Genomic DNA, 109,821 nt, shown 5'->3' on the forward strand with positions numbered 1-109,821 from the left:
CTGAGGGAATAGATCCCTTATTTCTCTTTTTTACCCAGTCCCCAACCCAAGGTGTAGCAGGCCACACTAATTTATTCATTCAGCCCCAATTTATTGAGTACCTACTATGCACCAGGCCACGTGCTAGACGTAGGGCAGATAATGATAAACAACTGAAGGCCCCAACCATCATAAAGCTGACAGTCTGATAGGAGAAGTAGCTAAGATGCAAACAATCACCTGAATAAATGCTTACGCTAAATCAGTATGCATACCCCAATGGGAGTAGCAGGATTCTGGGAGAGAATAATTTGGGTGGGACCTGGGAAATCAAAGTTTACGCTGGGGTGAAGGAAGGAAAGGAACTAGGCAAGCAAGGAAGGCTGAAGCACATTTCAGGGAACAGTACGTATGGTAGCCCGGAGGCATGCAGAGCTTGGTGATTTGGAGAAAAGAAAGGCCAGACTGGCTGAAATTTAGCCATATTCCAGGAGGTGAGGGTTTGAAAGGTGAGCAGGGGCCTAGTGGGTGGTAGTGGAAATTTGTCATTTATTTTGTGTACAGTGGGAAGCTAGGGAAGACTTCAATAAATGTTTGCCAATAAAGGACTGAATGACTGGCTATTTACACTAAGTGCAATGTGGTGGAGAAACTCTCATTAGACCAGAAGAGGCAAGTTCTGTCTGATTCTGGATTGCTGTAATCTCTCTGGGCCTTGGTTCCTTAGTTGCAAAATGAGAATGTTTCTAAAGCCTCTCAGGGTTGTAAGGCAAGAGTAAGCTAAGGTTTGTGAAAGTGGCTTAGAGCCATCTGTACTCAGTAAGCAAGGTAGTGGGTAAGGCCCAGGTTAGTGACTGCACTCCTCCAGGCACCTGGCCAGGGCTCCAGGCAGGAACAGCTCAGTCTGTTAGCACCCACCTGGAAGGCACGCATCTTCACAGCCACAGCTCCGTTGAGTGGGATTAGCAAGATCATGAGAGCAACTCCAGCCAGGACGGAGGGACCCAGGTTCTGAGGATGCACGATGGATAGATTAGACAGACAGACAGACCAACATACACAGTATATAGACAGAGCCCAACAGACAGAAGCCTATTGACCTGAAATGCGGGGATGGGCCCGAAGCAAAAGTTAGTGGTCAGCCAAACAGATGGACAGTGAAAAGAAGACTTACAGATAAAGCCAAAATTGCAAAAACATTTGCAGAAACAGCCAGCCATCAGATAATGACAACAGAGAGGGACAAACAGGCAGCCACTGAAGGGCATCCCGACACACAGAGAGGCAAATACAGATAGATAGGCAATGACAACCAGAGTCACACCCACCTTGTCTCCAAGGCCCTCTTCCCTCCCCTAGGTTCCGTGAGAGGGACAATCCCACAGGCTGGAAAGACTTGATTGCAGACACCAGCATCCTCACAGTTCTGTCCCCCACCCCTCTGCTGACCCAGAATAACTCTCTCTTGTCCCATCTGAAGGAAGGAGAAGTCAGAGGAAGGAGGCAGAGATCAGGGTTCAAGAGTCACCTGCCAGAGGAAGTACACTGCCAGGATGATCTGCAGGGGGGCTGACCACAGCAGGTTGATGAAGGGGACAACGTCCATGAAGCGCTGCGCATCCACTGCCATGAGGTTGACAATTTCTCCTACAGTGGACTCACGTTTGACTGAATTGCTGATGACCAGAGCCTGCAGGTGGACAGTTGGCTGATGGACTGGTCACGCGAGTCTCTTCAAAGCTCCCCAGGGCTGGCCTCCCCAGCCCCTCATTTGCTGCTCCAGCTGACCTTCCTATAGATGACACCTATGATGCCCGTGCGAAACCTCAACCCCATCACAAAAATGCAGTGGTAATACTGGTGTAAGATCAGGGTCTGCATCGCGGAGCACACGAACATCAGCCCGGCCACCAGGAAGCCCCACCAGGTGGGGGCCGTGGGGTTTGAAATAAATCTGATCAGGATGCTGCAAAAGGAGGAGAGAACAGTAAGCGTGGGGAATCTCCCCTAGGCTGTTCCCCCTACAGCTGCTCTCTTCTTGCGCCTCAGCCTCCACTCTCTCAAGCCTCTCATTTGGAGGCTGCTGGCCCTCCACAGCCCCAACCCAGACCACGAGAATCAGCCCAGAGCTGGCGCAAGACTCTGTCTCCTTACTCCTCTCTTCCTCCACCTCCTTTCCCACCTCCCACGGCTTCCCTCCACCTACCTCGTTGTTACGCTCTGGCCACCAACCTCACTGGCCTGCCTGTTTTGCCTCCTTGGACCATGTGGCAGGAAGCAATGCCACCCGTCCGTTGATTAGACTTTCCTGCACCTTTTCTTGGACTGCTGAGGGCTCTGAAGTCCAGTGCATGACTACACAGGCTCTTGCCACTGAAATCTATCCTCTTCAATATCAGCAGCCCCCAGAGCTGCCCAGTGACCTTCTCCAGGACCCTAATCTAATTCCTCTCCCACAGTCCTCTTCACCTCTTACCTTCTGATCTGTCCTCACTCCCCACCTCTCTCAGCAGTGGCCCAATTACTTGTTCCCATTGAGAACTCCCTGCCAACTACAAACTTCCCTGCAAACATTCACCCTCTTCCATCTGCCTCAGGACAGGAGGCGTCCTTCTGACTTTCCACGCTGGATTTTGCCCCCTAAGCCCCAGATCCCACCCACCTCTTCAGGAGCATGCTTTATCATTGGCCCCCTTTCGTCTCATCCCCAGGAACCTCCTCTCCACTGGCAGCTCTGTGCCTTGGCCGACTAACATGATCAAGTCTCTTCCATGTTAGGACAAACCTCCTCTTGGCCCCATGGAGGAATCCACAGTCATGGCCAGGCCTCTTCTGCTGTGGGTTGGGTGTGACTCCCCAAAAGACATGCTTAAGTCCTAACCCCTGCTACCTATGCTACTGCTGCTGCTGCTAAGTCGCATCAGTCATGTCCAACTCTGTGCGACCCCATAGATGGCAGCCCACCAGGCTCCCCCGTCCCTGAGATTCTCCAGGCAAGAACACTGGAGTGGGCTGCCATTTCCTTCTCCAATGCATGAAAGTGAAAAGTGAAAGTGACTTCACTCAGTTGTGTCCAACTCTTAGCGACCCCATGGACTGCAGCCCACCAGGCTCCTCCGTCCATGAGATTTTCCAGGCAAGAGTACTGGGGTGGGTTGCCATTGCCTTCTCCGCTGGTACCTATGAATGTGACCTTATAGAGTCTTTCCAGATGTAGTCAAGTTAAGATAAGGTTGTACTGGAATAGTCTGGCCCTGAATCCAGTGACTGGCATCTTTATAAGAGAAAAGCGAGGGAGATGTGCACACAGAGACACAAATGCAGACAGACAGACAGACAGACAGACAGACACACACACACATACGGGAAGATGCCGTGCAAAGATGGAGGCAGAGATTAGAGCGATGAGTCTCAAGCCAAGGAAGTCGAGTCTGCCAGCACCACCAGAAGCTGAACAGATCTCGCTCAGAGCCTCTAGAAGGAACCAACCCACTGACACTTTGATTTCAGACCATGCTTCCAGAATCATGAAAGAATACATTCCTGTTTTCAGCCACCCAGTTTGTGGGACTCTGTAACCCCAGGAAACTGAAACCTTTAATAGGAAGTTTCTAGACCTTCATCGGCCCTGTCTCCGCTGCAGACACCCTTCTCTCAGGCCCTCCCCTTTGTCTCAGCCTCTGTTTTTGGCAAAGTCGCCAACAAGCTCCGTGTTGTCTTCCTCAGGCTCTATTTTCCTGGTCAACTCGCTTCACTGGGGGCCATGACCTCCCCTGGATGCGTCCTCTGCGCCCTGGCCCACAATCTGGATTCTCTTCCCAACTCTGGCCCCTCCAGGTTAGCCTTCTGCTCCCCATACCTGTCAGAATGCCCTAGGGCTCCGTCTGGGGCCTTCACATGAAGGCCCCTCTCTGGATGGGGTCAGCCAAAGAGATGGAGCCCTGGGCTTCCATGATGACTCTGAAAACTCTCTGACCTCCCTCTAGCTGGGAGTCTCCCTTGGGGGCCACCAGCACCTCAAGCCTGACATGGCGAAGACGCAGCTCACCACCGTGCCCCGTGCCCAGGTCTCTCTTCCTGCTGAGTTCACTATCTCAGTCAAAAAAAAAAAAAAAAAATTCCATCATTCTCTAGCTATCCAAGAGCCCAGGTCACCTTTGTCCCCACCCTTTCCCTGACACAGGCACCCATTTCCAGAGTAGCTCCTGAACCCAGCTCATTCCCGACCTGGACTTTCCTTAGACCTAGTTGGCCCACTTCCATCTGGCTACACTGCCTTACACCACCCACACTACCAGCAGGGGATCCTTCCAGATGCAAGCCAGATGCCCTCCCTGGCTTCAAATCTTTCCAGGATTTTCTTAGCTTTCCCTCTCTCTCTTTGCTGTTCTGCCCCTCCCTCCAGTCACCCTTCCTCTAGCATTCGTAAGTGCTTGGAATTCCTGAGTCATGCTGTCTCAGGCCTTTGTGACTCTGAACCTTCACCTCCTTCTTCACCTAGTTAGTTAGCTGCCGGTCCTTCCAAACTAAACAACTTCCCTGGCTGGCAAGAGAACCCTGCCCCTTCCCAGGGTACCTCTGAGGGCTTTTTCAGACACCTGAGTACACCTATGCCCACACTGTGCTCTAACACAGATTTACACACTGGTTTCTCCCACAAGACTTTAAGACCATATCTTATTTATCTTTGTATACCTAGGGTCTGGCACTATTCTGAGACCCTGGAGGCTGAAAAAATGTTCATTGAATGAACAAATGTACAAATTCATGAATGGAGGCGCAATGGAGTGAGGGCTCCTTCCCATTCCCTCACTTGAGAGCTCCTTCTAGCCCAAGCTACTCAGGGGACAATTGGAAAGGGCACCATAGCTGGAGTTCAGAGCTCTGAACTCAAATCCATCTCCACCAGCTGCGTGCCCTTGGTCAAATCACTTCATTTCTCTGAGTTCTTATTTCCTCATTTTTTGTTGTTGTTTTTTGTTTTTCTGCTTCCTCATTTGTAAAATGGGAAATCCTCTGTAGGACTGTTGGGAGGATTTAAAGAGAGTATGTTTGCTAAAGTATACATCGGGGTGCCTGGCAGCTGTACTTGGGCCAGGTAAGTTGGATGCGAATGGGGAAAGGAGGTGCAGAGACTCTGCCACTTGCCAAGGGTCCACAGAAAATGGGGATGGCCCCCCAGTTCCTGGACTGGGGCTCTTTCCCCACTCTTTGTCCCCCAGGCCAGCCCCTTGTCCCAGGAAGGGCTGTGCGGGCGGGAGCGTGGACAGACCTGAGCAGCTGCGGGTTGATAAAGGACAGCAGATCCTGGATCAGCTTGAAGCCCATGCTGAGGAGGAAGCTGGAGCTGAAGGTGGCCATCAGGGCCCGCAGGAAGGAGGCCTCCCGGGCCCGGGGTCGGCCCTCAAGCAGCACCTCACCCTCACTGGACGGTTTCTTCCCAGAAGCCTCTGCAGCCTGGCGTCTGGTCCGAGGAGGAAGGAACAGTGAGTCAGAAAGGGTACAAAGGCCCCATGAAGCCAAGGGCCACCGGGGCTTTGAAGAGCAGGTAAGAGGGGAAGCTGCTTTCTTGGCTCTCAGAATTGGGACAGACAATGCAACTTTCCAGCTGAGAATCCCCAAGTGATTCTGTCTTCAGGTTCTAGAGGATATACAAAGAGGTGTCTTAACTGCTCCCCAAGAACTATACACCCAGCAATTTCCAGCATCTGCCTCTCCAGGGCTGCTGGCTCCAGGGAGAATGCTATGAGAAAGGAGACTTGGGCAGGGCTGGCTAGTGGCCTAGTCACTGGGGGGCTGAGCAGGGAGGGAGTGGAGGTGGCATGAAGGGACAGAGATGGGGTGCAGCAGGCCGACTGGAGGCCGTTAGGTCTCAGAGGCTCCAAGCCATGAACCCAAGACGCGGATGACCCAGTCCAGGTCCCTGGCTCCTCCACAGCCAGTTGGCCATCAGGGGCTCAGACAGAACCAGCATGGGACTTCTGGGACCCAGGCTGTGGCTGGAAGGCAAAAGGGTTTGGCCCTGGGGGGGATGTGGGTGAAGGAGGAGGACTCAGAGTCTCAGATTTTTTGTCTGAGTAGTCAGCCAGAGACAGACTCCTGGGTCAGTGGGAAGGCCCTCAGTCAGATGGTAATCTCCTCCAGCTGCTGGCTCCACATAAAAGGCAGGATTAAGCGGGGATGCTGGCCTTAACCTTCTTCCCCTGGTCCTTGCCCCTCCTGAGGGAAGTCTCTGGAATCCACCCTTCAAGTCAGTCAGGGCAGTTCAGGAGTGGCTGCAGGGGGCCAGACAGTCGGGTGTGGATTCTGCCCGTGCCACCGCCAACTAGGGCACCTTGGGTGCGTCATCAAACCTCAGCGCTTCAGTGATGGCATCTGCCACTCAAAGACATTAAAGCTTGTGCAGTAGGGCTGTCAGAGACTGACTGGGTTAATCTTAGAACCGTCCCTCAGACAGAGTGTTAGTCGCTTTGTTGTGTCCAATTCTTTGCGATCCCATGGACTGTAGCTATCAGACTCCTTTGTCCATGGAATTCTCCAGGCAAGAATACTGGAGTGGGTAGTCATTCCCTTCTCCAGGGGATCTTCCCAACCCAGGGATTGAACCCAGGTCTCCCACACAGAAGGCAGATTCTTTACTGTCGAAGCCACCAGGGAAGCCCCTTGGACAAAGTGTTGTGAAAGTGTCAGCCATTCTCCAGCTGGCCCCACGCAGGCCTAAACTGCACACCCCAGGACCACTTGCACCTGTTTTTCCCTCCACCCCCAGCCATGTGATCTACCAACCTCGCCTGCAGGAGACCCGGGCTGTGTGAAGGGTCTGGGGTGGAGGGGTGCAGGGACTTGGGGAAAGGGGGCCTCACCGCGCTGCCTGATCTTGTTGCTTCTTCCACTCCTCCAGCAGCCTCTGCATCACCATCTGGGAGCGGTCCTCCTTGTTTAGGGACCAGAGGTCTCGCTCCTCCAGGGGCCGCCTATAGCCGAGGATGGCCAACCTGGAGTGGGCAGGCAGCACCACACTGGGTCAGAGTTTAGGAGCCTGGGGACAAGGGTCTCCAGACAAGAGGATGTCCCTGGGGAACAGTAGCCAAGAAGAGTGTCTCTTTTATTCCTACAGTGAGCAAGATGGGGGTCACTGACTCCCACTCCAAGTTCCAGCCCTTTCTCCCTGCTTCTCAGATGCCCCATTGACTCCTGGGCCCTGGTGATGAAATTGATGCTGACTGGGGCCCTGAGCGATGACAAGACCCACTGGATGGAGACCTAGCCCAGGCGCTTCCTCAGTACAATATGGTTAATGAGCTGTCACCAAGGTCACAGACATAATTCTCCTGCTTTAGCTACTCTGAGAGATGCCCAAGGAAATGACAGCTGCAAGCTTATCCCTGACCAAAGAGCTGGGAACTAATTCTCCCTCTAGAACCCTGGGCCTGTCCTCATGGCCTGCCCTGGGATCAGAACTGGACTAGGCCTGGCTTCTGTACTCAGTCCCCGGCCCAAACAGACAGGTTTCCCCACCCTTGCCTGCCCCATGCTCACTGGGGTTCACAGTTCCTCAAGCTCCTGAATTCTTGGCCTGCTCCCGTTCCTCTCTCTAACTCCCCAACTATCCATCCCCACCCCCAGATTCCCAGGCTTAGGAAAGAGAAAACTTACTTTGTAAACCACCAGAAAGACAGGCGGGAGAGGAAGCCAGCTCCAGCCTCTGGGCAGGGGTTCTAGAAGGTGAAAGAGTGAGACAGGGGAAATCAGGATCTTTCCTCTCAAGGCAGAGCAGAGGGAGGAGGGTGCCTCACTCCTTTCTGCTCCAAGCCCCAGTTTGCACACTCTGGAGGTGACAAGAAGATTGAATGAACCGGAAGGACTGGGCTGAGCAATGGGCCGTGGAACCGCCTTTACCACCCAACTCCATTAAAACTTACAGGGTCCATATTCTTGGGGGAGAAAAACGGTGGCTTCTCTCTGAAGCAGGAGAGGATGAGGGCAGACAGCACCAGAGCAAAGTAGATGTAGAAGGTCGTGAAGCGGAAAGGGTCTGAGATCTTGCCCTGGGGGAGAAAGGGGAGCAACACCATAGCTTGGGGATCCCTGGGCCTGTAGTCCAAAGGACTTCTTGGGGCACCAGATCCCTCTGTGTAGGAGTCAGCCCCTGGGGGTCCCGGGGTCGCCCACCCAGAGGGCTCTGAGAGAAGGGAAAGATCATAGGGGTCTGCTACTTGGTGGAGACTTGCCCTGCTCACCTACATCCCCTGTGTAATTGAAGGAATGAGGCTTCAAATGGCTCAGGAACTTGCCCAAGATCACAAAGTAATTGGATTGTTCCCAGCCTGTGCTCTTCTAAATACACTTGACTGATTTCTCTTGAGATAGAGAAATAGGGAGACACTAGATTGATCCCCAGTGTTCCTACACCACATCACCTTCCCCCCACTGCCACTGAAAATCAAGAGGAGGACCAGGGACTGCGGGAGGTGCGAGAACAGGGGAGAACGAGGTAATGGGATTCCAGGGAAGCCAAAATTGCTCATGGGTGCACACACGTTCTCACTGCACAAACACTGCACTGGACGGTGGTGGCAACCACGGCAGCGGCTACATTACACAAGCAGCCAACAAAGGGCGCATCTTGCTGCATTTCCCTGGGTACACTGACTCTCACCCTGCTCACCAGCCTGCTTCTCAGCAGAGATGCCACAAGCAAGGAATGACACCAAAGGGACTGAATAGCGGAGGAGGTCCTGGGAGCTGAGGAGGGGCAGAGAGGAGGAGCCTGGGAGCCAACAATGCCTTGAGCTCTGGGGCTAATCCCTAGACAGTGGTGGGACCTGGCGGGTTTCTCTTTTCCCCTTACCTGTGTCAAAGCTGAAAGGATCTTGGAGCGGAAGGGGATGATGCCACAGACCACACACAGGAACCAGAAGATGATGAGAACACCCGAGGACCGAACCCCCTGCAGCCGCTCATACTGGATCAGCAGGGTGGCCAGCAGCTGCACGGGGGGAGCAGCAGGCGCTGGGCCAGAGCACACGTCTGGACCTGACTCCACTCCTCCCCACGCCCCATGGCTAGGTGTTTCTGGGGTTACCCACTTCCAGGGTGTCCAGCCTTCTCCTCAGAGCCCATGGTTCCCCCACCAGCATCCCACAACCCACCCAGATCCCCCACCCAGATCCCCTGGTCCCACACTGACCATGGTGACCCCCACCACCAAGGGGGTGACAAAGAAGACGGGGGCAGGGGCCCAGCCGTGGACCAGGCCGTGGAAGGAGTAGAAGAGGTCAGCCCAGGAGACACACCACAGCAAGACGCCCAAGGCCTATGAACAGGGCATAGGTTGGAGCCTCCCCCTCAAAGAATCGGAGACCCCCCTGGGGAGGGGCCTTTGGTCCTGAAATAGATCTGCCCAGGCCTGCCTTCAAGGGCCGGGCTGGGCACTGGCTGGAAGCTTCTCCAGAGTGGGGAGAGCATTGTTGGAGACCTTGACTGAACTTCCCCAGAGATTATCTCTTTGGGCTGTAGACCCAGCTGGCAGGCCCTGAGCACAGGGCGGGTGAGGCTGGGGAACCCAGTCCAGTCACTGAGGGTGGGAGAAGGGACTCATTCACGTTCCGGTCCCGCCCACAGGATAGCCCCGAGCCTCTGACCGTCTTGAGCCTGGAGAGGGGAGAGAGGACGATATAGCCTTCGTGGTGGCGCCGCAGGTAGAACAGGTAGCAGGGCAGGGCGGCCCACAGGTAGGCGCAGGGGACCCAGGCCAGCACGGAGTTCTGGAAGCAGGGCGTGAAGTCCGGGTTGTCCGTGTGCAGGGACAGGTTAGAGTCCTGGGAAAGGAGAGGAGAATTCAGGGGCAGCAGTGGGCTCACGCTCCAGGAAGGGGGCTGGGCCAGAGAGCTGCTCCATGCCCCCTAGCGGGTGGAAGGCGTGTGACCTTGAAAGGCTAAGCGTGCAAATGAGCAGGCATTGTCCCAAGTGTGAGCTCTCCCAGGAGGCTAAGGGTGCTAGTTTCCTCATTTCCTCATATTTTCTCTCTAACTGACGTATAATTCAAGCACAATAAACTGCACCCATTTAAAGTGCACAATCCAATGAATGACAGTTGTACACACCTGCAAAACTGCTACCCACAATAAAGATATCAAATATCCCACCATTATCCGAGTTCCTTTGTGCCCCTCTGCAGCCCATCCCTCTCGGGGCAACCACTGATCTGCTTTCTGTCATTCGAGATTTCCACTCTTTTTTTAAAAATTACTTTACTTTATCAAAGCAGTATATGCACATGGTTGAAGAGTCCACTTCCTCTCTAAGTCTCCCAGGGAAGGGATAGGGAGCCTCTTTCGGCTTTAATTGCCTCTCTGTTAAAATAAGGGAGGCCATCCCCCACCCTGCCTACCTCCCTCAGTGGGAGTGAACTCAAAGGAACAAGGTGATGTGGAGAGAGCTTTGTAAACCAAAGCCCTGGTGACCCATTGTCTCATTTTGCATAGGACTGTCCTGGTTCTAGCACTGAAAGTCTTGTGTCCCTGGGAACCACTGAGTCCAGACAAGATCCCCACCCTTCGTTTTGTCTTTGCACCTAAGAATTTTTTTGGAAATGGATGGGGGAAACTATTCAAACATATATTTTACTAAAATTGTTTTCCCCCAAGGCCACCAACGAACTAATCCTTTTTTCCCTTCTTGCAAAGTATTAGACATTCTTTACAGAAAGCTCATAAAATATAAACAAATAAAAAACAGGCCTCACCCACAAGCCCATCCACCTAGAGACAACACCAAAGGATAGAACCTCCTACCTTCTAATTGCCAGTTTAAAGAATTACCATTTTTATTTTTCTTAAAGTTATAACACGCATATAATTTTAAAAGTCTAACTGTGGAAAGGAAAATGTTACCCTGCTTCATTACTCCCCACCCCTAGCTCCATTTTCCTGGGGTAAATATGTTCAAACATGCTAACGTTGTTCTGGGAGCTACCTTCATGTTTTTAAGCAATTTGGTTTCATTATTATCACATGATCTACCATTATTTGGTAATTTCTATTTTCTTTTGCCATTTTCTTCTCACTGGAAGGTAAGGCTTTTATCTCCCTCTCCACTTGAACTCCCTTAGCCTTCCAGTGTAGAAACATCACAGGCTATTGCTAAATAAACTTCAGAGTTCACATATTTTTGACTATGTAAATATTGTTCACTGCTAAGTTCATTGCTACTGACTCTACTTCTTTCAAACAGTTTGACCTTAGGCAAGATGCTTGAGCTTTACCTCTCTGGGCCTTCGTTTCTTCGAGGGTAACACTGGGATGATAACATCTCCCACAGGGCCCCTCCCACCTGGCCCCTCAGCCATCAGTCTAGCCCAAGCTCTCAGCTCTTCCTGAGCAATTTCCATGGGATTCTCTTCCTTCCTATGCCCTATGGGCCCAGATCCCTGTCCACACTCTCCTGGTCTTCCCCTTCCTTCCTGGTCTTTCTTTCCTTCTAATCCTCTTTGTTGGTTCCCTCTCTTGGCCTCAGAGTGCCCCTAAGCTCTGTCCTTTCCTCTTCTCCATCCCCTTTCCCATCTGCACTCAACCCCAGGGCAATCTCATCCAGTCTCATCGACCTGCCGATGGTTCCCAAGTTTATCTCTTCCCACGCGCGCATGCGTGCTAAGTCGTTTCAGTCGTGTCCAGCTCTTTGGGACCCTATGGACTGTAACCCACCAGGCTCCTCTGTCATGGGATTCTCCAGGAAAGAATACTGGAGTGGGTTGCCATGTGCTCCTCCAGGGCATCTTTCTGATCCAGGGATTGAACCCACACCTCTTATGTCTCTTGCATTGGCAGGCAGGTTCTTTACTATTAGCCCCAACTTTACCCCACCACTCTCCAAATCCTCAAGTCTATATCCAGCTGCCTACTGGACTTCTCCACTTTACACATCGTACAAGAGCCTACAAGGCCTCCACAGCACACCTTCCTGCCAACCTGTGGCCTCTCTTGCTGCTTCTTCCTCCATCACTCCAGCCAGTGGCCTCAGTACTACTTCCGAACACACCAGGTATGTTCCTGCCTCAAGGCCTTTGCACTTGCTGCTCTATGTCTGGAACACTCCTCGCTTAGACATCCTTGAGTCTTTATTTCTCTTTGAGGCCTACCTTGACCACTCTGTTTATTATTGTCTCTTGCTGAGGGCAGGAGGAGAAGGGGACAACAGAGGATGAGATGGTTGGATGGCATCACCGACTCAATGGACATGGGTTTGGGTGGGCTCCAGGAGTTGGTGATGGACAGGGAGGCCTGGCGTGCTGCGGTTCATGGGGTCACAAAGAGTCAGACACGACTGAGCGACTGAACTGAACTGAACTGAACTGGACTTGCACCCTATCTCCGGCATTCCCTTAACCTTTCCCTGCTTTTTCTTTTCCCTATACCTTCCACCTTCTAACATGCTATATAATTTAGTAGTTTAATATGTTTTCCTTCATTTCTTCCTGCTGGCATATGTGTTTCTTGAAGGAAAGAATCTTTATTTCATTTACTGATGTATCCTAACTACCCAGAGCAATGCCCAGCACATACTAAGTGCGCACCAAAAATTTGCTTTCAATAGATTAAACATTTGTTGAATAAATGAATAAACAAAAGGATAACCTTATACCCTCCCTCTAAACCTTCAGACGAAGTCCAAGCATGGCATTCAAGTCCCACAGCTGGCCTTGAATTTTCTATCTAGCTAGCTATCTAAACTGGAGAAGGAAATGGCACCCCACTCCAGTGTTCTTGCCTGGAGAATCCCATGGATGGAGGAGCTTGGTGGGCTGCAGTCCATGGGGTCACGAAGAGTCGGACACGACTGAGCGACTTCACTTTCCCTTTTCACTTTCATGCACTGGAGAAGGAAATAGCAACCCACTCCAGTGTTCTTGCCTGGAGAATCCCAGGGACGGGGGAGCCTGGTGGGAGGCCGTCTATGGGGTCGCACAGAGTCGGACACAACTGAAGCGACTTAGCAGCAGCAGCAGCAATGCTGTCTATGGGGTCGCACAGAGTCGGACATGACTGAAGCGACTTAGCAGCAGCAGCAGCAGCAACAGCAGCTATCTAAACTATTAAACATATGCCTGAGTTCTATCATCTTAAGAAAACAGTTCGTGGAGTGGTCTGCACACCCTGCTTCCCCCTCCTCAGCCTGTCCCCACTCTTTAATTCCATCTGGGTCAGCACTCTGCCTCTAATGCACCTGCCTACAGTTGCAAGATATCTGAAATGCAGTTTCGTGCCCCTTGCCTCATGTCCCCAGACCCGCTCCTGGAGCCAAGTCCAAGCACCCCTCCTGCCTTCCCACTGCTCCTTTCCCCCAATGCCAAACTCACTTCACTCTAAATTGCACTCCTACACCTTTTTTCAGTCGGATCCCTCTTTCCACTTGTCAAAATCCCAATAATGACAGGGCAGGGTGGCGGGCCCAGCTTAGGACCCACCTCTCCCAGCTTGAGCATCCTTCCAGCTCTGAACTCAGCACTTAAAGACCTAAAGAACCACCTTCTAGAATATGTATTCCACTCGATGATGCTCCGGTAAAGGCCTGCTATGGGCTTGGTGGGGAGGTTGGGGAGGTGGGGTGGGGGGTAGAAGTACACTTGGGACAAATGGTTCCTGCCTCTAGGGAGCATGAAGTCCACCGACACCGGCTTTGGGGGCGTTTCACTCAAACCCTGGAAAGCAGAGGCTTTCCACATACATCTTGTATTCTAGAACCCAGTACTCAGTAGTCACTCAAGCAATGCAAGCCAAGGACCAGCAACTCTTGCTGAGCACTGGCACTCAGCCCAGGGCTGAGGGCTGGATCATAGAGCAGGATTACACTGTAGGCCTGGTCGGGCTCTTCCAAGGTGGGGGAGGCAGACACCCCGGCCTGCCTGGCTTTCCTCTTTAAGACATTTCTTACCCAAGTATAATATACTTACAGAAAAGCACACACAGCTTAAGTATACACCTCAGTGAATTTTCACACACTGAACATGCTTGTGTAGCTAGAACCCAAATCAAGAAACAGGACATGGCTGATGCCCGGAAGCTCCTCTTGGGCTTCCTCTTAGCCACTCCTCATCCCAGGGGAATTCTGTTCTGCGTTCCAAACACATGTGATTTTGTCCACGTGGGACCTTCCTATAAAGGAAATCACACAGCCTAGATCTCTCATGTCTAGCTTCTTCGCTCTGCACTGCATTTGAGGGGTCTCACCCTCGGTGTTGCGTGTGAGGATTCTTCCTCCCCATTTTTACACGTGGCCCATTGTATGAAAGGACCATGTACTGATTCAGGCCACCCTCAAGTGGCAGCCACACCCTGTTTAATCCTTCACAAGCCCATTAATCCCATCCCCTTCGTTACCAGTCCGATAGCTGGCCCAAGGCCATCCCCAACTCTATCACCTGGTCTTTGGGCCTGGAGAGAGGGAACTACTGACCTCTCTGGGCCCAACTCGAGCTACACCTTCTACAGAAAGCATTTCTGGGGTGCCCCAGCCTCCAAGGGGCTTTGCTTTGCTTTGTTTTGTATGGTCTTGGCACTCAGGCAAATTACTCATTACCTGAGTGATCGAGGCCCTTTATGTTTCAGCAGCATTTTATTATAGCACTTAAGAGGTCATTATTCCAAAAGAAAAGAAGAGAAACAGTATTAGGCCTGGTTTGCAAAAGAAAAAACAGGTTCCACTTGCTCTGGCAACAGGTCCAAGGACACCTGGCAGTCAGGAGCTGGGAGGAGCACCCAGGCCTTGTTAACACCAAGCCACTCCCATCCCGTGCTGCTTGGGCCTGCACCTGTGAATATATCTTCTCTCTACAGTGATGTGAGCCCTTCAGGGTAGACACTGGGCCTTACTGTTACTCTTCTCCTCTCCTGCCCCACACCTTCCAACTCCCAGCACGGGGTCAGGTATGAGGAGCAGCCCAGATTGACCTTGTCAGTCAAGGTCTACTCATCCACTGACGAGGGAGAGTGTGTGTGGGAGATCGGAGCCTGAGTTCAAAGGCACAACCAGGACTCACGCTTACGATGGGTCAAGGGCAAGGCTCTTTGAGGCAGGCAGGGAGTGGCTATGAGAACAGACCCTGATGTAGAGGACCCAGTGTGGGTCCTCACTGGAGGAGCTGTGGAATCGTGGCTGAGCTGTGGAATCGTGGCTGAGCTGCCTCATTGGAGCTGTGGAATCGTGGGTGAGCGCCTTCATCCCTCTGAACCTGTCTGTGCGCGTGAGTAATGGCCGTCGGGATAGCATCCCAGCCAGCTCACTTCGGGGGGAGAGTGAACAGCAAGGCGCCTTGACTCAAATAGGGCAATACTGGAGGAAGCAGGTGACAGAGCAGAAGCTGCTGGGACCTTGTTGTGGTTTCATAAACTTCCATTGTGGCAACAATCAAGAGATCTTAGGAGGACCAGATGAGCGTTTTGATCCACAGGGAGATCCGGCCTGGGCTCAGTTGGGCAGAGCCCTCTCCAGGAGATAGCGTACCAGACCATGCCTCTGTCCCCAGACATCTATTTACCTCAGACATTCTGCTAAGACCTGACGACTTCCCAGATGGCGCAGGGGTAAAGAACTCACCTGCAAATGCAGGAGACACAAGAGACCTGGGTTCAATCCCTGGGTCAGGAAGATCCCCTGGAGGAGGAAATGGCAACCCACTCTCGTATTCTTGCCTGGAAAATTCCATGGACAGAGGAGCCTGAGGGGCTACAGTCCGTGGGGTCGCAGAGTCAGACACGACTAAGCATAGCACAGCACAGCAGCCTGCTAAGACAATGACAGGACCCAGCACATACAGCATGTCCAGAATAGGACTCCTGCCTGTCCCTCCTCCAAACTGCCCACCTTGACGCAGGGCAATGCTTTCCTTCTCTCAGGCTGGAATCCTCCGAGTCATCCTTGGTTCTTTCTCTTTCTCTCACAATTCACACCCAACTTTTCAGCAAATCCTGTCTGTTCTACCTTCAAATTATTAGGTTGAACTACATGAAAGGATTATATCCAATGCTTTTTATCTATAAAAAGGCATCTTCACCTGGATCTCCCTGATAGATCCAGGATCGAACTGCTCCTCTCCACCCCACTCTCTCACTTGATTTGCGGCATCACCCCCCCTCTCGTCTCCCTGCTTCTGCTCCTGCCGCTTACCCAGCCGTCTCCTTCAGTACAGCAGTTAGAGGCACGTCTTCATGAAACCTAAGCCGGACGTCTTAGCGACGCACCATGTCACTGCTCTGGTTAAAACCTGTCAAGGGCTCCCCATTTCACTCAGAGTAAAGGCCCAGGGTGCCCTTGAAACCCACATGATCTGCTCCCCCGTCTCTCTGACCTCAGCTTCCCCACTCCCCTCTCTCACCTGCCTCCCGCCCTCTGTGCAGTCTCCCAACGTCAGGCCTGCGCTTGTCTCCAGGCAGCGGTACTGCTTCATGCCCTCATCACCTGCAAGGTTGTGCTCAGATCTCAGATCTTACGGACGCCCACCCTGACCTTTCTAATTCAAACTGGAATTGTAACCCCCACCCGGCTCCTGAATCCCCACCCCTGGTAGCCTGTCCTCTTTTCCCATAGCCCTCACCATTATCTAGGATAGTATATAACTGAGTTATTTGTTATGTTTATAATTTTTCTGTCTTCTTCCACTGGAATATGTGTTCCGTGAGGACCAGTTTGTTAGTTCTGCTGGGTCAGCTAGGCAGCCCCACTGCCTAGAAGAGTTCCTGGCACAGAGACCACACTCCTATGCATTTGTGGAACAAAAGAAAGAAAGAATAAATGGCCAAATAAGTTAAAGTTACCCTCCAAAACCCATATGTGCTGCTGAACGCCCAGGAGCTCAGACTGTTGTCTCCTTGACACCAAGGCACTCGAGAGGGTCTCTGACCCAAACAAAGCTAAGTGTAAAGGACAGGGTTAGTGGAGGTCATGGACCCCATACGACTCCTTGCAACCCCACAGGGTCGGATGGGTGATCCCTTCTCAAACCACCAGCCCCCAGTCCCCATTCTGAAGAACACCAGCTGGGCTGGGAGCCAAGACCACAGCCCTCCCCTACTGCCACCCACACAGTTTCCACGGCAACAACAGCCACCTTAACAATGTGATTAAACAGCTGGATGGGACTGATAAGGTCTGGCACCCAGAGTGGACCACATACCGGGGAGCCCCTTCACGGGCACCAAGAGTGAAATCCCTACAGACCCCTACCCAGCAGGGGACAGGTGGCAGTAAGGACCCAAGAGCCCTCTGCCACAGAGCCTTTAGGGACTTTCCAGTCCCCGGGAGCCCCAGGCTTTTTGATAGCCTCTGTCAAGAGAAGAGTAATTACTTCCTTAATCCTGTGTTGTGGGGAGAAGGGATCAACTGACAAGTTCATTATCTCAGCAGAAATGGAGGTACAGAAAAAGGGCATGGGCCTGTTCGCACGCACTAACTATAGCCTTTGGAAGGGTCTGGGTCTGGAGGCAAGTCTGTGGCTCACAGCCTGGCTGGCCCTTCCGCTTCTGAATGGGCCTTGGCAACCAGCAAGAACTTCAGGTACTTAAGCACCACTGTGTTCCAAGATTATTATTTAATGTCCGCAACAGCTGAGACTCATGGCTGAAAAGTGACCAGCCCCGGTTTGCATGGACCTGAACCCAGGCCGTGGAGCTCCAGAGTCTCAGTCCCCGTCAGGGCTCCAACAATGCAAACCACCCTGGGGATAGAACATGTTGTGTCCAGCTCACCTGAAACATTAAAAATCTCCTTTCAGCCATACAGCCTGCCCTTAAACCACCTCCTTGCTGTGGTTCTCACAGAGCAGAGGGAAAGGGGCTGCCATCACCAGGTAACAGACTAGCTGGCATTCTGGGAGCCGCTGGACTAGAAACCTGACTATCCAGTTAGAAGGAGAAATCCAGGCCACGGATTAGTCGCCATGAGCACCCACCCCAGCCTAGGAACACCTCCTGGATCCAGCCCTGGAAAAGGAACAGCTCCAGGTTGGGGAGGGGAGGTTCCCCCCACCCCACCCTGCCCGCAGCAGTGACACATCCAAGCCTCACCGCCCCATCCCAACAGGGATCCTGCTGCATCTGTGCCCCTGGGTCAGCCACACCAGGGAGGGGTGGACACCACCCAGGTGGTCTGACCCTGCCTCCTCGGCCAGTCAGCTGGCAGGCCCCACTGGGGCCTCCCTCCCTGGGGGCTGGTCTCGGGCTCCAAGGTCATTTCCTGGTGAGAGGACCAGCAGGCAGGCTTGGCAAAGTTCCCTCTCAAGTGCCACTTCCTTGACTCATTTCCTTCCCTAAGTCTCCAGCTCTCCAGACCAGGTCCGGGACATCAGGGCTTGGGAGGGGCCAGCCTGGGGACCTAATCTTTCTACCAGGAGCCAGAAGTTCAGAGGCTCCATTTTGGTGCCCCAGGTGGGATGGAGAGAGGGATTCTAGAGCCCCTAGCTTGGCAGGGAGGACTGGGTTCCTGGTGGGGGTGGTGTTTGGTGTCCAGTAGGCTGAGGGGTGTCTACCTCCTACCTACCTGCCTAAGCCATCCCTGCCTCTGCCAGTTTCCCAAATCTTTGGGGGTTACTATCTTCATTTGAGAATCAAAATACATTGAAATCAGAGCCTTTTCTGTTACTCATATGTTATGGTGGCTGCCTATTCCGACTGTGCAGTGACCCAGGAGGAGGCTGGGGAAGACCCTGACATCCCAGAGCCCTAAAGTCCACAGAAGCCTAGTCATAACCCCTCCCACACACACCCGCCCGAGTCTGAGGCTCAGGTCCTCAGAATCAGAACGGAGCAACTAGACCTGAAGGAGGTCCCAGCTGGAACTCAGAGAGGGTGAGCAATTTGCCTAAAGTCACACAGCTAGTGAATAACAGAATGGCACTAGCTGGAACAGAGTGGGAGACACAGGGAGTGTCTAGGGACTAGAGCCCTGCCCCTCCCTAGGGTCCCTGCCCCTCCCTAGGGTGAGTAAACAGCCAAGGGAACAGTGAAAGTGAAAAATGGTGCCTGACCAGCAGGAGACCCTCAGGACTCTGCCAAGAGCTGCTACTAGAGTGTAGCATGCGTAGAGTGGGGACAGGGTCAGGGAAAGAGGTCTGAAAATCTCAGAGGAGGAACTGGCGAGCTTCCTATTGACCACACATTCTCTCTTACCAGCTGGTCGCAGAATTTCAGGGCAGGACCCCGTCTCCTTCCTCCTTCCACCGCCCCCACCAAGTGGTTACTAATCCTGTGCTTGAGCCCCCCAGTGATGGGGAGCTCACTATTGCTCAGGCAGTCAGTGCCATCTTTGAACAACTCTCCTGGTTGGGACCGTTGGATTTCTAAGCCTGCATCAGCCTCCCAGGAACTCCCTGGAGCCATCAGATGAAAGCTAATTCTGCAAACAGGTCAAGACCTCCTTAGGGCAAACAGCTGGAGGCCCTTGCTCTGTGCACCCTCATCACCACGTGGGTGTTCCCCTAATCCTCCAGGCAGGAGGCAACATGGTGCATCAAAAGGACACTTCCACCTTCTTTGTTCTAGAGGCATCTCTGGATCCATGATCCCTGGGCCACTTGGCCACAGTTCATTCTCTTGCAGTTTATTTCCACACACTCCCAAGCATGATCAGAGGATGCTGGTAATACATCCCAAGGCGGGTAGAGGTAAGAGAGAGTCAAAGAAAGGATGAGTCACTCATCCAGTGCACAGTGTGTGAGAGTACAAAGCACGCACACACATGTCCAGCGGGGTTAGGAGTCCCCTTGGGGTTCCTACTCTCACCTTTAAATGGGGCTAAGGCAGATGGATTTATCCACAAATTACCCAGGAAACAGCCAGTGGGAGCCCCTGGCCCAATGGCCTTGCCAGCCCCTTTTTTGTAGGTCTTCCCAAATCTAGACCTGCTAACCTCATCTCTTTTCCTCTTTATTCCTCTTCCCAGGGATATCATGACCCATGAACATCTTACCAACAGAGAGTTTTAAGTTCTCAAATCATTTCACATTCTGTTTCTAATCTGATCTCCATATGTCTTGTGAAATAGTTAGGAGATGGGTTATTTCCCCATTTCACGGGTGGAAAAACAAGCTGGGAGGGTAAGCTAGCAAAAAGGCTGGGTAGAATAAACAAGTGGCCCAGAGGGACCTGAACCATGTCTCTTGCCCCTGCTTTACACCCTTGGCTCACGTATTTTCTGGCTGCCCTGAACCAACTTCCAACAAAGTGGGTCATCCATAGGCCTCAAAGATAAAAGGTTCAGGGACAAGTATACCTGACACACAATGAATATGAGCTGCAAACTAGCACAGCATCAGTGAGGAGCCCTGAGCTCCAGGTCTTGTGGGTAACTGAGCTAGAGCTGAGGTTGTAGCTCCAGCCTCCAGGCCTCAGACCCTGCTCCCCTTCTCTCAGCTCTGCAAACACTCCGAGGATGAGCTGGGAACCTTCCTGCTTTTTCTTTACCCCACCTCCAGTCACCAGCCACACTGGGTACAGCCTGGAACAGCTTTCAGGAGCCAAGAAGATAATATGGAAGATGGAAGGCGCTTAGACATTGAAGTCAGGAAGAGGAGTGGTCAGTTCCCTTGTCATTTGAGGTATCCACTCAGAGACCTCAAAGGAGTCACCTCTGGGACCTAACATAGATGCACTGACTTCCATGGACCCTGGGGTTCTCAGAGGAGGCGCACACAGCTCATAAGCAACAGGAAATTCAGGGACCAGGGAGTCCAGAAGCCCAAAGGTTCACAGTCAGGCAATGGCAAAGTTAGAACCATATCTCCAGGTCCTGTTTTCCAGTCCAGCAATTCGTAGCTGACTGTCATATGACTTTGAAAAATCCCTTCCTTCAGTTACCCCAGCTCTGTAATGAGGGGCTGAGCCGGCTGCTCCAAGCCCACAGGCTGATACTTGGATTCCACAGCATCATGGAAGGCCTGAGAACAGGAAAGGAGTCCTGAGTTCCCCAACTCCTGGTCCCTTAAAGTCTGTTCCTCGGAGAGTCCTAAGCTCTTAGGGTTAACAGTCTACCCAGGAACAAGGGGCCCTTGCACCTGAGGCTTGGGCACACCTGCCCCCTTGATTTACAAGTCCTCTGCTGGGCCACCTCAGATACTGTGATCTGCCATGGCCACATCAGCCAGGCTTAAGTGGCAGTGAGAGGAAGCTTACTCCTGAGCCAAAGGAGCAATCTCTGGAATCTGGTAACAAGTGACCAGATCAGACTGGATAACAGATGGGGTTCCAGTGGGGCTGGGCAAGCAGAGCCACAGAGAATTCACACCATCTCTGATGAACCAATGAGTGACCCAAAGAAAAAGAGTGATCCCCCCAAATCGTTTTTTTACAGGTATTCCAATGCCCCACATTTTAAAAAATCCATGTAACTCCCCTCAGCCCAGCCCAAACACAGACCAAGGGTAGGGTTCCTGACTGTATACACACACTTACGTACACACAGGTGCACACACAGGCACACGCACACACACAGCACCCACCCATGGACAACACACACGTTACATGTAACACCAAGTACACCTGTACAAACACCAAAATGGGAGAAAGATTTAGAGACTGGGGTTCTGAGGCCCTGGATCTGAGGCCAGCCTATGCTGGGCAGGCCCAGATAACCACCTCGGAGCTGAGTTCATCCGTCAAACGGAGACGCAGCACCACTTGGCCTCCCAGAGCGGCAATGGTGACCAAGGGAGCTGCTGGGAGCAGGTTTTGAAAACTGTCAGGAAGCTCTTGGGCTGTCTACACGGACTGCACCTGAGCTAGCGGGGAGTCCGCAGTCAGCGGCCTGAAAAGCAGCCTAATGTCTCAGAAAGAGATCTGGTGTGTGAAGCGGAAGGCCTGCTTTTCTGTCCCAGCTCTACGCTGCTCTAACCGACTGATTTTGAGCAAGTCTCTAGGCCTCCCTTTCCCCATCTGTAAAACGAGAGGGTGGACCAGGAAAGCCTGATACCATGTACCTGGAAGGCCCTGCCTCCAGAGTGAGGTCTGCCTCTCACTCCTGTGGCTGGGGCAGTGAGGATCGCCTGCTCTCTGGTGCCTCTTGCCCAGAGGAAAGAAGGAACTCTTTCCAAGAAGCAGGAACCCTTGAAGGAGAGGAAAGCCCAGTGCAGCCAGCCTCCCAAAGCACCTGGTCAACCAGGGTCTGGGGGTGGGGGTGGCATCCAAGTCCTAGTCTATGGGGCAGGTGCTGAAGGGTTATCAGCATCTGGGGATGGGGACATGCTTCTTCTGCCCCCTGCAGTCAGCCTCAGAGAGGGACTAGGGTGAGGGGGCATGCGGGGACACCTTCTGAATTCAGGATGCCACCCACCGAGCCCTGGAGGAGCCTGGTATTTTACTTTCCCAGACTCTGCCATGCGGCTGGGGAGGACAGGGAGGCCACCAGGACCAGGCTTTGGGCGGTGCCACCCAGGCCTCCTCCCCGCACCACATCGCCGTCTCCCCGGGGCTGTGTAAGGGCTAGCCAGTTCGCGCCCTCAGTCCGGGGACACCTCCTTACCCAGAACTTGGAGCCGAGCTCCCCGGAACCGCACAGAGCGTCCATGAGGTCCGCACAGAGCGAGGAGGGCGAGCACTATCGCCTACCAGCCCCAGACAGACCTAGCGACCGCCTGGAGCCGCCTCCGCCCCGGCGTTCCGCCCAGGCCCGCCCCCGCAAGTCCTTCCCCCGGGCCCTTAGGGTCGAATTGCGACAGCGCCTCCCCGAAACTGCGGCTCCAGGAAGGTTTTGGGGACAGGAGCCGAGGCCATTGCCACAGTGACAACTCCTTCAGGTGGCCCCTGCGCCGCGTTGAGAAGTCCCAGAGAGATGAAGCTGCTAGGGCGGGAGCTGGGTCTGTTTGCAAGAGGGACACACCCAACCCGCCCCCGGACTCTGCTGGGGGAGGGGCCCCCAGGAGTCAAGGAACGTGGAAAGGGACTTAACAGGACTCTCTCCATGGATAAACCCCTGTACGTTCATCTCTGAATGTCAGTCTCCTCATCTGTGAAATGGGAAGAGCTTGTGAGTTACCTGGGAACTGGCAGAGACCAACACACAATGTGCACGTGTGTGTGTGTGTGTGTGTGTGTGTGTGTGCGCGCGCGCGCATGTGTGTACACCCAAGGAGAGAGAATTGGGGGGGGGGTGTCCCAGGATAGTCCAGATGGTGGCTTCTTCCCATGATTTTCTTGAACAGTTGCCCACCTGAGGTTCTGCCCCTCCCTGATTTTCCACCAGCTGCTTCAGCCTCCACTTTCACTTCTGTAAAACAAGGATAATCCAGGTATCTATGTCACAGGATTACCGTGAGGATTAAACGTGAAAGGTGTGTAAAGCATGGAGCGTATCTCCTGGCACATTAAGTAGGCTCCACTTCAGCCTGGTAAGGGTGGGAGATGGGCAGGTGAGGCTCCAGGAAGGGCCCCACATTAGCACATCCCTCCTAAAACCGAGTCACCACATTCCCCATCTGTACTATGTGTTTGGGGGGGTCAATGGCCTCCTTCTCCTGCTTTCCACAGCTTGGCCATGCTGGACCCCTCCCTCCCTCAATTTTTCACTCCCCCAGTCATCCTCTCTTCCCTAAGGTGACCCTGGAAGCCAGTTCATCACCCCTCTTGAGGTTGAGAAAGAATCTCCCGTTCCACCAGCACCTCTTCCCTGCTTTTGCCTCCCAACCTTGTTCCTGTCTGTAGGATCTGCCCAGATGATCCCTTCCCTGCACTTGTTGAAAGAAAGTGTTTTCTTGTTTGGCTGTTCAGCAACAGGTGTAGATGGGTGCCAGCAAGATAGCGCAGAAGCCACAGCCCCCTCCTATCCCTCTGGGCAGGCAGGAAGTCTCCAGAAGGAAGTCTTTTCAGCCATGGGCTATCAGAACAGAGATCTGAGCCAGCATGAGAGGGGTGGAGGTGGGAGCAGAGTGGACAAGACTCCCCCTTCCCCAGGCAGGAGACTGGGGCCTCTCCCCTGCCACTTGGCAAGTCCTTTTAGCCCTTTGTCTGTCCCCCCCACTCCCCCACTCACCCAGTCTCCCAGCCCCCTCCATCTCTGGGCAGGTCTCTGCAGAGTTTTCACACTCCTGTCACAGTCTGTCTTGGGTTATATTTAGTTGTGAAGAATCAGTCTTCTTTGCCAGTCTGAGAGGTTCCCAAGGGCAGAGATTGACGGTATTACCTCCACCCCCTGCCGCACCTTGGGTAGAATCTTTAGTATGCTGTGTGACAAGCCCCTTGATATCCCTGGGACTCAGTTTCTTGGGCAACTTGGACAAGATGCCATCTAGAGTCTCTTTCCATCCTGCTGATCTAGGCTTCTACGTGGAGCAGCTGGGAATCCCCTGCCAACCCTTCCTCTAGTTTAGGACTGGGACGCTTGGGTCCTGCCTTCAGCGTTGTGGCTGTAGCACCATCCCTTCTGGCCCCAGCCTTCCCATTTTGCTACTGGAGAGCCTTTCCCTAGCCTGTGGCATTGGGTGGGAGCCTCCAAGATTGAGATCATAGTGGGACACCTAGCAGTCCTTGCTTCCTCCCCTCTCGTGAGGCATTCATTGGGAGTTTGCCCTTCCTGGCCTCTCATGGAATGTGGCTCCTTTCACAAAGCCAGTGAATAACAGCCACAATATTCCTAGGCATTAAGCTGCTGGTCATTCTCACCAAAGCAAGAAAAGTGAGGCCCTCCTTTTGTCCTGCAGAGTCAGGATGAGCTCCATGTCTCCTGAATGCTGGGCTATTTCCATGCATCCTCTGGGCAGGATAAATTTCCTGTGTCCTTCACTGTTGTATCCCCCTCAAGACTGCTTGGCGTACTCTCCTCCCTGTGCCTCACTCCCCTTTCTGCACCTGACAAATTCTACTCATCCCTAAAGATTTTACTCAAGCCCTACTCCCTCATGCCTTCCTTGAACCTCCCCCACCCCAGTCCTGAGTAGGGATCCTTTCTCTGCACAGCCCGCCCTCCCTGTACTCTATCACTGATTGTCTTGCTTATCTCCCCCAAAAGACTGTGAACATCTTAAAGATAATGTTGTTTGTTTTTCGTTTGTTTTTGGCCACATGGCATGCAGGGTCTTAGTTCCCCGACCAGGGATTAAGCACTGTCCCTCCTACAGTGGTAGTATGGAGTCCTAACGATTGGATTGCCAGGGGCTTCCCAAGGATAATCTTGTTTATCACCATATCCTCAGCACCCAGGATAGTGCCTGGCAAAGTTGGTCTTTAGGAAATACTTGTCGACTGACCAAACAGTAATCCTGTATCCTTAGAAGAGGTCATAAGTAGCAAGGCCGCTGTAGCATTAGGTACAGTCCCAGCAGTGAGCACTGTCTGCTCTTCTTCGGAGTTTTCAGACCCAAGATGTTTCCAGCTTGAGGCTCCTGAGAGGAGCAGTAAAGACCTATGGGTTGAGCGGCAGCATAGAGAGGGACTGAACCTCCCCCAGCTTGAATGGCTCCAGCCCCATCCCCTCTCCCCAGCTGACTGCAGCTCCAGGCAGGATGCACAGAGAGTGTGCTGAGTCTCCCTTGCCAGCGAGCATCCCAGGGGAACTCAGCATTGGGAATTTCCTGGCAGAAAGATGGAAAGATAAGATAATTGCAAGGTATGGCTTTGAGCAGCAGAGACAGCAGAGAGAAGAAAGCAGAGCAAGTGGGTGTCAGGGAGACCCAGAGACAGGAAATCCTGCAAACAGGGAGCGTCGGTAGGAACTGATGGGACGGGGGAAGGCATTAGAGCAGGAAAGGCTGCCAGTTCTCCCCTCCACTCACTGCTTGTTTTCTTTACCCCCCATGACTTCTTGAAGGCTTGGAGCACCCCCAAACCCCAAACCAACCTCCAACTCTCAAACTTCAGCTTTCTTTTCCTGTGTGTGTGGGGGCGGGGCCTCATTCCTCCAGACCCCAGCCTGGTGGGGCCTACATTGGCCCTACTTGTGGAGTCTGCAAGCAGGCCTCGTGTTCCCAGTCTGCACTTTGCTCTGATTTGGCAGGTGTGTGAGCCCTGGCTGCTGTGCCCGCTTCAGGAGTTTTCAAAGCAAGAAGAATTAATTAGCTTGGTGAGCCACAGTCAGCAGCTTCCACACCTGGACCAGGGCTAAGACACACAGAATTGCAACATTTCTTAGCAGAATCCCCTCCTGGGTTTTCACTGGAGCCACCACCTGCTTGATCTTCCTTGCTGTATCCTCAGAGCAGGGCACCCGTTGACACCTAAACTCACTTTTGAGAATTAATTCCCCTCCTGGAAACCACTATCTTGGATTAGTCCTGGGTCCACTAGCTGTGGGCTGGGATCACAGGGCACCGTGGGCTCAGCACTCTGATGGCTGTGATTCCCCAGGCACAGATGAGTCCTTCATTGGCCCTGCAAGCCTGTTTGCTTCCCTGGCGGGTGTACACAGCCCCTGTTTGTAGAAGGTGACCATCAGTGTTGGTGCCCTCTTCCTGGCTAGGTGCCTCTACAGAAGGGGCACCAAGGTGCCACAGGCGAAGGTGCTCACTGCCCTGCTGTCGACAGCCCTTCACCCACCTCCCCCCCCCCGCCCCCCCAGGAAAGGTGAGAGGAAGAGAGGAGGTCATGGGGCACTGGGCTCTGATGGGTGGGGATTAAGGGTGACGTGGAGGTGACAGTGTTTGGAAAGTGGGAGAGGTCTGGGTGGGGCAGGGGAGAGGGCAGGAGGAGACAAAGGAGAGGGTGGGAGGAGGGGGAGGGAGCAGGCGCCATGAGCTTCAAGAGGACCATCACACTAGGGAAAGGCGGCGCTTGGGAAACTGCGAAATCAAAGAGCCAGCCTTGGCCAGCTCTTGGCCAGGCACCTGGAGCTGAGGGACACGTTCCCTTGTGGTCAGGCCTCTCTCCACACAAGGTGGAGGGCTATGGGCTTCTCTAAGCCTCAGTTTAGTCGCTCAGTCGTGTCTGACTCTTTGCGACCCCATGAATCGCAGCATGCCAAGCCTCCCTGTCCATCACCATCTCCCGGAGTTCACTCAGACTCACGTCCATCGAGTCCGTGATGCCATCCAGCCATCTCATCCTCGGTCATCCCCTTCTCCTCCTGCCCCCAGTCCCCCCCAACATCAGAGTTTTTTCCAATGAGTCAACTCTTCTCATGAGGTGGCCAAAGTACTGGAGTTTCAGCTTTAGCATCATTCCCTCCAAAGAAATCCCAGGGCTGATCTCCTTCAGAATGGACTGGTTGGATCTCCTTGCAGTTCAAGGGACTCTCAAGAGTTCAAAAGCATCAATTCTTCTGTGCTCAGCCTTCTTCACGGTCCAACTCTCACATCCATACATGACCACAGGAAAAACCATAGCCTTGACTAGACGGACCCTAGTCGGCAAAGTAATGTCTGTGCTTTTGAATATGCTATCTATGTTGGTCATAACTTTTCTTCCAAGGAGTAAGCGTCTTTTAATTTCATGGCTGCAGTGATTTTGGAGCCCCCCCAAATAAAGTCTGACACTGTTTCCACTGTTTCCCCATCTATTTCCCATGAAGTGATGGGACCGGATGCCATGATCTTTGTTTTCTGAATGTTGAGCTGTAGGCCAACTTTTTCGCTCTCCTCTTTCACTTTCATCAAGAGGCTTTTTAGCTCCTCTTCACTTTCTGCCATAAGGGTGGTGTCATCTGCATATCTGAGGTTATTGATATTTCTCCTGGCAATCTTGATTCCAGCTTGTGTTTCTTCCAGTCCAGCATTTCTCATGATGTGCTCTGCATACAAGTTAAACAAGCAGGGTGACAATATACAGCCTTGACGTACTCCTTTTCCTATTTGAAACCAGTCTGTTGTTCCATGTCCAGTTCTAACTGTTGCTTCCTGACCTGCATACAGATTTCTCAGGAGGCAGGTCAGGTGGTCTGGTATCCCCATCTCTTTCAGAACTTTCCACAGTTTATTGTGAGGACACCAAACTGGGAGTGCATGAACACAAACGTGACTGCTTTGGGAAAGTCCTCCCTGGCAAGTCATTTTTTGATTAGGACACCTCATACCATGTCCCATACCTTCCGCACTGGGACAGAGGCTAGGGTAGTGTGAAGTCAGTGGTCTAGAGGTTGGCCCGATCAAGATTCAGACCTCAGCTCCGCCATCCCCTGGCTGCGTGATCTTGGGCAAGTCACTGAAACCTTTCTGAACCCATTGCCTCATGGGAAAACGATAGCAGTGGTCCTTTGCTTGCTAGGGTGTTGTGAGAAGTAGGTGAGAGGCTACAGATGAGTCTCGGATTCATTTTTAGCGCTCACTCCACTTGCTGGTCTTTGTCCTCCCGCCCCTAGATAGACCTTTCCCTGGACCTTGAGGTGGAGGAAAAAGAGGCAGCCAAGCCTAAGATGGGGGCCTGCAGCTGTTAACACAATTTCTTCTGAACTCACAAGGAGAAGGCTGGAAGTAGAAGTGCCAGAAGTAGATTTCTTACCTCCCAAAGCCCTCACATCCCCGAAGCTCCTGGCCATTCTAACCCTGTCCTGGAGGCCCTAGTCCAAGGCCTGCTGCCTCCACCAGCCCCTCATCCTAGCCTCCTTCAGACTCCTCCACTCCCCACCCCCGACGTTCCTAGAGCAGAATCAAATAACCATCCAGACAAGCATCATGCGATTAGCATCCTTGTTAAGATTGTTAATAACATACTGTTAATAAGATTCAGCCGTGTCATTATTTCTACTTCAGAACCCTTTTAATGAGACACAACAGCTTTCATCACTGATAAAGATTTTACATTTTTGGCAGGGAGGCCACAATTCTCTCCCCTGAAATATTCACTCTGACTCTGAGGGGTCCTGGGGGCAGGGGATGGTTGGGAAGTCTGGGATTGAGGGGAGGGAGAAGCAGCCCAATTCTCTGGCTTCACCTTGACCCAGATTCCAATAACCATTAGAAGAAAAAAAGACCCCAGAACATCCTCTCCAAATCTCCTACCCTCATTAAGGAATAGACAGCTACAGAATGCTACCAAAATATAAAAGCTTAATCTACAGACCTAGGTGACAAAACTCTAGGAATTTTGTGTAGATTTGCTTTTTTTTTTTTCTTAAAAAAGGCAGTTCCTGAATGCAACCCCCATCTCCCTATCCACAGAGCCCAGAGGAAAAAAGAGTTTTATGCTACTGCACACCCTAAGAGGATGAAACCAGGTGTTTGTGTCAAGGAGTGGTATTATTTCTGTCCAAAAGAGCAGTTAGGAAAACTTTCACCCGCTTAGAAAACACTGGGTTGGACAAAACTTCCAGGTCCAACCATCCAGCAGCCTGCCCCACCTCACCGGGATCCCAGGTTCCAGTGGGGGATGTGGGTGAGTGCTGCCAAGCCCGAGCTGCCTTTCAGGTTTCACGAGTCCTGAGGTTTGAAGGTGCTAGGGGTAAAGGGTTAGGGGTATTCAAGGGATTGGGGTTGGGGCAGATGTTTGGAGGTGGCTGGCAGGGACAGCCTGGGTGAGCCTGTGATTAGTACCCTTGGCACGATGACACTATTTTGTTTCAGACAAAAGAATATTGCCTATGGTAGTCTCAGAAAGGAGGTTCTGGGCTATGCTGCTGGCACCTCCTCCTCCCCACCTCTTCCCGCAGACTGCCTGGCTGCCTTCAGCCCCCCGGCCCCCCCAGCTCCCCACCCCGCCTCCTCAGCGGCTTCCCACTGGGCAGGCAGCAGCAGCCAGTGTAAACACCTTGACGTGCTCATTTATCACCCCCCAGGGGGCCATCTCCCTATCAACTCCACTGAGCGGTCCCAGCCCTGGCCCCTCATCTTAGGAGGGAGTAGCTCACTGTTTACATAGCTTAATCCCATTGCCAGCCCTGATGGGGCAGTGCCTGCAGTGCCAGGGCCCTGTTGGTGACCCCCCAACCCCCCCCAGGGCAACAGGCTGAAGCCCAGACCACTCAGGTCACCCTGGCTGAAGCCTGAGGAAGGAAAACGCAGAAGCACTTGCCTCCTCCCCGAAAGCACCCCTTGAATCCCCATTACAGCAGCTGAGACACCTCCCCCAGCCTCAGTCAGCCTCATTAAACAAAAACAGCTTCATTATGCCAATTTCCAGCTTTCAATGTGGGGCTGGTAGCTGTCAGCAGAAATAAGAGTTAATCTGGCATCACTCACATTCACAGAGCTGCCTGGCTAAAAGGAAGCGATAAAGCTTTGATAGAAGCAGGAGTATACCCTGCTTGTCCAGCCTGCCACCAACAGAGGGGCCTCTCTCTTCCCTCACCCCTGGGTGGCCAGGCTGTATCCTCTCACTCTCTCTCTGGGTACTGTGTGCGCACACACACACACACACACACACACACACAGAGGCAGCTCTGACCCCTTCCCTCCCCACCACCCACTCCCCATCTCCAGGAATCTTTGTCCAGTGCCATCTGGAAATACCTAACTCTGTCTCTTTGGCTTTTACTCTGGACCGTGATTAACTTTTTATTTTGGAAAATTACTTTATTATAGATATAGATATGTATGTATGTATATATAAAAAGGTTCCATTTCATTTGTAAAATTTTTTCTTTTTTTTCCCTACAGAAAATGATGACAAGATTAAAGGAAAAAAATAAGTTACATTACAGTTTCCAAAATGGTTCTTGCTCTCCACTGAAGATGGGCCCCCGTCAAGGCTGTAGTGCACTCTCGATCCCAGCTTGTGCTTTGCAAGAAGAGGGAACATAACTAGACTAGTTATTTTAGGTTAAAATAGCCAAGAGACAGACGCCTTCGCCTCAAAAATATTCTGAGACACATAAAAGCAGAAGGGAACGAATCTCTTCAGTCACAAAATGTCGTACATCCCGCAAATACTAGATTCAATTAATTTAATAAAATAGAATATACATAGAGATTCTGCACAAACGTATTGCTTTCTCCCAACAGCTCCTGGTGTCGGGAACCTCAGCTCTGCTGGGCCTCTCTCTCCACTTGGAGCCAAGGTGGCCAGGGCTGTCCAGAGCCGGGGCTGCTGCTGTTAACTCTGGAAATTCTGCTTGCCAGTGCCCAGCATTACTGAGGCAAGGAGGAGCACCTCCTCGGTGCCCATTTGGAAACTTTCAGGAATACAGCCCAGGAGGAGGAGCTGGGATCTGGCACCCAGTGGAGAGAGGTGAGTGGGAGAGTAGGGCAGGACTCAGGGGTCCAGGTCTGCTGGGTCACAGGATAAACCAGAGAGACTCAGCACGTCTTTCTTTGGGGAGGGTGAGGCAGCCATGCTGTCGGGAGGGCCAGAGGCCAAGGGATCCTTGGAGTCGCTGGACGGAGCCCTCCGGCGGAGGCAAACACCAGGACTGGGTGGGGGCCGAGGGCCCTGGCTCTGGCTCTCTGGGGGGTCTATGGAGATGCTGGGTGGGCTGAGTTTCTTCTTCGGCCGGCTCCCAGCTCCCCCTAGAGGCTGACCTCCAAGGCTAGAGGGATCGGGGCCCAGGGTGGGCTGGGAGCCACTGTCCAGGCAGCTGACCGCGATGGAGTGTCTCCTCTGTTCATCCAGCCAGGACGCCGGCCGGCGCGGGCAGCTCTGCGCCTCCAAGCTGTAGCACTTCTTCAGGTCCCGTGCGGACGGGGCTTCCTCCTGACTGTCCATGGGCAGGAGGTCTCCTGAAATCCAGCTCAGCTCCGTGTCCAGCTCTAAGCTGCTTCTGGTCTCTGGTGGGCCCTTGCCCCACTTGGGTTCTGGGCCTGGGCAGGGGGCTGACGGGGGCATGTGCTTCAAGATCTTGCTCTGGCTGCGGGAATGCTGCTGAGCCTGCGTGCTGGAGCGGCCCCAAAAGGAGGAGGCCCGGGCCAGCGGCGGGGAGGGCCCACTCACCTCTGACAGCAGGTCTTCCCTGCTGCCCAGGCCCTGAATGTCCAAGGAATCCGTCCTTATTGCTGCCTGTATGGGGTGGGGGGAGGGCTCAGCCCGCAGGCTTCCTCTCCCCCATGAACTGTCCTACCTGGCAGGTCAGACAACCCCTCCTTCCCCTCCATGGAGCTGCAGGACCACCCTAAGCAGGGGTTCTCAGTGTCTGCTCTTACTGGGAGATAGGGGTCATGCACTGTTTGCTCTCTGTTGTCCATTGTGTCCCCACCCCAGGCCTGCAGGAATTGCTCCATGCAGCTCCCAACCCATGTGATCCCAGAAAGCACTGGGCCAGCCCTGCTCCCCAGCCGTCTCCTTCACACCTCCTAGCCTCTGCACAGGCTATTTCTTTGGCCTTACATACCCTTCCCAAATGACAAGCATCCTTTGACTTTATGGGCTCAAGTACTCTGTGATGTAATATCCGACCATCTTTACCCCAAAGTAAAACTGACTCCTTCCTCTTCTGCTCTCTGCTGCACCACACGCGTGCGCACCCTGCTGCTGCAGTGACCTGATGGGGTATTTGTCTCTGCTATTACACCAGGGGCTCCAGAGGGCAGGCGTTGTCTCATTTGTCCCTGTCCCCAGTGCCCGGACATGGGGGCTGCTCAGTGAATATTTGTGAAGCCGCTGAGGACTGTGCCTGCTCCCAAAGGTGACGGATTAAAGCAGATGCTCAGGTAGCTATCCTCACACATGGGACACAGAGCATGAGCAGCGGCCTTGTCACGGGGGGGCAGACAGGCCTCACCTGGCTACCCGAGCCTTTGTTCTGTGCTCCTTGAGTGTGGGATCTGGAAGCTGGGCCCCGGGGGTCACCAAAAGTGGAGACACCCAAAACATGCCTTGTGCCCCTTAGCTAGGTCTACAAGGACAGAGACTTGCTGGGCAGCTCTGCCCATGGACAGGGAATCCAGAGACCCAGGTTCTATCTCCAACCTGACATGTGTCCCTGGACAACCATGACCCCCTCTGGTCTCTGGCTTCTTCTGCGTCCCCAAGGGGACACAGACCACTTTGCTTTGCCTAGGATTGTGTCCCCAGCATCTAGAACTCAGTCTGGCACATCACTGGCACACAATAAATGTTTGCTGGGAGAATGGAAGTGGCAAGCCTCATCATCACCAACAGCCTAGGATTCCCAGCAGAGAGGCCAGCCCCGGCCCGTGCCCACCCACTATACCAGCTCACCTGGCGCCTGAGTGGCCTCTGAGCCAAAGGGGAGCGGCCTGGTGGGGGCAATTTGGGGATGGTGCCCCAGGTGGGAGCACCATGGGGCTGGAGCAGATGGGGTGCATCTTTGGGAAGCTGCGGGATGTAGCTGGTGTCTGCTGGCTGGGAGTGGACGGACAAGATGGAGCCTGTGGGGGGAGAAAAGACCTGGACAGTCAATGTGCTGGCCCCCACCTGAGTCCCTCCCATCCCCTGTCCACTCTCCCCCAGCTGGGGTCCCTGCTTTCACCACCCCATCCCCACCCTGGATTGAAAGCCGCTCCCCTCAGGCTGGGAGCTTCCTCAGGCAGGGGCAGCTGACCCCTTCAGGCTGGGGGCTCCTCAGAGGTAGGAGAGGCCTCTTTGGCTGCCTCAGTACCCCTACTTCCAGAGGGCAGGACTGAGCTTAGGCAAGGACGGATCTCCCAGTGTGGGCCAAGCAGGCCTGCCCCCAGCCTTGGTACCTGACTGAGCTCTGGGGAGCCCCCAGCCCCTGTGTCCCAGGGACCCCTCGGCAGTGCTCCCATCCCGGCACATGTAGCTGTCATTGGGCAGAGAGTGCGTTCGGCTGACCCCAGACTTCCACACAGTCAGCAGATCTGGTCCCAGCATGACGGGCACCTCCTCAGGGTGGGACTCCATCTGCAAAAGGAACAGTGCGGGGGGTGGGGGGGGGAAGTAGGAGGAAGAGGGGCATCAGATTGGGTGACTGAGGCAGAGCTAGGCGATGGGACTCAGAAGCCCACCGCCCCATCCAGACCCTGGCCCCCATCCCCTCCCTGGACAAGGTGGTGATGGGATGGATGTGGTTGGAGAGAAGGACCAGACACATGGATGAGCCTTCCAAACACAGAGGAAGTGGGTAGGAGGATGCCCTGCCCCCAGAAAACTATTCATATTACATCTTGGAGCTTCCCACTGGGGATGACGGAGAGGTGAGGAGGTGTTCAAAGGAGGAAGAGCAGCCCCCAGCCCCCAGCCCTGCAGGCAGCCCAAGAGCTCATACTCAAGGCCTCACTGAGAGGCTCTGAAGCTGCACAGTGAAGAGTTAAAAGCTAACAGCACCAGCCGCCCTCAGTATCCCACCTGGAGATTGCCTGGGGAATCCCGTGGACAGAGGAGCCTGGCAGGCTACAGTCCATAGGGTCATAAAGAGTCGTACATGACTGAAGCGACTTAACACGCACATACTCCCTATCTCAATTACTGAGCTGGGGCTGTGGGGGGATTGATGAGTCGGGGAGGACCTTCCCAATGAGCAGAAGAGGAGGCAGCCAGAGACTCCCTGCAGAACAGAGGCTGTTTGATCATCCAGTTCTTAATGCAGCCGCAGCACCCAGCACTAGACAAGGGCTGGGTTAATGTGAGCTGAATGATGGATGAACACTAAGGGGATGGGTTACAGCTGGTTTACCCACCGCCGCACCTCTCTTTAATTAAACAATGACTCTGGCAGGTGGTGGGTGGTGAGCAAGGCCTGGATACCATGGTCTCAGGTCCTCCCTTAGTGGACAGACTAGAATGAGAGTGGATTTTTTAAAATCATATTTCAAAGAAAGGCAGTCATCAGCTTTTGACCCCAGACGGAGGGAAACAAAATTTGTTCCCAAGAGATTTCTCCATCTCTAGTTCTCATGTCCACTCCTAGTTCTCAGAGAGGCCATAGATTCCTGTCCCCTTGCAGACTCAGCCAGGTAAGTAGTCCCAGCAGGCCTGAGAATGACTGTCAGAAAACAGTCTGGATCGTCTGCTTCCTCTCTCAGCCCCAGGCTCCACTTCTGCCAACCACTCCAAGACCCCCAGGGACCCCGAATCAGTGGTCAACAGAGCCCTGCTGTGAGAAATGGGCCCCTGTCCCTCCTTAAGTCCCAAGAGGAGGGGAAGGTAGGGAGGAGGGGGCTGCTCACTGTTAGATGTGGATGGGAGAGCCGGGTAAAAGTGGAGAAGCTGTCAGAACACAAAGAAGCCCCTCTGGACGTGGGGACACCCAGGGACAGTGACAGGGGAGACAGGAACACCCCCTCCCACTGGGTGGAGAAGGGCATGATGGTAGCAGCAGAGATGTGCCTCTCACCCACTGTGTGGTGGTGAATGGCTCATGTTGGGGGGAGGTGGGGAGGGGAGGTGGGAAGGAGGGGTGCAGGGATGGGGAGGGCTGGCCTGCACGGGGCTCCAAATTCAAAAACCAACTCTGTGGCCAGACAGGCACGTTGGTCAGCTGTCTGATAACACCTCTGTTTTGAGCTCTGTCCCTCTTGGGTATCTGGATTAACCCTTTCACAACTGCTGCCCCTGGGCCCCCTGGGCAAGGCCCCAGTTGAATCTTATTTAATTTCTTTGTCCACAGTGGGGGACCTTAGTAAAGCCTGGGGCACTGAGTGCTGCCTCTGGGTAGGGCTGGCGGCAGAGTGAGGGGGAAGGGATCCGGAGCCCCTGCAGTCAGCCTGCCCCTGGGGGGCTGGGGAGCAGTGGGGGCTGTGTGTATGTACATTGCTCGCCAGGGCACTAAGTAAGAGTGTGTGAGTGTCATCAGGCAAACAGTCATCCGTCAGAGCTAGAGAGCAGGACAGTTCAGACACAATCTCTGACGTCAAAGACAGAGCCTCCATCTCAGCTAGAGGGATCTAGACAGGGAGAGAGATGATCAGGCATAAGAAACCAGGACAGTGCGCACTCTCACATGTGCACACACACACATGCACACACACACATGCACACACACACACAGAGTCCCTCTTCCCATTGTTCACAGAGCATAAGGAGAAAGTCCCTCCTTTCTCTCTTCCCACCCCTTCCCAAGTAAACTGAGAGCACCTCCCCTCCCCCCACTTCAAACCCCTGCTCTGATCAGAGAGGCTGCACAGGCAGGAAGGAGCTGGAGGAAGAGCTGGAGCAACTGACAAAGCGAGGAGACAGGGAAACGCTTCTAAAGATGCTGCAGGAATCTTGACAGCCCCTCCCACATTACCACCATCCAGGGAGGGAGCAGGGAGCTGGGAGGGCTTCTGACTCTTATAAAGAAGATACCAGGAAAAAAAAAAAAAGGAAGAAGAAGAAAGGCCCGCAAAGCGCCTCTCTGCTCCCAGCAAGACAGAGAAGCGTAGGGCGTGCTGGGGACAAAGCTGCCAGCCTGACGGCCACTTTCTGCCTATTCCCTCTGCTTCCAAAAGCCTGGCAGGACTTGGCCTGCCCTCGAATTCTGGCATCTCCCCTCCTGGGCTCTCCTCCACCTGCCCTCTCCAGCCTGGGTTCTGGGAGGGCTCTCCTGTCGCTGGCCTGAATTGGGCACACTCAGTTGGGCTAGTACCCCATCTGGCTGGCTCACCTGGGATCTGCAGCTGGGCTTCAGTGCCTGCAGGACCCTGGAGGAGAGTGGGGCCATGCCTCCCAGATGAGCTGACTGCCTGGTCACCTTCTCAACATCTTCTTCTCCCCCAGCACTTTTCCCCATGACCTTCCTTCAGGATGAGAGGACTCAAGAATGGACTTGATCTCTCAGGGATCATTCTAGGTCACTGCCAGGTTCAGGACCCTATAGTCTATCTGAGCCTGAATCCAAGAAGAGGTCAGGAACCCTAGAGCAAGGTCTCTTCCTATTTAAGGATCACCATCCATTTCTTTGATCAGGCTAACAGGTGTCCCAGGTACTGGGAACCTGGTTGCCCAGCCCATCATCCATCATGGCCCATGGAACACTAGGCTTTCAGCTGAAACTTGTCTCCTTGCTTCCACTCTGGGTCTACCAGGGACTTTCCTGCAGTCCGTGACTTAGGAGGAGGGTTTTAGGGTGCATCTCCAAGTGGAGGGGGTCAAAGGTGGCGAGACAGGTCCCAGGAGGAGAAGGAAGAGGACCCCAGGAAGCAGAAGACTGCACTGAGATGGGATTGGAGGAGAAAAGCATGTGCTGCTGTGGGAAGATGCAAGGCTTGGGGAAGAAGCCAAGTCCTATTTCAAACGAGGTCCTTGAACCCACTCCTGACTGGAGCCTTCCATCCCCTCTCAGGGCCGGGTCAGAAGCCACAGGCTACAGATAGCATCCACCATGCCCAGCGGTTTCCATAGCTTAAAAGGCTGCCACACAGAACTAGTGGGGAGGGCAGTGGGTACAGAAAAGAAGCAGACTGTGGCCTAAGACCTGTCCCTCAGTGGGCCCCCCGGCCACCTGCACTCACCCCCAGAGCACCTCTCTCCTGGGCCTCGTTCATCACTCTGGCCGCCTGCTAACCCACTGACAACTTGTCTTCTGCTCCTCTTTTCTTCCAGGCTCTTCCTTAAGACTGCCCTCTCCAAACCCCTCCTCCATCTGTTCTTCTCCCTCAGAAGTGCTGTCTCGGCATCCCTGCCTTCCAACTATGTGTTCCAGAGGTGAATCTCAGCCTGAAGAACCCCTGGCCACCTCCTGCCAGGCCGAGTTCAACTGGAGTAAAGCTGTTCTTTCCCCAGACACCCAGTGGGCAGGAAAGAGCCCCACCTCCCCAGAAGCATGGCGCAGCATGGCACAGCCCAGCACAGTCAGGGGAAGGGGCGCAGCACAGGGACACAGTAACCTGTGGGTCGGAGCCGCCTGGGCTGCGGGCAGGAGGGAAGGCAGAGGGCTGGCCCCCTGGGCCTGCCAGCTCGTCCATCAGCTTCAGCTCCCCATCCAGGGAGCCCTGGATCAGCAGGGATATGGTGTCAAACAGCTGCCTGTCCTGGGGAGGACCAGCCCATAAGGGGAGCCAAAGAATCAGGGGAGTGAGGGTCAGAGGAGCAGTGATGGGAAGTGTCATGGCAGGGGTTGAGAAGAGACAGAGAAAAGAGGAGGTCACATATATGTACACACATGCGCGCACACACCTAACAGTAACAACAGAGAGAGAGAAAGGGGGCAGTGGGGAAGGTGGGCAAGAGACAGGTGTGGGAGGAGGACGGAGAGATAGGAGATGGAAAACAGGGGCGCCCAGAGGGAGAGAAGGGGAAAGAGAGAAAAGATCAGGAAGAAAGATTGAGAGATGGCCTCAGGCAGGTTGAGGGTCAGGGAGGAAGGAAGTTTGGCAAAATCAGGGCAAGGGTAAGAGAGAAACAGGTAGGAAACAGAAAATGACCTTGAACCTAAAAGCCAGGAAGGGAAGTCCCAGCCAAGCTGGAGACACCGGGACAGATGAGCCAGCAAGTGTGCCAGTGGCTTGCTGGGGCGGCCCCACGCTGCAAGTGTGGGCAGCCATCTCTGGGGACAGGCTAGGGCCTGCTTACCTCTCCACATCGAGGCAGGAGGAGCCCTAGGGTCTGCTTGCTGCCCACTCCCTGTACGCCACCCACCAACTGAGCACCCACAGCACCTGTCTCTAGAGGCGGAGGGGGGGGATCTCTGCTCACCATGGGGTGCTCCAGGGAGAAGTGGGAGGCTGTTCCAGGGTGGGGTGTGGCATGTGGGGCCCCCTGTTTGGGGCTGCCAGGGCTGCCGGGGCCCTCAACCCCAGGCCAGAGGAAGGGGCTGCCCAGTGGTGAGGGGGCCTGTGGGCTGAGCGTCTTCATCTCTAGCTCCAGTTCAGCCTCCAGCTCAGCCTCCTCTTTGGCCTCCTTGTTGCTCTCCTCCAGGTGCTTCATCAGCACGGCAATGACCACGTTGACCAGCACAAACTGGGCTGTCAGCACGAAGGACACGAAGTAGATGGGGGAAATGACCGTGTTGTAGCAGGTGGACTCCTGGTCACAGTCCCGGAGGGTGTCCTGGGGAGGCAGGTTGGGAGGGTGAGGCTGGGAAGACGGTGGACAGAGCTTTCACAGGAAGTCAGGTCTCCAGTGTCACAGAGCTTGGCAGGGGACAAGGAAGGGCAGGAGGAGGGAGAGCTGGTGTCCGAGGGGCAGGAGAGCATTAGCCACTGTCCTGGGAGGTGTGAGTTAGAGGATGTCCTGGGGTGAGGGAGTCCTGGAGTGTTCCAGCATGGAGGCTAGAAGGTTACATGCTTTTGTTCACATCGAGTTCAACCTGAGCCAAGAAGTGGGGCCACCTCCTTGAGGCCAGAGCCAGCCCTGGGAGGGGCCTCACTGTGGGGGCTCTCACCTTCATGATGCCGTTCCAGTTGTCACCTGTGGAGACTCGGAAGAGGGTCAAGAAGGCCATGCCAAAGTTCCGAAAGGTGGCATGCCGGCCCAGGCCCTCGCAGGGGTGTGTCTCATCACATTCTGAGGAGGAAGGAAGGGGAGAGAGGCTTGAGTTAGCCCAGGAGTCCCTGAGTCCCCAACCCTGGCTCCTCTGCCCTCCCTACCCCAACTCACCCAGATCTCCAAAGAGCTCCACGCCCAGAGCTGCAAAGATGAAAAACAACAACATGAAGAGAAGTCCCAAGTTCCCCACCTGGAAAAGAGGAAGAGCAATGGAGAAGGCGCCACTAGATCTCCGAGCCAGCTTCCCCCACCCCTTCGGAGAACACCCTCTCCTTCCCGAGAGGACCCTTCCCACCCACTCCCACCTCCCAGCTACCTGGGGCAGGGCCTGCATCACTGTGTCCAGCAGTGCCCGCATGCCCACAGCCATCTTCAGTAGCTTTAGCACTGCAGAACAGGACAATGTCATGAGCTAGCCCCTCTAGGGCCCAGGCCACACAGCTGGTGGAGCCAGGGCCAGGGCCGGGGCTGGGGCTGGTGGGGCAGCCAGCCCCAGCCAGCCAAGCTGCCGTGGCTTCACCCCCACCCTTCCCCTTTGGCAGAGGCTAGAAGGCTCATGGAACCCACACCCACCTCCTCCCTAGCCAGTCAGAGCTGCCCTCTGCTGTCTCCCCTGGAGCAGGTCACCCTGGAAGAGTGGCCATGGTGGGCAGGCAGCCGGCACTGACCTCGGGCAATACGCAGCACCCTCATGATGCGGATGATGGTGGGGTTGATGGGCAGCGAGGCATTGACCTCAATCTCCTCCAGTGTGATGCCCATGATGGACAGCAGCACAATGGCCAGGTCCAGTTGGTTCCACCTGAAAGCCCAGGACACAGCTCCCTGAAGGGGGCACTGCAGAGGAGGGGGTAGTTGTGGCAACATGAGTGGCACATTCTCAGCCACAGAAAGGAGAGTGGAGGTCAGCCTGTCCAGCCTTCCCATCCTGCAGAGAAGGCGTGGTTTAGCTACGGTCACACAGCCAGTTGGTACCACAGCAGGGTTAGGACTTTAGTTCTAGGCCCTCTGCGTTTCCTTTTTATTCATTTGCCTCTTTATCTAGTCCTTTTACGGTATTTGCTCTGTGTCAAGTGCTACTTGATAGACTTTACAAATAGGAACTCAAAATCTTCACAACTCTGTGATGTAGATGCAGTTATTATATCCCATTCTATGGCTGAAGAAACTGAGAGAGATTAAGTGACTTAAGTAACTTACCCAAAGTTACCAGCTTCTAAGTGGTGGAGCCAGGATTCAGATCTGGTCCAGGCAGTCTGGCTCCAGTCTAGGCCACCCTGATTGTCGCTGTCCCCAGGCCCTTTCTTGGCAGGCTCCCTGTCTCCCCTCCCATCTCCCAGGCCCTGGATATCCCCCCACCCACACTGCGCCATCAGCCCTGCATAGGTCTTGGAGTGGAGTCTGAACCCGAAGAGTCAAGAAAGGCCTTCAGGCACTAGATCCCCCGGGGCATCTCCCTGGGAAACATGTGCCCACTCCCCCATCCCTCACCCCCCACTCCCCTTTACCTGTCCTGGAAGAACCGTCGAAAGCCAAAGGCCACCAGTTTGAAAACTGACTCCAAGACAAAGATGACAGTGAAGATATAGTTGCAGATCTTCAGAGCCTCATCCAGGATCTGGCAGGGATGGGGGCAAGACGCAAGGTCTCTTAAGGCCCGGGGAAGATGCCCGTCCTGATCGTTCTATCATTCCTCCCAGATCCGGGAGGCAGTGTGAGCCTAAGGGGAACTTCCCTCCCTTCTCACCATGATGGCTGGTCATTGGCCACCACTCTAGGAGAGAGCAGGTTCTCATTCACATGTATGATCCCAACTCTGTGTTGAAAGATCTCTCTCCTTGAGGGATGGTGAAGAGATCACATGAGAATGTGCTGGAAGGCATGGAATGCTAGAAGCGAAAGGGGTCTTTGCATTGTCAATTCAGTGTCCCTATTTTACCGATGGGAAAACTAAGATGTGGAAGGCAGATGACGGAAGCTGATTTGAGAAGTAGCAAGATCACAGGTGAGGTCTGGAGCTGGATACTGACTAGGATCTAAATTCCAAAAGGGTCGGCACAGATCTGCCTTCTTTATCCTCACAGGTCAAGAGCACTGAACATCTTTATTTATTTAAGGCAACAAGTATCTGCTGGGTGAAGAATCCAGGTCCTTCACTTCCCAGTTAGTTGGTCACGTCAACTAACCTCTCTGAGCCTCAGTGTCCTCACCTGTCAGACCAAGACAAGACTGACCTTCGCAAGTCCCTGCAAGTGGTGCAAGAGGGTCCCCTGTAGGGGCCAAGCACTGGCCTGAGGCGCCCTGCCTCGGGCTGGGCCGGCTTCACCCCCAGGCTCATGACGAGGTGGGGCCCAGACGGCCAGTCGCTCAGTCCTACCTGGGGCTGCTGGTAGTGCTCCATGGCCATAGTGACCACGTTCAGCCCAATGACACCCGTGATGAAGAGATCCAGGTAGTGGCTGGTACACAGGTGGTGGACGAGGAGCCGGAAGCGGGAGTAGTCTGAGTAGTAGGGTTTGCACTGGGCTTCTGGTGGGGCAGCAGGGAGAACAGAGCAGCCATTGGGCCCTGCCCACTGTGCCCCCTCCACCCACAGTCCCTGACAGCCACCAGCCTCTAATGCCAGAGCTGAAACATTCCAGCGTCATCAGCATCCTCGCGCTCCACGCACTGCTCTTTTTGGGCAGGAGCCCCTCTCTTGGTGTTTCCCCTTCAAGCATTTTGTTCTACTGGCTGTGGGTGGGCACAGAAGGGGTCACGACATGCGGGGCTCCCCGCCCACAGTAGACACCGGGTGAGCCCCCTCCCCGAGGCAGCCTCCAAAATCCAGCAGCCCCTCGTAGCACCCTCGACTTGGCGTTCTGCAGTGAGGTCCGATCAATAGACGGAAAACAGCTGATCTTATTGGCTTCAGAGGAAGCACCATCAATGGAGAGGTGAAGGCTCTTACTCCTTTACCAAGCTTAGACTCTTGAGGGGAGCAGAGGAGACTACAACAGAGCCGGGGTTTGGAGATAAAACCGGAGATCGGAAATTGGACGTCTTCTTGGCTGACTGCACCGACCCTCTCAGAGGGCCTCCCGCGGTTGGGGCAGGGCCTGGGACTCCTGAACCCTCATTCAGGAGAGGGCAGAGGGGAGGCCACAGGGCTCACCCAGTTTCTAATGAGGCAGTGCCCAGTCTGCTCCTGGGGACCAGGGCAGCTTCCCCTGCAGGCTGGGCTGGAAGCAGGAAGCACTGTCTGAGATCTGTCAGAGGCATCATATTTCTCTTGTAATTAGCGAACCACATAGTTATAAAAATTATCATATCAGGTTGACCTACTAAGCAGGCAGAACAAATCTGGGGGCAGGAGATTACAGGGGGCCCTTCCTCCAGGTGTGAGGAAAGGCCACACCAAGTTGGGGATACATGTCATCAGAGGCAGCCACAAAGAAAGAAGAGGCACCGCATGGGGGCCTTGGGGGGCAACCTCAGGTCCCAGACAGCTCTTCCCCCTCAGGAAGTCTACGGCGGAAGCCAGCCAGGGCTGTAGCCTCTGAGGACTGTGCCAGGGCTGCAGGAAGCTTTGGCTCAGGCCAGCTTGGTTATAACTGTTCTTTCCCATGCAGGACTATTAAACAGAGAGGTAAACTGAGGCAAGGAGTGGCCTGGGTGGGCCCCCACCAAAGGCCGAAGGAAGAAGAGTGCCCAAGAGCTGCCCATTCAGCCTCACCAGCTGCCGCGCTCCAGCATCAGCCTTGAGGTGTGGATAACCGAGAGGCAGAAAGTCCCAGTGATCTGGTGCACTGTCGGATGCATTAGGCCATATTTTTGTTTCCAGAGATGGGCCAGCCAACCATGACTTTATTTGCTCAGGCGGCCCTCTGGGCCCCCAGGAAGATGGGGTGAAGAGGCCAGGGACAGGGGACAACATAAGGCCACAGGTCATCCACACAACGATGCGATCACAGCAGGTAGACCCAGTGAGCCAGCCTCTTCCTTCCTTCCTTCAGTACCCACAGAACAAGAGGGCGCTAGTCGCCCAGCGTTGCCTTAGCAGCTGGAACTCTTTCTCTGCATTAATCTCCATAAGTGCCGAGAGCACTCGATCCCATTATGCTAAAATATGAATGGAGAATTAACTAAAATGTTTGAATACAATTAGGTTAGAAAAAGCGGCTCCTTATTAGCCCTGTTATTAGCTGAGACCATGCAGAGGACAGGTTAGAGAGTCCCCCCTACCCTGACACCCCAGTCTGTCTGTGTAGGCAGCCCCAGGCCAGATGGAGCTGCTGCTACCTCCTCCTGGCCTTGCTCTAGGAGCCCAAGGAGCGGGTGGAGGCCCAGAGAGAAGGTGGGGCAGGACGACTGAGGCAGGGCATCTGTTCACAGAGACCAGTCGCAGACCCTTGAGGTGCGTACAGAACCCCTCCACCCTCAGCCCTGACCCCAGACCAGCAGGTGCCAAGGCTGCCAGAAATCCCTCCATTAGAGCCCAGGTCCAAAGTGCACCAGGGCCAACCTGATAAGCATCTCCTTGGCCAATCCCTTTGTTTTAAAAAGAGAGAGGAGGCCTATCAAAAAGTTATGTGTGAGGCAGCGACCAAGCCAGTACCTGAAAAGTCCCTCACCAGCTGCCAGGTGGGTTTAGACACAAAGCCTTGGGGTTTTGGCCCAGAGGGTGCCCTCGAAGTTTGTCCAAAGGCTCTCACTATTGCGCTCTGGATGATGTCACCTGTTTTGTCTCTGGCCCTCGGTTCTACAGGCAAGAACCAGGGCTCAGAGAAGAAACTGAGACCCCCGGGGCAAGCCTTGGGGGGTCTGCTGCTGCTCTGACAGCTCCAGCTATAGCCCAGGAGGGGGTCTTGACCAGTGGTCACTGGCATTTCAGCTGCCCTGGCCCTGTCTCCCTGCCTCCTACCTGTATGAGTTACCTCAGGCAGAGAAAATAGCAGAGTCAGACAGTGAGGAGAAGAGCACCCCCCGGGACTGCCCAGCCTCCAGTCAGGGGCAGGGGTAGAGGAGAGGCGCAGGAGTGGGTGCAAGGCTGTGAGTGAGAGCCGTAGGCACCGTGAGTTAGTAGGGGTCACTGGGAGCCCGAGGCACAGCCAGGGCAGAGGTTTGCAGAGGGGAGCGGTGGAATAGGAGGAAGGCAGGGGTAACTCCCAGGGACACAGGCCCCCAAGACAGAGGCCAACTTCAGCTGCTGCAGCCAGGCCTGATCAGTGGGTCCTGGTGAAAGGAGAGAGGGCAAGTTGGAGGCAGGTGCCACAGGAGGCCGAGGGGAGCTGATCTGGTGCTGGAGGCAGCCGTTTTCTCCCTCCACCTGGAAGCTGGGCTGGACCAGGTCTTTTTCCTGATAAGCAGACTCTTCCCTTCAGCCTTTCCCTGGGATCTGGCTACTCTGCTCCTGCTGGGGGCAGCACAGGGTGGCAGAGGTGCTGGCAGGGAAGTACGGTGCACATGTTTGATTCCTAGCAACTCCAGACTAGTGGGTGTGACTTCATCCCCATCACACCATTGGGTACCCTGATGCACCAGCATTGCCATGCCTTGTAAGCTGACTGGAGATGCAGACGCTCAGGTCCTACCCTGGACCACTGTGAGAGTTTTTAAGGTGGGGCTCAGTTATGTCCTCTGGGGGATTCTTCGGCACAGGAAAGTTTGAAAAACTCTAGTATAGACCACGCGGAACAACAGGTATACGTAAGAGGCATAGGGGTGGTCTGAGCCCTTGTTTGGGGTCTCTGAGTCTTCATCACCAGCGGGAAAGGTGAGACACTGTTGTGACCAGTGTATATACCTGCCTGGGCCCACAGGAGCATGGCAGAATGTCCCCAGAAGGGGGTGCAGTATTGAGACACTGTTGTGACCAGTGTATAGACCTGCCTGGGCCCACAGGAGCATGGCAGAATGTCCCAGGAAGGGGGTGCAGTATGAGAGTCAAGAGAGCGCTTATCATTTAGTGGGTGTGTCAGAAGATGGTCTCAGGGGCCATGGAAATCTGCATGGTTGACTCTTGGGGGAGAAGCCTCTGAGGCCAGACCCATGGTGTCCTGGTGTGAGTGTGTTTGTGTGGACACATCAGCGTACAGACCAGGTGAACCCATAAGGGAGAAGCTGAAGGCCACGTCCCCTCACCCTCCTTTCATTGCTTAACATCAGGAACTCACAGTACAGCCCAGTTCAGAGATGTGGGCCCAGGCAATCCAGATACAAAGCGGCTGGAGCCTCCTGAGCCCCCGGGTGGTCTCTCAATGCCAAACATCATCATTCCACCCAGGGCCCCAGGCATGACCTCTCAAATGGCGGCTCAGGGGTTCCCCTTTGATCAGGCAGCCCAGCACCCATAGGGTAGTGTCTGCAGGAGGCTGGCTTCTGAGGGAATTTGGGAAAGTAGAGAAAGGTACAGCCCATGGTTCCCAGTCTGGAGTCCCAAGCCCTCAACAGCCTGAGGAGGCAGTCACATGGGGGTCCTGAGGTTCTTTTCAATATTTTTAAAAGCTTAAATGCAATCATACACATGCCTGTGCTAAGACCCCACAGACTAATTTAACGGCAAAATGGTCTTTGCTATTGTTCAACGTGAAAGATTCTGCAGCTCATAAGTCCTGATTAGCAATTAGATGTGCCTTTGATTAGTAAAACCAGTGAAACAAAGTCATTACTGACATGCTCTCAACTTCAGAGAAGGTCTTTTACATTGTGGGGTCTGTTGTAGAAGATGACAAGGGGGGCCCTTAGGGACAATCAGGTTGGGAACCACAGGGTGGAGACATCGGAGGCTGTAATGAGGCCCCACAACACTTCACAGATTCTCAAAACCTCTGAACCGCTGTCTGGGGGCCGTGTTGGGAGAGCAGGGGCCAGAGGACTGTTGGGGGGTTGTGGGGGAGGGTGCAGGCAAAACCAGGAGGGCCCTCCCAGAGACACAGCTCTCAAAGAAAATGACCCAACTCACTCCCAAATCTTTGGCTTTTGGGGGAGAAGCTTGTGGCTAACTCAGATCTTCCAGTCCCAATTCCTGCTGTTTGTAGCAATGATGTGGCCACTGTGATTACTTAACTATTAATGAGTCTGTTCAATTATTCATTGTTACATTTTTAAAACAAATCCTTTCCCTCTCTGCTCCTCTCAGCCTGCTTGCTTGGATCACAGTCTCCCGTTCAGACAAAAGGAGGCGGGAGAGATCTGCAGCTCTAGCAGCTCTAATAATCGAACTGTGCGACCCAGGAGCAGGAGCCGGAACGGGAAGAGGTGGCAGAGGGCTGGGAGCAGGGCCTCAAAAGCCTGGCCAGACAAGGAGGGTCCACCAAGAGAAGCTGGCTGGAGGGGAGGGAGAAGGCCCTCGCCTCCTGTCCACCTAGCACAGGCCTACGGGATGCCACGGAACCCAGAACCCCTCACCCTGAGAAGGCAGAATCAGTGAGCCATGGAGAGGGACCAAAGAGGACGCCCGCACACATGACGTGGGCCTGACCGCCCGGGGCCATACCCTGGAACCCACAACCCCAGACGCAGTACCTGGCGCCGCGCTGGCTGAGCTGCCGGAAGCAATTACATCGTCCAGCATTAGATCTAAAAGAATGAAACACGACATTGGTCACTGACCGGACCAGGTGGGCTGGGCAGGGCCCCCTCAGCAGCTCACTTCCCCTGGGCTGTGACCCTCACTCTGCCTATGAATAGGGCATGCTGAGCAAGGGTGGCGGGTCCTAAGTACCAGCCCCAAGCTCGGACACAGGGCACTTGAGGAAGCTGAGCAATTTGGCCAGCTCATCAGGGTCACAGGGGCAGGGAGTTGGAGGCATGAGGAGAGGAGGAAGCCTGTCCTCCGAACAGATGTCCACTCCCCAAGCTGTGGCCTCAGCTGCACCTGAGAAGGCTGCAGACCCCAGAAGGGGAGCCAGCTGGTCAGGCAGGGCCACAGGCACCTCCTGCCAAAAGAGTTCCATCTGCAGATGACCTGCCGAGAAGACAGACTGCAAGGAGGGGCAGGCGGGGCAGGGGTGGGAGCACGCTGCTGGGGGCAGTACGCCTGCTCAGCCCCAGTCGTCCACCAGGAGCAAAGATGCGACCCCTATCCCAGAGCTGCTGCCTAGAGGTCAGTGTCCTAACCCTGGAGCAACCCCTCTCACAGGGAGCATGCGCTCTGTCCCGCCCGCTTCCATTTCACAGCCCCCAACAGCCCTCCCCTGGCTCCAGATGCCCTAGAGCCAGGGGCTGGGGGCACCGCAGCCCTCCACCTGCTTGATAGTGCTCACATTGTAACAAACCAAAGGGAAAACGCGGAGCACCACGTACATCTTATCAGCGTAAGGAAGACGGCTTGTGAAAGGGTGGAGAGAAGAGGGCAAACCCGCAGACGAAACAGAGACAGACATACAAAGGCTTGGGAAAACCCACACATAAAGACACTTAGAGAGACGTGGGCGACTGAAAGAGAGTTACACTGATTGATTGTTGAGTACGAGACAGACAGGCAGGAGCCCTGAGATTGGGAGGTGACTCAAGTGCAGACACGCCTGGAGACACATGGGGACACAACAGGACCCGCACTCACGCCTCGTGTCCTGGAATCTGCAGTCTTTCGCTTAGTCTCGGCCACCCATAGTAGGAGTGTGAGGAGGCCTGGGGTAGGGGCCTCACCCGGTCAATGGCAAGAGGTGTTGGAGATCGTAGATGAAGGGCTAAAGGGTCTAAGGCCAGAGCGTCATGAGTTTAGAGTTCCTGTGACCTCAGACCCTCCCTGAGCTGGGTGTGTATTTTTGAACAGCTTAGCAAAAAAAAAGAAAAAAATGACAGTTGGGAAGCCAGGGAGTTTTGCTGGAAACAGGGAGAAAGGAGCGGTCTGGGGTTTGCACGCCACGGTCCATCTGCACAGTCTGCCAAGGCCTTGCCCATCAGCTACAGACACCGGGCAGCCACAGGTTGAAGATGTTTGCTCACCAACCGTGGGGTGGGTAAGGTGCCAAGTGCCAAGGTCAGGATCCCTGGATACCGGCACAGGGCAATGAAACGGGGTTTTCTTCCCATGACGCTCCTCTCAGAGTCAGGCTGGGAGGGACTGTGCATCAGCTCCCACTGGCATCATCTGGGGAGCACGATGCTGAGACCGGGAGGTCTTCAGAGGGGAGCTCCCTTACCCCACAGGGCTGAACTGGTCTGCTTCATGCAGGCTCTAAAGGCTGACATGCTCTTGAGGGGAAGGAGGTGAGGAGGGGGTGGGAGCATCTTCTCCCTGCCCCAGCCCCAGCCCCTGGCCCCCTACAGTCGCAAGGCCAAGGTCAAGTATGACTCAGAGAGATGTGGAAAGACTACCGACCAGCCATCTGCTTCTCCTTACTCCTTCTCTTTTTCTCCAGTCTCCGTAGACGCTTCTCCTCCCGCCGCCGGGCCTCCTCTTCCTCCTGGTGCTGCCGACACTTGTGGAAGTTCTCTACCACCACGCCAACGAACATGTTCAGGACAAAGAAGGCCACAATGAGCAGGAACGAGATGAAGTACAGCAGCATCCAGGGGTTGTGGTTCATGATGGGCTGGTGGGGAGCAGGCAGGACAAGTGAAGACATTAGCCTGAGGATAACTGTCACAGGTGCTGCCCCCCAGCTGGGTTCCTTAAGACAGGGCCTGCATACTCAGTTATACACAGATCCATCAGGTGAGGTCAATGAATGGTGCGCACTTGGTGTTAGCCGGTAGAGAGGTTTGGGGACTGTGGCAAAGAAGACAGTGGATGTTTTATCCAAAATGGGGGAGTTGCTTCTTTGTTTCAGTTGACTCCTGCCCTTAGGGAATGCAAGTCCAGTGTTTCCAGATCTTTGGACTCAAGCAGACCCAAATCTGGATTTTTCATGTGAAACTTGTCAACTTTTAATTGTTTAGTGGCAGTGTTAGTCACTCAGCCATGTCCGACTCTTTGTGACTCCATGGACTGTAGCCCGCCAGGTTCCTCTGTCCATGGAATTCTCTAGGCAAGAATACTGGAGTAGGTTGCCATGCCCTTCTCCAGGGGATCTTCCCAACCTAGGGATTAAACCTGGGTCTCTCGCATGGTGGGCAGATCCTTCACCATATAAGCTACCAGGGAAACTGTTTAATTTTTTATCACTAATTTAAAATTTTAAATATGTTGCAAGCCAATAAAGCAAGCCCACATTTGTCCTCAGGCCACCAGTTACAGCCTCTGATATTAAGATGTAATACCTTTCGGATGGCATTTTGCCAACCTGCTTTGCTGTCTTTCTATCCACTGCCTGCATGCATCACACCTGGAGCTGGCCCATCGTGAGTGACCTGAGTCCAAAGATGGATACTGCCCACCTCAGCCCTACCTGCTGGTCCACACCGACAGCATCCAGCCCATCATACATGATATCCACCCAGCCATCCTTAGAGGCCAGCACGAACAGGGACATTAGGGCCTGGGGGGAAGGGGAGGAAAGGACCATTTGAAACCTAGGATGTATAGCCAAGACACCCACCAGTGACCCCCAAAGCACCTCCTGGCAATAGCTCGAGGGACCCTAGGCCTTCAGAGGCTAGCCCGGAGTCACACTCCAGGCTCCATGAGAGTTCTATGCCCCAAGGCTCCATATGGCTGCTATGAAGCCAGAAGAACCATGGGAGATGACCTCAGCCAGGTAGAGCAACAGGCCCCAGAGTTCTGGAAATCCAGACACCAAACCCAGAGTGGGGCAGGGAAATACACCAGCAAAACTGAGCGAGCTATTTCATTTTCTACATTTCTGTTTCTATGAATGTGGAATGAGAAAAAGAATCATCTTGACAATACACCTGCACCTTGTACCGTGCTAAAGAAATGCACCATCTCACTGCATGGAGATCCCACTAGGACCCATTCACTAATGATGAAACAGAGGTGAGCGAACTGCCCCGCATGCATCATTAAGCATGGACTTGCATCCTCCCCAGACTCCTGCCCCCTCTCCCACCTCCACCTTAGAGCCTGGGACTCACCTGGCCGAGGTTGTCAAAGTTGTATTTATGCCGGACCCACCGGTAACTGGCCTCAGCACAGTCAGACTTGTTAGTGATGTTCCTGGTGTCCTCGCCCTGGCACACAAAGAACTTCCCTTTGAAGAGCTGAACACACACATAACCAGAGACACAGAAAGAAGTGAGCTGTGAGCACAGGAAGCCCAGACCAGCCCTGGGGCCTAAGAGCTCCAGGTGCACCCTCGGTGAGGGCCAGGTGCTCGGTCAAGTCAGAGACACACTGACAGTAACCTCCCCTGTAGGCACCCCTTCCTCCAGGCTCCTCGGAGCAGAGTCCCTGGAGAGGAAGGAAAGGTCCTAGGGGAGGGGACTGGGAAAGGGTGGAAGGAGGGGGACAGTCATTCATTTCCTACGAAGAGGGAGGCCAGTGATTCTCCAAGTGGGGTCCCTGGACAGCAGCATCAGCATCATTCAGGAACGTGCTGGAAATACAAATTCTCAGGACCAGCCCAGACCCACTGAATCTGACACACTGCAGGAGGGCCAAGAGATCTGGTTTAGAGGTGGGGGCGGGCAAGGTATATGGATTCCACTCAACAGATGAGGAAAACTGAGGCTCAGAGAAGCAAATTCACTCACTAAGTTTATACAACAAGAAGGTGGCGAAAAGGGGGCTCAGGCTCAGGTCCTTTTGACTGGAAAGCTCACCCTCACTCTAGAACGGACCAGCTATGACTGTGGGGAAGGGACTGAGGGACAGGAGGACCAGGGGCCTAAGTAGGCCAGAAGTAAGAAGTGGAAGGGGCACCGCGTGTGCAGAGAGACACCACACAGTCTTAGCAAATGTATTCTGGCCTGGTCTCTGGAGCCAGAGAATTTGAGGAAACCCAAGAATACCTCCCTTGCCCAAGGCAGAGTGGAGACCCCAGGAAGCCAAAGGAGGGGATAGGGAGGCGGGCAGCCAACCAGAAGCTCCCTCTGGCCCAACAGCCAGCCGTCTATGCTACAGCTGAAATGTCTGGAGCCTGGAGCGAGGAGGGGTACTCTAGAGGAGAGGGATGAATGAGCTCCCCTGGCCCCTAGAGGTGCCTGCTAAATCCTGCAGGCAGCTCCCTTTCTTTTTCCTCCAAAGCCAAGTTCCCTCCCTGGGCCAGAGGCCAAGTTTCCCCAGCAGCCCCCACTTACTGCCTCGTCTGGGGTCTGCACCAGCCTGCCTGCCAGCTCACTGCTAACCTGGCCCAGCTGTCTGAGCCCTGGATCCCCAGGCCTGGCCTGCAGCCCACTGGCTCCAGTAGGGAAGGAAGGGAGGGGACCCCTGAGCAGACTGCAGGCCAAGGCCAGCGTCTGCACTCAGAGCAGTGCATGAGGGGGCAGAACGGCAGCCTTTGCGGCACTGGTCAGAAGCCCCTCGAGGCCCTCTCCCCTTGCTGGCCTCTTCCCGGCTCCCAGTTTTCTGCAAAATGCCCAGGAGGCGAAGGAGCCCGAGGGCCTTTGGCTTCAAGGCTTTTCTAGGATAAAGGTGGCAGCAGCTCCTGGAGCCACAGCATCCAGGCCAAGAGGAAGGCCACTGCTCAGGTCTCTGCTGATAGCTGGCTCTGGACCCCCACACACCTGCACCCCCAGGATGCCAAATATGATGAAAAAGGCACAACAGATGACCACAATGTTGCCAATGGGCTTCAGCGAGGACATCAGCGTTTCCACCACCAGCTTCAGCCCCTGTGCCCGGCTGATTACCCTGGGGAGAAAGGGAGGCGGGTAAGAGGGGTTCCCGGCTCAGACATTCCCTTGGCCTGCTTGCCACCCCCTCCCATCTTGGCTCACTGGTCCCCATCCTGGGCTCTAGTGGAGGGAAGAGGTTGGCTTTCTGGGCTCACTGTGCAGAGACTCCCACCCACCCCCACACCTAGAGCTCTAGGATGGAGTCTGGGTGATGACTCAACCCAGGGATGCAGAATGTTGTGGGGATGGGGAGATAAACTTGCGTGGAGCATGTAGAGGGCAGCCAGGAAAACCTCACTGGTCAGTCAATATCTGCCTCATCCATGTCCCCACCCACGGCAACTTCTGACTCTCAGCTGGGGTTCAGGGTGACTGTCTGATTGGGGAGGGTCTCCTAACAGTGCAGACCCATTGCTAGAAGTGGTTCCTGGTGGGTAGTCCCTGGGATGGGGGAGAAAGCGCGGACGCAGGAAACAGTCTGTCACTTCACAGGGAAACTCAAGTTTCGCCCCTGAGGGTTCCACACAGGGAGAGCTGCAGCTGAAGGGCATGAGGCCCTGCCTAGGGGCCCCTGTATGGCGTGCCCTGTCGGAGTGCGTCACGTGAGGGGGTCCCTGAGTGGGATGCCTGTGGAGGGAGAACACCGGGGCCACAGCTAAACCAAGTGAGAAGTGATGCCGGGAGTGGGAGGCAGGGTTCCCGGTGGAGTCACAGGCCGGAAGCAGGGGCAGATGGGGTGCTGGCCATGAGGGTGTGCCTGCACCTGAGGGGGCGCAGGGTCCGCAGCAGCCGCAGCACCCTCAGCATGCCCAGGATCTTGGTGCCGCTGTCGGAGACCATGGACACCAGGATGTCGATGATGGAGATGAGCACCAGCAGCCCGTCCAGCACATTCCAGCTGCTACGCAGGTAGGCCTGCTCCCCAAAGCACCAGCCCAGTGCCACCACCTGGGGATGCCCCTGCGTCACCAACACTGCCTCCTCCCTGCAGTCAGTCCCCAGCCTTGCCCCCTCGGTGGCCCAGCCTCTCCCCTGCCCTCCCCCCAACAGCCGGAAACCAGATGGCTTCCATCCAATGCTGACCGCCCCCCGCCCCCCCCAACATCACCTTCACTGTCATCTCAGCCAGAAAGACTGCGGTGAAGATGTAATTGGAGAGGGTCAGGAAAATTCGTTCCTGTAAAAGAGAGCAGGCAGGTATTGCCAGCGGGACCCCCTCTGTGGGCCAGGTCTGCTCTGCGCGCAGAAGCCAGGAGCTGCCTTCAGTGTTTAACTCGGAACAACCACCCCACACTCTCCTCAACATGCAGTCTCCTCCCTCCTCTCCTATTGTCCCTCAAACACACACACACACACACACACACACACACACACACACGGAGCCAGCGTCAAGCCCCTTGACTCGCTCAGAGCTCTGAGCACAGTCCCACTCCTGCCCCCTGCCTCCTGGAGCTGCCTTGAGGGAAAGTGATTCCCACCACAGTGCTGTCATCTGAGCCCCAGCGCTCAGGCCCTATTCACTGGTTCCTTTCTTAAAACTGGAGCAGCGTTTAGCTTGATCTCTCGATGCTCCATCCTACTCGTCCCTGCTCCACGTACTTGCTCTCCTGCTGTGTGCCCCAGAAATGGAGCCGCAGGGCAAGATGGGGGCCTGAGTACAGGCTGTGCATCCCCAGGCACCACATTTATGCCAAGCATAGCAGGAGGCTGGGCAGGAAAGAAGGCGGCCCAATCCCCTGATATCTGTGAGCTGATTCCATCGTTGTGTGGCCAAGAGAGGGGTGTAGAGAGCTGGAGAGGCAGCGGGTAAAGTGTGTCAGAGGGAGTGAGAAACAGGGAAAGGGGGAGAGGGAGAAGCATGTGATGGAGCTGGAGATGCAGGGGCTGAGTGGGAGGGTGGGGGAGAGACCCGCCACGGCGAGCTCTGAGGCAGGAGGCAGACGAGGGGGTCTATGTGGCTGGCCACCCTTACTGCATGCATACAGGCTCTCACCTATTCCCAGGCTGGCCCCTCCATTGCCCATTTCCCTCTGCCACCATCACCCCTTCCCACCGACCTGGCTGGAGCCCACCCTAATGGAAAACAGAAGCTCTATAACGTTGAAATCCGAGCAATGGTGTGGGAGGCCACAAGGAGGACAGGGTCTACCTCCAAGTTGGTGGTCCAAGATGTCATGAGGGGGAAACAGAGCCCCCCACCTTTCTAGGCCTCATGTCATTGCTGAGGGGGACAGGCTGTGATGCCAGCCGGGGGAGAGAGCTCCCAGGACTAGCCAGGCCCATCCTAAAGAAGCCAGGCCTGAAGGAGTGTGTCCACACACTCTGACCCATGGCCTCTCCTCTCCTGAGGAGGCCTGGCAGGTGCAAAGCCAAGCATAAGTGACCAATGCTCCCCAGAAGGCCCCTAAAATGCTACTTGTTTGTAACCTGGCAAGACCCAGAGGAGCAACGGACAGCTTCCCTCCCCTCTGGGGCACCACCCACGGGGCGGGCTGGGCAGGGTGCCTCCCCGTCAGTGCACAGGTCCTGGTGAGAAGGAGACCCTTGACCACTCAGACCAGCTAGGGCCAGGCTCACTGTTGGCATCACTGCAGTACTCACTGACTCACATACAGGCCTCACGAGCCCTGGCGCACAAGAAGGCAAACAGCAGCGGCAACAAAGCTTACTTTTGCCCAGGCTAGGAGCAAGCCCCCCAGCTGGCTGCTTTTTCACAGCAGGGAAACAGGTGAGGCTACAGGAGGCATCCTGGGGTACCAGTTGCAAGGGTCAGAATCAGGGAGATTCCTGGCTCCTTGCTTCCGCGTCTCTCTGGGCCTCCCTGCCTGCCTGGCTCGCTGCATGGGTACGAATCCTCTAACCCGGGAGGACAGGGCACCAAGCAGGCACTCAGCAACTGCCGCCAGCCCCAGTGACTCACAGCACTGTGGGGGTCGATCTTGGGGCGCTCCATGGCGATGGTGATACAGTTCAGGAAGATGATGACGAGGACCACGTGGTCGAACATCTTGTGGGTGATGATTCGGTGACACAGGAGGCGGAACCTGCTCCAAGACAGAGGCAAAGGCTGAGTGGGGGTAAAGCGGGATGGCAGTGAGGGGCACTGCCCAGCCCCTACCCATCCTGGGCCCTCCCGGCCCGAGGCCCTGCTCTCACCCACCCCCATGTCAAGGGACACTTCTAGCATCCCTGGGACAGAGTCACAGGAGAATTACCCATGAGAAGGAGAGATCGGGGTGCTGACCTTGACTGAGGAGGGAAGATGTAGGCAGACCAAGAGTCTCGCTCCAGGCAGCAGGCAGGGAGCCGGGTGCGGACCCACGCCCTTATCCGTTCTGCTTTGCTCTGTAGAAGGATGGCCCGGGGAGTGAGCAGAGCCAGGTCTCCAAGGTCCTGATCCCTCACTCCTCAGTAGCTCCGTGGCCCTCACTCCTAGTCTGCTCTCTCCACTCCGGCCCAGCCCCCTTCCTGCCTTCCCTCCTTCCCTCCCCACTGGGCTTGGAATTATCAAACATTGTCCCCATCACAGCTGTCTGTTCAAAGACACACCTGGGATGAGGAGACGCTCGCCCCTTCTCATGTGCTAACCCTGAGGTCCCAGGTCCCTGAGCCCCATCCCCAGGGTTAAAGGTGGTGGTGAGAGGGCTGGGGAAAAGGTGAATGGATAAAAGTGGTGTGAAATCAAGGCTTGTGATGAGGTCGATATAAGAGAGGGGACAGAGGAGGGCATCAGTTTGGAGAGATGAGTGATGGGTCTTTCTGAGTCACGGGGGAGGGCCATGAAAGATTCATACACATCTGCCTGAAGTCATTCTTATCCAACAAGGACGCAGAGCTGCAGCCCCAGGCATGATGAGGATCTGGGGCTTGGTGGGGTGGGCGGAGGGACAAAGGGGCTGTTTGGAGCTTGGCTTCAGAGCGGATACCCCTTGAGATCCCTTGAGCGTGATGGTAACTGCCTGAATGCCAAACAACTGGGAGGGAGCTGTCCAGTCCTGCACCAGGTCAGGCACAGCTCCCCTCACTCAAAGTCAGGGGTGAGAGGTCACTGTGCCCACAGGGGCCTCACCAAGTTGCCCTCGTCATCACCATCGTCTCCATCCAGTGGGGGGTCATCGGGCCGCACAGCCTGACTCAGGCGTCCCAGGGCCGAATTGCCGTTGCAGTCCTGGTGCTCAGAGGCTGAGCTGCGGCCGCTGGCTGTGCGGTACAGCCCGGGAACCTGCAGTGTGTCCGGTAGGTCAAAGGAGCTCTTAGCTTCCCTCTCCAGGGAGCCCCTGTGGCGGCGGTCACTGCCCACTGGGCTAGTGCGCTCCTCTTCCGAGCTCTCCTCCTCATCCTGGCTCTCCCGGCCCTCACCCGACAACAAGGACCTCCGCTCCCCACTTGGGCTCCTTCGCTTCAGGCTGGGGGCACGGCCCAGGCTGTTCCTGCTGGAGCGCCTGCTCGTCCAGCTGCTTGCTGCACTCCAGGGACTGTGTGGGGAACTGCGGACACTTGGCTGAGGAGTGAACAGACGAGAGATTGGTCTGAGCCACAGCTTCATGGCCCCACACCCCCTCACATTCATCCTGGCTCCTGTGAGCCTCTTGGCATCACATCGCTATAGAAGTGTGAGCAGGGGCCCCAGACCTGGATGCCGGGATTCACACCAGCTGTGTGACCTTAGGCAAGTCACTAAACCTTTCTGTGCCTCAGTTGCTCATCTGTGAAAGAGACATGACCTTAGCACCTATCCCTCGTTTAGTCGCATGGCAGGATAAAATCACAGTAACAGCTTGGGCCCTGACACCGACCACCCGGACTGAAATGGTGGCTCTGTCCTCTGCTCAGTGTGGCTCTCCCCACAGTTCACCCTGGTAATCTGAGACTCAGGTCCCCATCTGTAAAATGGGGCTAATATTGGTACCTAGCAGAGGGTTGCTGTGAGGATTACATGCTTTTATTAATAGAACACTTATAAGCAATGTCTAGAACAGTGTCTGGCACAGAATCAGTATCTGGATGGGCTTTGCGGTTATTAAGATGAGGTCTTAAGGAGGTATGCTATCCTCTGCTATGCTAAGTGGCTGCAGTCATGTCCGACTCTTTGTGACCCTAGGGACTTAGAGAGGTAAGGACGTCCCATTTTACAGAGGAGTCTCAGAGGCTGAGTCTTATCCCCAAGGACACTTGGGGAACAGAAGTAGAACTAGAACACCGCTCCTTGGTCCTCAAGGTCAGGGCTCTGGCGTCCGCCTAGATGTCCAGCCCTACTAACACCCCGGGCCTCGTCTAGCCCGTGGTTCAGAGGCTGTCCCCCTGGGCCCGCCAGCTCCACCTCTTTTCCCTCCTGACCCCTGTACAACTCCCACTGCACCCCCTACCGGTGACTTCATCTCGTGGGGTGCTCCTGGCTCAGCCGACCCACTGCTGCTGGTGCGGCGGGAGGGAGGGCCCAGAACCTCGGCCAGGCCGCTGCTGGAGCTTTTGGGCAATGACATGGGCGTGGCAGCCGTGTGGATGATGAGCGGTGGTAACAAGCTCCTCCGCAGCTCCGGGTGCTCTCCCAGAGACACCACTGCAGGGGAGAGAGGGTGAGACCCTGAGTCCACTCAAGGCTGGCCAAGAACCAGGGCCTGTACCTGCAGAGAGATACTCACAGGCCAAGCGCTTCTTCCTGTCCCCATCACCATCCAGGCTGGGCGAGAAGAAATCAGGCTCCGACTCCGACTTGGTGGTATCTCCCTAGGGTGGGAGAGCAGCGGGCTATTAGGAACCTGGCCCGGAAGCGGTTAGTGGGATGGACCAAGGTCTCCCTGTCTTCACACACACACACCACAGAGAGGCCACAAGGAACCAGCCACCACGGCACGAGGCATGCACTGGCTCAGACCAGACCCCCCAGGCACGGGGCCTAGGCCTCCCAAGGGCCCCTGTCACCCCAGAGAAGGCTGGGCTGTCTCCAGAACTCACAGCACAGCTCTCCTGGCTCGGACTGGCTCAAGAAGGGCCGAGGGGACAGGGGATAGTCCAGCGGGTGGGTGGCACAGGTCAGAGGGAGCTGGGGGCCTGAGTGAAGTGGTCACAAGAGCCTCAATTCCAAAGGCCACTGCGCCCTCTGCTTTCCCTCCATGACTGCCCTCCCCTGAGCCTCAGACCCGAGGACCCCAGAGAGAAATCGAAGGACCCCAGACAGAGCCGTTCAGCCCAAGGGATGTTCTCTACTTCTTTCCTCCTTCTTCCCAAAGACCCACCTCTTACCCTGGCCCCATTTTTACCTCTCTTCCTGTCTCTGGGACAGTTTTTTTCTTCCTCCTTAGCAGGTCAGTAGGTTCCCCAGTAATTACACACTTCTCCTTAAGAAGTTATTAAGAAATACTTGATTGCTACTTTTGATAAGGACATAAATATTGCGTAATTGGCATCTCAGGGGATCATTTTCATTAACTCAGTTTACATCCCTAACGAGGCCTTTAATTATCAAGTGGGATCTCCAGGGGGCTGCTCAGCATGCACAGTACCGTGGAGTCCCATGGGAACCCTGGCTTTGCCCCGAATTCTGGTGCCAGCGCAGGAGACAGCAGAGCACAGGCTCAGTGTGGCCAGAGGAGGAGGTGCCCCTGAGCACCTGCCGGCCCTCCCGGGCGGCCACGGGGCCAGAGACACAGAAGTCGATTGAAAATCCTGGTACATTCTGGCAAGAGGCACATTCACCGCCCCCCCCCCCCCATCCTCCAAAGACTTCTCCTAAGATGCGGCAACTTGTGGGGTCTCCAACAGGAGCTTAAGGCAAGGAGGAGGAGAGAGATGGGGGCGCTCGGTCTACGGCAGAGATCCTGACTCCACCGAGGCCCGACGACTCAGACTCTTCGGGGACCATGGCAGAGGCACGCACACGCGGTGCACCACGCACGTGCACACAGAGGATTCTAAGTCCCTTCCTTCTCCACTGGTCTGACGGGATGGATTGTGCCCTTTGCTGGTGAACAGGGCAGAGGCAAGGAGGCCCTCCCCTCAGTGTCCTCAAGGGGGAAGGGACTTAAAATCAAAGCAAACCTCACGACACCAAGGACCACCACAGCCACCACAGGTTGCACAGCAGCTGAGCGTGAACACAAGCACAGACACGGAGGCAGAGTGGGGGGCACAGGGCACCGGGGGCATGCCGACTCATGATCGCATACCTACCCCCTGGGAGTCGACAGGCAGCTGAATACAGCTTAACTGTCCACTCGCATCTTCCCGTTTGCTGATTTCCTACAGGGAGAGGGGAGGCAGGGGACGGGCACTGGTCACAGGCGCCCGGCTTTCAAACAGCAGCAATGTTGAAAGAGGAGGAGGAAACGGATGGGTGCAAACCCAGCAGTGGGGGAAATGAGACATGGGGCAAGAGAGGAGAAGAAAGGGGACAGAAGGGTCTTCCAGGATTCAACCACAGGCCCTGGAGCCAGAATGAATCTGAAGGGTGAGGGCAGAGGCCACAGAGATGGGAACAAGGAAAGGGAAAGAGACTGAGCCCCCAGTAACCCTAATGATAACAGCTACCATTCACTGGGGGTGTGCCAGGCATCACGAAACTGCTCCATTAACACTAGCTTACCCAGGTGAGGAGGTACAGCTAGCACCATCTCACAGGAAGCATCTGAGGTTTGGAGAAGTCAAAAAAATCTGCCCCATGTGATACAGAGAATAAGAGATGCATCTGGGCCTTGTACCTGAGTCTCCAGCTCACCTCTCACTGGCTCTGAAGCAGCAGGCATGGAGGGTGGGAAGGAGGAGTGGATGGAATGCAGAGGTGAGGGAGGAGCCCAAAGACCAGGCGCAAGGACAGGCCTCCTAACTGTAACTCTGCCCTCCACATCAGCATGCTCCTGCTGAGAGGGCACGTGGCAGACAACACTAGGATGATGGCTACGAGGTTGTTTGATATCAATTAATGGCCTCACACAGGGCCTGCTGTCTGTTCATTCAATTAAGTGTGCAGATGATAAATACTCAGGGATTCAGGGCGCTGCCCCCTGCAAGTTGGAAAGTCAACAACCCAGCTGGCTCAGACTCCTAGGCTACTTTCTCCTACATCTTGGCAGGGTGGCAAGCCCAGCAAGGGGTGACCCTTGAGGCCTCTTGCTGATGACGGCCAACAAAATGGGGGTGGCCACTGCCTCCACTGAGGTAGGTTGCCTCCTTGGTAAAAAAGCCGGTCATTGCAATAGCAAAAGCCAACCTCTTCTGCCAGATTTTGGGGCGCCCTCAGAGCCACAAGTGTGCCTCTGAAAATTCCATGCAGTTGAGGGCAGGTGTCTCTGCAGGTGTCCAGGTCACTGGCATTGAGTGACCAACCTCCGCACCGACCCAGGGGTTTATAGGATAGATAGTGAGTAGCTGACTTAGCTCCTCACATGGGCATTTCAGGGCCATGCTGCTGCCCACCCCCACGAAGAGGTTGATCTTGAAATCCTTTCTCCATCCCACCCCAGACCCAAAGCATCACACCCTGAGTGAGACCCTCTCCTAGGCACTTGTTGAGGAGGGTATGGCCCCAGACCCTGGGGAAACTCTCATGCTGGGACAGCCACAAGCCCCCAGGAGGGCCAGAGTGACTAGGCCAGGCCCAAAGGCCAGACTGCTCTCCATTCCCACACGCAGACTTTGTTGCTGCCTAGCAACCAGGCCAGTTCCACAGCTCTCAGTTTAACAAGGTGTCTGCTGGAAGGACTAGGGATGGGGAGGGGTGCCTGTACCAGGCATCTCCAGGACTGCCAAGACGGCTGAATGGCAACTTGAAGGAGGGAAATAGGCTTGGGATGTTTTCTATTTCCATAGAGTTCCACAGGAATTTTTCTGAGGGAATCTTAGCTGTCAGGAGCTGTGGTTTGGAAGACACTGAAGGACCACTGTCCCCACTCAGCTCCTCCACCCACAGGCCAAAAGCAGTGGCCAAGCGGTGGGTCTCCATGTAGACCTTGACTCATATGGAACACACTGACATCCTTAACCCTTTAGGCCACAGAGGGTTAATAAAGGTCCCATCCAAGGGAGAGTACCAATGTCCCTCCTTCCCATCAAGAGGCCCAGGCATCACCAAGGGTGGGGAGGAAATGCAACAACGGTTAACTATGGAACTCCAACGCGAGGACGCCGGCATGGGAGAGGCATACCCACACCTGCATCCAGCCCAGCCCACAGGGAACAGCCCTCCCTCGCAAGGCTGGGAAGGAGTCAGAAAATAGACTTTTGTTTTTCCACCGTGTGCTGGATATTTATAGACCAGGCCGCAGCGGGAGCTTCCATCCGGGTCACCCGGAGAGAAATGGACCAAGAGCTTCTCCACACCCAACCTGGAGCATTTCTAGGTTGAGTCGACCTGCCCTGTGCAAGGTGCTGGGAAGCTGGGCTGGGCCTGGGACTCGGGTAGGAAGAGCGGCTGAGCTGAGGGAGCAGAATGGTATGCAGCCCTTCAGGCGGAGACTGCATCCTGGCAGGGCGAGGGTGGGATCAATGTAAATCAATATTAATTGATGATGCTGCCTATGACGAAAGTGATGGCGCCTGGGCTGGAAATAGGACGCTCATCTCTGCCATGCCCGCAGCTAATTGGGCTCATTTCTCAACCAGGGCAGCTCAGTTCTGCCCGGGCGCTGGTGCCATCTTCACCAGCTCAGCCAAAGCGCAGATGATTTGCATGCAAACTTCCCCCACCCTTCAACTCAGATGGGTTCCTTCCAGATGTCCCCAAGCACACCTGTGCTCAGGGATCCAGCTGTCCGTGTGCCAACACTCATCTTGTCCAGCTCCCTGGGGTAGAGTGTAGCTGACTTTGTCGGGGAAGCCCACTCAGTAGCTCACCTTGGATCCAGGGATACTCCCGCCAACAACCACCCTGTCTCTCAAGTGCCAAGGGGCTGCCTGAAACTCAGAACCCCCCAGTCCTAGTCCCCCAGCCTGTCTGAAGGGCACTTCCTGCAGAACCTCCCAGGACACCGCCACTCCAGCAGTGCAGCCAGTTCCTCCTGGAAGTGGACTGCTGCAGGCAGGGGGTTACCTCCGTTTGGAAGCCCTCCACTAGAATGGCAACGAGCAGGTTGAAGAGCACATAGTTGCCAAAGGTCATGAGGGCGATGAAGTAAAGGGCAGCCCAGGATGACGTGGAGGCCATTCCATTGTAGAGCACCTTGTTCCAGTCCTCCTGAGTCAGGATCTGTGGGCCGAGGAAGGGAGTCAGGGCCTTTACCGGGGCACCCCCACCGCCCTGCCCACCCTCTCCTGTTGCCCTTGCACCTGAAAGACAGTGACGATGGCCCAGAGCAGGGAGTCGAAATTCTTCCGGTCCGGCAGCGTGTCCCCATCCCGCTCAGATGCAAATTTGCAGCCGAAGAGATGCATACCCAGGATGCTGAAGACAGGAGCCGCGGGATGGGGGTCAGGGCCCCAGAAACCCCTGCCCCTCAGGCCCTCACCCCGCTGGCACGGATGCCGCACCTGCCCTCACCTGAAGATGAAGATGAAGAGCATAAGCAGCATGCAGAAGGTGGCCACGTTGTCCATGGTCTTCATGAGCACCACGAGCTGCCGCTGCAGCGCCGGCAAGAAGCGCACCAGCTTCAGCACCCGCATCAGGCGGAAGGTCCGCAGCACCGACAGGCCGCCCCCCTGCTGGCCCACGATCTCCCACACGCTGCAAGGGGCGGGGGGTGGGGCAGGAGCCAGAGCCTGAGCCTGAGGCCTCTGCATGCTCACCTTCCCCCCCACCCCACCTACTGGGAGGGCGCAGAAGCACCTGAGGGCCTGGCCTGGCCAGCACTGAGAAAGTGGGCTCTGAGGGAAACTTGGGTCTCTAGGCGGGAGCTCCAAGAGGCAAGCGTCAGGGTGACAGCTCCCTCCCTCCTGCTCTCCCCTCCGGGCCAGTCCTCTCCCTCCTTCAGCCAAAGCAACAGCCTCAGGTTATGGAGTGTTTGCTTTGTTCTCTTCTAATGAAATCTAAAGCCAATTCCAAAAAGCAATAAAGCAGTTCTTCTGGCCCAGGGCCTGAGGCAGGGGGGAACAGTGGAACACTTTCCCAAGGTCTTGGAAACCCTAAAGCAAGTTGCCAGCGTGTGCGACAGTCTCCAAGCACTTTGTAAGCAGGGACAGCTGGCTGGGCCTTACACCTCCTCCAACTCTGCTCCAAAGCCAACTCCCCAATCTTTGCCCACCCCAGACCTGCATGGGGTCAAGGACAAGGAGTGGAAATGAGAGCAGAGATTTCAGAGGAGCCTGGCCAAAGCAGATGGAAGACCACATTCTGTGCGGAGCAAGGGAGGGCTGAGAGAGAGTGTGGTATGCGCTGCGAGGGGCACAGAGCATCCCCAGCTAGGGGAGCAGGGGGCCTCTGGGTCAGTGGGGCCTGATTCCAGGCCCAGAGGAACAGGGTGTGTGGCTCCTCACCCCAAGCTACCCTAAGGGCATTCCTCAGGCAAGAGGGAGCAGAGGGGCAGTCATACCTGATGACAACAATGACTCCGTCAAAGATGTTGTAGGGGTTCTTAATGTAGCCAAAGGGGCCATATACTAGCAGCTTCAGCAGCATCTCCAGGGCAAAAAGGCTGGTGAAGACGATGTTGCTGATTTCCAGGGCATTGGTGAGCTCCTCAGGCTAGAAGACAGGGTGGACCGTGAAGGAGCAGAGGCTTGTCCCTGAGCCCCTTGTCCCCGTCCTCAAAAACATCTGGCCTTCCTACACATCCGGGAGCAGGGACAGCAAGCTAGGGGCTGAATGCTAGGGCTAATGGGAGGACGCCCCCCAAAAGCATCCATAAGAAAATGCACTCGGGGTGGCCAGGGCACAAAGCCCCCAGCCCCTAGTTATTTTCAGCTGAGTCTCTGATCCTGGGGCCACAGGCTCGCTGTGGGTTCCACCCACTTCCTACTGGGTGCTCCGAGACCCAGCCTGTCCTGTGCTGTCACGTCAGCTCAGCAGGCCCAGGCCAGCTGTGCACTGATGCTGGTGGACACCAGAAGGTGATTGCCAAGGCCTCATACACATATCCAGTCACACAGCCATACGCGAAGTCACATGTTCTCCCCAATTACTCTGTGGACTTGGCAGCATTTTCTTGGACAACTGTTGGCAACATTATTTCCTTCCAGGCACACACACACTGCATACACGTACACACAAAGACACACAAATGTATACATGCGCACACACACACGTGCACACAAACAAGCATGTACATACAAACACACCAATGAGCAGATGGGAGATCCCCAAGAAAGATGTCACATATGATGTGGTACCTGGAGCTGCTCCCCGAGACTGGGACACCTGGGTTAATTCTCAGCCTATCCTGTCAAATCACTGTGTGACCTTTAGCAAGATCCTTAATCTCTCTGGTCAAATGTAAAACACTGGAAGTAATACTACTACCCAGGGTCTGGGATTAGGACAGCGAACACGTACTAGAGAGGTCATCAGACTTAATGACAAACTCTACTTCATTTGCTCTTCTAGCACAGAATATTAAGTGCCTCCTCCCTGTTAATATGGTGGCTCAGCGGCAAAGACTCTGCCTGCCAATGTAGGTGCCCCAGGAGATGCAGGGTCAGTCCCTGGGTTGGGAAGATCCCCTGGAGGAGGAAATGGCAACCCACTCCAGTACTGCTGCTGAGATGATCCCATGGACAGAGGAGCCTGGCAGACTATAGTCCATGGGGTCACAAAGAATCGGACATGACTGAGTGACTGAGCATCCCTCTTAATATTAAGTCCCTACCATATAATCCACCAGGCAGGCAAAAACATGCCAGCAATGCTCCCTGCCTCCTGGGAGTTCAGAGTCTAGCTGGAAACAAATCATACATACACGAAACAGTTGAATAACCACGAGAGGCCTTAGATGCTTTGGTGCCAAAATAAATTATCCAGATAGTAAATCCAGGAGTTTGGAGGAGAGAAGGTGACTGAGGAACACACTGGGAAAGCCTTAGCTGGGAGACAGCTCTTGAAATGAACTCTGAGGGTGAATGGGGTCTCTCCAGGCAGAGAGGAGGGGAAGGCATCACAGGGCTGAGGACAGGGAACGAGCCATGTCAGGGGAGAAAGGGAGGCCCAATCTGGTTGATGACTGAAGCTGCAGGGTGAAATATGATTGGCTCAATGGAGCCTACTGCCCACCTGATGAGGTGTTTTGATCACCCCCAAAGCCCAAGGTGCATACTAGCTACACTAGAAGTTTGAATAAACAACCAGTGAAGTCCTTAGTCCATCAGATACCTCCCCCTGTTTACCCAGCTGCCTCATCTGGCCAGCTGCCCAGGTAGATCACCCAAGCATGGAGTCAGGCTCTGGGTACCACCAAATATATCTTAATAATCCCAATCTACACAGCCAGCCTGGGTGAGAAGTGGGAGAGGTGGTAGGCTGGGCCTTCTGATTGGTAGGTGAGGGGCATTTGAGAGGTCAGTGGCTTCTCAGAAGGAGAGAAGTTTTCAGCCCACGCATGGATTCTCTCCAGAGAGGTCTGGGGAGCTGAGCCAGGGTCAGCTGGCAAGGCCGAGAGCCAGCTGTCCAGAGACGGAGTGTCACGTTGCCTCAGCAGATCTCAGGTGAGAGTTTGCCCCCCAGACTGTGGGTGGGGGCAGTGCCACCTGACTTAGCCAGTGGGGTCACAGAGGACCACAGCACAGGGGAAGGGGCCACAGTCAGGACAGCTAAAGCCCAGGGCTTAGGCCCCCCGGGACTAAGTGGATCACCCACCTTCTGCTCCCAAGTCCAGTCTGTCGGGAAGCTGTGGTCAGTGAACCTGCCTCTCTGTCACTCTGCCACCTACCCAGTTGTCCATTCTTGGATTTGATAAAGATGGTAAGCGCAGGCCACATGGGTACGACGCTCTGTGGGTCTCACCTCGTACCATGCACACAACAACCTTCCCTTCCACATCTTGCAGATAAGCACAAGAGGCCAAAAGATGATGCACGGCCAGTGGCAAGTCACAGGATGGGGAGAGTGGGAGTGGGATCCATTCCCACCCTACTCTGACTCCAAGAAGAGTAGACAGACAGGATCCAGAGGTGACAGTGAGAGGCTCATGAATCCAGACACATGGACGGACTGAATACGTAAAGTATCTTCTTTGGTATATAAGTTATATTCCACATGAATGCAGAGGCATTAATAAAGAACAAGTCTGAAAGTATAACTGAGGCACACACATATAATGGGTATAGTTTAGAGCATATGAATTAGCCACAAAAAAAGCCACCGAAGACAAAACTTAATAAAATGGTGACAACATGATAGCTTTTGGTATCATGTATTTACTTCATTGGTGAATCTGTGAAGTACAGCCAGGTGTGTAGGGAGAGGGATGTTCTCACTGTTTCTTGATGTTGTCTACAGGGCTGGCGGCAGTCTGTACCTGAGGGCTCACAGATAACGCACAGACACACACGCTCCTGCCAGCACCCCAACCTAGAGCCTCATCAGAAGGGTGGTGCAGGCTCCCCGAAGGCCTGCGTCACCGCTCTCCTCGAGGGTTGGCGGCAAAGGCCGGAGCTCCAGCCTGCCCAGCCAGGAGGCTCCAGGATTGAAGGAGCAGGTAGGAAGGAGGGCCTGGCTGGCACTCTCCCCCGGCCTTCACTTGTTCTCCTCCGTGCACAAACTTATGGGCAACGCCTATTCCCTTCCAGGGCACCGAATTCCCCGTGATCCATGGGAAAAAAGCGCTCTTTTCTCAGACAGCCAGGTCTGCCCAAGTTACTAAATCAGAAGCTGGGAATGTTCTGCAAATGCAGGACGAGGACGCAGAGATACAATCTTAGCAACACCGTTGCCCCAGGGACCAGAGCCGTGATCACAGTCACTGCAGCTGCAAAGGGACAGAGAGGAAGCCAACTCTGACTAGTGCCCTGCACCGCTAAGCCCTTCCTCCCAGAGGTCCGTTTCCTCCCTGCTCACACCAGAAAAGGGAGGGATGTAGGCTTCCTTGACGGCAAGGAGGCTGAGGTTCCGAGATGTGGTGCCTTGATGGAGGTCACATCGCGCGCTTAGAAAGGCCCACCTGCGCTTGCCTCCACATCTCTCCAGGCTGCCGCCCCGCACACACGCAGACCCGCAGACCGCCGGCACAAACTCGTACAAGCCCCTCTGGCGGCCAGGAAGTCCTTTTTCTGCTCTAGACTGCATCCTCCCTCCTGTTCAGGGAGGTCAAGGCCCAGCGGGGGTTTCTGCACATGGAGGCCAGGCAGCTTGAGGTTCTCACCCAGAGGCCCCAGGCTCTTCTCTATGTGACGCTAACTGTATATCTCCCATCGCCCAGTGCTTCCCCTCCCCTTAGCCTGTCAGCCTGGAGTAACTGGGCCCCGGGTAAGCTGCTCAATACTTCCCAGCACCAGGACTCCCCTGAAACCCAGAGCACCTTTATCCACTAACCCTTAAAGTCCCCATGGTGTGTGCAACCCTGCTAAGAGGTGGGGCTAAACCTGAATGCAGGAGGCCTGCCAACTCGGAGACTTTCCACTTGGGTGACCCAGGCAAGTCCTTAACCTTGCTGGTTCCCAGTGGCCTCTTCTATTAAACCGGGTAACACCCCTTTGTGGCAAGGCTGCTCCGCCCTGTGGAAACACCCAGGCCAGAGTCCTGCTCTACTGGCCCCATGGGCACTGACAGCAGTCCTCACATGGGGTAGAACAGAGTGCCTGCAGTCTGAAGCTAAGCACCATGTGGAGGCAGACACCAGAAGGGCCCCAGGAACTCAAGCCAGCTGAGGTCAGTGGGCCAGTGGGGAGAAGGCAGTGGGAGGAGAACTCCCATGGAAGGTATCCCCGGCTGCCAGGGGGCGTGAGCAAAGGAGCAGAGGAAGGAATGTGCAGGGCATCCTCCAGGACAGAGGATCCAGTGTCTGCCCTGGCCAGAGGGTGGGAGGGGCCTCTCGGCATCAAGGCTGCCAGGTGGGCAGGGCCAGCCAGAATGGCCTTGACTCTGCTCCATGACTTGCCTCAGGCTGGACTTGCCTCTGCCCATGATCTTCTGGGGGGAGGGAGGAGGTGTGCAAAATGGTATATTAAGAAGATTAAGCCACTGCAGTGGTGGCAGCCTGCGGACGGCTTGGAGTGACGAAGAGGCTGCGAGTGATTAGGGGATACTGCAGCGGTCCAGGCGGGAGGCCTGAAAGCCGGCTCTGACAGACAGGGATGTGCCTTTCGCAGGGAGGGTGCAGGCAGGGACAAGCCCAACCAGAACTGAGGGGAGTCACTCTGGCCCTGCCAGATCCTCATCCCCTGCCTCTTCTGAGGCCACCTGTTCCCAGGACCCTGGAGTCTCTGCTCCCCAGTTCTGGCTCCTCGGCTCACCTCACCTCTGTTTTTGACAGTTCTGTGCCACTTTCATAGTCAAAAGAGGTGGTGCAGGTGGGCCACAGCGATGGGGGCAAGGGCCACTGGGTCAGCGGGACCTCACCCCTTCTCCTCCTCCAAGGAGGTGTGGGAAGTCAGGGGACGCCTGGGCAGCAGGAGGTTGCTAGGAGACCTCACAGGCCTCATCACACAGATCACGGCCTTGCTCTTCATCGTCCCCCTGGGGGGACCTCCCAGCATGTTTTCTAGCCCTTCTAGGCCCCTTGTTAGGTGGCATTGTGCTTCAGTACCTCACAACTTGAGATGACTTTAGTCTCTCCCCATGGTCTCCTGTCAGCTCCCCAGAGCCACCCCAGGGGGACACACAAGCTAAGCAGGCACAGGACACCCACAGAGCTCACTCGGCCTGAGAGAGTCAGCCCAAGCTTCTGTGACTTAAACTTTTGAAGCTATGGCCCCTGCCCCTCATTCGGCTGTGCCACCTCTCTATCCAGTTGTGGTGGGCCATCTAAAGGCTGCCCTCAGGCCACAGATCTCAGAGGGTTCCTGTCCAGTCCAGGTTAGTCCCCCCTCCCCCAAGCCCGCCTCATTGCTGCAACTGTCAAATTGCTGAGCTTTGCTATTTATGAACCCGTGCCGACTGGACAGGGAAATACCCTACTGGGGCCCCCGGGTTGCTCTGCGCCTGTATGCGTGGTCCTCATCGTTGGGTCTCCATCTTTCACCCCAGGAGCTGCTTCAGATCTTCCTCCCCTGGGCCTCCATCCCACTTCCCACCTGGCCTCCTGCCTCCTGGGGCTTCACGTCCCCCCCAGACAGCTCTGCATCCCGCAAGCTACTCGTCTCTCTTCCCACCCGGAAAGGAGCCAGGGCCTCCTCCACCTGGACCTTCACCCACCCCCTGGCTCCATCTCATTCCATCAGCTGCCCCTGTTTCCTCACGTCTCCAGTATCCCTTCCCCTGCCTAAAAGCTGAAACCTTCACCTGGATCCAGGCCTGTTCACCCTTGAACCCCGGGCCCCACCACCCCAGCTCTCTCCAAGGACCCTCTTCCCAGTCTTCAACTTCTGGATGCCTGAACAATGCCTGGGCCTGCACTCGTCTCCCTGCCTGTGGCCACCTCCCTCTACTTCCCTGACTCTCTGCTGGCCATTTCCTGCCCTCTTCTCCCTCTCCCCTGCCATTTTGCCCTCAGGCCAACATTCCTCAGGGGTCAGCAGAGCCCACTTCCTTCCCTGGGCTCTCCCGCTTCTCCATCTCCTGCATTCCCGCCTTTCCGGCTGTCACCAGGGTATGGACCACACAAACCAATCTCCCTCCAAGCCTTGGCTCCTCACCCAGAGAGCCAACCCGCCCGACAGCCTTCCCAGGATGGCCCCCAGCCAGCTCAGATGCAGCACGGCCAAAACAAGCCCTCTCACCCCCTCTCCCAAACCTGTTCCTTCCCCAGCTTCCCGGCTCCATGGACTTCCCTCTCCAGGATTCCATCTTGCAACCTCTGAGTTATCTCGGACTTATGCCTGCTCTTCATCCCTCTAGCAGCAAGTGCCTGGGCCCACAGACCTTGCCAATGGAATGGCTGTGCCCCACCCACTAGCTCTGTTTCCCCTCCACCATCCTGGGGGCCCTCCTTGCCTCTGATCTGGATGATAGAAATAGTCTCTGGGTCCCACCCCCAAACCAGCCCACACCTCCTGGAAGCTCCAGCTTCAAGAGCACTGCTGGATTCTTTTCGCCCCTGCTCAGATAACTTGGGGTGGAGTGGGGGAGGCTATATGATGGTCCTTCAGAGCATCCCATGCCTCCCTGTGCATTCCCAGGCCAGGCTGCCAGAACTCTCCCCAATCCCTCCACCAGACCCCTCTGCTCCTGGCCTCAGCTGCCAGTGACACTTTTCTTTCAAGGCCACTCTCACAAGACACCTCCTTCAGAAAGCCCTCCAAAATCCCCGACCTGGGTGTGAACATCTCTCCTCTGTCCCCAGAAATCTCCTTTACGGCATTTGGCATAATCAAGCAGAATGCCTTTTCTGCTGGAACCTAAGTTTCTTTGGAGCTCCTGGCACTTCCCATACCCCCAGTCTATTATTCTCTTCAAATGTGCTGTGCACAGGACGCACTCCCCCTGTTTGATGAATAGAGGGAGCCGTAGAGCCAGAGGATGCCCCCTTCAGCAGGCCACCTCCAGAAAAGCACCCTTCTCCCTCCCACGTGTGGAGAGCCTTTGAAAGTCTGGGGCCAGGGCAACTGTAAGAGATTGTCCTCCAAAGTCTTATTTGGCCTGTAGTCCCAGCTCCTCTGCAGGCCAAGGGCTCCTGGGAGGCCCAAGGAACAGGACAGGTGTCTGTAAACTCCTGTCCTCGAAGTCTGCACTGGGGTATCCATGCATGTGTCTATCTTTTAGAGAGATGGCCCTAGCTTTTAACAGAATCCAAAAGGAGTTTGTGAATGCCCTCAAAGTTAAGACCTACCACATCTGGTCTCTTCCTCACCCCACCCCACCCAGCTTCCCTTGCCTTGAACAGCTGACCTCACTCATTTATAAATAGAAACCCTCCCTGAACATGTATCTAGAGTGACAGGATGGGCCCAGAGTCTGAGAAATGAGCAGAAGCATCACCTGCCCTGTCCTCTCGGGCCTGAAAGACTGTCTATTCTGGACCCTCCCTCCCTCTTGTCTGCAGCCCAGGATACCAGTGGGCTGTGTGCTCCCCCCGCCCCCAAACCTGCTGTTGTCTCTCTTCTAGAGCATGAGGTTGGCTCCAACTCTCAGCAATCCAGAACTAGGAAGGAAGGTGATTACGAAGTTCCTGTGTCCTTAAGACCTCATCTTCCTGGAAGGCCTTGCCCCCATGCATACCCAGCCAGACAGGTTCCAGGGGACACCTCTCTTCTGCACTCCAGAGACACCCTGGGCATCCCACAGGCAGTTTGTAAGCAATGCCCTCCAGCCCCAATATGCACAAGCCCCAGTGCTCCTCCCAGAAGCAGAAACCTGGGTGTCATCCTTGCTGCCACCTCACAAATATCCAACTGGAGTTGAGTTCTGCAGATTCAGCCACTGCCAGCTCTTCCCAGCATGCTTCTCTCTGTCGCCAGGGACACGGTATACCAACTGGCTGGGTTATGGCAGTAGCCCTCTCACTGGCCTCCCTGCCTCCTGTCTCTCACTCCCTTCTGCTCCCCACAGGGCTTCTGGTACAACACAAACACGTACCGTGGACTTGCTCAAAACCTTTGTTGGCACCTATCACCTTCAGGGTAGAATCCAAACTCCGTCCTATTCCTCTCAGGACCTGGCTCTGAGGTTTTTCCAAGCTTCTCTCTTATTGTTTGCCATCCCAGCCCCAACCCAGTGCCCAATTCACTCTGAACTCCTTATAACTCTCTCTGTTTTGGGGTCTGGTGCTTCCGGTCCTCCCCTGTGCTATGCCCTATTCTCCACCCTTTGCTAGCTACATCCCACTTTCCATTCAAACTCAGCTCCCAGGTCATATCCTGCGGAAGCCCTTCTTGAATCCTTTCCCCAGGCTGGGTCACGGGCGACTCCTCTGAGCATCCTTTCCCAGCAGGCACTACATCGAGTAAGTGTGACTGCTTATTTGTCATGGGGTCTTTGAGAGGAAGGACGGAGTGCCTTGGCCCGGTGTTGTACTGGAGCGTCTGGTTATGCATGTCTCTTCCCAACTCCACATGCAGTGCCATCACATTAGGAGTTAGAAACCGGCCACAGTGGGAGCATTTGCACCATGGAAATTGGTGAACACTGCAAATACCACAAATCAGTACCTTTTTTCCTTTTAAAGGGCTGGTTATTAAACATTTAGTAGCATGCCACTGCTTAGGCCCAACTCTGATGCCCAGAAAACGTGTGTGGAATGGATGGATGGACAGATGGGTAGTTCACAATTTCCCTGTTCCAGGTTCTGCCCCCTGGTGGGCAGGGCACACACATGCCTACCCTCTATCAGATTATATTTCCGACCTCAAGTCCTAGTCCTGCTCCCTTCTCAGAGTCCTGTGTCTGTCCTCCTCACCAGTCTCTCTGTATAAACCAGCCCTGCCACTTTGCCACCAGCTGTGGGGCTAAGGGGTGGGGAAAGCAGGACGGTGTGAACAGCATAGGGTCCACCTTGGGGAGGGTGGGGTATGACAAAACGAGTGCTTCCTCAGTCAAGGGCTTGGTAGAGTGCAGCCAGAGCATCTCTGTTCTTGACAGGAAAACCGAACGAAGGGTGAAGTTGGTGACGGTGGGAGAGGACAGGGCTGGAAAGAGGGCTGGGCTCCTCTTCCAGGGAAGCCCAGCAACACCCTCTCCAGTGCCCCTCAGTCTGATCAGTACCAGGATCGATGGACACAACCGCCTCATTACGAGCGCCGCGGGGAAACCATGAGCCTCTGGCCTCGCCTCTGTCAGCAGCTGCAGACGCCCTTCCTTGCTGTGTCTCTCAGCTCTCTTGCTCGGCTGGCTCCTCCTCTCCTCCGTTTGAGGCTCCATCAGAGCCTCTGTCTCCCGGTCACTGCCCGGGCTGTTCCTGTTTGCACCCAGGTCTTAGCCTGTCTTTGGCTTCCTGTCCATGGCTGTCTCTGTCACCCCTATATCTCTGTGCCTCCGCTTGTCTCCGCCTCCTCCCCTGAGTCTCCATCTCCCTCTCTATATCGCTGACCGTCTCATCTCTGTGTCCCCCACCCCCCCGCCCCCTGCCCAGGCCTCCAGCCCGCTCTCTCTGCCCTCATCTCCCCATCTCTGTCTCTCCCTTTCTCTTTCTGTGTCCCTCTGTGTCTCTGTCTTTTGGCCTCCATGCCTCCTTGCACTTTTCCCTGCCCCCACCCCCTAAGCCTGCTCAGGCTCCAGGACCCAGATGGCGGGACATTCACGCCACAGTGCCTGTAAGCACAGGGCCGTGGCTGCTTCTGGGATTTTCTCCCACCCCCGGCCCCTGAGCCTGCTGGGCCGCAGTCAGTCATCTGCCTGGCCTGCTGGGGACTCCCACTCACCCCATGGGGCCCTTAGCAACCAGGTACTGGGACAAACTCCTCCCTGGAGCAGACACTGTGCCCCCACTGAGTAGGACTCCCTGCTGCTGAAGGCTTCAGAGGCTGTCCCCTGCTCTCCTCAGGAACTTGGGTAAGGAGATGCTGCAGTCGTCCCTGACTTATTGCTATTATTTCTTCCCCAAGGGGGTGTCTTTCTTGATGTCTAACTGAAAGCCCTCTTGCTGCAGCTTCATCTGGCCTCTGTCTCTGTGACTCAGCTTCTTTCCAGCCTAGTCAAATCCTCCATCAGCAGCGGAGGAGGCACCCCCTGGGGAAGGGGCATCTGACCATGGCGAGAACTGGGGTGAGGGAGAGGAGGCTGAGGTTCAGGCCTGGGAGCTGGCATAATGGGAGATGAGGACCTGCCGTTACCTGGATCATGCCCCAGCCAGCCTAGCAGAGCAGAGCACCCCTTCCCCAGAGGTTGGCTGAGCAGGCGTGAGCACACACACACACGCCCCATGCAGCCAGATACAACACACCCACCAAAATGCCACTGCTGACCCTGCAGCCAGTGTCCGGCCCCACCTCCACTTCCCCCCACCTTACCCAAGGTGGGACCCAAGTTGCCCACACTCTCTGCTTTCCCTACCCCAGGAAAGGAACAGGGTATAGCCAGTTGGGTGGGGGTCACTGACACAAAAGGAAGGGGTGTCAACATGGTATGATGGTGATGGGGAAAGGGTTGGGGCTGGGGTGCACTCGGCTGGACAGGGCAATCGGGGTAGGAGCTGAGTGGGGTGGATGGTAAGGGGATTCAGAACCCCCTGAAAAGTGAACCTCACATGTTTGCTCCAGCCTGGGTTTGGACCTAGGATGCCCCACCTCAGCTGAGACTGAGTGCATTCCCTGCACTCCTCGGTGGGCACTCCTCCCCGTGGCTCCCCCACCCCTGCCACAGCATGCGTGCATGCACACACATGTGCGCCCAGTCCACACCTCTGGCGCCCACATGCTTCTGCCCAGGAGTTGAGGGGTTGGGGCAGTGCCTGGCTTCCGTCTACACCGGGTTCTGGCAGCCCTGACTCTCCCCCAGCCCCAGAACAGTGAGAACACACAGAGGAGAAGAGCACAGAAGGACCTGGGAACCACAGCGCCTGCTTGCTGGCCTCCCTCCTTCCTCAAGAATGCACCAAGGGGGTGACCTCGAAGGCCAAACCAGGGGAAGGGCTGACTTCTGAAAGATATCCTGTGGGGGGTGCAGCCGCAGCCAGTTGTGAGGCCCTATGATACCTGCTCCCATCTCCAGTGTGGGAGTGGGGGGGTCAGTGGGGTTCCCCAGGACACCCCTTCTGTTTCTGCACAGCTCTGAGAGAGAAAACAGCCTCTTCCCCGCCTCAGCCCAAATCACATTGCTTGCAGCTATCGGCCCCACAAAATAAGCCTGCTCGCTCTTCCACATGACAGCCCTTCAAATATTTGAAGACAGCTCGCCTGTCCCTGCTGAGCCTCCTCTTCTCCTGACTAAACATCCTGGTTCTTAGAACGATTCCTCAAACGCAAAGGTTTCAAGTCCCCTCACCATGCTGGGAGCTCTCCTCTACCCAGCAGCGCCCTCCCCACTCGCAGCAGGGCTCCCAGAACAGAGGCCCGAAGCAGATGGCCACCCTCTCTACCCTCCCCAGGCGCCGGCTCCAGGCGTCCACTCCTCACCTCTACCTGCACAGCCCCCTCCTGCTACCAGTCAATCACACCCCTAATTACTGAGTCAGGTGAATGCCAGGGGGCCCCACCCACCCTCATCTATGACTTGTCCTTCCAAAAAGGTCTTGCCTGCATCTGACGCTCACCACTCATTTATATCCTTTAAAGCCCACCTCTTCTCAGAACCCTTCCGATAAAACACACCCAGCTCAGACCCTGCCCCTGGGCAACCTCCACACTCCGGGACTGCGTGACATTCACTGGCTTTCATCCTCCAAAGAGTTCCCACGCATCGGTGCAGCTTCCTTTTGTCCTCCTCCTGGCCATGCAGGCTGACAGCACAGAGAGGAAACTGAACCCGGGGTGGGAGGAGAGGAAGACAGAGGATCCCCAGCCCCAAGAACCATGCCTTGCCCATGCCCCTACCTGCTCGTGGTATTCGATGCCCATGCTGAGCGTGTTGACCAGAATAGCAATCATGATTCCCCGACCAAAGTACTTGCTGTCCACAATCTTCCGGAAGGTGTCACAGATCAGCCTCCAGAAGGCCAGCACAGAGTTGGGCTCCACATCCAGCCCCAGGCTCCGTCGACGCCGACTGTGGGGATCCCGCAGGTCACCATGCTGAGCATCTTGCGTGAACTCATAAACCGCCTCACTGTCTGAGTCAGGCAGCTCGTGGCCAGCGAGCCCCACCTCCCCTGCCCCGGTCCGGGCACAGTAGGGACAGCTGTCTGGGCCACAGGCTCCGCTGGCCGCCCTCAAGCAAGGGCTGGAGATCTTGCAAGCGCTTTGGCAGGTGCCTGGGACAGGAAGGTAGAGGTTAGAGGCTCCAGGCTTTCCTACTTGGGGTGACCTACCCTCAGCATGTATATAAAATGAGTGGGGGAGTTTGGAGTTCTTTCAGTGGTGGTACTAGGCACTTGGTGAGCAAGGGTACTGAATGACCTGCAATGTGGGTGATCCTGAGCAATAGAACGCCCCCAAATGCCAATAGCATCCCACTGATAGTCACTGCTGGTTGTCCTCAGGTTTGGACAGCCTTACATATTCATGTATGTTCTCACGCCAGACACTTGCACTTGTGCAGCAGAGACATACTTGCACACACACATGTACTGTGTACACACACATACCATTTACAAGTCATATATACATGTAGAGCCAAACACAGGTATACACAGATCCACACACATCACACAGTACATGTGTGCCAGGCATGTGCACACACGGTTGTGTGTACACACTAAACAAGAGCACCACCCTGTGCGTGCGCACACGCACCTACACACAGCAGACGTGTGGACACATGCATACATGAATACCCGACATGTGCATGTAGATGGCACAGACACACAGTGGCCACCTTTACGCATACACGCACACACCAGACAGCACGTGCGCACGGACACAGTGACCTATCCCAAGACACCGATGTCCGTTTAAATCCAGCTTTGATCACAGACTGAGAGCTGCGAGGAACCTCAGAGACCACCCAGGTAAAGCACAGATGTGAAGACGCGTGGCCTGGGGCCCAGCCCTTCCGCCTGCGTGCAGGAGGACATCGGTAAGCACCACTCACAGCTGTGATGGTCCCGGCCCTGCCTTTTACACAGAGGGAAACAGAACCATACGTGTGTGTGGCTGGCTGGCGCCCCTTGGCAGGATAATAGAGGAGCTGGCATAAGAACCCTTCCCACTGTGTTCTGTGATGGCACCTTCCTGTCCAGCCCACATTCCCACATAACAGCCTACAAATATGCCACTTCTCCCACGTGCCACATTCTTCCTGAAGCACAGGCCCTGGGCTTTGGCTGCAGTGAGTCTCTAGAGGAGGGCTCGTCACCCTTGCCTGACTGGGGGACACCCCAAGGCACAAGCATTTCCCTTCCCCACAACAGTGGGTATTCTATCCCTCAGTCTAGAGGCCTCTGAGGACTTGCTGCACCAAGCCCCATGTCTCTGCACGGGGACAGAGTGACATTTGTATTTACATGAGTCCCCTTTGCATGGGGCATGGGGCTCACCGTGGTCATACACCATTTCCCCTTCTGAACCTGCAACAAGGACTATAGCGCATGGACCTCAGAGTCAGAGGGCCCTGACTCCACCCCTCGCCAACGACAGCACCTTGGGCAAGTCACACAACCTCTCCAAGCTCCTCCTCATCATCAGTAAAATAAGGAAAGTTTATCACTTAAACTGGTAAGAGGACCCAGTGGGGTTTTGCCTGTGAAGCATGCGACAGGCACATAGCAATCGTCAACAATTGCAAATGGCATAGAGCAGAGCATAGGTGTTTGTTACATACAACTATTGCTATTGTTACAATGTAGGAATTACAACTCCCATTTTAAGAGATGAGAAAATTAGGGCTCAAAGAAGTGATGTGACTGGTTGAAGGCCCCAAGGCCGAGAGAGGCAGAATGGGAACCCAGGCCCCAACCTTCTGACTCCAGATCCCCTCATCCTCCCTCGGATAGGACATCACCTGGTCCCCGGGTGAGGGGCACCAACGTGCCTCCACCCAGAGTTCTCACCTGTGCTCTGGGTCTCCAGCAGCTTGTGCATAGAGCTATAGGGCCTAGGCGGGATGTTGAGGCTGGTGAGGGCGGTGGGTCCAGAGGCAGGAGCCACCTCCATTAGTGCCTTCTCTTTGAGCATCTCAGGTGGGGGGCTGGTGTGCACGGTGGGGTACACCTTCCCACCGTCCACAGTCCTGCCCGATGCCTCCGATGGCGACCTGGGAGGGGGTGCCTGGCAGCGGAGTGGCTCCAAGTGGCAATCAGCATGGTAGAAGCTGTGTACAGCCTCTGCACCCCCAGGAGGGCCCCTGGAAAGGGCAGGTGTTGAGGGCGGCGGCAGCATGAGCCGGCGGGACCCACTGGCATCTCTGTCCTGGATCTGTGGGCTGGGCCGGGCGGCCCGCAGAGTCCCATTGCCCAAGTGGTAGTGGTGGTGGTGGTGGTGGTGGTGATGGTGCACCAGGTGGTGGACGGACGGACGGCGGTAGGGGCGAGAGCAGCTGCCGCTGGGCTGGGGTTCCTGGCCCCCACGGGGCGCGGGGCTGCTCAGCAGGCCAACCCGCACGCCTGCTGCCCGGGAGACCTGGGCCAGCCTTCGGGCTGCTTTCCGGAGGATATACACGAGGTACTTAAGCAGCTCCTCGTAGCAGCTGCCGGGCTCGGAGAAGCTGGCCAGGGTGCTGGCGTTGGAAAGGAATCTCACGCGCTGCTCCCGCATCAGCTGGCTTTCCCGCTGCTTGGTCTCTGAGAACTGCGTGGCAATCACCACCAGGCACAGGTTGATCATGAAGAAAGAGCCCACCTATTGGGGTGGGGACAAAAAGAGGAGACAGCCTGAAGGAAAGGGAATCACAGCGCATGCTGCCAAGTACTGAGCACTTCCTAGGTGTCAGATACTAGGCTCATAATTGTACAAGCATCATCCTGTTTCATCCTCCTGACAGTCTGAAAAGGTGACACTTTATTTTTTTTAAGAGGCGACACTTTTATTACCTCTATCTGATAAGTGAGGAAACAGGTTCAGAGATGTTGAGGAATTTCCCCATGATCATTCAGCACAGTAAGGCTAAAACCTGAACCAACCTCTGTGGAATTCCAAGGAATTGCTATTGATCATGAGGTTACTGGCAAGGATATCTCCCAAATTCCCCACCCCTAAACAATCCCATCGTCTGAGATCGTGAGCACCCCCCTTCTCACCTTCCGTTAGGAGTAGAGAAGGCTATGGAAATGAATGCTATCTGGGGGACATGGGTTTTCACATTGGATTGAGCTTTTGAAATTCTGGCAAAAACACCATTTACAAAACTCTTGCTTCTAGTCCCAAGTCCTACTGTGTGACCTTGAGTAAGACCTTTAACCCTGGGGCCTCAGTATCCTCATGACCATTGGCCTTACCTGTATCCCTTTTGCAAACCATGTCTCTCCCCTCCCCAAGCTGGGTGACAGGCTGACTGTGAACCCTGCAGACTAGCCAGGCTGCCACTCTGACTTGACCACACTGTCACGTCTCCACTTCCATACCTCAGACCCCACCCCCCCACCCCCACCCCGGGCCTCTGGGATGCCAATTGCTTGGACAATGACCCAGAATGAAAGTAATGAATATTTATGGTGAAAGGCAAAATTTTTTTTTCTAGATTGTGTCCTAGTAATTATGATAATTAGCTTCACTAGTGTGATTCCGGAGAGCTGTTTGGAAAGATTTTTCATGGGGTGTGTGGGAGGGTGGAAACAAGGTCCTTTACCTCTCTGTCGGCTTCCCTCCCACTCCCCAGGCTCAGAGAGAGCCGAATGGGGGAAAAGATCACAGACCACTTCCCAGAGGTGCTAACCTTGCTGCCCAGGTGACGGTGGGGAGAAGGGAACAGGCCCCAAGCCTGGCTACTTTTCCCCAACAGGGATGATGGGGGGCGGGGCCGCTGTTCTTTCTCAGGGACCCCTCTCACTCACCAACAGGTCTTTATTCTGTCTCCACCTCTCTCTGGAGCCTAAGTCCTGAGTAGATCTTCAGCTCTTTCTCTCATCTTTCTCTTATCTGTCTTTCTGTCTGGCTATGTCACTGGCCTCTTGGTGACGAGGCAAAAGGGTTGGATTTGGAGGCAATAGCCCGGGGCTGAATGCTCAGCTCCAGCAAGCCTGCCCTCTGGAGCTCAGAGTTCTTGTTTGGAAGATGAGGCCCACAGTCCCTGCACCTGCCACCTCACAGGGAATCTGAGGACGAAGCGGCAGCAGATGTTACAGCACCCTGCAGCGGCAGCGCTCAGCCCAGCGAGACTAAGCCAAAGCACATTCAAAGCGCATGACTGGGTCAGGCGGATGAGGAAACATCAGTTTCCTCATCTGTAAAATGGAGATAATGACAGGACCTTAGTGAGGATTAAATGCACCAGCACATAGAAAAGCACTCCGAGCAGGGGCTGGCACATAGTAAGTGCTCAATAAATATTAGCTATAAGTGGTAGCAATTAAATTATTAATCATGGTAGTGATTAAAACCACTAAATATTGCTACTTTTGCCTCTGTCTTCTGGCCTTATAACGTCTTGGAACTTCTGAGCTGGAACCACAGATCGCACAGTGTTTCTCAACACCAAATGATGGGAATTTGGAGTGGAACAATTCCCTGTTTGCAGGACTGTCATTTCAAGGTGTCTATTATTTACCTCCTGCCTCCCAGCAAAACGCCAAAAGTGCTCCCCCAGTCCTCATAAAAAACAGAACCACCCTTTGCATTTCCAAGTAGCCCCTAGGAGAGGCGGCATCACCCTGGGTTGAGAACCACCCATTTTACTGATGAAGAGACAAATGCCCAGGGTAGGGCTGGGGGCTTCATGGGGAATGACTTGCTCAAGATTTTAAGTGGTGATGAGTGGCAGGCCTTGACTTTGGATTTCCTTCTAACTTCCCATAACAGGCACCCTCTGCCTGCATCTCTATGAGACTTGCACTGAGAGCTAGAACTTCAGACCAAGTCCCCTCTCTGGACTCGCCCTACCCATCTCCCCGGTACCCTCCATCCCCACAGGAGCTTGAGCAGTCACTCACAATGATGAGAAGGACGAAGTAGATGAAGTTGTAGAAGGAGTGAGCATCCATGACAAAGTACATGATGTCGACCCAGCCCTCCAGCGTGATGACCTGGGGAGGTTGCAAAGGGGCAGGTTATTTCTGGGCCCCCTAGAGTGGCCTGCAGTCTCCTCTAGAGGCCCTGATCCCAACTCAAGCCTGAGGATGACTACTCCAAGCCGGGACTGTGTCCTAGCACTTGGGCTCTGGGAACTCTCTCAATGCCCAGGCTACCCCACCTGGAAGATGGCGATCCAGGCATAGCCAATGTTGTCGAAGTTGATGGCACCCTTGAAGGGGTTGTGCTCCCCCGCCGAGCAGTTGGTGTAGTACTGGTTCCAGTTCACGCAGGTGGTGTTGCTGGAGCTGTTGTAGGCCTCGTAGTCCAGGCCGCAGGGCGGGCCGCCACCCCCGTCTCCGCGCAGCGTGGGCACGCTCCTGCAGGAGCGCATGCCGTTTTCACGAGGCTGGGAGCAGATGAACGGGTTCTCATCCTCGTTCTCAGTCTGGTAGTAGCGCTCCAAGTCTACGCTCAGGGGGCTGAGGAGCAGACAGGAATGAGGCTGAGACCAGGGTTTTCAGGGGACAGGGTCCAGGAAGGGAGAGCTGGGTGGATGCACTGAGGCACACAGGGCAAGCACTAGGCAGGGGCAGGGGTTTGTGGGTGCGCCTGAGGGGTGCCAGGAGCACGCAGATTGAGGGTGAAATTCCAGAGTCAGGATATGGGAAGGCTCCATTCAAGGGCAATGGTTCTCAATGTGGCTGCGCTTTAGGCTCACTGAGGAGCTTTTAAAAATTCCCACACCCAGGCTGAACCCCATACAAATGATATCAGAAAGGGGAGCCAGGGAACCCAGGCCTTAGCAGTGGTCTCAACTCCCCTGGTGACTTCAGTGTGTAGCCAAGTTTGATCGGCAGACACATCATTAATAACAGAACAGGCATGTCACCAGCAACAGGGACTGAGGGAGGTCCCAGCCCCACAGTCACTCCCAGGTCACCTCCCCGCCCATGTGCTACTCACAGGCTGAAATTCTCAGGCAGGAAGCATCGGTTACGAAGCAGTCCTGCCCACAGCTGGACACCAACGATGCCAAAGATGAAGAAGACGAAGAAGCACAGCAGCAGGACGTTGCCCAGCATGGGCAGCGTGTCCAGCAGCAAGGTGACGAGGATGCGCATGCCTGTAGGGGCAGAAGGCACGCTGGGGGTGCCAGGCTGGCCGGGCTAGGCTGGCTGCCACAGGCCTGGCAGCACTCCCAGAGAGGACCCACCGGGGCCTCCGAGGCTGAGGCAGCCCGGCTCAAGCTGGAGGGAGACCAACAGACACTGCCAACTCTGTAGGCAGCCCTCACAGCCCCTAACCCCTACCCACTCTCCCTCTCGGCCCACCCACACCAGTCAGGGCACAGTACCCCCAAGGAAGGGCAGAGTGGCCACAGTGTCCAAAACAGTCTCCAGCACCACATCCTATCTAACTCTCCTAACATCATCACAGAGCCGATACCATCATCCTCAATTTGCAGATGAGGATCAAGGCTCAGAGGACTGGCATGACTTGTCCAATATCACAGAGCTGCCAAATACAGGTGCCGGGACTTAAAAACCAGGTTCTCTGCTTCCGCATCCCACTTCGCAGCACACACACACACACACGCACAACACACACTCCCATCCAACTTCTTTCTCTCATCAGTCATAATCACCTGACCCCAAAGTCCCTGGGGAAACCAAGGCAGAGAACTCCAGCAGGGATGTTAGCTGGGAGGAATTTCCCTCTGAGAAACAAGCCTTCAGCGGGGACCAAGATGACCTGCACTTCCCCACGGTTCTGAGCCCCCTTCCTGAGTCTAGCCTCTGCCTGGTCCAGTCTCTCACATCAGGACCTGAGCGACCTGAGGCTGTTTTCTCAGGTGGCCATTTGTTAACAACCTCTTCCACAGGGAAAGCCTCCACAAACCTGCCCCCTGAGATGCTGTTAGATATGGCCTACCTTCCCTACTCCAGATTTAGGATGTCAAAACCAGCTAATGGGCTTCCCTGGTGGCACAGACGGTAAAGAATCCACCTGTAGTGTGGGAGACCTGGGTTCGATCCCTGGGTTGGGAAGATCCCCTGGAGGAGGGCATGGCAACCCACTCCAGTATTCTTGCCTGGAAAATCCCCACGGACAGAGGAGCCTGGCAGGCTGCAGTCCACGGGGTCACAAAGAGTTGGACATGACTGAGCGGCTGAGTACACACAGCAAACTAGCCCCTAGGCCACAAAGCCCTTGTCAAACACACAGACCTCTAGTGACTAGTTTTGACCCCTAAAGTGCCACTCATGTGCCCTAAAGTGCCACCCCCTGACCCCTCCAGGGAAAAACCTTCTAAGCAGCTGCTAATTAACCCTCCTGATGACTACAGCAGCCCACCCACCCCACCCCTCCCCGCCGACCAGCCCAGTTTTCTCACTCAGTCACTCTCCCTTCCCCCAACCCCAGCTCCCTTCAGCTTCTCTGTGCTCCAACTGAGATCAATTCCTCAGGGTTTGCATTAAGGGAATTACACTGGTAGTTAGAGGCCTATAAATCTGCCAGCCATCACCTGGAGTGGGAGAGAAGAGAAGGCATGCCTCTGTCTGGAGATCGCGTTAACACCAACATACCTCAATGCCTGGAAGACACACTGAGCACCTCTGCCCACCCCGACGCACACACACATCCACACAGAGGCATGTGTGCACAAACAGCAAAGGGGGCTACTGCTCCAACAGACACAGAGCCCCAGAAGCATGCCCCCACCCACCCCACTGGGACAGCAGCAGAGACCATCTGCAGTTTGTGTAGGCTGGGGAGTTGCGATGGGGGCCTGAGCAAGGGTGAGGGGCGGGATGTGGGGGGAGCTGGAGCTGCCAAAGCCTGGCTGGCTCAGAAACCAATGCGGTTTAATTTAGATAATGGTCCCGGCAGTCAGTTGCTGCAGCGGCTTGGAAGGGGGTGGAAAGGGACATAGGCGGGAGGATGAGGCATGGAGCGGCCTTGTCTTGAGAGAAGCCATGCTCAGTGTGGCCACTGCGGTTCCAACGAGAACCAGACTGCATGAGATGTGGCTCTGGCTAGAAAAGGCCCTCCCACTTTGCACCCATTTCTCCTGGCCTGCCAGCTCTCTACCCTGCTCCCACCCAGCCCTCTTCCACTGGAGGGAGGGTAGTGTAGCTGAAGGGAACAGGTCATCTGAGACCTCCTGAGACTAGGACCTAAAGTCAGGCTGAAATGAGGGGGAAGAGCCTTTCCAGGCAAATCTCACAGTCCCACAGCCGGTATGGGGGCTCCCTTTGGCTCCAGTGGCCCAGATTCCCACTGAGCCCTTCTCTGAGGGGGTCTGCCTCATTGTGCCAGACCCTGATGAGGCCTGTGAGTGGCCAGGAGGTAGGGGTGGGATCTGAGACTTCCATATTTCCTCTTGGGGTTCCCTGTTCAGGGGCCGAGGGCTGAGGGGTCACTCACTGGGCACCCGGTTAATAGCCCTGAGGGGTCGCAGCACACGGACTGTCCTGACAGCCGAGAAGCTGACGTTCTGCAGGTCCAGCGAATACTCCAGCATCCTGCAGGGAGGGGGCCAAAGGGAAGCCCTTTGAGTCTGAGGCCACCATGAGGGTCAAAAGAGGTCAATGAGGAGTCCTGCTGTGATGGGACAGGAATCCTCCCCTTCCACCAAGGGACCCTGAAAGGCCAGCTCTCTCCCTAGGGGCAAGGCCACCCTCAATCCGAGGACGAACTCATCAGAGACTGAACAGAAAAGAGTGTGGATGGAGGGGACCCTGGAGTTCAGAGAAGCATGGGTTTGAGCACGATAGGCAGGGCAGCCCTGGACCCTCAGTGGACAGTGGGAGAAAGCAGTGCTGCAAGTGGGCAGGGGCTGGGGGCCAGGCCTAGAACCCTGGACCTGGGGAAGGGACTTATCTGATCCATCACTCTTCCACTCCAGACCCTCACCCTGCAATGACGATGAAAAAGTCAAGCCGGTTCCAAGTGTCTCCCAGGTAACATTTTTTCCCAAAGATGCCCAAGGCCACCATCTTCACCACCATCTCCACGGCGAAGAAGGCAAAGATGAAGTCATCAAAGGCCTGATATGGGGACAAAAGGCTGCTGAAACTGAGAAAAGGGTGGGCAAATCCCCCCCACCCCATCCCCACCCCCACCTCTGGGCTCAGGGCCTCTTGCAGAGTCAGGGTTATAAAGATCAGGAACTGCCCTCTCGCTCACCACACACGTGCTCACCTGCAGAATCCGGCAGCGCTGGGAGTCACAGGCGATGTCTTCACACGGCCGGAACATGCCCAAGGTCACACAGTTGAGAAGGATGACCAACATACTGATGCGCTCAAACCAGGTACCGAGTGGTCAAGGAAACAGCTGGCCAGGTGAAACCTGATCACCATCGTGTCCAAGCACCTCCTGCTCCTTGACCTCTCAACCCCATCTGAGATGTAGCCAGGTATCCTGGGAGGATGCTGGCCTACATATCATATTGGCCCCCAGACCCAGACCCACCTTGGTCATCTCACCTCTCTGGACCCAGCTTCCTCTTCTGTAAAGTAGGAGAAGCCACAAATATCCTGACTATTTGCACAAGCCATTTAGGGGATAAAATCAATAGTGCTTGTTGGAAATGCCAGGCACTAAGAGTTTGCTGCTGAATCTGAATCCTATTCTCCCTACCTCCCAGGGAAGATGTGAGAAGCAAATGAGAAAATGTATGTGAATGTGTGACACAAACCTAAAGTCGGATTATGCCTGCCTTACAGTTTACCAAGCACTTTCACGGCATGCCACACTGGATTTTCACAATAGCCTCAGAAGTATCTGAGCTAGAATAGATCACCTTCTGCAGAACTCAAGGAAACTGAGGCCCACACAGAGTCATGTGCTGAAGGTCACAGAAGAGACCCAGACGAGACGGAGGTTTCTAAGTTTCTGATCTGGGATAGTAGCTTCCATAGCTGCTCAGGCTGCAAGGAAGCTGCTCAATGCTGTCGTGACCACACTGGCACCAAACTGACAGGCTGAGGCAGACAAGTGCCACAGGACCAGAGGCACAGGCCGCCTCTTCCCCATCGGCCCCCTGGCCTCTCAAAGCCCTCAGATGGCCTCCAGACACATTCACACGTCTAAGTAATGAGGACCCACTACATACCAGCCCCTGTACTGGACACAAGCCCTCAGCCTGGGCAGAGCGGTCAGTACCGTGTATACAGACCATGCCACCACCACTCCTTCTTAGGGTCTCGAGCAAAGCTCTGTTTTGCAGCAAAGGGGAGAGAGGTCTTTTTAAATGCTGAGTCTTTCCACATAGTGGATTTCATTAAGGGATTCGCTTCTAGCCCCTCAGCAGGAGAACGTAAAAAATGGCTTCCAGACCTTAGAAAGTCCTGGGGATCGAGCTCACATCTAAATGACTGAGCATCCCATTTTCTCAAGGAAAACATGAGAGAGGTGGGGAAGAGTAAAGAGGCTAGAAGCAAGCAGAAATGGGAGGCCAGAGGAAGGAGAAGGCCTCGAGGAGGAGGGTGCAGAGGGCGTCATGGCAGCCCACGGCGAGACCCAAGAAACCAGACTCAGTGCAGCAGCAGTCAGCCCTGAGCAGACGCAATCTTCCCATCATAACTGCACTTTCAGAGCTGAGAAGGCTTTGGCCAGGGACCCAAGAGCTTTCCTTGAAGCTGGTTCCAGCCATACCCCATCTCTGTCTTGAACCTCAGACCCGTCTCCCTCTCTGGGAGTCCATGCTCAACCTCCTCCAAGCCCTCCTACCCGCTCCTATCACCCAGGCCCTTTTCCCTCAGACTCACATCCCTTTCCACTGACAGGTACCCAAGCTTCCCAAAGCACTACAATTTCCCCAACCTTACATCCTCACAGGAATAAGAGTTAAAAAAAATTTCCAGGCTTTTGGGGTAAGTAGATGGAATGGGGAAATCAAAGGAGTGCTCTGTTTCCATGGAGCTGTTTTCCTGAGTAGAGCTAGAGCCCAGTGGATCTCTCCCCAGAATGAGGGTCAGCCAGGGGTCACCCTGGAATAAAGGGGACAGGGAAGGAGCTCCCTTGGGACCATCATCTGGAAAAGGAAGGACACAATTAGCTTCAAGAACTGGCCTGCTTTCCCCAACATAGCCCCCTCCTCTCTTCTGCAGGGAAGAGGCTCTGGAAAGGACCCATATGAGCAGATGTCTCCACATGGGGGGAAGACGGGCAGTGCTCCTGGAAAGAGGAGCTCCTGGGACCCCTGTTTGGACCTCCCTAATGGCAGTGAGTCCATCACATCCTCTGTGCCCTTGTTTCATCTCCCTCACTGAGGCAGGGGCACTCTGATACATCCAAGCCCCTACACAGCTTAGAGTAGTGCCTGCCCTGCAGCAGATGATCAATGCATGGGAAGAATGAATGAACGAAGGAACGGATCAGTCAATCAATATCCCTGCCTCGAAGCCAGATGTATCTCCCATTCATGTTTTCCTACCTTAATTGCTTCAACAGCGATAAATTAATGATAACTGGGGGTGGGGTGAGGAGAAGTGACACTGTAAAGGAGCTGTCCATCTTTCTATCCACACCGTACACATGCTCATACTGAGGCTTCTTATAGCCAGAGTCTGCCCGCAGATAACCCCACCTCCAGCTCTTAACAATGGAAGCCCCTTCTTAAAAGCCCCCATAGACAATTCACCTTACTCCTAGGTACATCCTGCCACTCTCACCTCTCCCCTTTCCCTATAGATAAACATAAATGGAAAGTGGAAACCCCAAGGCACAGGAAAACTTGGGACAATCTTAATTGAGGAATAATTAATGGGGATGGGGTTTTTTTCACCCTTGTCAGGGTAGGGCTCATTTCCTTGAGAATATAGCCGTATGTCACTGTGTGATGTTCCTCTGTTGTCATAGCAACAGGAGGATGTGTCACCAGGTGGTGTGGATTTGTTGCCATGGTAACGAAAAGGACCCTTTCACATATGAACTCCCCTTACCCAGGCTTCTGTCTTATCCTCATGCAGGGAAGGGGAAGTGGGGAGACCCACAGGTTATCAGCTTCAGGAGGGGGGGAACCATGTGACAAATCTCCATAGTAACCAGGGGAATGGGGGACACTGGTTGCCATAGTGACTGTGAGAGACCTGTGCAGTCACATGTCTACTGTTGCTATGGTGACTGACCGGGCTGGAGTGGATCCCAAAGGGGGAGGTGGGTAGGAGAAAGGAGGATCTTTCTTCTCCCAACAACCCACCATCAAAAGCAGAGAAAAAGGAAGTGCAGGGTGAGGAACCCCACTCCCATCCCTCCCCATCTTCTCCCTCCAAGAAAAAACTAGAGCGTGTTATCTGCACAACTGAGTCTTCTCTGTGGGGCTTTATCTAGAGCCCTTGCCTAGTTAGGCAGCTATAAGAGAGAGGAAGATAGAGCTGGACCACCTCCAGGGGTATGGGGGCTCCGGGCAAGGCATGATTGAGAAGGGAAGCAGCCCCCCAGCTGTCCCATTCCCTGCTAGGAGCCTGCAAATCTGAGACTAAGGAGCGCTAAAGAGGAAACTGGCCTGGACCCAGGAATCCTGGCCTCCTAGTACTCGTTGGGAAGGTGGGGTGCTTTTCTCATTTGGCCCTGGAGAGGCTGGTGTCTATCAGTTTCAGCATTCCCCAGGTGGGGTGAGACCTAGGGGCTCAGGAGCAGGGTTCCTGCTGGGAGGCTGAAGAGGGGATTCCCCCAGTCAACCCCCCACAAACAAGCCTGTTTCACAGTGGTCTGCCCATCGCCTGTTCCAGAGTGTGGGTGTGTGGGGAGGGAGGTTTCCAGCTAAACTGAAAACTGCAGCCCTGAGAAAGGCAGCCAGCCCCACCCAGAGACAGAGACGTGAGACACGGGGACACAAGAGAGCCGGCCCGCTGGAATCTTTGGGAGGGAAAATAGGCCAGAAATCTGATTCAAATGTCTGTGACTCTGTGTGTGTGTGTGTGTCTGCGTGCATGTGTGTGTGTGTGTGTGTGAGAGCAGTTGTGTCTGTCGCCATCCTGGCTGAGGCAGGCAGGGCGGGGTGAGAGCTCGGGCAGGAGCAGGCAAGGGTGAAGGGGGGCTGTGTGGTCGGGATAATCCCAGGAATGGCTCCAACTGGCGCTCTGGGTGATGGGGAGTCCCCCAACAGTTCAGAGGAGCAGAGTGTGTGTGGAGCCGGGAAGAAAGGTAGGCCTGGGACAAAAAGAGTGCGAGGGGGTGCTCTGGCCCTCTCAGCCTAGTTCAGTTCTCTAGCCCCGGCCCTTCTCCCCAGAACCCTCTCTGGAGGGCTTTGAGGTTGAAAATGAGAGGGGGGAGCTGGTGAGGAGATACGAAGAACACCTCCCTTCCATTTTCTCTGAGGACCAAAATGGAGACTTCTCCCTAGGGAAGGGAAGCGGGGGAACTTGGGACACTGGGATGGTGGCAAGGAGAGCTCCAGAGACTCCCGGTGCCCCCTCCCCTCCAGACACACACGCCCCGCAGACACCCGCAGCTCACACACTCACACTCGCTTCTGGAAGCCATTAGGGCCTGCTGCCCAGGCCTCCCCCTTCTCCTCCCCCCACTCCCAGCAGGCTCCCTTCTCCCCCTCTGGCCCCCTTCCCACTCCCCCTCTCGGCATCCCAAATGCCAGCCTGTGATTTCCAAATGAGAAAAAGCTGTGCTGGGCTCTGAGCTTGGAGAAACTCCTACACAAACTTCCAGATGTGACACAACAGCCGAGAGGGAATGCTCAGGATCTCCTTCCCAGGAGGGGAAACGCACTCCCTCACACGTGAAGAAACACATACTGCAAAGCCCAACACACTCCCTTCCCTATAGCCTGGGAGGAGGGGGCCTTTCTGACTGCCCATGAAGCCCTGGTCTCCCCAGTACCAAAATATGCACTCCCAAGCGCCTCCTTCCTTTACTGTCACCCCTCCCTCACCAACACACACACACACACACACACACACACACACACGCACACATTCACACGTACACGATGTCCCACCTGGGTCTAGATCCCCTCTCTAGGAAACCCGGTTTCTTAAAGAGGCTGAGAAGAATGCTGAGAAGAACCTAGCGAGCTTCAGTTCGTTCAGGGGAGGTGTCCTGTCCCCCAGGCCCAGAGGTGCAGCCAAGGGAAGCCTCGAGAATACCAAAAGGACTGAGAAAGATCAAGGTCCAACAGTCATTCCAGAGCCCCTCCGATGAGAAAACACAGGTTTCTTTTGATACAGGATGTGATGAATATGCTGAGGGCACATTTGAAGCTCCCTTGCCAAGAAATTGTTCTCCACCCATCCTCAGCCAATCCAGGCTTAGGGGCTTGTCCAGACCTAGTAAAGCTGATGCCCCACACCCCAGACTCCCACCACTAGAGGTAAGCTTGCCCCCCCCGACTCCCAAGATGAGCACTGGGCCTCCACCTCTCTTTCCTCATGCCAGCCCTCTCCAGTTGCCCTTTTCCAGACCTCCTCAAGAAAGAAACCTGATTCCAGACCATCCAATAGCACCTAAGATAGGGTAGATGGGGGAGATGCTGGCCAAGAGGTCTGCGGCTTTTTGGAGGGAAAGAGAAGATAAGATTTCTCCCTACACACATACCACCACCACCACACAACCTGGGGGCTCCTGAGGAGGAGTTGGGTCTAGTGCTTTTTCACATTCGTGGAGAGGGTGGGTGATTAGGAGTGGAGAGGAGGGAAGCCCCAACACTGTTCTTTTTTAGAGACATTTGTTCCCCATCTCTACCACTGAGAAAGGACTCTGGGGTGGGGGGTGGGGAGCCCAAATGTGCCAGTTCAGCAGGTCCACCTTTGAGGCAACCCCCTTTTTCTGCAGAGAGAAAGGAAAGGGCAGGGGATGGAGAGAGGGTATGATGAGGGGAGCTTCCTAAAGACTCACAGGGTGCACAGGATGGGGGTTGGGGGGAGACCCAAGCTCACATCTCTGCTTTGCGCACTAGAGGCAGCAGAGCTGCAGAGAGAGAGGGCGGCACCAAGCTCTCCCCCTCCCCAAAGCAGAGTCCCAGTTGGGCTCTCAACTGGTTACAGGGGAGAACTGACATCTCTCACCCTGGGTCTAAAAGGGCCTCTGAGCTGGGAAGAAAGCGCCAGGAGAAGCTGTCAAGACCAGGGATGGCAGCCCATCCCACTCCCCATTCCTTTCGGCAGTGGTGGGACTCACTCAGGAGCCAGGAGCTGGGCATTAGTCAAGCAGACTAGGGGCTAAGGGGGAGAAGCCATGGGGGTAAGGGGGCTGGGGTCTCCCACACAATTCCAGACAGGGCACAGGAGAGAGGGCAGTGCTAAATCTATCCTCCTGGAATGTGGGGCTTGCCTTTCACAAAGCCATCCAAGGAGCAGACATGAGGTGGTGGCCCTGAGCTTTCCTCAGGGAACCAGCTCAGTCTTACTGTCCCCCGTGCCCCCCACTGCTTTCTCGGAAGGCTGTGGTCTCCCATACCTGCTTTGCAGTCAGGCAGGAGTGCTCCTATAGAAAGGGGGTGGGTAACTTGGACCTGCTTAATCCCATCCCCCACTTGCCAAAGCTCTTGCCACAGTCTTTCCCTCCACAAGAAAAAAATCTAGCACAAAACTCCCCAAGCCAACCTTAAGCACCCCGCATTGAATAAAGAACTGGGGAGAAGGGAGGCACTTGGAGCACTGGGTTCCTACTGAAAGGGTCTTTACTCCGACTCTGGGTGCAGATAGCTCTCCTCCACCACATCTTGTTCTCATTCTGCGCCCCTGACATCAGCCGCCGCCGGAATCTCCTTGTTGTGCCTCCAACCCGCGGGGTGGGGGTTGGGGGAGGTTAGGACCTGGTCCCTACCCCCCAGCATCTCCCTCAGGGTCAGTGAAAACGTCAGTCTCAAGGACCAGGTCGGGGCGGGGGTGGGGTGGGGTGGAGGAATTAGACCCTAGAATCCACTGCAAACTTTGGAGCTGGGGCAGGAGGGAAACCCAGGAGATTGCGGTACCCCCTCCCCCGTCCCCGCAGCTTCCTCCCCACCCCACCCCCCAAACTCGGAAACCAAACCCAGCTCGCTAACTGGCGGCGGGAGGAATAGAGCTCCCGGGCTCCCGAAGCTTCCCACATCTGGAGGATGACGACCCTCCCTTGCCCACATCTGGAGAGCATCCAGCTGCCAACCAATGGGGGCACGTCGCCTCTCTTTTCCTGGCCTGGATCCCAACCCCTCAAGGAGGACTGAGGTGTGTGTACCGAGGTGGGGCTCGCCTGGGGTATCAGCCAAGCCACTCTGACACCCCCTCCCCTCCCTAGCAGCCCCCCTCTCATCTGCCCATCTTTCAAGCTCACTTCTCCGACTCACCTGGCTTTTGGTTCCCTCAGGCGGTGGCCCGCCCCCCTGCGGACCCCCCAGCCCAGCCGTCGTGCCCCGGAGGATATGGGTTACAGACCGTGCGGAGACACCAGCTCCGCGGGCGGCTGTCCTGGCTCAAGTAGAAGAAAACCACCGGGGCCAGTGCAGGGTATGGCAGCCCCTCCGCCTCAGAGTCCGCGCTGCCGGGGTCCTTTTCCGCCGACCCCGGCCCCGGCCGGTCCCTGGCCCCCGACAGGTCGTTGAGCCGCATGAAGCTCCGGGGCTGTCCTGACTCCTCGGCGCCCGCTCCATCCTCCTCCTCGTCCATCCTCTGGCCAGCCGGGGCCCGGGAGGTTTCGAGAGGGGCTAGCGGCGCCCCTCAGAAAAGGTGTCCTCACGCAAGCGGGGGGCCCCGGCGGGGGCGCATCTGGGGGGCTCTAGGGTGCAGGCTGAGCCCCCGGGAGGGCCAGTTCAGCCCAGATCCCCCTGCCCGCAGGGGCATGCTGCCCGCCGGGCGCCGGGTCGAAGGGAAGCCCCGCCTGGCGCGAGTCCCGCTTCCCCAGTGCTTTTAGGGCCCCCGGGCCAGCCGGCCGGCTCCCCCTCACTTTGTTCTGGCTTCTTCGCTTCGCGCCCAGGCTCCGGTCGCCAAATTCGGCGCTACCTTCGGCGAAGCGGCCCCAAGAGGGAGGGAGAGAAGAGGGCTGGAGCGGGGGTCCGAGGAGGGGCGCCCCCTCTTCCCGCGGCGCAGCTGGAGCAGAATCTAAGGGGTCAGCATCGTCCCGGCTCCGCGCCAGCGGCGGCGGGGGAGGGGAGGAGGAATCTCTTTGGGGGTGGGTTTGGAGGGGGTGGGGGGCGGCTCCTTCCTCCTCCCGGCGGCCGGCTCCCGGTCCAGGAGGGGCGGGGAGGTGACGAGGGGCCGTCCCAGGCGGGGGTGGAGGCGGAGATGCCGCCGCCGCAGCCGCCGCGGTGGCTGCTGCCGCCGTAGCTGTCGCCGGCGCCACTGCCTCCTCCTCCGGCCGAGACGCGGAGAGAGCAAGCGAAAGCGGCGGCGAGGAGCCGGGCGCACACCACAGCTGGATCCCTCACTCCAACTTCAAGCCTCGGCCCCGCCTCTCCCCAGCCAGCCTCGCAGCCAATGACCGCGCGCCGCCGGCCCCGAGCCGCACGTCCATTGGCCGGTCGGCGTGGCAGTGAGGGCGGGGGTGCCGGGGAGAGAGCCACAGCTGGAATCCGGTTCCCACCCCAAAGCCCGGGACCGCCCCTCTCCCCTCCTCTTGCCCCTGGTGTCAGCTCCAGAAGACCGGAGCCAATTAGACAGCTACCCAGACCGAACCCACTTTCCTATTGGCCGCTAAGGGCTCTGGGACTCTTCTGGAGGGAGCCCCAGGGACTCAAAAGTATTTGGAGTGGGGTCCTGGGATATCGTTGCGGGCCCCCGGGCATCCTTTGTCCAAGACCCCAGAATTGGACCGCAAAGGGAGGGCGGGGCTCAGCTCTGGGAGGGCCTGGTGCAGAAGGAAGCAGACGGCCCGGAGTGAGCGGTGTGACCAGGGTCCTAGAGCAAAACCTTGGTTAATCTCTCATCCTGGAGTTGAGCCTGGGAGCAGGACTGAGGAGGGGCGAGCGCAGCGGGAAGTCGGGGGGATAGGACTTCAGTCTGGGGGGCGCTAGTTAGGGAAACGGGCGGAGCCAAGGAAAGGTTGAAGCAGGCAAGGTCTGGGCGTGGTCTCTACCAACTTCTTGGGCTTGTTGGTCCTCCTCCCAGGCCCACTTTTGCTACTTTGACCCTAATCTCCCAACCCTAACCTGCTGACCTTGATCTCATGTTGACACTCCTAAGCTTCCGGAGAGGGCTTCGTGCTTGAACACATGGCCCCAGACAGGTCACAATGGACCCGGAGCCCAGATCTCTAAGAGCAACTGCAGAGAACGGGGATGTCCCTGCCCAGGGACTGGCAGGGGTCTCCAGTGTGTGGGAGGTGGCGGAAGCATAGAACTGGGCTTTGCCGACTCTTAGCCTGCAGTTTCACGAAGCCCCCATTCAGTGCCTCAGTTTCTCCTTCCCGAGTTCCAATATGCCTGTCTGCAGGAAAGCAGGTTAGCAGGGCTACTCTTCCTCGCACATTTCCACCTTACCCCGAGCAGGTCCTCGAGGGTTTGCAGCGACTCACGCTCGCGCACACGGGCGCAGACCCCGGCCCTCACCCCGCCTCTCCCTCCTGAATCCTCCGGCTCTGTCGGCCCCAGGTCCCTCACGCCCGCAGCGCTACCCCTAAAGGTGGTGTGTACCCTGGAGCGGGATTCTGGGGTGAAGTGGGGCGGAGAGGGCATCCAGGATTAAGACGTCTGGAAGCGCTTTCCCACCTCTGCTGGAGGTAGACACTGCGCAACCAAGCAGATCAGTTAGCTCTTCTCTGGAGACTTCAGGACCGCTAACGCGCCACCGCCGAGAGGCAGAGGAATGGACTGGATGACCTTCCTACACCCGCCATCCCCCTACTCTCACCCCGACTCCCTGGCGTTTTTCCCTCTCCTAAGGCTGCGTCACCCACGCCTCCTGCTGAGCTGGGTGGGTGTCTCAGCTCCCTCCAGGGCGGGTTTCAGGGAATGCAGTGGGGAGGGCAGAGCGGTTGCTACCTCCTAGGTTGCCCTTTCGCCGAATCTGGCACCTAGTTGTGCAAATGAGGCCGGGCTTTTTGCATTTCATGCTAATGAGCAGGTCCCTGAAGAAGTGCCTTTCTCTCCTGGCGGGAGTCCCTGCTCTCATTCCGGCTTACGCCAGCGCCAGTGTTGAACTCTCAGTGGTCTTCTGGGAGAGGGGACTATTTATTACAGTATGCCCTCAGAGTCTGACACCTTTTTCCCTCTGGGCAGTTGGCAGTCTGCCTAGTTGGCTTGCCCTTCCCAGACAAGATCAGGGAAAGAGGCCCCACTCTAATCACCCCCTGCCCTTAACAAAGAAAATGAAGCCAAAGAGGCTTCCCCAGTCCAATGGTCAGGTTTCCTAAGGGTCAGCAGACCGCACACCTTTGTCCATCACCATCCTCTAACCCCCACCTCTGGGTTGAACTTTGTTCTAGAACATACTCATAAAGGGGGGCAGATAACATGCACCATCAGGGCAAAGCACCCCTGAGCTTGGGGCCACCTAAGGCATCCAGACTCCTCTGCAGGACACCAGGGGACTCTGACATCCCTATCAGAGATGCTCACTGTTGGTCTGAGTGCAGGAGGTAAGGAGGGAGGCAGGACCCACAAAGAAGGCAAAGGAAGCCGTGAAATCATCTTTAACTCCAAGCCTCAGCTCTGACATTACCTCCTCAGGGTGGCCTTCTTTCAGCAACTATTTAGTTAAGTATTACAGTACCTACTAAGTGCCAAAGTGCTGAGGACACCGTACTGGGTCACACCAGGGTCTGTAATCTCAGAGGACTTGGCCCAGCCTGAGTTTATGTCTCTATTTATGGCAATGAAATGGTTGTATTCCCCTCTAGGCCCTATGTTCCTTGAAGACAGAGGCTACGTCCATTTCGCTCATCAATTTGGCACATAGTAAGTAGGTGCTTAATAAATCTGTGAGATGAATAAATAACCTCAGGTAGACAAGGGGAATGGGGGGGGGGTAAGAAATTCCTTTCTCTGGGTCTCAGCAGGTCTATGTCTAAAACCTCCTCTGATTTTAGAGGCGAACCCCCATATAGACCCTGCTCCACCAGCCCTTTCAGCCCACTCCCGTTTACCCCTCCCTCAAGTCTGGACGGCTCCCTCAGGAACTGAGAGAATCCTCCTGTTGGTGATGCTCTCTGCTCAGCAATGACACACTGTCCCATTTAGTCACCGCACAGCCTTGGGAGTTGGCGGCTGGGTGGGTGCTGGGAGCTGGGTGGTATTTTTTAGATAGGGAAACTGAGGCTCCAGGAAATGATGAAATTACTTAAGTGACTGCCCAAACTACGAGGCCCTGTCTCCAACGGCCCTGGCCCACAGCTCCTCCAGGACAGTCCTACCGGCAGAACAAGGAGCGTACTCAAGAGGGACCAGAAAAGGGAAAGAGAGGCTGAAGACTTTAAACCCCACATTTGAGCAAGACTTATGCTCAGCTGTGCCCTCTTTAGAAAATGCAAGCACTTCTAAGAGAACTAACCCTTTGAGGCCCTAACTCTCCTCAGAACTCATTTACCAACTCCCACTGTCAGGTGTGGGATTCCCTGATCGCTCAGTTGGGAAAGAGTCCGCCTGCGACGCAGGAGACCCTGGTTCGATTCCTGGGTCAGGACGATCCGCTGGAGAAGGGATAGGCTACCCACTGCAGGATTCTTGGGCTTCCCTTGTGGCTCAGCTGGTAAAGAATCCATCTGCAATGCAGGAGATCTGGGTTTGATCCGTGGTTTTGGAAGATCCCCTGGAGAAGGGAAAGGCTACCTACTCCAGTATTCTGGCCTGGAGAATTCCACGCATGGGGTCACAAAGAGTCAGACACAACTGAGCGACTTTCACTTTCACTTTCATTGTCAGCATGCCTGCTACCAGGGCAAGGAAAAGAGGTGAGACAGAGAAAGAAGACTGGCTGAAGGGGCACTGTTGTTGCTAGCGAGTTACTCAGGTGTGTCCAACTCTTTGAGGACCCCATGGACTGTAGCCAGCCAGGCTTCTCCATCCATGGGATTTCCCAGGCAAGAATACTGGAGTGGGTGGCCATTTCCTTCTCCAGGGGATCTTCCTAACCCAGGGATCAAACCTGAGTCTCCTGCATTGCAGGTGGATCCTCTACTGCCTATCCACCGCAGAAGTCTGGATGGAGGGGCAGAAAACACCAAATGACTCTCCTTCATAGCTGGACTTGCTGGGAGGAGAGGAAGCCTTAGTAGTCTTTATTGTATGCCAAAGACCCCAGAAAGAATGAGTTGTGTCAGATGCTTCAGACCACTTTTCTTACCCTCTCTGGGTCTTGAACATCTATTCGTATGAAGCAGAGGATACCTACCTTGCCATCTCATTCATGAGGGTCAGTGGGACAACTGAGTTAAGAGGGCTTTGCAAACTGCCTAGACATTTTCAAAGCCACGCTGGGGCTGAAAAAAAAAGGCCACCTGGGCTTTACCATGCTCCACCCTCCCTCCTCGAGCTTCCTTTGTAGCTCAGTTGGTAAAGAATCCACCTATAATGCAGCAGACCTGGGTTTGATTCCTGGTTTGGGAAGATCCCCTGGAGAAGGAAATGGCAACCCACTCTAGTATTCTTGCCTGAAGAATCCCATGGACTGTAGCCTGCCAGGCTCCTCTGTCCTTGGGGTAGCAAGAGTCAGTCATGACTTAGAGACTAAACCACCAACCACCACCCTCCCTCCTCATTGCACCTCAGACCAGGTTCTGCTTATCCAGACTTCCTGGCCAGGGTGAACAGGCTTCAGCCAGAAAGGGCTAGCTGACCTTGTTGGCTGGAGCCCTAATCCTCTCCAGATCGGTGGCAAGCCACCGGCCCATCTGCCCATACGCAGGTCCCAGTGACCATTTGTGGCTGTGATTAACGGTGTGCAAGGGGTGGCGATGGTCCTGAGCAGAACTTGGAAGTGACTTACTTCAGTCTCCCAGCCCCTTCCAGCTCCACTCCTCCCCTCCGCTGACATCCCTACCAGCAGTGGCCCCATTCAGATCTTATCTCTAGCAGCCTCTCCTGGCTCTCTACTGCTTGGCTCTGGGGCTACAAGGGTACCTAGGCTCTTCAGACCCCTAAAGGGCTCAGGGTTGAGGTGCAGCCCCATTACTCTGTACTTGCCCTTCCCAAAGAATGCTTCTAGTCCCCTCTTCCTGAAGGAAAACTAGATGGGGCTTCCAGGACCTGTGAAGATGTGGGTGCCAAGGATGAATCTTGTGAGCATCTCCCAACACTGAGGGAACAGGAGATCACAGGCAGGCAGCGGTTGTCCCTGCAACAGGAAGTACTCAGGTTTGCAGAAGGACTTCCAACCCAACTTTCCCTGGACTGACATATATGAAATCAGGGGGATGGACAATACGACTTCCTGTGGGAAGGCTGGGAGCTAGATAGATACCCCAAAAGAAATGTCCTTGGTCCTGATAAGAGCAGCTCCTATAATGGACCAGAAAATATACAAATTCCATGAAACATAAAAGCTCATATGAAGTATCCTACTTCCCCAGCTTAAAACTGGAGAAGACAATGGGAAGGACCAGAAAATACACAAATTCCATGAAAAATAAAAGCTCATATGAAGCATCCCAGCTTAAAATTGGAGGAAACAATGGGACGAGAGGCAGCGACCTCTCTTAACCCTGTCTGAGGGCGAGGACTGGCCTTTCTCCTCTTGTGCAAGTCCACACCCCACCCCCATCCCTGGGGACCATTACCAGTCCCCTGACCTCAGCTTCACTCAGGTTGTAATGACCATGGAGGGGGCAGAGTCAGTCTGGTGTCCTTTGAAGGTAAAAGACGAATCCAAGAATACAGGGGGATCATCTAGGGGCTCCCAGAAAAAGGGACCCTGGGCTGCTGGTTCCCATGCTGGAGCCCGAGGCCCCTGTGACAAGCAAGGCTGAGGCCCAGAGGTTACCGCGGGATGCTGTTAGGTTTATTCCAGGGTGAGCGGGTGCCCGGGGGGAGCAGCAGGGATGGCCGAGGTCACCTGTTGACATGGTGCCCAGGGGTGGCCAAAGGTTCTGCAGGGCCCTGCAGGGCCTGAATCTCTGGTTGGTTGGGAAGCTCCACCTTCTGCCCCAGCCCAAGGTAGGGGAGGCAGTCACTGATGGAGCAGCTTCCGTAGTTCGCAGGGCTCGGTGATGGGCATCGAGCAGGCTTGATTCTCACACACATAGGCGGTGGCCCGGTCTTCTAGCCGCCGAAGGGTATTCAGGAAAGGCAGCTGGCGGGACAGGAAGCTCGAGGGGTCCCCATCAGCCAGAATCAGCACCTGGGAGAGCGGCAGAGAGAGTCACCCGGGGCCACCCAGACACCAGCAGGACCCACTGGTGGGTTTCTTCTCCAAGCCTTCAGAGGAGCCAGAGATACTGGGGAGCTGAGGAAGTGAGGGGAGGCCGAGAGTGGGGCTGGGCTCAGAGACCAAACCTTGTTAGGGATGTAGATGGAGTGGACACACTGCAACAGAGCCTTGGTATCCTTGGCCTGAGGGTCTCCACAGATCACAATCTAGCCAGAACAGAAAGGTTAACTCCAGTGACTGATGCCAAGAGGCTGGGTCCAGACCTAACAGGCCCTCCCCATCCTCCTGCCACCCATCCTATATGCCTAAGAAGAAATGGGGACTCAGCTTCCCCCAGATCAGCGGCCAGGAGGCTGCATCAGATTCACTGCTCAGCAGGTGAGAGCACGTACACATACACACACACAAATGAGAATACACTACGTGGCAGGGTCATATGTGCATGGGACATGCACACGTGGGCAGAGACACCAGCACACATACATAAGACTTGATACACTGGAAGACACACAAACACACAGACAGCCACACACAGGGAGACACGGTCATCACATATACACAGAGCAGATGCCCACAGAGAGGCAGACACCAGACACACACATAAACACATAAACACACACACACAGAGGCACAGATACACCGGCAAACACACATATATAAGCAGCCAAGCCTAAACATGGGGCATACACATACAACCAGGCAATCATGTACTGGTGAACACTCGCCCCAGCACACACTGAAAGGCAGGCACACAGTCACACACCTCCAGAGTTACACAAATCCAGACGCACACACACAGCAATAACACACATAGGGACACACACCCAGAGGCACATACCTGCACACACTACACCGCTGACCCAACTATAGCGACACACAGAGGCACACAGACACACATTTCAGCAACCACAGGGATCCATGTTTAACCCTCTGCTCGGAGAACCCTACTCATAGGAACTCACAAGGGCACCTGCTCATGATGGAGACCTGCCTCAGACACATACAGACTCTTCTGCCTGAAAAAAAGCAGCCTTACAGACATTCCCTCGGAGACACACACTCACACAGGGCTACACACTCAGGGACCTGAGCTCTGGGGACAGCCCCAGGAACTCCACTCCATGCCTCCATTGCAACCCCAGCTTCCCTTCCACCCTGAGTCCCAGGCCAAGGGCCCCACCTGCTTGAGGGTCTGCTGGTGGGCTGAGAGGGCGCGGACCATCTCAGGCAATGCCACGGGCACACGGCGCATGCGCTCAGAGAAGGCGGTCAACAGGCACACACACTTGTCCATCCAGTCCTTGTGGCCTGTGAAACCGTGCAGCCGAAGCAGGTTGTGGGCCGACACGGAGTTGGCACTGGGCTCCGCACCATCCTGGTCTGCAGGGGACAGGGAGGGAGGGTCACTGGGTCCCAGGACCCTGGAACACGACTGCTGCCAGGATGGCAGGGGGATGGGGTGGAGGAGTCCCTGCCCACCAGTTCCTGCCCCAGGTCTGAGAATGAGTGCCAGGCCCAGCAGTGACTGGCCCTTTGCACCCTCACATGCGTCCTCAACTCCACCTGCCCACACTGCGCTGTTGCTCCCCAGGGTCCTGCATCTCCCAACTGAAACCTCCACCCAGCCACCAACTGCCCTTCCTTCCGACTTCCTCACCTCCCACTTCTAATCCACTGTGAATCTGCAGGGTCTGTGACCAGAATAGATCCAACCTGGCCACTTCTCCCATCTTGTACTTCTGCCTTGTCTGGACCTTTGCCATCACTTGCCTGGACTGACCACCACTAATGGCTCCCTACCTAGCCTCCTTGTTTCCCCATGCCTTCTCTACCGTCAGTCAGAGTGACACTCTGAGATCTGAACCAGAGCAGATCGCAACCAACTCGAAACTCACCAGAGCCCTCTACTCCTTGCCACATTTGTAAGACCCTGCAGGGATCCAGCCCTCCGGGCATCCTCCCCTCATGCTGGCCTCTGCCCTTCTGTCCTCCAGGACACAAGCTGCCCATTCAGAGCCTCTCAGGGGCTGTTCCTTCCACCTGAAATCCCTCTCCTGCTCCTGCAGGACCACATGGCTCTGTCGTGCCCTCCAGTCCTTGGTTAAATGACACCTGTACAGGTTTAATTTGACTTCCCTGCTGAGTTGGGCCCTACCATTGTTCTGTCAGGGCCCTTTCAGTCATTCAGTTAACATTTATTGAGCACCTAATTACATACCAGATGTGCAGGAGATCCTGGGGATACAGCAGTGACAACATTCTGACCCCAAGACACTTAAGTCTGGGTGTCGTTAACAGACTAGATGCATCAGGTGATGCTCAATGCCACTGAGAAAAGTCAGGAATGGGGTACACAGTGGGCAGCTCCTACTTCTCCACGGCACCCTCAATTTTAACTATGCATCTGTGTGTGCGATTTTGCTTTAAATAGTATGGTCTGTGCACTGGCTCCCTTACTACCTAGGAAGCCTTATGACAGTAGGGATGAAGCTGGCCTTGTTTAGTCTATCTAGGCATGTCAGTTACTGTCACTAAGCATGCTCACAGAACAGCTACATTAATCTCCGTGTCAACCATGTAAGGAAATGCCACCATTAGCTCCATTTAGCATATTAAGAATCTGAGGCTCTGAAATGTAAAGAGACCAGTTCAAAGTCACTCAGTGCTAAAGATGTAAGCCCAAGAGGGCCTGGGCCCTGTCCTTGCCAGCTCTCCACCACCACACTGCACTTACTCCTCCCCCAGGAAAAACCGAGCCCGGTGGGGTCCAGTACCCCAGGCCAGCTCCACACCCTCACTGACCGTCCTTCAGACGCAGCGGCAGGCCAGCCCCCAGCTCAGCCTCACTGCAGAAGTAGCCGCCGCCCCGGGAGTCCCAGAAGAGCCTGTCCTGTGTGTCCTGCAGCCGCAGAGCCCACTCGAGCCATGCACTCTCCTGTGAGGCCTCGTATAAGTCCAGCAGGCCCCTCACCACGAAGGCGTAGTCCTCCAGGAAGCCCCAGCATGGCGGGTTGCTAGGGGGACAGGCATTGGGGACAGGCCAGGAAGAAAGGCACTTTCACAGAAGAGGCCCTTTTCACATGCTTTTATTTAACCCTCAAAACCTAGCTCTTGGGTAGGTCCTGTTAGCCCATTTCTCAGATGAGCAAATGGTCTCAAGGAGGGTAAGAGCTCACAGTGGGCAGCAAGCAGAACCAGGACTAGCACCTACCCAGAGGGGAGCAGAGGGGCAGAGAGAGGCCTGGGCTGCCTAGGGAGGCAGGCCTTCCCAGGCGGCCCGGTACCCTACCTGTGCTCCACAGTCCCACCAGCACCTGCATAGCAGGTCCGCATCAGGCGGCCACTGGCCACGTCAAACATGTGCCGCTTCAGGAACTTGGCACCGTTGATGGCATAGCTGACCACCCTCTCCTGGCCCAGAACAGCCCCCGTCACAGCAAAGCCAGACACCATCAGTCCTGGAGAAAGGAGACACAGGGGGTTGTGATCCTGGCTGGGGCCCCCCCGGGATGTCTATCCCAACCCCCCAAGCTCTGACATCTCCCTGGAGCAACAGGGCAAGTGCATAAGAGTTTAAGCTCCAGAGCCAGGCAGGGCTGGGCTCCTGTCTCTGTGTGACCTTGGGTGGATTACTGTAGGCTTCAGTTGGCTCATTTGTAAATTAAGGACAGTAAACCTGACAAAGAAAAAATTAATATTCACCAGGTGCCTGGCATACATAAGGGCCCTTGGGAAGGGGAATTCAATATATGGATCAGGCCTCAGACACACCACCTCACCGTTCCAGGCAGCCAGCATCTTGCTGTCCAAGTGCGGCTTCGGCCGATGTTTCCGGGCCTGGAAGAGCTTCTCAAGACCTGAATTGAGTAAGGTTCGTACGGCCTCCACGTCCAGGCCAAAGCGGGCGGCAGTCAGCTCCAGCGAATACCGGACAGTCAGCACGTTCTGGCCCTGCAGCTCCCCCTTGGGGTCCTGAGAAAGACAGCTCCTGTCCAAGGGAGTCCACCGGCCTGTGTGGTTTCAAAACCTCTCCTGTGATCTCAGCAGTCCTCACCTGACTGGGGCTGATGTTGCCAGCCTCCGTGAGTCCATAGTGCTTCATGAGGAGCTGGCCTGAGGTCAGAGGCTCAGTGGCACCCAGAACAGGCTCAGGGAGGAGATGCTGGACCTCTTTGACAGTCCACACGTAGAAGGCGCCCTCTTTGGGCCGCATACCCCGCTCCGGTGGGGAGTCTGCGTCCTCTGCACTATAGAAGCCTCCAGACTGTAGGGAGGGGAGACTTGGCTGGCCCCTCCCTTCAAGGCAGTGGAGGCCCCGAGCCCTCCCACAGCCAGACCCGCCTGCCTCAGTGGACACACACCCGGTGACTCAGGTTCCGAGCAACATACTGCAGGATACCTTTGGCAACTTCGGAGTAGAACTCGTCACCAGAGATCTGAGTAGGGAGGAAGGAGGCTATAAGCAGAGGTCTTTAGGTACGAGGTGGGCAGTAAGTGTTCTCCCACGGGGGCAAGAAGGGAGGCTGGATAGTGAACATGAGACTGAATTAGGGGTGAAGTTAAGGGGAACCATAGGTCACCAGGAAGGCCCTGGAAGGGGCAGCCAAGAGTAGGTGGACAGGCTGGGTCTCCGTTCAGGGCTGGGGTCAGGGGTCACCTGGAAGGCTTGTGAATAGGCCACTGTGAGCTGTGCCTGGTCATACAGCATCTTCTCAAAGTGGGGAACGTGCCACTGGCGGTCCGTGGAGTAGCGGTGGAAGCCCTGCGCCAGGAGGAACACGGGGCTGGAGGCGACCCCAGCCACTGCCCCCACCCCGCTGCCGCCTGCGCCCCTCTCACCTGCCCCACGTGGTCTCGGATACCCCCGTTGGCCATCATCTTCAGGGTATGCAAGGCCATCTGCTGGGCCCGAGAGCCATCCTGGGTTAGCCGGTGGCTGAGCCAGTAGGAGAACAGGAAACTCAGGATCACTGCGGACACCAAGAATACGCAGGTTAGAGAATAGGAAGGGCAGGGGGCCGAGATCTGGGTGATCAGGACTTTGGCCAGGCGAAGGTTAGGGGTTTACTCAATAGGCAGTCTCTCTGGATAGGCTAGGTCAACCCAGAGGACAGGTGATAATCACCAAGGTCAGCATCAGAGAGAGTCCCTGCTAAGACCAAAAGTCAGAGCTTCACTAGATAGCTACCGACAGGCAGGATGGGGTTAGGCGGTCACTGGCCAGACAGGAGAGTGGGAAGTTAATAACCGAGACAGGAGTCAGAAGAGATCACTGACTAGGGTCGGCTTCGGAAGGCCAGGCCAGGGCTGGAGTGGGCATGGGGCAGGGGGCATCGACCTGGTGTGGGGAACTTGGGGGCCTCGGCAAAGCCACCATACTCCTCATCATAGCCCTCATCCAGCTGCTGGAAGCAGCGGCTGTTCATGGTGGCAGCGGAAGGTGGCAGCTGGCGGTCACCCATGCTGATTGCCGACCGAGCCAGCAGAGCCGTGGTGACCCGCTGACTGTTCTCTAGCAGGGTGCTCTTGTTCTGTTTCCACTGCGGGAGGCAGGGGCAGACCTGGAGGTCAGCATGGGGTGAGGGCCCCTTGCTCCCCTCACCCTTGACCCCTGGCCCCCTCTATACCCCAGTGCCTACCCACCTGGTCCCGTATCCTCATCAACACCGTGCGGAAGCCAACTCGGGTCAAGCCATCCTCAGGGGGAAAATAGGTGCCCCCCACAAAGGGCTGTAGGTTGGGAGTCAACCACACACTCATGGGCCAGCCCCCACCACTGCTGGTGGCCTGGCAGAGAGAGGGCAAGGGTGAGGGGAGCAGCCCCATGTACACGGGCAACCATCCAACCAAGGGAAGACCACTCACCTGCACAAAGGTCATATACACCTTGTCCACGTCAGGCCGCTCCTCCCGGTCCACCTTCACGCTGACAAAGTCCTCACTGAGCAGGCGGCCAATCTCCTCATTCTGGAAGGACTCCTCTTCCATCATGTGGCACCAGTGGCAGGTGGAGTACCCCACTGGAATAGGGCCATGGGGGCCAGGGGGGACCAGTGGCTGGTCAGAGAGGGGCAGCCAAAGGACTCCAGCTGGGCCTATGATGCCCTAGCATCTAGTTTCCTGGAAGGCCCCAGGCCCAAAGGAGCCATCCCCTATCTACCACCACTCCCCTGCGCCCATCCCAGGAATGGTGGATGCAGTACCTGAAAGAAAAATTGGCTTGTTTTCTTTCTTGGCCTTGTCGAAGGCTTCCTGTCCCCAGGGGTACCTAAGGCCAGTAGAGCGGGGCATCACTCACTAGCTCGGGAGGGGGCCAGTAAGAAGACTGAGGATCTAGCTGCCCAGGAGGGCATCAGGAGAGGACTCACCAGTCCACAGGGTTGTAGGCATGTTGCAGGAGGTACGGTGACTTCTCATTGATCAGGCGGTTGGGGACCTTCTGGGGCGTGGACTGAGAGCAGTTAGCCCGGCTCCCCTTCCCTCCAGCAGGCATGGACACTGAACCACTGACCGTCACACTTCGGTCCTTGTCCCGGGAGGAGCTACCCCTGGTGTGGGCAGGTGGGCCAGGCAAGTCAGACCAGGAGTCTCTACTGCTTCCACCTACACCCAGGCCCACCTGACCACCCCCCCCACCCCGCACGCCCCGTGCAACTCTCCCGGAAGCCCCTGCTCCCAGCCCAACCCACCTTTCTGAACCACGGGGGAGACCGTGGCCTTTGTGCTCCCCCTTGTGTTTCTGGGGGGGTGAAGAAAGGTGGTTCATTGGGGGCTCCCTGCCAGGTTAGTCTCCCCCAACCTCTCTGACCTGGTGGTGGGAACGATGATGACTGTGAAGTCAGGGCGAGTCACAATGGGTGGAATGGTCCTTCAGGCTCCATTCTCTCCCCTCACCGGGCCCCACCCAGGGTGACTGTGCTGGAGGTATTTCTGGCATGCCTGCCTGGGTATATGATCTGGGCAGGAAGGCTGCTGGCTGCTGTGTGTAGGACTGGGCCAGATGAGGGGCAAGGAGAAAAAATTCATTTGGCATCAGGGACCCCCTCACTCATCATCCATCCAGTGGGCACTTCTGGGGGGCCAGGTCCTGTGCCAGACCCCCATGACCCTCAAAGAATCAGTGGCTGGCTCTGATCTCAGGGAGCTCAGCCTGGGAGGGCAGCATGGGCGGGGCAGGCCTAAGTAATGACAAGCCCTTGCAGCATCGAGGGCTGTGACAAACCAGCCCAGGGTGCTGTTGGACAAGGGCCCTTGGCCCAGCACTGGGGTTCAAGGAAGGCTTCCTGGAGATGGTGTCAGAACAGAGTTCCTGGGGCAAGTGAGCCCTGCAGCTGGAGGGGAGGGAGGGAGGAGAGGATTACTGTCTGAGCCCGGTCGGAGGAGCTGGCCCTAGTCTTGGGGGAAGGCAGGCATGGGGTGGGGAGGTGACCGGGCAGGTACAGGGGACCAGCGCCAGGACAACTGACCGCAGGGCTCCGCAGGCACCGGGTGCTGAAGCGTGCTCCTCGGCCGCCCGTACCTGTAGCTCAAGGCGAGGACTGGCCCGGCCCCGGGCAGCAGGAAGCCGCGGCACCGGCACCGTAAGGCCCGCGCGGCCAGCATGGCTGCTGGTGGCGGTCGGCCCGGACGTTGCGGACAGGAAGGGAGGGCGGGAGGGAAGCTGCGACGGGCAGGCCCAGGCACCGAACCGGCCGCGGGAGTGTCTTCGCCGATAAGGCCGGCAGCAGGCTGGTCTCTGAGCGCCGCTCGGTGGCCGATCACGGGACTGCAGACCGTATACTCGGGGCTTAGGCGGACACTGCTGCTGCTAAGTCGCTTCTGTCGTGTCGACTCTGTGCGACCCCATAGACGGCAGCCCATAGGAGGACACAGGTCTGTGCAAAAAACTGGGCGGACTCGATAGGACATAAATCAGGGCCTGCGGGGAGGTAACCCTCTTACGGAGAATATGGAGGCTGTGAGGATGCCAGGGCCGTGGAAAGCCAGAGCCTCCGGTCATTTTGTTCAACTTTGTCCGTTTTACAAAGGAGAAATCAGGTGAGAGGCAAAGGCGTGGCTTTTCCAGGCCATCCAAACTGGGAGCTTCGCCTTTGCTCTGCCCCCTCACCTGAAGGTCCTGCTCAAACCCCACCCCCTCAGGAAGCCTTCCCTGAATAATAATACTGAACCACTTTCAGGTGTTATCAGGTATTTTATGAGTCTCATTTACTACCCTTAGTCAACATTTATTGAGTGCCCATGAGACACTCTGCTAGGTACAACAGTGGGCAGAGAGAGACCAAGCCATCCCATCCTTGTGTTACTCACAGTCTGATGAGCAAGGCAAAGACTAATCCAACAGCTATACAGATTAATGTACAGCCACCCACTGTGAGACGTGCCATGACTAGGTATCACAAGGAAACTGGTCTGGTGGGAGGGAGGAGGGGGAAGGCCTTCCTAAGGAAATCACATTTGTGTAGCAGCCTTCGAAGAACAAGAGGATGCAATCTGGAAAGGGCTTGGGGGACGTGCTGGGGAAGCAGGGGGAACAGATGTGCAAAGGCCCTGTGGCACAGCAGTGAGGCAGGGCTGAGGTGCTGCAGAAGCCAGCACAGAGAGGCGCCGATGAGGTGGTGACGTAGAGAGGGAGGAGGGCAGGGGCCAGGTTTTGAACTGTGAGCAGGAGTTTGGTGACTGATGAGAGCAGAAGAAAGCTGTGGAAGGGCTGTAGTCGAGGGAGTGACCTTGCGTTTTGGAAAGGTCCCTCCAGCTTTCTGGTGGTGAATGGACTGTAAAGAGGCACCAGTGGAAGCAGAAGGGTTCAAAGGCCATAGCAGGACCCAGAGGAGAGCTCTGGGAGGTCCGCACTATGAAAGGTAGAGATGTAGGGAAGGTGGTAGACTTGAGGTCAGCAGAAAAGGAAACATCATCAGGATTGTCTATGGGGGGCGGTGTCAAGAGTGAAGTGCAGAATGGGGCTGGTACTGAGAAGGAAGGGGGGCACTGGGAGAGGGTCAGGTTGGGAGCTCAAGAGGTCCTGTTTGGATGTGTTGGTTTGAGATGACCTTGAGATGTATGTGTGAAGATGGCAGGCTCAGGAACGCAGAGGAGGAGTTGGTGGGAGAGAGGAAGCAGAGTAGGTGTTCAGTGCAGAGATGGTGTGGGCACAGAAGAGATCACCCAGGGTGACCGCAGGGAGAGGCTCGGGCTCATACTTGGCCTTGACGAACTCAAGACACAGAGAGTCGTGGGAAAACCAGGAGAGGGTGTTGTCTCAAAGGGACAGAGTGGCAGGGAGGGAGAGTCAGACTTCAGAGAAGCCGACTGGGACGGGACTGAAAAAGGTCCAGTAGCTTCAGCAACGTGGAGGCCATTGGTGGACATAGCAGATGTGTTCCAGGAGGTGAGGCTGACAGTGGAAGCTGATTGAAGCGGGCTTAGGAGGGAGGGGAAAGAGGACATAGAGATGATGGGCACTTGATGTGAGGGGAGAGATGGAAAGACACTCTCAAGAGGGATGAGGTTAATTATGACAAATATCATGGGAAGGATTCAGTTGAGAGAAAGCTTTTGATGACCTGGAGGAGAGAGATCTCTGAGAAACTGGGATAGTGGGGTGATGGAAGTGTCCGCAGGTGGGAGACCCTGGTGTGCATGCTTCCTGGAAGGAATGAGGTCAAGATCAGAGAACAGGAAGTCTGCCCTTAATGTGGAGAAATCTGGGATGATGACAAGCCCCAAAATTTGACCAGATGTGGGAGCAGCTGAGAGGTCAAGGGGTGGTGAGGTGAGGTCATCGTCTTGGATAGCGGAGTCATACAAGATTGAGCAAGATTTGGGTGAGAAGACCATGAGCCAAGGCTGGAGCATGGCAAGAATGAGGTGGAGCACAGCCCCCTGTGGGAGGAGGCCCAGTGGTTCTAACCTCCAAGGCGGGAGGGGTCTGCCAGGCAGAAGATGGTCCAGAGCAAGATAAGGAGCCAGATTACCAACGTCCTCTTGGTGGGAGGCAAAATAGCACCCCTTGGGAATCCTCACTTAAGTGGTGTCCACAGGGAGAGCCAGTTAACAAGAGGAGACCCAGGTTGAGGAAGGGTGAAAGGTGGGTCAGTGACCAAGAAGGATGGAGATCTCCCAGATTTGTGCAGAAGACAGATGGGTCTGGGTACTGCCTGGCAAAACCAGGAATGACGGATGTAGCAGATTCATTCCTCAAGGTGAGTCTCTGAACTGGGTGGACCCTGGGCTGAATTGGACACTGGCCTGGGAGGAACCACACAACCACTTCATGAGTAAGGAACTCTTGTCCTCATCTGACAAATAAGGAAATGGAGGCACAGTCATAGAGAGGTTAAGTTATTTACTCAAGGTCAAGGGCATAACCACTTATTACAAGTGATTAAGTGGAAACCTTAGAGCAGTTTTGAACGCTGTCAGTCCCACTCCTAAGCAGATGCTCTTGTCCACCCTGTCTGTAACAGCTACAGTAGGGCTGCCTCCCTCCAGAAAGCAAAGCAGCTCCTTTCCCCACCCCTACCTTAGGAAGAAGACCAGCACTGTATCCTCCCTCAACTTTGCTGTTTCTGGCCTATGGAAGGACATTTTACCTTAGGCCCCCAAAAGGCCTGCAGCCTGCAGGGCCAGCCCCTGAGCACTGAAGACCACACCAGTGCCTGTGGTTGGGGGCAGCATTGAGTAGAAAAGGAATGAGGGTGACTATGGTGGCCCTCAGGATGAGGTAATAGGTTCTGCTCCTCCCCCAGTTTCTGATCTACACCAGCCCCCTAGGAGGGGTCATGTTTGAAACTGAGTTTTTTGCCAGTCCTGGTGAAGAGAGGAGAGAAGAACCAGATTTAAGGTGGGTCAGTAAAACAAAGGATTGTGGGGACTCCTGGACCGGGCTTGCCCCTGTGGGTTCTGAGCTCCTGGAGACTGTGCACTTAGCAATTCTTGAGTCCCTCCCGAGATGAGCCCTGTGCTTTGTCCACAGCAGCCAGTCAATATTTGTGAATATTGGGGCCCAGCATGGGAGCTCAGAGCAGAGGAGCCAGGTCCCCTGACTTGGAATCCCAGCCCTACTCTGCCAGCTCTGTGACTTTAAGCATACTGCTTAACCTCTCTGAACCTCACCTATAAAGAAG

At 55.4% G+C, this 109,821-nt stretch overlaps 3 protein-coding genes across 30 annotated transcripts in view; all 3 read right to left on the minus strand.

Annotated features, from left to right (window-relative positions):
* ABCC3 (ATP binding cassette subfamily C member 3) overlaps positions 1-22,553 on the minus strand; it is a 47,857-nt gene extending 25,304 nt beyond the window's left edge. The window contains exons 1-11 of the mRNA XM_068977563.1: positions 22,486-22,553; positions 9,624-9,800; positions 9,170-9,295; positions 8,831-8,968; positions 7,902-8,027; positions 7,636-7,697; positions 6,843-6,974; positions 5,252-5,443; positions 1,768-1,945; positions 1,508-1,669; positions 898-990 (exon numbers count right to left, since the gene is read on the minus strand). Coding sequence (XP_068833664.1) covers positions 898-990; positions 1,508-1,669; positions 1,768-1,945; positions 5,252-5,443; positions 6,843-6,974; positions 7,636-7,697; positions 7,902-8,027; positions 8,831-8,968; positions 9,170-9,295; positions 9,624-9,800; positions 22,486-22,530 — 1,431 coding nt within the window. The 5' untranslated portion in view covers positions 22,531-22,553. The remainder of the gene's footprint in view (positions 1-897; positions 991-1,507; positions 1,670-1,767; positions 1,946-5,251; positions 5,444-6,842; positions 6,975-7,635; positions 7,698-7,901; positions 8,028-8,830; positions 8,969-9,169; positions 9,296-9,623; positions 9,801-22,485) is intronic.
* Positions 22,554-31,073: 8,520 nt separating this feature from the next.
* On the minus strand, positions 31,074-92,068 carry CACNA1G (calcium voltage-gated channel subunit alpha1 G). 28 transcript variants are annotated; one of them, XM_068978036.1, is made up of 38 exons: positions 91,827-92,068; positions 84,663-84,774; positions 84,375-84,508; positions 83,886-83,983; positions 81,420-81,579; positions 80,635-80,935; positions 80,375-80,467; positions 77,342-78,128; positions 75,228-75,604; positions 63,269-63,420; positions 62,278-62,463; positions 62,067-62,181; positions 61,831-61,986; positions 58,977-59,045; positions 57,449-57,533; positions 57,173-57,366; positions 55,876-56,307; positions 55,051-55,151; positions 54,727-54,850; positions 52,915-52,983; positions 52,570-52,754; positions 51,696-51,822; positions 50,106-50,231; positions 49,460-49,549; positions 48,472-48,664; positions 46,650-46,703; positions 41,521-41,672; positions 40,652-40,761; positions 39,812-39,945; positions 39,460-39,530; positions 39,255-39,333; positions 39,040-39,161; positions 38,352-38,705; positions 37,544-37,687; positions 35,486-35,620; positions 33,461-33,638; positions 32,976-33,145; positions 31,074-31,814 (listed from the first exon to the last, which is right to left on the minus strand). In XM_068978036.1, exons 1-38 carry the CDS (start codon positions 92,066-92,068, stop codon positions 31,074-31,076), a joined length of 7,152 nt encoding a protein of 2,383 aa, XP_068834137.1. The 28 variants fall into 28 exon arrangements, with proteins under 28 accessions (XP_068834137.1, XP_068834164.1, XP_068834140.1 ...); XM_068978063.1 differs by lacking the exons at positions 35,486-35,620; positions 37,544-37,687 and having other exon boundaries at positions 31,074-31,511; positions 31,749-31,814; XM_068978039.1 differs by lacking the exon at positions 35,486-35,620.
* Positions 92,069-98,326: 6,258 nt separating this feature from the next.
* Positions 98,327-106,327, minus strand: SPATA20 (spermatogenesis associated 20). The gene is made up of 16 exons (XM_068976823.1): positions 106,218-106,327; positions 105,067-105,246; positions 104,902-104,966; positions 104,564-104,718; positions 104,342-104,485; positions 104,037-104,238; positions 103,538-103,668; positions 103,356-103,460; positions 103,060-103,134; positions 102,753-102,962; positions 102,478-102,670; positions 101,988-102,156; positions 101,501-101,712; positions 99,879-100,078; positions 98,824-98,904; positions 98,327-98,668 (listed from the first exon to the last, which is right to left on the minus strand). The coding sequence occupies exons 1-16, from the start codon at positions 106,298-106,300 to the stop codon at positions 98,498-98,500; spliced, it is 2,376 nt and encodes a 791-aa protein (XP_068832924.1). The 5' UTR covers positions 106,301-106,327; the 3' UTR covers positions 98,327-98,497.
* Positions 106,328-109,821: the final 3,494 nt, after the last annotated feature.

Source organism: Capricornis sumatraensis, chromosome 8 (genome assembly GCF_032405125.1).
Source record: "Capricornis sumatraensis isolate serow.1 chromosome 8, serow.2, whole genome shotgun sequence".
Lineage (NCBI taxonomy): Eukaryota > Metazoa > Chordata > Mammalia > Artiodactyla > Bovidae > Capricornis > Capricornis sumatraensis.

What these genes read in the sequence shown, in the direction of transcription:
- CACNA1G (XM_068978036.1), bottom strand. Translation starts at nt 92,068, where the DNA reads ATGGACGAGGAGGAGGATGGAGCGGGCGCCGAGGAGTCAGGACAGCCC. An exon ending in CTCTTCATCTTCATCTTCAG is followed by an intron (nt 62,182 to 62,277) that starts GTGAGGGCAGGT and finishes TCCTGTCTTCAG; the next exon opens with CATCCTGGGTATGCATCTCT. An exon ending in GTGATGACGAGGGCAACTTG is followed by an intron (nt 55,152 to 55,875) that starts GTGAGGCCCCTG and finishes ATCCTTCTACAG; the next exon opens with AGCAAAGCAGAACGGATAAG.
- SPATA20 (XM_068976823.1), bottom strand. Translation starts at nt 106,300, where the DNA reads ATGCTGGCCGCGCGGGCCTTACGGTGCCGGTGCCGCGGCTTCCTGCTG. An exon ending in GTCCTCGCCTTGAGCTACAG is followed by an intron (nt 105,247 to 106,217) that starts GTACGGGCGGCC and finishes TGCCCACACCAG; the next exon opens with GGGTAGCTCCTCCCGGGACA. An exon ending in CCCCAAGTTCCCCACACCAG is followed by an intron (nt 103,669 to 104,036) that starts GTCGATGCCCCC and finishes TGGTGTCCGCAG; the next exon opens with TGATCCTGAGTTTCCTGTTC.